The sequence below is a fragment of the Lontra canadensis genome, unplaced genomic scaffold, assembly GCF_010015895.1.
Source record: "Lontra canadensis isolate GAN:19392208 unplaced genomic scaffold, GSC_riverotter_1.0 scaffold27, whole genome shotgun sequence".
In the NCBI taxonomy this organism is placed as follows: Eukaryota; Metazoa; Chordata; class Mammalia; order Carnivora; family Mustelidae; genus Lontra; species Lontra canadensis.
The window spans coordinates 751,312-873,716 of record NW_022631021.1 but is presented as its reverse complement, the minus strand read 5'-3'; the positions used below and the strand labels follow the sequence as shown (position 1 = coordinate 873,716).

General features: G+C 49.6%; 3 protein-coding genes across 11 annotated transcripts; all 3 read right to left on the bottom strand.

Annotated features, from left to right (window-relative positions):
* Nucleotides 1–14,628: 14,628 nt before the first annotated feature.
* On the bottom strand, nucleotides 14,629–35,757 carry DEF6 (DEF6 guanine nucleotide exchange factor). 3 transcript variants are annotated; one of them, XM_032864300.1, is made up of 12 exons: nucleotides 35,563–35,634; nucleotides 34,711–34,805; nucleotides 24,996–25,136; nucleotides 24,181–24,366; nucleotides 22,111–22,347; nucleotides 21,863–22,009; nucleotides 18,855–18,963; nucleotides 18,358–18,656; nucleotides 17,148–17,314; nucleotides 16,832–17,030; nucleotides 15,418–15,508; nucleotides 14,629–15,219 (listed from the first exon to the last, which is right to left on the bottom strand). In XM_032864300.1, the coding sequence occupies exons 3-12, from the start codon at nucleotides 25,026–25,028 to the stop codon at nucleotides 14,996–14,998; spliced, it is 1,692 nt and encodes a 563-aa protein (XP_032720191.1). In that variant the 5' UTR covers nucleotides 25,029–25,136; nucleotides 34,711–34,805; nucleotides 35,563–35,634; the 3' UTR covers nucleotides 14,629–14,995. The 3 variants fall into 3 exon arrangements, with proteins under 3 accessions (XP_032720191.1, XP_032720190.1, XP_032720192.1); XM_032864299.1 differs by lacking the exon at nucleotides 34,711–34,805 and having other exon boundaries at nucleotides 35,563–35,755; XM_032864301.1 differs by lacking the exons at nucleotides 21,863–22,009; nucleotides 22,111–22,347; nucleotides 34,711–34,805 and having other exon boundaries at nucleotides 35,563–35,757.
* A 1,762-nt stretch (nucleotides 35,758–37,519) lies between these two features.
* Nucleotides 37,520–69,517, bottom strand: ZNF76 (zinc finger protein 76). 5 transcript variants are annotated; one of them, XM_032864296.1, is made up of 14 exons: nucleotides 69,206–69,313; nucleotides 50,970–51,138; nucleotides 46,806–46,886; nucleotides 46,616–46,693; nucleotides 45,279–45,478; nucleotides 42,766–42,882; nucleotides 42,368–42,443; nucleotides 41,699–41,824; nucleotides 41,417–41,596; nucleotides 40,444–40,677; nucleotides 40,186–40,349; nucleotides 39,341–39,475; nucleotides 38,689–38,802; nucleotides 37,520–38,277 (listed from the first exon to the last, which is right to left on the bottom strand). In XM_032864296.1, the coding sequence occupies exons 2-14, from the start codon at nucleotides 51,040–51,042 to the stop codon at nucleotides 38,173–38,175; spliced, it is 1,683 nt and encodes a 560-aa protein (XP_032720187.1). In that variant the 5' UTR covers nucleotides 51,043–51,138; nucleotides 69,206–69,313; the 3' UTR covers nucleotides 37,520–38,172. The 5 variants fall into 5 exon arrangements, with proteins under 5 accessions (XP_032720187.1, XP_032720188.1, XP_032720186.1 ...); XM_032864295.1 differs by lacking the exon at nucleotides 69,206–69,313 and adding an exon at nucleotides 69,320–69,517 and having other exon boundaries at nucleotides 37,521–38,277; nucleotides 39,311–39,475; XM_032864294.1 differs by having other exon boundaries at nucleotides 37,521–38,277; nucleotides 39,311–39,475.
* Nucleotides 69,518–77,576: 8,059 nt separating this feature from the next.
* SCUBE3 (signal peptide, CUB domain and EGF like domain containing 3) lies at nucleotides 77,577–110,580 on the bottom strand. Of its 3 annotated transcripts, XM_032864289.1 has the most exons (23): nucleotides 110,427–110,580; nucleotides 97,567–97,689; nucleotides 96,289–96,414; nucleotides 93,751–93,885; nucleotides 92,198–92,323; nucleotides 91,904–92,020; nucleotides 89,931–89,978; nucleotides 87,463–87,579; nucleotides 85,677–85,799; nucleotides 85,094–85,210; nucleotides 84,515–84,640; nucleotides 84,105–84,221; nucleotides 83,881–83,985; nucleotides 83,476–83,592; nucleotides 83,004–83,162; nucleotides 82,548–82,763; nucleotides 82,015–82,176; nucleotides 81,642–81,809; nucleotides 80,956–81,117; nucleotides 80,341–80,538; nucleotides 79,716–79,868; nucleotides 79,512–79,591; nucleotides 77,577–77,852 (listed from the first exon to the last, which is right to left on the bottom strand). In XM_032864289.1, exons 1-23 carry the CDS (start codon nucleotides 110,509–110,511, stop codon nucleotides 77,703–77,705), a joined length of 3,030 nt encoding a protein of 1,009 aa, XP_032720180.1. In that variant the 5' UTR covers nucleotides 110,512–110,580; the 3' UTR covers nucleotides 77,577–77,702. The 3 variants fall into 3 exon arrangements, with proteins under 3 accessions (XP_032720180.1, XP_032720182.1, XP_032720181.1); XM_032864291.1 differs by lacking the exon at nucleotides 82,015–82,176; XM_032864290.1 differs by lacking the exon at nucleotides 89,931–89,978.
* Nucleotides 110,581–122,405: the final 11,825 nt, after the last annotated feature.

Sequence of the window (122,405 nt, the reverse complement as noted above, 5' to 3'; positions counted from 1 at the left end):
TCTAATACAGCCTCCACGTCCTTCCAGTGAAGAAACAGTCCCAGTGAAGGTGAGTGACTTGCAGTGAGAAGCAACGCCGAGGTTAGAACCTGGATCTCCAGACCACGCAGAAGGAGTCAATGCTGCCTGTAATTTTAATGAAAGGGTTTTCAGGCTTCTGCAACTAGAAATTTATGTTTATGGAGTTTTTACCTATCTTCCTGAATATCCACCTAAACTGGGAGCATTCTCTTTACTGTTGTAACAAATTCTGCTCTTGCTTCCTAAACTAGTTTTTTGAGACCTGGAAGGGTCCTGTTATTCCAAACCTGTGCCTTCAGATAGACCATGAAAAGATACATAGCAGCTAGTAGGCAGTATGGGAGAAGTTGGGTTTGTCATCTAGTGACGAACAAAACTTGACTCATAGGTATACCAGCAATGTGTAACTCCCTTCTCAACACCACCCTTAAAGTTAAGGTTACCCCTTTCCTCTCAAATACATTCTTCAGGCCACACCCTCAGATGTCTGGATGTTAGAACCCTGGGTGATTTTTTTCCCTTACCTCTCTCTCTCTCTCTCTCTCTTTTATACTTTTTGAAATAAATGTGCATTACTTTGTAATGTGCATTCAGACGTCAACCTCCTTGCCCTTCGCGATTGAAGTAAGAGTGAATCGTGGAGGTCAAAGCCTTCCCTAGATTTCTGCCAGTTTCCGGGGATTTGTGCTCTTCTAAATCTCGATGCCTTCAGGCTCTTGTTTCTGCCAGGCTATTGTAGTGCCACGGTTCAAAAATGCAGAGATGAAGCTCAGCCCTTCCTGAGGACTGCCCACGTATCTTCCCACACAAAACATTCATGGGTAGAGAAGACATTCTGATGCTCTGAGCCCAGGAGCAGGGTCCCATGATGCATTGCAAACAGTTGAGGCTCACACACCAGACATTCTCTAGAGTCTTTTCTGAACAATGCTTTTGAGGTTTTCTAACTGGCCCTTCACTGCTTAGGGTCTTGCCTTCTCCCAGATCACTACCTCCCCTCCCTGCGGGACCATTCTCTCTATCCCACCGTCTCTGGAGAAAAACAAATTCTTCCTGATTTCCAGGCAGATAAAGACAACTTAACCCTATTCTTCATTGCTAGGGTTCCCGCTAACACTCGTGCTCTAAAGATCTTCCTTTGTACCACTAAGAGTCTTATTTCTCCTAATAAAAATAGCTCCCTTCCTAAGAGAAATTCTGGGAGTGTTCTCAAGATACTACATTTCCCACCTCATTTCATATTTATATTTAAAAGATATATATAGAGAGAATAATATATTTAATAAGTATGCATTTAATTTTGAAGCCACATAATTCCATTGCTCATTGCAATATTATTTAAAAAACAAAAACCTGGGGGCTAAGGTCATTGTCAACAACAGAGAAATGTTTAGTAAATAATGTTGTATGCTCCTGATGGAATAGTATGCTCTGCAAAGTTGGTTAAAAAAAAAATAAGGGTGGGGGGAAAGGAATGTTATCATATGATATTAGTGGGAAAAGGCAAAATCTGATGAGATATAAATAGCATGTATAGCTATGTATATTGTTTGGGAAACAAAAAAAGGATAGAAAAAAACTGAGAGGAGGGGCGCCTGTGTGGCTTAGTTGTTAAGCATCTGCCTTTGGCTGGGTTCATGATCCCAGGGGCCTGGGATCGAGCCCCACATTGGGCTCCCTGCTCAGCGGGGAGTCTGCTTCTCCCTCTCCCACTCCCCTTGCTTGTGTTCCCTCTCTCTGTGTCTCTTTCTGTCAAATAAATAATAAATAAAATCTTCAAAAAAAATTGAAAGGAAACAATATCTTGTCAGCAGTTGTCTTTGGGTTGTGTTTCTAGGAGTTACTATCTTTCCACTTTTTTATTCTGAGCATCTTTTTCATAATGCAAACATGGTTGGGTTTTTTTTTTTTATTGTTGTTGTTATTGTTAACATATAACGTATTACTTGCCCCAGGGGTACAGGTCTGTGAATCATCAAGTTTACACATTTCACAGCACTTACCATAGCACATACCCTCCCCAATGTCTATAACCCAGCCACCCTTTCCCTACCCACCCCCACCGACCAGAAGACCTCAGTTTGCTTCATGAGATTAAGAGTCTCTTATGGTTTGTCTCCCTCCCGATCCCATTTTTCATTTTTTCCTCCCCTACACCCCAAACCCCTCACTTTGCCTCTCAAATTCCTCATATCAGGGAGATCATATGATAATTGTCTTTCTCTGATTGACTTATTTTCACTCAGCGTAATACCTACTAGTTCCATCCACATCATTGCAAATGGCAAGATTTCATTTCTTTTGATGGCTGCATAGTATTCCGTTGTGTGTATATATACCACTTCTTCTTTATCCATTCATCAGTTCATGGTCATCTAGGTCATCTCGGTTCCACATAGTTTGGCTATTGTGGACATTGCTGCTATGAACATTCAGGTGCATATGCCCCTTCGGATCACTACATTTGTATCTTTAGGGTAAATACCCAGTAGTGTGATTGCTCGGTTGTAGGGTAGCTCTATTTTCAGCTTTTTGAGGAACCTCCATACTGTTTTTCAGAGTGGCTGCACCAGCTTGCATTCCCACCAACAGTGTAGGAGAGTTCCCCTTTCTCCACATCCTCACCAGCATCTGTCATTTCCTGACTTGTTAATTTTAGCCATTCTGACTGGCGTGAGGTGATATCTCATTGTGATTTTGATTTGTATTTCCCTGATGCCAAGTGATATGCCGCACTTTTTCATATGTCTGTTGGCCATCTGGATGTCTTCTTTGCAGAAATGTCTGTTCATGTCTTCTGCCCATTTCTTGATTGGATTATTTATTCTTTGGGTGTTGAATTTGATAAATTCTTTATAGATTTTGGATACTAGCCCTTTATCTGATATGTCATTTATGAATATCTTCTCCCATTCTGTCTGTTGTCTTTTGGTTTTGTTGACTGTTTCCTTTGCCGTGCAAAAAGCTTTTGATCTTGATGAAGTCCCACTAGTTCATTTTTGCCCTTGCTTCCCTTGCCCTTGGTGATGTTTCTAAGAAGAAGTTGCTGAGGCTGAGGTCAAAGAGGTTGCTGCCTGTGTTCTTCTCAAGGATTGCGATGGATTTTTGTCTCACATTGAGGTCCTTCATCCATTTTGAGTCTATTTTTGTATGTGGTGTAAGGAAATGGTCCAGTTTCATTCTTCTGCATGTGGCTGTCCAATTTTCTCAACACCACTTGTTGAAGAGACTGTCTTTTTTCCATTGGACATTCTTCCCTGCTGTGTTAATGACTAGTTGACCATAGAGTTGAGGGTCCATTTCTGGGCTCTCTATTCTATTCCATTGATCAATGTGTCTGTTTTTGTGCCAGTACCATACTGTCTTGATTATTACAGCTTTATAATAGAGCTTGAAGTCTGGAATTGTGATGCCACCTACTTTGGCTTTCTTTTTCAACTTTCCTCTGGCTACTTGGGTTCTTTTCTGGTTCTGTATAAATTTGAGGATTATTTGTTCCATTTCTTTGAAAAAAATAGATGGTATTTTGATAGGGATTGTGTTAAATGTGTAGATTGCTTAAGGTAGCATCAACATTTTCACAATATTTGTTCTTCCAATCCATGAGCATGGAACATTTCTCCATTTCTTTGATTCTTCTTCAATTTCTTTCATGAGTACTTTATAATTTTCTGAGTACAGAAATCTTTGCCTCTTTCATTAGGTTTATTACTAGGTATATTATGGTTTTGGGTACAATTGTAATGGGACCAACTCCTTAATTTCTCTCTTTGTCTTGCTGTTGGTGTATAGAAATGCAACTGATTTCTGTGCATTGATTTTATATCCTGACACTACTAAATTCCTATATAAGTTCTAGCAGCTTTGAAGTGGAGTCTTTTGGGTTTTCCACATAAAGTATCATAACATCTGCAAAGAGTGAGAGTTTGACTTCTTCTTTGCCAATTCGGATGCATTTTATTTCTTCTTGTGGTCTGACTGCTGAGGCTGGGAATTCTAGTACTATCCTGAATAACAGTGGTGAGAGTGGACAGCCCCGCCGTGTCCCTGACCTTAAGGGAAAAGCTCTCAGTTTTTCCCCATTGAGAATGATATTCGCTGTGGGTTTTTCACAGATGGCTTTGACAATATTGAGATATGTACCCTCTATCCCTACACTTTGAAGAGTTTTGACCAGGAAAGGATGCTGTACTTTGTCAAATGCTTTTTCAACATCTATTGAGAGTATCATATGGTTCTTGTTCTTTCTTTTATTAATGTATTTTATCACATTGATTGATTTGCAGATGTTGAACCAAACTTGCAGCCCAGGAATAAATCCCACTTGGTCATGGTGAATAATTCTTTTAATGTACTGTTGGATCCTATTGGCTAGTATTTTGGAAGAATTTTTGCATCTGTGTTCATCAAGGATATTGGTCTATAATTCTCCTTTTTGGTGGGGCCTTTGTCTGGTTTTGGGATCAGGGTAATGCTGGCCTCATAAAATGAGTTTAGAAGTTTTCCTTCCATTTCTATTTTTTGGAAAAGATATTAATTCTTCTTTAAATGTTTGGTAGAATTCCCCTGGGAAGCCATCTGGCCCTGGGCTCTTATTTGTTGGGAGATATTTGATGACTGCTTCAATCTCCTTACTGGTTATGGGTCTCTTCAGGTTTTCTCTTTCTTCCTGGTCCAGTTGTGGTAGTTTATATGTCTCTAGGAATGCATCTATTTCTTCCAGTTTGTCAAATTTGCTGGCATATAGTTGCTCATAATATGTTCTTATAATTGTTTGTATGTATTTTTTTAAGATTTTATTTATTTATTTGACAGAGAGAGATCACAAGTAGGGAGAGAGGCAGGCAGAGAGAGGAGGAGGTCAGCTTCCTGCTGACCAGAGAGCCCGATGTGGGGCTCGATCCCAGGATCCTGAGATCATGACCTGAGCCGAAGGCAGAGGCTCAACCCACTGAGCCACCCAGGCGCCCAATTGTTTGTATTTCTTTGGTGTTGGTTGTGATCTCTTCTCTTTGATTCATGATTTTATTTATTTGGATCCTTTCTCTTTTCTTTTTGATAAATCTGGCCAGGGGTTTATCAATCTTATTAATTCTTTCAAAGAACCAGCTCCAAGTTTCGTTGATCTGTTCTACTGTTCTCTTGGTTTCTATTTCATTGATTTCTGCTCTGATCTTTATTATTTCTCTTCTCCTGCTGGGTTTCGGCTTTCTATGCTGTTCTTCCTCCAGCTCCTTTAGATGCAGGGTTAGGTTGTATACTTGAGACCTTTCTTGTTTCTTGAGAAAGGCTTGTATTGCTATATACTTCCTCTCAGGACGGCCTTTGCTGTGTCCCAAGATTTTTAAAAATTGTGTTTTCATTTTCATTTGTTTCCATGAATTTTTTAAATTCTTTGATTTCCTGGTTGACCCATTCATTCTTTAGTAGGGTGCTCTTTAGCCTCCATGTATTTGACTTCTTTCCAACTTTCCTCTTGTGATTCAGTTTTAGCTTCAGAGCATTATAGTCTGAAAATATGCAGGGAGTGATCCCAATTTTTGGGGATCAGGTTGAGACCTGATTTGTGACCCAGGATGTGATCTATTCTGGAGAATGTTCCATGTGCAGTAGAGAAGAATGTGTATTCTCTTGTTTTGGGATGGAGTGTTCTGAATATATCTGTGATGTCCATCTGGTCATTTAAAGCCTTTATTTCCTTGTTAATCTTTTGCTTAGATGATCTATCCATTTCAGTGAGGTGGGTATTAAAGTTCCCTACTCTTATTGTATTATTGTCGATGTATTTCTTTGATTTTGTTATTAATTGGCTTATATAATTGGCTGCTCCCATATTAGGAGCATAGATATTTAAAATTGTTAGATCTTCTTCTTGGACAGACCCTTTAAGTATGATATAGTGTCCTTCCTTATGTCTTATTATAGTCTTTGGCTTAAAAATCTAATTTATCTGATATAATGATTGCCACCCCAGCTTTCTTTTGATGTCCATTAACATGGTAAATGGTTTTCCACCACCTCACTTTAAATCTGGAGGTGTCTTTGGGTCTAAAATGAGTTTCTTGTAGACAGCATATCAATGGGTCTTGTTTTTCTATCCATTCTGATACCCCGTGTCATTTGACTGGGGCATTTAGCCCATTTATACACAGGGTAACTATTAAAAGATATTAACTTAGTACTATTGTATTGCCCATAAGGTGACTGTTACTGTATATTGTCTCTGTTCCTTTCTGGTCTGTTACTTTTAGGCTCTCTCTTGGCTTAGAGGACCCCTTTCAATATTTCCCATATGGCTGATTTGGTGTTTGCAAATTCTTTTAACTTTTGTTTGTCCTGGAAGCTTTTTATCTTTCCTTCTATTTTCAATGACAGCCTAGCTGGATATAGTATTCTTGGCTGCATGTTTTTCTCGTTTAGTGTTCTGAATATATCATGCAGTCCTTTCTGGCCTGCCAGGTCTCTGTGGATAGGTCTGCTTCCAATCTAATATTTCTACCATTGTATTTTATAGACCTCTTGTCCCAAGCTGCTTTCAGGATTTTCTGTTTGTCACTAATATTTGTAAGTTTTACTATTAAATGACAGGGTGTGGACCTATTTTTATTGATTTTGGGGGGGTTCTCTGTACCTCCTGGATTTCGATGCTGTTCCCTTTGCCATATTAAGGAAATTCTCTACTATAATTTGCTCTAATATACCTTCTGCCCCTCTCTCTCTTTCTTCTTCTTCTTCTGGGATCCCAATTATTCTAATATTGTTTCATCTTATGATATCACTTATCTCTCGAATTCTCCCCTCATGGTCCAGTAGTTTGTTTGTCTCTTTTTTGCTCAGCTTCTTTATTCTCCATCATTTGGTCTTCTATATTACTCGTTTTCTCTTTCTGCCTCATTTATCCTAGCAGTAAGAACCTCCAGTAATAGCTTTTTTTATTTCAACTTGGTTAGATTTTAGTTCCTTTATCTCTCCAAAAAGGGATTTTATTTTTCCAGAAAGGGATTCTCTAATATCTTCCATGCTTTTTTCGAGCCCAGCTCGCACCCTGATAATCGTCATTCTGAACTCTAGTTCTGACATATTACTAATATCCATACTGATTAGGTCCCTACCTGTTGGTACTGCCTCTTGTTCTTTTTTTTGTGATGAGTTTTTCTGCCTTGTCGTTTTATCCAGATAAGAATAGATTAATGAGAGAACAAAATACTAAAAGGGTACCAAAGACCCCAGAAAAATATACACACCAAATCAGAAGAGACCTGAAAGTGGGGGGAGAAGAATGGAGGGAAAAACTTAAAAAGAAAAAAGAAAAAGAAAAAGTATATATATGTTAGATTGGTAAACAGAGTTGATTTGGGGTCTATTCTGGTCTCTTAGAAGAAACTACTTCCCAAAATTTTAAAGAAAGAAAAAAATATATATATATATGAAAATTAGGGTAAACACAATGAAGGGATGGAATATGACTGTAAAGGTGAAAATTTAGAAAGATTCTAAAAAAGGAATTGATAAAAAGTTGGTTGGAAAAAGAAGAAAGAAAAGAGGAGAGAATGTGATCAGGCTGGAGACTAGAACAAAGCCATTTGCTAGTTTTAGGGTATATTTTGATCTATTAGAAGAAATTGTATCCTAAAATTTTAAAGAAAAAAAATCCTATATGTATACCAAAAATAAGGTTAAATACAATGAGGGGATAAAATATGACTATAACAATGAAAATTTTAAAAGATTTTTCAAAAAGCTATTGATAAGATAAAATAGTTTAAAAATGTTAAAATAGGAAAGAGGAAAAGTTAAAGAAAATAGAATAAGAAAAAAAAGAAAAAAAATTTTTTTAAATTCACCTTTGAAAGATTGAAGGATCATGGGGAAAAAAACATGAATTCTGTGTTGCTTTTTTCTAGCTCTGGAGTTCCGCAGTTCTCATTGATTGCTGAACTTGGTCTTGGCTGGATGTTCTTGCTGATCTTCTGCGGGGGGGTTGGCTGTTGCAGTGATTCTCAAATGTCTTTGCCTGAGGTGGAATTGCACCGCCCTTGCCAGGTGCCAGGCTAAGTATTCTGCGCAGTTTTGGTCTCAGTAGTCTTTGTTCCTGAATGCTTTCTGTACCGCTTTGGAGGACAGGAATGAAGATGGCAGCCTCCCAATCTCCAGCCTTGAGGAGCCTAGAGCTCGGGGCCCTTCTCCTCAGGGCACCCTCAGAGAAAAGCCGTCAATCCCTCCTGTCTCCCTGGTCTGAGCTCACCCAGCCTGTGACCAAGCATTTCTGTCTCTGGCGCATGGCCCTGTTTGGAGTCTCCAAACCCAGCAGATTCCTGTCACACGCTCCCGTGCCACTCCTTCTGAAGGGGAAAAGAGGGGGTGTCTCCAGATCTGCTTGAAGAACAGTGGCCCAACTGTGCCTCAGATCACAGTTTAAGGTAACCCCGAGCTGAGAGCTTCTTCCTCAGCTTTGATACCTGGCACCTCTGCCACACTCAGACACGCCTGGTCTTTCTGTGACCCCGCGGGTCCTGAGACCACACTGTCCCCAGGAGGGCTCCACCCCCACTTAGCCTCTGGAGTGACGTCCCTCTGCGGAGCAGACTTCTAAAATTGCCAATTTTGTGCTCCACTGCTCTGCTGCTTGCCGGGAGCTGGGCCCTCCCCCTGTGGTCTATTTTCCCGTCAATTCTGATTCACTTCTCCACAAGTCCTGCCTTCCCGAAAGTGGTTGCTTTTCTGTTCTTAGAATTGCTGCTCTTTTTCTCTTCTCTCTCCTGTTGAGTTTGTAGGTGTTGAGAATGGTTTGATAAGTATCTAGCTGAATTCCTGGGGCCAGATGAAATTTAGGTCTCCTACTCCTCTGCCATCTTGCTTCCTCCCCATTTTGTGGGTTTTTTTTTTTTTTAAAGAACGAAAAGGAAACATCTTTCTTATATTGAGCAGAAATTTATATCCTCTAGTGTGCCTATCCAGTAGTGTCAGTCCTCTTCCTTGGAGGTAAACTAAGTCAGATTATTTTCCATAGACGAGACCTTCTGATGCTGGTCCCTGTATCCTTCCTTCTTCAAGCTACAACATATCTAGTACCTCATATAAAACGATGATGGCTCCCTTTGCCACAGGATAGTTAGCCTCAGAATGTGCCATTTTGTGTATATCCATCCTCTTCAAGGCTTCTTGGTTTTTCTGCCACCTCACTTCTGAATCACTTTCCTATATTTGGGGAATCTCCCACCGTAGACTCTTCCTCCACTGTGGAAGCTCCACAATGCCAGGCATTTACTTCTGGCCCCCTTTTCAGCTAGGGCATCGCCATACAAAAGGCTCCACCAGAAGCCGGGGAAAGGAAAACCTGGGAAGCACACAGAACCACTTGGGTAAGTGGCAGAGCTGCAGGTCCACCCAATCTCTAGCCGTAAGAAGCAGCAATTGTAAGTGTAGCATGATATCAGCCATGGAATCAGCGGCATCTGCACCCAGATGAAGCAGCTGGGGTGTCTTCATAAGGACTGTTGTGTGCTATCTTTTGAGGTATCCTTCCTGACCAGACAGCCTCTGAACTGTCTCTCGCTCATCCTCCCAATTACTTAAGGAACCCTTCTATATGCTATTAATAAAATCTTTTTTTTTTTAACTTAAACCAGTCAGTTTCTGTTTCTTAAATCTTCATTTTTTAAAGTTTTTTTTTTTTAATTTTGTTTTGTTTTGGTTTGTTTTATTTGAGAGAGAGTGAGAGTGAAAGAGATCACAGAGGGAGATGGAGAAGCAGATTCCCTGCTGAACAGGGAGCCTGATGCACACTGTCCTGGAGGAGGAAGCTTCTTATGGATCCTGGCCACAATCTGCAACGAGGCTATTGCCCTCCGACTAACTGCGCTACCTCCCCACTCTTCCTCACACAGAAGCCCTACAGGAATGACTTGGGCCCGCCGTGGCTGTGCTGTCTACGTGGTCTCCAGAGCTTATGAGGAAATCTGAGGGCATCCGAAATTGGTTACATTCTCCTTTGTCCAGGATGTTGGAAAGGGCCGAGGACTTACTTTCTAATCCTGGAATTAAAGACTGGAAAATAACTTCTCCTGCCCCGCCAACCAGTTCCATCCCTCACAATTGAGAGCCTTTTGTGCCAGTTCCAATGTGGATGGTATTCAGGCATCAGGCTGACCTGCTTTTCAGTATCTCATACCTCAACCACCAACACCTCCCTGTGGCCAGTCATAGAATATTCAAAAGTCTGGAATGGACCCATTGACCCTGAAGCTTAAGGGTTGGCTTGCCACTTCAAGTCTAAACTCTACCTAGTTTCCAAGAATGTCTATAACCAGGCCTCATTCTACCTTCCTAGTCCTTTCTACCTTCATGGAAGTAGTCTTCAAATTTTTTTTGCCTCTCTATTCCTCAAAGAATATATAACTATGAAGCTCCTTGCACATTTTTAAGGTGACATCTGATATTTTTCACCATTAGTTGGAAAACTTAAAACACAGAGAATGGATGTCATTTCTACTATTCTGTAAATATTGACATTTTCACATAAAACTGCATTCCTACCCTTTTAAATATATTGAATAAGACCCAAATCCCATAGAGATGTGATGCTTACCATCACCCATCTTAAAAATACATGAAGAAGCTCTTCTTTATCAATAGAAAATATTACATTGTCTCTTTCTCTCCTTCTTCGTGCATTTCCATTCCATTTTCCCCTCAAAAATCTGATCAATGTAACATATTTTTTTGCTTAAGTGTTTTATTGATTACCATATCATACATCTCTGCAACCAAAATATGTCTATACATTGAAATTTTTAAAAAATAGATTTTAAGGGTGCCTGGGTGGCTCAGTGGGTTATAGCCTCTGCCTTCAGCTCAGGTCATGATCTTAGGATCCTGGGATCGAGCCCCACGTCGGGCTCTCTGCTCAGCAGGGAGCCTGCTTCCTGCTCTCTCTCTGCCTGCCTCTCTGCCTACTTGTGATCTCTGTCTGCCAAATAAATAAATAAAATCTAAAAAAAAAAAGATTTTATTTATTGTAGAGAAAGAACATGAGTGGGAGGGCAGAGAGAGAGGGAGAAGCAGGCTCCCTACTAAGCAGGGAACCCAACCCTGGGGGCTCGTTCAGTAGGGGGGTCCCCCTCTATCCCTGGACCCTGATCATGATCTGAGCCTAAGGCAGACACTCAACAGACTGAGCTACCCAGGTGCCCCAAAATTTTAAAAATTTTTAAGTTTCATGTAACTATAAAACTTTTTTTTTAAAAGATTGTATTTGTTTATTTGACAGAGAGAGACAGTAAGAGAGGGAACACAGCAGGGGGAGTGGGAGAGGGAGGAGCAGGCTTCCCGCTGAGCAGAGAGCCTGATGTGGGATTCGATCCCAGGACCCGGAGATCATGACCTGAGCTGAAGGCAGATGCTTAACCGACTGAGCCACCCAGGGGCCCCAGTAACTATAAAACTCTAAATGAGAAATTTTTTTCTGGTTTGAGTGACCATTACAAAATTAGTAACATACAATTGATCAAAACAACATAAATGCTCTGATTTTTATAAATATTATGCATAAACACAAATGATACATTGGAAATGTATTTTTTAAGGATTTATTTATTTTGAGAGAGAGAGAGAGCATGAGCAGGGGGTCCAAGGGAGAGAGAATCCCAAGCAGACTCCACCAACTGTGCCACACAGGTGCCCCAGAAATGTATTCCTTTTCTTTTCTTTTTTTTTACATTAAAAAAAAATTTTTTTAAATTTTAATGTATTTTTTTCTTTTATTAACATATAATGTATTTGTTTATGGTATAGGTCTGTGAATCATCAGTCTTACACAATTAAGTCTTACACAATTTTATTTATTTATTTGATAGAGAGAGCATGAGAGCACAAGCGGCAGGAGCAGCAGAGGGAAGAGAAGCAGGCTCTCCACTGAGCAGGGAGCCCAGTATGGGGCTTCATCCCAGGACCCTGAGATCATGACTTGAGCCAAAGGCAGACACTTAACAGACTGAGCCACCCAGGCACCCTCAGAAATGTATTTCTTAATGAAAGGATGGGCTGCTTTTTTCCCCAGGTAGTTCCTATGTTCATAGTTGAATATAAGTTATTGCTGGAATAAGATGACATTCGGCATGAATTCCAGCCCCGTGTTTTCATTTATGCTTCATTTTCATTTCATATCAATAAGTAGATGGGAATTGAGAATTCTGATACAGCAGTGGCATCTAAATCCCAGTTGTTTACAAAAAAAAAAAAAAACAAACACCAAATCACAAAGATCTATTATGAAAAGATATTGTTAATGATTTTTCAGCTGACAGTGCAATTAAGTCCTTTTAGGTTTTGAAGCAAAGATTTAGAAACCTCCTGACTTGAAAACAAAAAGAATTTCTTGTCCAGCTTTTAAGCCATTCATTTTCTCAGCACCCACAGCCAGCACCAGCATTGCAAATTGCTGCTTTGTTTAGTGTTCCAGGGCATCCCCCCACCCCGCCACAGTCCACCATTGAAAGATAGTGGGTGAAGGAGTGGTGAACCTTGTTACAGAAAGTAGGGAAGGCGACAGTGTGAAAGAGGACAGCAGTTTTGGGTGCCTCAGTGATGCATTCACTTAAGCGTCCAACTCTTGGTTTCAGCTCAGGTCATGATCTCAGGATCATGGGATTGAGCCCGCCCCCCCCCATGTCGGGCACCTGGCTCAGTGCAGAGTCGGCTTGAGATTCTCTCTGTCGGTCTCTCTCTCAAATAAATAAAAAAAAAAAAAGACAGCAGTTTTGGTAAAGAGCACATTTGGAAGTTGAGGATCTACAAATTGATTTTCTGAAAACTCTTGGTACCCTAGAGATACCCCACTTCCAATTAGAGGACCACGACCTTCCCACCAGAGGAGGGATTCCCATCCAGAATCCACATTTCTTGTGCTCATAGATCTATTATGCTTCTTTCTACTTATTGTCGTTTCCATGTTCTCCAACCCTTCTTTCTTACAAAAATTTTAAGGGCCACTGTGAATCCCAGCTCCTACCAAATGCTTCCTTCCCTTTCTTCTGAATTCCTACCGCGCTTAGAGTTTGAACCTCACTTCCCATCCCACAATACGCACTGTGTTATCCTGGTAATTTTGTTTCATGACAGTTTAAATACATTGGAATGAAGTTCCTCGCAATAGATCTTGGTGTCCTTGCAAGAGAAATGAACTTCGGTTTTTGTTTTTGGGGTTTTTGGTTGTTGTTGTTTTTAAGATTTTACTTATTTATTTGAGAGAGAGAGAGAGCATGAATGAGAGAGAGAGAGAGCGTGAGAGGAGGAAGAGTCAGAGGGAGAAAGCAGATTCCCTGCTGAGCAGGGAGCCTGATGTGGGAATCAGTCCTGGCAATCCAGGATCATGACCTGAGCCAAAGGCAGTCACTCAACCAACTGAGACACCCAGGCACCACTGAGAAATGAACTTTGATATCAGCTACCACATAAGCTCCAGGAGGGCAAGGACTCCTTCTGTTTTGTTCTGTCCCATGTAGCCAGCACCCAGCCCAACACCTGGCATATAAGTGCTTAATAAATAATTCACTGAGTAAATGAACGGACTTGAGTTTGAATCTTAGCTCCTTCATCACTTTTAAGCTGCGTGACACCCACTCATTCTTTTTAGAATGGAATCATTCAACAAACACCTGTTGCATGCCTGCTAAGAGCCAAGTGTTGTGCTAGGCACTGGGGATGTAAGTTGGAACACATGTCCATGCCCTCAAGGAACTCATGTGTCTAGTTATGGAGGCTGTTACCTGAAGTAAGGTGGGAAGGACAGCCAGTGTTCCAGCCCAGAGGAAGGAGAAGGAGGGGAGCCATTAGCAAATCTATAAAGCAGAGGCATAGGAGGCTCTCCTGGGCTAGAGCATCACAAACCTCCTGTGCCACGTGTGGGAACGTGAACTTGACCTGACTGATTACATATGGGGCAAGATGGAGAAGGAATCGAAGGTGAGGATGCAGGAGGAGGCTATGAAGGCCTTAGCTGCAGCAGTGGCCATGGCCATGGCCATAGAGAGGGAGGGATAGCTATGAGAGAGTGAAGGAGGGTCTACCGGATTTCATGATGGGCTGTGTACCACAAGGGAGGGGTGGGGGGAAGGAGCACCCTACATTTCAGATCTCTGTCTTAGGTGACAAAGCCAGTGAGTCAAATAATATGGGAAAAGAAGCAAGTTTGGAAGGCTTTGGGCACGTTACCTCACCTCGCTGGGCCTCAGTTTCTCCACATGGAACATGAGAATGATAATACCTCTCAGGATTGCCAGGAGAATGAAATAGCCAGGGGAAGTGCAGGGCATATAGACCAGATGCTCAGTAACCACACCTAGGTGCTACTAATAATAGCGCTTGCTCGTGGGCCAAGCACTTAATCCGCACAACAACCCTATCAGGCAGGTACCGTTAGCATCCGTATTTTACCACCATGGGAACTGAAGCGCAATCAGGTGAGCAGACTTGACCAAAGTCACCCAGGTAGTAAGCGGCAGCATGTACTTGCCTCGCCCCACCCTCCACTTTATTCTCGGGGACCTACAACTAGACTTGAGGCTGAAAGAGCGGACATGGCGGGAGAGAGGGACGGCAGACCCGATCGAGGGTTCATTCCAAGAACAGTTTTTATTTGGAAATGCACCTCCACAACCTGGTGGCAGTCTGAGGGCACATGCCGTTGGCTTGCTGGTTTGCTCTCTTTTCCAGCCCAGGGCACGGGGTCCTTGGGGTTAAGGCACAAGGTCAAGTTCTCAAGGATCAACATCCCAGACAGCCTAAGCGGTCAGGGGCTTGGGGCTGGTGCCAAAAATGAACTAGGCTCCATTCTGGACTGTGTCATGGTTGGAGGGCCAGAGCTCCTGGCACCGGGACCTTAGCTCCCTCTTCTGCGGGGGCTAGCATCACCCACAGGCCAGCTGTGGCCAGGTTCTGGTGGGTATGAGTTTGGGGGAAGAGGGGATAGCAGAGGCTAATTTTCTAGTGCTGGGTCCATTTTATCTTCCTGAGGGGTGGAAGCTGAGACGGGCGCCTCGTCCCCACCGTTGAGGGACTTCTGCTGTTCACCACTGCTGGGCGAGGGGGTCCGGGTGCCCTGGGATCCCCAGCGGGTCAGGCGCTTTAGGGAGGAGTCACGGCGGGCAAGTAGATGTGGCTGGAAGCCTGTGAAGGAGCTACTGGTGGTGGGACGCTTATCTGGCAAAGAAAAGGCAACCGTGAGTAAGGAGAAAGGCAACCTAAAGAGAGAGGTTGAGAGGCCTTGTCTCAGCCCTTGGGGGAGAGGAGAACCTGAACTTCAATCCCATGCAGCCTCTCTAGATCTGGAGGTATCCCTTTCTCCCTCCCTTCCCCCGCTCCACTCCAGAGAAAGTTCCAGGCTTTCCTCCTTCTCACCTCCAGGCTCAATTGGATGCATGAGCCGGTTCATCTGAACATTCCAGTGTTTCACGTTGGTGCTGGCCTGCCGCAACTTCCGCTGGGCAGCCTGTGGGGTCAGGGCCAGCGGACAGCGTGTCAGAGACACCATCCTCCACGGGGTGTCTTGACCTTTTCAGGTCTGCAGGCCCCTTAGAATCTGATGAAGGCTATTGATCATCTCCCCAGAAAAACTCACATATTTCATAAAGAGTTATATAGATGAACTTCCAATTTCAGGGGTCTCATGGACTCCCGAAAGGGTCAAAAATGGTCATCATTATAGTTCCATTCATTAAGCAGCTAAGAGGTGCTAAGTATATTTATCATTTTAGTTTATCTCCAGAGCAGATGCTAACAACAAACCAGTGCAAAAGAAGTTAAATGATGGGGTGCCTGGGTGGCTCAGTCAGTTAGGCATCTGCCTTCGGCTTGGACCATGATCCCAGGGTCCTGGGATGGAGCCCCACATTGGGCTCTCTGCTCAGTGGGGAGTCTGCTTCTCCCTCTCCCTCTGCTCCTCCCCCTGCTTGTGCTCTCTCTCCCCCTCTCTCTCTGTTGAATGAATGAATGAGTAAATAACTAGAATTTTTTTTTTTTTAAAGAATTTAAGTGACTTGCCCGGTGACCCATGTTGAACTGTAAACCACCACACCACACCACCTCTCCAGGACCAAAAGTAAAACCTCTTCTCCACGGGTCCCCTAGCCCTTAGCAGTGGTTGTCAGGTGAGGGAATCACGGAGGAACTTCCCCTTTCTATGTTATGTGTTTCTGTGTCAGGATTTTTTACAATGACCAAGTCAAAATAAAATTATATTAATAGAACATAAAACATTAGGGGTGCCTGAGTGGCTCAGTTGGTTAAGCGCCTGCCTTCAGCACAGGTCATGATCCCAGGGTCCTGGATGGAGCCTGCATCCGGTTCCCTGGTCATGGGGATTATGTTTCATTCTCTCCCTCTACCCCTGCCCCCAGCTTGTACCCTCTTTCTCAAATAAATAAAATCTTTAAAAAATAAAGATAAAAAAATAATAAAAACAACAACAACCAAAGAACCCCTCTTCTGTGGAGATGAGAGCCAAAGTACAGGGATAGCAAGGTAGGAGCTTGGAAGAGGATGAGGAAATCTTGCCCAGATTGATAATAATGATAAAAATAGCAGCTAATGTTTCTTCCACACTTGCTGCATACTAAATATCACACCCACCAGCTCCTTTAGTCTTCAGGCCATGCTTATTACCGGCCAGATGAGGGACTCGAATCTCAGAGAGGTTAGGCAATCTGCCTGAGGTCACACAGTGGGGAGACGGTCGAGTCGGGGTTTGAGGGAAGGCTCCAGTTCCTCTGCGTGAGGGGCTCACCCCGTTGCCCACCCCCACCCCAGGCCTCACCTCCACGTCCTCGTCTGCCCTCTGCCGGTTCTGCCGCACCTCCTCCAGCTGCTGCTGGGCTTGCTGCAGGGAACGGCTCTGCAGCGCCATCTCCTGCTGCAGCTCTTGCTTCTCCTGCTGTGCCCGCTCGATGTAGCGCTCCTGCTCCTCCTTCAGCTGCAGCAGCTGCTTCAGTTTCTCCTCCTCCTCCTCTAGCAGTCTGCCAAGGGGGGTGCGCACTGGGTCGTCTCCAGAGCCAAGGCACCTCGCAGGTGCTCAGCAAGGAGGACGCCGGGGAAGCAGGGGAGGGGAACGAGAAGGGGCCCCTCAGTCCTACCTGGTCTGGGCGAGGCGCACGGCCTCCTCGTCCCGCCGAGCTTTCACCTCCAGGTGCAAGGCCTCCTCGAGCCTCTGCTGCATCTCCTCCAGCTCCTGGATCCGCTGCCGCTGCCGGGCAGCCTCCTCCTTCTTCAGTTCCATTTCAGCCTGCATGGAAGCCCGGGCCTGTGCCGGGGCGCGGAGCCACGTCACCGGGTGCACCGCGTGGGGTAGAGGAGCCTGCTGGTGCACTGCCCTTTCCCCAGGACTCCTCTAGGCTGGTCCACATAGCTCTCTGTCCCATTGAGGGTCTGGGGAGTTTCTTCATGTCGGGATTCCTTCCTGATCTGATCTCTTTCTGAGAGCCTTATGAGGTCAGATAATGGTCAGTGAACAGATGCTACGGGGGGGGGGGGGGGTAAAGTCACCCCCTGCCTAGCACCAGCCTTAATTATTATTATGTGTTATAATATTAGGTATTATGACTATAATTAGGGCTAGTGCCAGGCAGGGCGAGACTATAATTATAATAATTGTTGTAACAACTAAAGGTGTTTCCTAATTTGATCCTCATCATACCTCTAGGAGCATAGTTAGCATCAACAGGTCACTGATAAGTAATTGAGCCACAGAGAGGCTAAGTAACTTGCCTGAGATCACAAGGCTCCTAAGTAGGCAGAGTGGCGATCGGATGGATCCAGGTGTCTCTAACTCCAGCTCTAGATCTCTTAAATCCTATATCTGATTGCCTCTACATGTCTAGTCCGCCTCCACATTTGTCTCTCCTTCCTCCCATCCTGCATTCCCCAAACTGGTTTCACTGTACACTTAGATCAAGTCTAGTCCGATCTAGTCTAGCGTTGTTCCAAACTCATTCCAGACTATGGGGGTCTTTAGCAGCGTCTCTGTCCAAGCCCCGCCCCCAGCCCAGGTCTCCTCTACCACCTATAGCACTTAGCTTCGGCCCCGCCCCATCTTTCATCTCAAGCCATCCCACGGCCAGGTTCCTGTACCCCCATCCCCTCCTCACGCCGCCCCTGGCACAGGGCCCGTCCCAGATCCAGGCTTCAAGTGCCGGGCTCTGTCCCAAGTCCCTCATTCCAACCCGCCTCCATGCCACTCCTTACCAGGACCGCGGGCTCCGCCCCCGACCACGCCCCCAGCCCTCGGCTTTGGGCCGGGTCTCTCCCCATCCCCACCTCCCCGCCCCCGCCGGGAGCCGGCCCCACCTGCTCCGCCTCGCGCAGTTGGCCCTCCAGCGCCTGCTGCAGCTCCCGGTGCTGGCTGCGGCGTCGCTCCTCCTCCTCCTGCAGCAGGCGCTCCGCCTGCCTCTGCGCCTCCTGTAGCAGCTCCAGCTCCTGCAGCTTCCGCTCCTTCTCCTCCTGCAGCTGCTGCAGGCGCAGCAGCTCCTCCTCCTTGGCTGCTCGGCGTCGCTCCCGCTGCTCCCGCTGCTCGCGCCTCTTCTGCTTCAGGTCCTTGTGCAACGACGTCTTCCCCTCGGCCTGCAGCCGGATCGCGGTCTGGATGGCTGCGGAGGGACAGAGAGGGGGTCAGCAGGGCGCCAGCCGGGAGCAGCGGGGTCCTCGAGGTGGCCCACCTCCAGAAAGGGGCCTTCGAGGCGGCTCGAGGCAGTCTCCAGCCTCCCGCTGGGCAGTGTCATCACCCCCCTTTACACAGAGGAGGCGACTGAGTCCAGCCAGACCCAGGCCACCCAGCGAGCGCTCACCAGCTGTCCATTCCTGGCGCTGGCGCGTGTCTGAGGCGCTCATCTCGTACGTGCGGGTGGCTGTCTTCACACAGAACATGCAGCGCTTCCCCTCTCGGTCTGGCAGCACCTGGAAGAGGGCAGGTGGTCCGAGACAGGCTGGCTTCACTGGGGTCAGGGTGCCGCAGGGGTGCTCCAGCTCCATCCCCTACCCCTTCTTGCTGACCTCCTTCCCAGGGCACTGCTCCCAGTCTGCCGGGAGCCTGTTTGGCCTGGCAAAGAGGTTAGTTCTGGGTGCGCTCGTGTCCCCGCAAGTCTTGTAGCCTCTGCTCTTTGTAGGTAGGGTGGGGAAGTTTTTGTCTTGGTGTCTCTCCATGGGGCCTGGCACCTAGTCCATTACCGAGTGTGGGCACAGATCATTCTTGAACACCTTCCATGACAGGGTCCTCACTACCCAAATCATTCATTTTCACATAGCCCTGCCTGTTGGGTAAGTTCTCCATTCATTCATTCCACAGATATCTTGGAGTGTCTCCTGAGTGCGGCTCATTGTTCTAGGCAGTTAGGATACTGAGGTGGGACTAACAGACCAAATCCCCGCCTTCCCTAAGCTTATATTTTACTGGAAAATACAGCTACCACTTTTTGAGATTCTTCTCCTTCTTTTTTATTTTTTTAAGATTTTATTTTTAAGCAGTCTCTACACCCAACATGGGACTTGAAAACTCAGCCTCGAGATCAAGAGACACACTCCATTGACTAAGCCAGCTGGGTGTCCCACGTATTGAGCTTCTTGTGCTCTCGAGGCTGAACTAGTGTTTAGATGCATCATTTTATTCACAATGCCAAGACAACCTTGCCAAGCAGGCATTATTAGTTCCACTTTACAGAAAAAGAAACTGAGGCTTTACTAGGTCCAGGAACATGCCCAGTTCACACTGCCTGTTGGTGGTGGAGGTGGGCTTTCTGCCCAAGATCTATGCTCTGTCCTCAGTGACACCTGTTTCTTTATGTGGCAAAAATGGAGAGAACCTAGGATGGCTTCAATAATTTTTTTAAAGATTTTATTTATTTATTTGAGAGAGAGAGAGAGAGAACAAGTGGGGTGAGGGACAGAGGGAGAAGCAGACCGCCCCATGAGCAAGGAGCCTGACGCAGAACTCGATCCCAGGCCCCTGGGATCATGACCTAAGCCAAAGGTAGATGCTTCACTGACTGAGGCACCCAGGTGCCCTATAAGAATAATTTTTTTAAAATGTAAAATAACACATGTTGACAAGGATATGGACAAAGTGGAACTCTCATACACTGCTGGTGAAAATGTGAGATGGTACAGATGGTTTGGAAAACAATTTGGCTATTCCTTAAAAGTTAAACATAGCATTACCATATGATCTAGCAATTCTACTCAGTATATACCCAGAGACATGAAAACATATGCTTACCCAGAAACTTCTGTATGGATGGCCAAACCAGCATTATTCGCAATGGCCAAAGTCATTGTCCATCAGTCATTGTCCATCAGTCCATGAGTGGATAAACAAAATGTGGTCTATCTATGTGATGGGATATTATTCAGTCATAAAAAGGACTGAAGTCCTGACCTGTGCCACAACATGGATGGACTTTGGAACTTTACGCTGAAGAAAAGCCAGTCACAGAGGGACAAAATATTAGGTGATTCCATTCCATTCTAGGTACCCAAAATAGGCAAATTCGTGGAGACAGAAAGTAGAATAGAGGATACCAGGGACTGGGGAGAAAGAGAAAGAAGGGATGAGTTATTTCTTAATAGGTAGAGAATTTCTCTTTGTGATGATGAAAAAGTTTTAGAAATAGATAGTGGTGAGGGTTACACAACATTGTGAATGTACTTAATGCTAAGAATTGTACACTTAAAATGGTTAAAATGGCAAATTTCATGTTAGGGGTGTGTGTGTGTGTGTGTGTGTGTGTGTAGGTGTATATATACATTTTTTTAAAAACTACAATTTAAAATAATTGTTTTAGGTCTCCTAAAATAATAACAGACAGAGCCAAGGGGGGAAAAGGGAGGGGAAGCACTGGAGGAGAGGGCTGTGGAGAAAGACTAGGGATGAATAAAATTGCCAAAGTGAATGGAATTTGGGTGAAGGAGAAAAACTTTTTAAGGGGATTTTTGGAAAGTTTTGCTGTGGGGGTACCAAGTTGGCTCAGTCAGTTAAGTCTCCGACTCTTGATTTTGATTCAGGTCGTGATGTCAGAGTCACAAGATGAAGCCCTGCAGTGGGCTCCTTGCTGAGCCTGGAGGCTGCTTAAGATTCTCTTTCAGGGCACGTGGGTGGCTCAGGTCATGATCTCGGGGTCCTGGGATTCTCCTTCTCCCTCTGGCCCCCCCTACCCCATGCCCGCCCCTCTCTCTCTCAATAAGTAAATAAATCTTTTTTTTAAAAAAGGATTCTCTTGGTGCACCTGGGTGGCTCAGTGGGTTAAGCCTCTGCCTTAGGCTCAGGTCATGATCTCAGGATCCTGGGATCGAGCCCCGCATCGGGCTCTCTGCTCAGTGGGAAGTCGGTTTCCCCCTCTCTCTCTGCCTGCCTTTCTGCCTACTTGTGATCTCTCCTTCTATCAAATAGATAAATAACCTATTAAAAAAAAAAAAGGAGTCTCTCTCCCCCACCCTCTGCCCCTTCTCCACACCCCTCTGCCACCCACTCTCTTTCTCCCTAAAAAAAAAAAAAAAAAAAGTTTGCTCTGTAGCATGAGACATAAGCCATCTCCTCTAAAATCCTTAGCAAAATCCACATTACTCACCAGTGGCTTTAGTATTAGATTTGTTGCAGTTTGGGTTTTTTTTTTTTTTTTTTTTTTTAACGCGCTGGCATGCATGAGAATGGCCTTGTGGCACCCAGGTATATTTGGGTTACGGTCATCTAAGCAGACGTGGCTTATCTCCATCCACTCTCCTCCCGAGCCTCTTGCTTTTATACCACACTGGAGAGCCTCTGGGCCCTGAATTGCACTCCACCCCCTTCGCTGGTCCCCCTCACCTCCACGCAGCATTGTGCATCCAGTGGGATGGTACCCCTCTTCTCCTTGCACTCTTCACTCCCGAAATAGCAGAGGGAGCTGGGCTGCAGCTGGAACCAGCGTTCTGCCCAGTTCCTCCGCAGGTGCCCTCGCTTCCACAGGTAGCCCTGTCATAGCCAGAGCCAAGTCAGAGGCGTCACTGCGCACCCCCCACCATCCCCTCTTCACCCTGTCTTGGGTCCTCCCTGAGTTCCCAGCTTGGCCTGACCTGCTTCAGGACATCTTGGATGAGCTCCTGGTAGACTTCGTGGATGGCCATGCTGAGGGTGTCCCGCCCCACACCTCGAAGACAGCGCCCCGAGTTGAAGAGCTCTAGGAACTGCCAGACGCTGAGCCCTCCGGTGGTCTGGGCGGCCTGGGCTTCCTGGGCCAGCAGCTCCTCCAGCTCACCCAAGCCCACCTCCAAGCTCATGCTGCTGAGCACCTTCTTCAGCAAATATTCCACCTGGAGGAGGCGGGGAGCCTGGTGACTATAGCAGACAGTGTTGCCTATGACAATATCGGGATGGGGGGGCGCCCTCTCTGGCTCCCAGAGCCTGGGCAGAGGTGACCAGGGACAGGGGGTAGGGAAGCCAGATGACTAAATGTTGGTAGAAACCAGGGTGGAGTGGTGCTCAGGTGGCTCAGTCGTTAAGCATCCGCCTTCGGCTCAGGTCATGATCCCCGGGGTCCCAGGATTGAGCCCTGCATCAGGCTCCCTGCTCAGTGGAAATCCTGCTTCTCCCTCTCCCATTCCCCTGCTTATGTTCCCTCTCTCGCTGTCTCTCTGTCTGTCAAATAAATAAATGAAATCTTAAAAAAAAAAAAAAAGAAATTGGGGTAGATTGGAGGAGGAATCCTGGAGCCCCAACCCCAATTTGGGCATTCCCTTCCCCTCCCCAATTACCAGTCCCACGTCCCATTCCTTCATGCTTTAAATCAAGGGCAGGGTGAAGGCTGAGGGCTGGGGGCCAGGCAGAGGCAGCAAGTCATATAACACGTCAGAGGGGCACAAAGGCCCTCTCGTCCAATACCCTTACTTGGCCAACGACCAAACTGAGGCCCAGAGGGGGAAGTGACTCGTTCTAAATCATACAGCAAGTTGGTGGCAGCTAGAACTCGAGTTGTATCCCATCTGAGTCCTTATTCCAAACCCAAGCCCCAACCCCGAGGATCCTTCCCTTCTGGGAGGGCAAGGGGATTGGGGGTGGGTGTAAGCAGGGCAGGGACAGGAAACCTGCTACAGAGGAACAGGAAGTGGCGGTTGGGGTTCATCCTGCTGCAGTTTGTACATAGAATGTGTTGATCACAGCAGTGAGCAGCCTTCTGGCCTATGAGGGGCCCCCTTCCCCTGGTAGGCGGGGGTCTGACAAGGGTATCTAGCCGTGTGCCTGTGCAGATGGACACGTGTCCCCTACCTGCCCCAGCAGCTGCTTGGGACACTCTCTGTAGGACTTTCCCTCTGGAGGTTACTGGTCCAGCTGGGAGTGGGGTGGGTGTACCAGTTCAGTGATTAGACATCTCCCCTCGCCCTTCCAGGAGATAAGTCTGAGTGAGGTTAGATACGTTAGGACTTCTTGTGAACACAGAGGACCCCTCCCCACCATACCTAAGACCTAAATTCACCCTGGCATCTTCACAGCCACCAAAAGGGCAAAAATTTCAGGAGAAGGCTAAATGTGTGGGGTAGAGGTGAAGTGGGAAGGGGGGGGCATGTGCCCTGGCTTCGTCCATAAGCTGAGGAGGTAGGGGAACACAATCCAGGCCTTTACCCCCAGATGCCCTCTGGAGCCAGAGCTAGGTGTGCCCCGGCTCTCCTCTATATTACAGAAGACAGGGAGGGAAAAATCTAGAACTGGGGCCAGATTTGGTTGCCCATCCAGCCCTGGAGTAATGGGCCATACATCCCTGGAAATTCTCCCTTCCCCTCATCTAGTAACCTTCTCAGATTGCCACAGTGCCTGGAATCCTGCCATTCAATCTTAAATGTTTTCATTTTTAAATGCCCTGTAAGGTATCAGGCATTTACACTGTCATGTAAATAGAATCTGTGGTCATTTTCTTCCCTTGAGGGCTAAGAGAGCACTGAAGGAAGGGTAGTTTTGGTTTTCCTGGGCACAATGACTCTGATACAGACAATTCTAGGCATCTGGAGACAGCTGGGGGAAGAGAAGCACCAGCATGGAGAGACCAAGAAGAAAGGGGATGTGGGAAAGTTACAGAGGCGATTTGGCCTCCTTCAAGGTTTTGCTGGCCCCAGGGATTCAGTCCCTGGGACTGCCATTGCCATTGCCCTCACCTCATCAGGAACCATGATCAGAGGGTACTTGTCCTCGGACAGGAAGTTGAAGAGGCACCAGAGGCGGAAGGCATCATCATTGGAGAGCATGCTGTTCCCGTTGCTGTCCACCCGGTAGTTCTTCTTGGCCGTCAGGGTCCAGCAGAGCTCATCAAAGTGTTCCTTAACGAAAGCCCCCTCCTCCACCTGCCACCAGGCCAGCAAGTCAGCCAAAACGGCCAGCCCATCCCAGCTCTCCCACCAGACAAGTCTCTAGCTGCTTTTTCTAGACTTGCTTTCCAAGTCTCTTCCCTGCTCCCCACCCTGCCAAGCTGGGGCTCTCTAACTTGAGGAGTCCCTGAGCTGCTTATCAGGTAACTAGCTGATTCCCACCACTCACCCCCTCCACACACACTTGAGTCCCCTGCCGATAGAGAAACCTGTCCCTCAGCCCAGGGGAGAAAGGAGGGGAGGCCAAAGGTGGCGGGATGGACAACTAGGAAGAACCCAAGAAGAGAGGGACGGCTGGGAAGAGCAGGAGGCACAGCCCTGGGGGAAGCCGGAGAGACCTTTGTAAAGGTTATGGCTGGAGACAGCAGGTGAGCTGAGGAGGGGGTGGGGTGGAAGGGTGGAGGCTAGAATAGAGGTGAGGGAGATGGAGGAGGGAGTGAGTGGGGGAAGGGTGGGGGCGAGTGGCTGGAATCTGAAGGATGGAGATGGGAGGGCAGGGATGGACAGTGGGGAGTTTATAGGTGGGAGGAGTAGGGGTTGCAATGTATTGGGGCGCTGCACAGACTGGGAAATGGGGAGAGGCACCCCCTCAAGCGAGGCCCCACCTTGTCCAGGATGTACTTGTTGAGGTAAGGCATGTATCCCTGGCTGGACACGGGGCCGTCGTCATCATCCCGGAAGTGCTCCTCCAGAGCCACGGGGTCGTGGGGGATGTGAAGGACCGTGTACAGGTTGTGGGACAGCACCTGAGATAGAGTGGTGGTTTGCCTTCCTGTGTCCCAGCCGGAACCGGACTAGAGGGGTGCTGCCACCTCCAGGCTTGTCCCCATTCCCATCCCAGCTAAGTCCTCTGCACGCATTATTCAATTCAATCATAACTAAAACATAGGCATCTAAATACGGGGGAATATGATTCAGCCATACAAAAGAAAGACATCTTGCCATTTGTGACAACATGGGTGGAACTTGTGGGCATTACACTAAGTGAAACAAGTCAGAGAAAAATATATACCATATGATCTCACTTCTATGTGGAATCTAAAAAACAAATTAACCTCTCATCCCCCTACTGTAAGCTCAGAGACAGAAAACAGATTGGTGGTTGCCAGGGGTAGGGGATAGGGCAGTGGGTATACTGGGTGAAGGGGGTCAAAAGGTAGAACTTTCAGTTATAAAATAAGTCATGAGGAGGTATCCTACAACGTGGAGACTATAGTCTGGCCTATCTGAAAGTTGCTAAGACTAGATTTTTAAAAATTCTCATCCCAAGAAAAAAGTATTTTTTTTTTAAAGATTTAATTTATTTATTTGACAGAGACAGAGAGATCACAAGTAGGCAGAGCGGCAGGTAGAGAGAAAGGGGGAAGCAGGCTCCCCGCTGAGCAGAGAGCAGATGCAGGCCTCAATCCCAGGACCCCGAGATCATTACCTGAGCTGAAGGCGGAGGTTTTAACCCACTGAGCCATCCAGGTGCCCCCCAAGAGAAAAGTTTTGTAACTATGTATGGTGATAGATGTTAACTGGACATTGCGGTGATCGCTTCACAATATTAATAAATACCTTGTCATTAATTTGTACACCTGAAACTAATATAATGTTATATGACAATTATATCTCAATAAAAACAAAACAAAACAAAACAAAATCCTAAACAATACACACCTTACTATGCACCAAGCCCTGAGCTAAGCACGTTATAATTAATTCACTTAACCCCCAACACCACTGTTAATATCCCCGCTTTACACATGAGGTAAAAGAGCTGGGATTCAAACCCAAGCAGCCATGTTCTCAGCCACTTCATTGGGTAGGGATGTCGTCTTTCTGCAGACAAGGACACTGAGGGTCAAGAGATCCAGGGACTTGCCCAAGGATCCACAGTGAGCAAGAGTCTGGATTCAAACCCAGCTCCGCAGATCCCAAAACTCAGGGGCTTCCTAGGATGCTGGGCTGTCAACAGGGAGGTGGCTGTCGTCCCAGGGCAGGAGCACCGATTTCCTATCATTCCCATCAAAGACTTGGGATTCAGGCTGCAGCGTGTCTGCTCCAGTAAAGGCAAGTGCAGCTCTCCCAGTCACTGTCCTTCAAAGATGGAAGGGAGCTGGGGAGGGCTCAGAGAAGGCTTGTGCAAGATGGTGTGTGACATGTGGAGGAAAAGGCCTGGAAGGGATGGTGGGTGGGATGGCACGGAGGGAAACACGAGTTGGATAACAAACCACGAAAGAGATTGAAGTTTGAACAAGATCAGGAAAAAATAAAATTGCCTTGGGGGTAATTCTGTTGTAGTACGTATCACAGAGGAAATGGTTCAAGTACTCATTACTAGGTCACCTGGGTGGCTCAGTTGGTTGAGTGTCTGCCTCCTGATTTCTGCTCCGGTCCTGATCTTGGGGTCATGAGATCGAGCCCCACATTGGGCTCTGTACCGAGCCAGCAGTCTACTTGGGATTCTCTCTCTCCCTCTTCTTCTGCTCTCTGCCCCCACTTGCACACACACTCTCTCTAAAAAAATAATAAAATAATAAAGTTCAGAGTAAACAGCCGAGCTGAGCTTGAAAGCAGGTGTGCCTGGCTCTGAAGGCTGCCTCACTATTCCAGTGCTGACCCTCAGGCTCTTTCTGCAGGTAGATTGCGACTCTGGAGACAACCTCTCTGTTCCTATGTCCCACGGCCCCTGTGTTCTCTTCTGCACATGAAACACGAGTCAGTGAATGCTGTGCAGAAGGGCTGTTCCCACCAGCAGCAGTTAAGCTTAGAATCAGTTCCTGAGGCAGGAGCTGGTAACATCCCAGAGGTGGGGCTTCTTTATTCTCTGGTGAAAGGTGCGGGGGGCGGGGGGGGGGGATTGGACAGGACTAGACGACACAGGACAAAGAATTGAGAATTTTCCCCAGTATTCCACTGAGCCTCAGGCTCCACTGCAGCAAAGCTGGAAGTTGGAAGGCCCAGCCAGAGGGAGCTTCTCTTTTCCCCTCACTCCCCTCTGGGCAGCCATCCTTGACCCCCACCTCCATCCCTACCCTCGTCCCCACGCTCTTCAGATCATGTCCTGCGCCAGGTTTTTTGTTTGTTGTTATTTATTGGACAGATGGAGATCACAGGTAGGCAGAGAAGCACGCAGAGAGAGAGGAGGAAGCAGGCTCCCAGCTGAGCAGAGAGCCCGAAGCGGGGCTCGATCCCAGGACCCTGAGATCATGACCTGAGCTGAAAGCAGGGGCTTTAACTCACTGAGTCACCCAGGTGCCCCTCCTGCTCCAGGTTTGGTTCTACTTCTCTCATTCTAAATGATAGGCAGTTTCTTTCTGATGAACTCTACCCTTTCCACCCATAGTTGGTAATGGAGCCTTGCTTTTTTTTTGGAGAAGCACCCCTCCCCCATTCACTAATATCTGTGTTATGGACTCTGCACCCCTGGCCCACCGGGCTGTGGGGGTGGGCACATTGAGGTCATGGTGATGGGCTCAAGGAAGGACACATTACCAATCGTGGGCCAATAAGAATCAGCCCTACGACTTTTTTTTTTTTTTTTTTTTTTTTTTTTGCTTCCTCTAGTGGAAAGAGGTATACTCTTCCACAGAATTGTTAAACTGTTGGAAGGGAGATAAACACCTTCACCCTCCACGCCTTGGTTTCATTGTCAGCAAAACAGTGGGATAATACCTGTTCCGTGGACAGGCTGTGAGGATAGAGTGAGAGGACATATGGAGACAGCCAGAGTTAAATCTGCACGGAGCAAATGTTAGATCCCTTCCTGTATAGAAAGTGAGATTTTTTTTTTTAACCTAATGAATTGACATAGATCAGAAGACTGATAACATCAAGTACTGAAGAGGTTGTGGAGAAATAGGGCCATTCTCAAATATCCTACTGTTGAGGTGTGAATTGATAATCTTGCTGGAGGGCAAGAATGTATCAAACTTAAAATTGGGAATGACCCCAGCACTTTTTTTTTCTTTTTAAGATTGATTCATTTCAGAGAGAGAGAGGAGAGTGAGTGTGTGTGTGTAAGCTGGCAGAGGGGCAGAAGGAGAGGGGAAGCAGGCTCCTCGCTGATCTGATGGGGAGGGCTTGATCTCCCAACCCAGAGATCATGACCTGAGCCAAAACAAGAGTTGGTTGCCAAACCGACTGCAACTGCGCCACCCAGACGCCCTGCCCCTCACATTTCTAATCACCTAACCTGGAGATGCTCAAGAGAACAGAGCTACACATACAAGAATCTTCACAGAGGCATTGTTTATAAAACGAGCAATTGGAGACAGCTTGAGGCTCCTTCAGTAGGGACAGGCACATTGCGTCATGGACCTATGTGCGGTTGGAAAGATTTTCCATCTGCCACTTGCAAGCTTATGGGTAAGTGGTTCTCGAAGAACTTGTTGAGAAGATAGAAAGATAGAAAGTTGGCCTACTCCAAAGGGTTTTTTAGAATGAAGAGCTTAGCACAGCACCTGGTGCCTCGCTCATCGTTTAATGAAAGTTGTGTGTTATTTTTATTATGTTTTTTATGAACAGACACGGAAAGATAGGCATACTGTACTGGCTGGTGAAAAAAGCAGCTATAGAATGAAATGTTTGTAAAATAAATGTGTGCAAAGATTAGGTTGAACCATAGCAAATTTTAATAGCTGTTTTAATACGCTGAAACAATAAAATGTCAGCAATTTCATATGGTTCAACTAATCTTTGTACACATGTTTATGTGTATGTAGGAAAAATCTAGAGGATTCAGCAAACTGTTAACAACTCTCACCCCACCATCCTTCCCGAGGGAGGGGAGGAACTTTCATTATCTTTAACATTACATTTGTCTTTGAATTTTAACTACTACCATGTTTTACTTATAGACTAAATTTCATCTTCTTTAAAATTATATTCTTCTGCACTCTGATTTTTTTTTTCAAACAGGAGCACATATTGTTTTTATGACAAAACTTTAAAACTATAGAGATAGAAAGCAAAGAGTACCATTAACCACTGTTATTATTGTACCCTGTTATTAAGTTGCTCTATAATAACATTCCTCTGCTATGCCCTTTTGTGTGAGCATTTCTGGGTGCTCTACATTCCTTGAGGGCAGAAAGGACTCTAAGTTCAGCCTTGATTCCAGAGCTCAGTACCATGTCCCACATATGATAAATGTTTTGACTGACTCCTCAAGTCTAACTTAAATGGTCCAATGGTTTCCTGTTGTTCTCGGAGTAAAATTCCAAGTCCTTCCAGAGGCCTTGGACCCCCTAGAACCTGGCCCGCCACACCTTCTCTGGCTTCATCCCTTTTGCTCCCTTCTCTGCAGCTACTCTGGCCCTCTTGACATTCCTCAGATGGGCCAGCCACACACTTGCCTCAGGGCCTTTGCCCTTGCTATGCCTTCAGCCTGGAACATTCTTCTCCCAGGTCCAGGCATGGCACACACCCTCTTCTCCTTCCTGTCTTTACTTAGATGTCAACCTTCTTAAGGAGGACTTCTCCAGACCACCTTATTTAAATCTATAACCCCATCCCCTCTACCCCCCATCTCTATCCCCGTTTCCGCTTTATTTACTTCCATGTCATGTATCATTTGCAATCACATGATACATTCTTTTTTTTTTTAGATTTTACCCATTTCACAGACAGAAATCACAAGTAGGCAGAGAGGCAGGCATATAGAGAGAGAGAGAGGGAGAAGCAGGCTTCCCGCTGAGCAGAAAGCCCAATGCGGGGCTTGATCCCAGGACTCCGGGATCAGACCTGAGCCGAAGGCAGAGGCTTTAACCCACTGAGCCACCCAGGTGCCCCCACATGATACATTCTTACTTAGTTTGTTTTTCATCTGTATTCTCTGACTAGAATGCCAGCCCCTCAAGGGTGGGGATTTTTGTCCCTTTTATTCACCTCTGCATTCACGGTTATATCACGGGGTCTGGCATATAATGGACATGCAATGACTATCTGTTGAATGAACTGAAATGCATTACAGGAAGAAGTAGGAAAAATACTGGGGCGCCTGGGTGGCTCAGTGGGTTAAGGCCTCTGCCTTCAGTTCAGGTCATGATCCCAGGGTCCTAGGATGGAGCCCTGCATTGGGCTCTCTGCTCGGCAGGGAGCCTGCTTCTCCTCCTCCCCTCTCTCTGCGTGCCTCTCTGCCTACTTGTGATCTCTGTCTGTCGAATAAATAAATACAATCTTTAAAAAAAAAAAAAGTAGGAAAAACACAAAAGTCAGACGGACACAGACTGAATCTCTCTGCGCAAATGAACCTCACTGGGACTCGGTGTTCATAGGTCTAAAAACAGGGTTCAAAGAAATGACCTACAAAATCCCTGCCGCCCTAGGATAGAAGGGCCACACAACCGCAGTTATCTTAGCTGTTGCTTGCCTTGGTTCCCTCATCCACACTGTCCTCTAAGACCTGCCTTCCTCACCTGTACCTTTTGCCAGTGGCATCTGAGGGGTCCAGGACAGAGGCTCCAATCTCTGTGAGCCATCAGGTATCAGGACAAGAAGGAATAAAAGCACCAGACACCGGGGGCTCAGGGCCTCTCCCCAGAGAGCTCGGCAGACCTCAGACTGCCAGGCTTCCTGTGCCTGGGCGCTGGTTGAGTAGGGTTGGGGCTAGAGGTGGGGAGAGGGCGTGACCGGAGGAGGGTCACACTGGAAAGGAAATGGCAGAGGTAGAGGCCAGAATGTGCGGGAGTGCACTGGCTGATTTCAGTCAATCCTCAGCCCTGGAGGCAGGGCCTCTCATTATCCTCCCTTTACTGATCAAGGCACAGAGAGGTAAAGTGTCTTCCTGGATGTCTACCTCTTTAAAGGCCTGCTCTTGATCTCTCCGCCACTGTGAGCTCTGGCTGAGCCTTAAAATCACCTGGGGAGCTGCTGAAACCCACATGCGCTGGGGCCCCGCCCCTCCCAACTGACTCAGAGTTTCCAGGGGTGGGGTCCAGGTGTTTGTAGCTTTCACAAGCTGCCCTTCGGGGGCCCTCAGAGAGGACTCCCACAGTCTCACCACCCAGCCAGACAGCCCCTGACCTCGGAGTTGGCAGCCATTGACCTTTGAGAGGCTTCATTTATGCACTGTTTCCTCTGAAGGCATGTGGGGAAGTGGTTCTCCTGGAGGGGCTTGTGAGTTCCCTAAAAACTCGAGTGTGGGGATGGGGCAGGTGCCATGCCCATGGTCCTGCGGTTTTCCAGCCTTCATTGGCACACATAGGACGGGTTTGGGAACTCACGCACAGCATCGAGTAATGACTACGGAGAGAATGAATGATCTCTCCCTTGCCTAGATGGCCTATAGTTCTTTTTTTTTTTTTAATGCATCTAGGTACCACGTGATTCTTTTATACTATACAGACCCATTTAAGAGTTGCTGAATGTATTTTTCTCAGCCAGCGGGTACTAGAGCATAACTATTATCCCAAGGGAGGAACACCGGGAATTTTAAAAGGTGGGAATCTCTGGATGAGCTGTGTGCCTCCTGACAGCAAGAAAGGGCTAGATGGGGGGTGGGGGAGGGGGGATGCCTGGGTGGCTCAGTCTGTGAAGCATCTGCCTTTGACTCAGGTCATGATCTCTGGGTCCTGGGATCCACCCTGAGTCGGCTCCCTGCTGAGCAGGGAGTCTGCTTCTCTTTTTCTCTCTGTCCACCCCACCCACTGTTCATGTTCTCTTGCTCTCTCTCAAATAAATAAATAAATAAAATCTTTTAAAAAAGTAAAAGAAAAAGAAAGAGCTAGAAGGGGTTGAGGGTAAGTACCAAAGACAAGACAGGCTGGGAAAAGGGAAAGGAGAGGCCGCATCCAGGGTCGATTTAATCTACTTCATGTACTTTGTTAAAATTTCTTTTAGTAGGCTAACTGGTGATCCCCCGTTCAACCCTCTGCCTTTACAGGTGAGAAACTAGCGGTTCAGAGACAGTGCACACTTGCCCAAGGTCATCGAGCTGGGGAGCAGGCCTGTGTGGCTCTGAGTCATGTGCTCTGAACATCACTAAATCATCCCATCACTCCCTGCCATCCCAGCCCGAAACCAGCGGCAGGGAGGGGTCAGAAGAAAGCTGAGGACCTGGCGCCTGGGTGGCTCAGTCGGTTAAGCATCTGCTTTTGGCTCAGGTCATGATCCCAGGGTCCTGGGATCAAGCCCCGCATTAGGCTCCCTGCTCAGGGGGGAGTCTGCTTCTCTCTCTCCCATTCCTTGCCATTCTGCCTACTTGTGTGATCCCTCCCCATCTCTCTATCAAATAAATAAATAAAATCTTAAGAAAAAAATATAGTTAAAAAAATAAAATAAAATAAGTGGTTCAGTGAAGACAGTGTTTAAAAAAAAAAAAAAAAAAAAGGCTGAAGATCCCAGCCAGCAGATTCCTGGACTGGAATTGCCCTTAACTTTCTCGCCACCAAAGTGAGGGTTGTTGTCCCCCTCCAAACACAGAGCCTGAAACTCAGGAGCCTGGAAGACCTGAAAAAGCCAAGTCGGGAAGGCCCCAGTTTACCCTCCCTGACCACCCGGGCTCCTGCCAGTCAAGGGGAAGGGGCAGGCCTGCTTCCTCCTAAGATCTCACTAAGCCAGAGACATACTGCTCCATCCACATCCCTAATTCCAGGGCCCTCACCCCAATTCTCAGCTGATTCCCCTCTAGGCCTAGTACCAAGTCTGCTCCCCAGGGAAGAGAGGAAATCCATCATTGCCAAGGCTTTTCTCCTTGCAGCCATCAGGCAGGACTCTTACTCCCTCCAGAGTTCTTTAGATAAGGAGGTTCTGGGGACCCTGGGAAAACTCAGGCAGTCCTCAACTCCTGGGAAATTTGGTGCTCCACCTAAATCCTTCCTGTGAAGAAGTGTCATGCCTATTGGTCTAATTGTACTTTTCCCAACGCATTTGGACAAAGGCCATTGTATCCACTACAAGAATTCAAACAGAGGAAAACCCATCTGCTCTCTCCCTAAGATTTCCTTCTCCAGAGAGAACAATCCTGACTCCTTGGGCTACTTCTCAGAGGTCTGGCTGCTCTTCCTCCTCCCTCATCATGGCTTTGCCCACGACAGCCAGTGACAGCCCAACACATCAGGGAAGTGGTGACTGTCACAGAAAGACACTGCTTGCTGGGCTGGTGCAAGTCTCCCTGCCTGGTCCCAATCCAGGGCCCTAAGGCCAGGGACAGTGTTAGTGAGGACAGACTAACCCCAAGGTCTTTTTCCTTCTCCCCCAAGTCTTTTCAGGGGTGGGGTTGGTCCCCCCGGTATCTCTGTCATCTGCTTCCTCCTCTGACTTCTGACCACTTCTCTATTGCTCCTTTGTCTTTCCGGCATCCCTGCCCCCAACACTATCACTACTTCCTCCTGTTCCAGTATCTCCCACTATGGTCTCAGGGAAGAGCTGCCTTCCCTATTCTTCTCTTGCATGACATGGGCCCCACTGTGTCTGCCTGACCCACCACCTGGCCCGAGACTCCCACTGCTAGCAGCGATTCCCACTGCTAGCAGTGGACATGTTTTCTGTTGAGTGGGGGAGAAAACTTCCTTTGCTCTTCTGTGACCAAAGGCTGCTGGCGGAGGGCTCAGTGTGAGCAGTGATGTGGTGCAGATGGTGGCCAGTTCAAGTATGTGAGCTCCTAACAGAATCTTCCCTGCAGATACTCAATGTGTGGGGGTGAGGAGTGGGCATCAATCCAGGTGGAGGCCGAGAAAAGAGGGATAAGGCAGAAAGCCTTACTGGCTGAGGTCACGAGGAAAAGGGGTAGCCACTTTCTATGCGAGGGGTAGGTATAGAGAGCCTGGAGTGGATATAGGGGCTACAGGTAGTGGAGACAGAAGACAGTACCTTGGAGACAACAAACTATGGAGGTTGGGACTGTTCCTATCCTGAAGCCCCCACTAGATGACATGAAGTGCAATAAAAGGATTTAAGTAAAATGTAAGGAAGAGCCTGCCTATTGAGGAGTCCTCCTCAAGGATCAAAGGTAGTAGTGGCCTATCTTTCCTGGGGGAGTCAAGAATCGTTTTTTGAATGCTCATAATTCTAGCTAAGGGACAGATTATGGGACAGGACCAGTTTGGAACATCCAAGTTTATTGTGTCCTAGTTCAGCAAAAGAGGGGGTTGGTATGGGGGTGGGGCACAACGCCTACCCTGCCTTTTTCATCTCTCCCAGATTTGCAAGCACCTCCTATCTTGGTCATTAAAAATGGAGGCTTCCTTGAGGCTGCAGGCATCCTTGGGGGTGCTCAGAAGAGACACCAGAAATCTAGGGCCTAGCTTCACGCCAGGCACATAGTCACTTGGTCAACATGTGAACCAAATAAATGATCATCAGTAAGGCAGGTCACTGAGGGCTGAGGCTTACCCTGCTTCTGTCTCCCAGGGTCCCCAGGTTCCAGTGGCCTGGGGCCTTGTTTCTTCCCCACTGACCAGGGTGGAGAAGGCAGCACTAAGCCGGGACTGGAGAATGGAAGGAGAGAAACTTGCTGGTCTTCCAGGCATTGTCCAGGACCGAGCACTGAACTGTAGGGCAATCACCGATGGGGCTCTTCCTGGGCTCAGATTCAACCCCTTCCCTGCCTGAGGTCCCAAGGCCAAAGAGAACAGTTTCCCAACCTGAGAGGAGTGGGCAGCGGGCTGGGCAGCCGCAGAGCAGGGTCTCGGTCCTTGCCCCTTCCCAGCGCTGTTGCATCTGAGAGACACGGCTCAGAGGAGCTGTTCTCTGGCAAAGGCGACCCAGTCAGCCTGATTTGGAATTGGGAGAGGCTCTTTAAGCCTCTCACTCAGCTCCGGGAGGAAGTGACTGACAAGTACTAGCTAACTGTCTCTCTTCTAAGCCAGGAGGAAGCAGCAGGAGGGAGTAGGGTGCGTGCCCTGCTTCACTCTGGGGAGATGTGTGCTCATCACACGGAGTGTAGGATGTAGCCTGGCCCGTTGACCTTCACAACCTTATGATGTCACCTCCACCCTCCAGAGAGTTGGGGGTGGGCAGGTTTCGGGGCAAAGGCTACGCATGTTACCTCCCTGGGGCCCCAGAACGCAGGCAGCAGCATCCACCCGGTGGCGACGTCCCGCATACCCGGTCCCGGCTCCCCTCCCCAGGCCTGGGCCTCTGCATGGCTGAGTTCCATCCGCGCAGCGTCCCCGCCCAGCTCCGGGGCGCCAGGGGCCAAGGCGGCGCTCCCACCAGTCACCCCGGGCCCCGGAGGCTCCTTACCTTGAGCTGGGACTTGGAGACCTTGCCGCTCTTCTCCACGTCCAAAGCGGTGAAGGCGTACCAGATGGACTTGAGCAGCTCCTTGCGCAGGGCCATGGCTGAGGTGCCCGCCCGGCCCGGGGGCGGCTCTGACACCGAGATCCGGTTTCAGGAAATGCGAACGGCTGCGGAGACCGCAGAGGGGCCATGGCGCGGAGCAAGAGCTCCACCTGCCTGCTCGAGCGGGCTCCCCGGGCTGCTGGGGGCTGTCTCTCGCCGAGCTCCAGGCCCACTCTCTGCGCACCGCCTGGGAGCCCAGCCCCGGAAAGCCGGAGGCCTGCTGCTGTCCAGTGTGGCTCCTGGGGCGTGGGGCCCTTTACAAGTCTCCCCAGCCCCAAAAACTTCTGGGGCTTCCTGGGTTCCCAGAGGCAGCTTGCTGAGGGGATGAAGGAAAAACAAAACAAAAAACAAAACAACAAAAAACCACAAAGCCCCCCACCCCCGACTTTGGGAGGGTGGTGGTCGAGGGTGTCCTGCCTCGCTTGCACACTTCCCAGGCAGGAGGCCTTGCTCGAGCTACTAACCTCCTTGAGCAGTTCCCTCAGGGGAGAGCGGGAAGAATACCCACCTCTCCCAGTTGTAACGTCTGGGCATGGGTGTGAAGCAGAGCAGGGATGGGACAAAGCATGCCTTTTAGGGCCGTCTAACATCACTGTGGTGGCAGGGCTCCTCCCAAGCGGAAGAAAACAAAGGCGAGGACACATAGTTGGCAGAGGAACTGGGCCAGGGCACCTCTCCAGATCAGGCGGGCTTGGTCCGTGACTTGTTGCCTCCCCATCTAGAAGGCCTCAGCTCAGAGCACTGCCCACTCTGGGGCCCGTTGGCCCTGAGAATGGGAGCCTGTTTCTGAATCTCAGGGCCGTGGGGTCGGGGGGGGAGGGTGAACCTTGTGCAGGGGGTGGGGGCAGCTCCTGGTGTGCCAACAGGAGGCCTGGCACTCAGGGTCCTCCACGGCTGTGCTTCACTTTCTTCAGATCCACTGTCTGTGAGGGCCGGGATGTGCCTGCCCAGAACAGTGGTCATAGGTGTTGGAAGAAGCCTGCTTAGGTACCTGAGACACCCCTCTTCCTAGGGTCATGTCCCAGGCCTCTCTGCTTCCAAGGAGCTGCTGGCATGAGTAAATGGAAGACAGAGTACCTGGGCTGGGGGGAGGGTTCCATTCCCAGGTGGCAGGAAGGGACTGGGCACATCCATCACCTTGGAGACAGGAAAAGAGGCCCCTCCAGTCCCTGCAATGTCCCATGCCAGACGAGGCAAACCCAAAGAGTTTTTCTCATCATGTCCCCACCTCCCTTCCCACCAGGGCTGGTCAGCCCTCCCACACTTTCACTAAGGTCCAGTGGTGGCTTTGGGATTCCACAGCATGGTCCCAGTGGGCATCTCCAGAGCTGGGACTTCAGCACCAGAGCAGCACAGTCATCGGAGACCCTCGCTAACCTTGGCAAAGGCACCTCCTACCCCGACTCCACTCTGGGGCTTTGCCCACTTGGAGACACTGAGTGGGGGTTGGGCACGGAAGGGCTCGATATCACACAAGGTAAGGTAGGAAAAAAACACAGTTCCTCTGAGCCAACCATCCCGATGTCTGAGATCCAACCAGAGCCTGGAAACAGTGGTCACCCTGGAGCCCACCTGCTCGGGCACGGGCAGGAAGCCACCTTACACCCATGTCCCTGGTAGGCCAGTCCCACCAGTCTGGCACTGAGGTCCGGTGGGGTTGGTCCGGGGATACAGGGCTAGGAGCCTAATTCGACCAGCCCTGGTATCGGGGCCCAAAGTCGAAAGGAGGGAGGCAGGGGCCCAGGTGGAAACTTGGAACTTTTATTAAATACTCATTCACCCATCTGCCACCACCAACCAGAGCAGGAAAAAAATTATCAAAATGGAATTAAAAAAAAAAAAATAAAATAAATTCAACCCAACCCCCAGTATGTACAAGGCCACTCCCTACCTCTCTGGCGGAGAGGAGAGGGGCGGCTGGGGGTGGGTGGGGCTGGGCACCTTTTCTCCAACCACAGGCCCCTGAGCGGTTCTGTGGTGGCAGGAAACCCTGCTGCCAAGTGGCCAGGCACCTTGGCAGGCTTCCAGGGAGGTGGTTATTGCTGGGAGGAGCAGGGCTGGGCCTGGTCTGCTCCTGCTGGGCTGAGAGCTGGGCCAGGTGGCCCCTTCCCCTGGTGGGCGGTGACCAGTCAGAACACAGGACCAGTCCCCACAGCAGTCCCAGTCGCCATCTGAGAAGGGGAGTGGACTGAGAGGTTGATAGGGTATTCTCTGGAGGAAGGAGAGTGGGCACCCAGCTGATTCTGAGGAGGGGATGCCCCAGTGCAGCCTGGTGATCAGCTTGTCCTCTTTAGCTCCTGACACCCTCCTCTGATTCCAGCTGTGCAGCCCTCCCCTGGAGCAGGGCCCCCGGCGTCCCCTTCATTTAGGCTGTTTTCCTGCCGCCATCTCTCCCCGGAGACCTCTGTGGCCACCTTCCAAGTGTCGGCCACAGCCCGGGCCCTTGGAGCAGGGATGCCTGTGCGGCATGGGGCCTCCTCCAACTCGCTGTGGAATCCAGCCCCCTGGGACTCAGCAGCCATTCTCTGACTCTGTGGCCTCCAGGGTCACGGCCCCTTGCTGCATGGCAGCAGTGGCCACGCTGATGGCCTCTTCTAAGGTCTGCTGCTCCTCCAGCTGTGGAGAAGGGGGGAGAGAAGCAAGGAGAGAGTCAGCCACTCCCCACCAGACTCTAGTGCTAGTGAGTATGTGGCCTGCTTTGCTGAATCCCCTCCATCCACCCAGTGCCACATACTGAACACTCAGTGGGGCCCCCGTGAATGGCAAGTTCGCTGATAGAGTCCCAATGGTCCCGGGTCAGAGAGAGGGGCCTGTTCACAGAAGGGGATCACTGGTCAGAGGGGACCTCAGTAATCATCTACTTGAGCCCACTTATTTTCCTGATGAAGAAAGGAGGCACAAAGAGACAAAGGGTTTAGACCACCTGGCATTCTTTTTCGGGCCGAATGCCCTTCTCTTCAAGATCTCTGTCTCCTTCCTCTCCCCTCCTTATTCCCTCCTTTCTTAGGCTCTGGGACCTCAACCCACCTGCACAGCAATGTGCGTTCCGTTCGCTGTGGCCAACAGTGCCACCTGTTGGTGATGGAGGGATCCTACACTTGAGTCGTCGGCCACCACAGCCCCAGAGGTAATGATTGTAACCTGAAAATAAAAGAATGAGATTTTTCCAAGCCACCTATGTTATTCTCCCTCCCCCCAAGCCAAATAAAAATTCTTTCAAGCAAGGTGGCGGGGAACAAGCCAGAAGAGGCTGGATAAAACCATTTCAGGTCAGATTAATTAGCACGGGGCTCAGAGCTGAGTGAGGTGGCATTTTTTCTCTGACTGAATTTAGGGATTTGGATTCATAGAAGGTCAGAGCTGCAAAAGACCCAGTGGTAATTCAATCTCATTTGAAAATGGACTGAAGCCCGTGAAAAGTGACCTGCCTGTGGTGGCAAATTGAGTTAGAGGTAGATCAAGATTTAGACACTGTCTCTTGACCCCCAGTGAAACGCTTTTCCAGAGAACTGATGACGCAGAGGAGCCGTGGGGGGAAATCTTGGTCCCCATAAGAAGGCTAGACGAGGATGGCCGGCACGTTAATGCCCACCCCACAAAAAGGAAGGACAAGAGAACAAGAAACCCCAAGCAAACCGCCTGGTCATACGGGCTGCGTCTGCGTGCCATCAGCGCTGACCATGGTGACCGTATGTGTGCCAGCTGTGGCAAGGTCATCGTCCTCACTGGGTATGGTGAGGGTGGTGCTGCTGTGCTGGGTCACCATGCTGATAGCACTCCCCAGGGCCTGAAGGTCTTCCGGGGACAGGCTGACCTGGTGACAGGAAGGAAGATGAGCTGGGAGTGCAGTGGCGGGCTGTCTGAGAGCCCCTGGGTACGAGGACCTGCGCTCGTAGACAAGGTTAGCTTCTTGAGAAGCTGGAAGACTCGCTTCATGTCACAGAGGGGGAGGGGGACAGGGACAAGCAAGGAAAACAGGTCTTCATTTGCCTAAAGGAGATACTAGAAGAATTCTGTTGACCACTCCTATTTACCACCACTTTGCCTTGGAGCTCATTTCTATTCAGTCTGGGGTCTCCACCCCAAATTTCATCCTCATGTCAATTCCAAAAGACAGAGGTATGCTTGTCAGCAAGGGTGCTGACAAGGGTCTTATCATACCGCTCGCTAGAAACCCCCTGCCTCCAGACCCCACACCATGCTCTGGTCCCCACATCAACACGCCTCTCTTGAGAAATGTCTCAGTCAGACGATCAGGACCTGTTGGCCTCCACATAAACAGGGAAGCTACTAATTGCTCTCGAAGTTCTAGAGGCTGAGGTGGAAGCTTGAGGAGAAGGGGCTGGCTGACAAGACTTGGGTCCCTGAGCCTCAGCTCTCTGAGCTCCACGAGGCGATAAAGAGAACCTGGGCAGGGGTGGAGCTGTCAGTACTTCGGGAGTCCCCGGAGTGAGAAAGGGGACCAGCCACAGTGGCTCAACCTTCCCCTTCCCCTCCCCGCCCCCCACTCCCGGGGGCCTGTACCTGCTGGGCGCCATCCTGAGTGATCAGAGCCACCTGGGGGGCCCCGTCCTCCTCGGTCACCATGGCCACCTGGGCTGGCAGATCATCGCCCTCTTCCTTCACCTCCGAGAGGTAGGCAACTCGGGAGCGTTTGGGTGGCAGACTCTCCTCGGTGGCGCAGGCGGCTGCGAGAGGAGAGCCCGAGCTGACACCCGCCACCGGCGGGCCCCGGGGAGGCCTGGCCCGTCCCCGCTCTCACCTCCTGCCCGGAGCCCTCACCGTCGAGCTGCTGCTGCTCGTACAGGGCCTGCTCACTCTCTTCCGTGGCCTCGAGCTCGCCGTGGGCACTGCGCTTGTGCATGGCCAGCGTGGAGGTCTGTCGGTAGGTCTTGCCACACGCACTGCATGTGTACGGCTTGCAGTGCGTGTGTACCACGTGGTGCTTGTACAGGCTCGAGTACTCGGTGAAGCGCTTCCCGCAGCCTGGCACCGTGCACACGTATGGCTTCTCCCCTGGGGACACTGGGCTGTGAGGGGGCGGGAACTGGGGCTGGCAAGGGGAAAGCTAAGGGGCCAGGGCGGGGGCGGGCAGGGCAGGGGAGGACAGGGATTGAGACCAGGGACTCTCAACAGACATGGCTGGGGGTGACGGCCAGCAGAATGGAGGGGACAGGAGTGTGGGCCCGCTGAGCCCAGAGCAAAGGCCAGGGCTCGTGAAGGGACTGGTGGCGGGACGAGGTGGGGCTCGTGAAGGTGGAGGTTGTGAATAGGAGAGGCAAGAGATAGAAAGGGAGGACTGACATAGCAGGGGTGATGGGGGAGGGAGGGGACACGTATGCCAAGAGATGACACAGAAGGCTGGACAAGCAATGTGACCCTGGGGAGGGCGAGCATATGTAGGAGTCATATGGACAGTGGAGGAGGGGAGGAGCTAAGGGTGACATTTCAGTTTGCTTTTCCCCCATCACGGCTGACCCTGGCCTTTTCCTGGAAGCTCAGTCAGAAGGGGAGAGCTCAGGGTGGGTGCCGGGAGGTGGCAGGGAGCTGGAGAGGGCCAGTGGGACCTGTTGGACGGGACTGGACTGGAAAGGGAGGAACCCAGTGAGCCTCCTCTCCCCACCCACAGGCCAGCCTGCAGCGGCCAGCAGGAGGGCTTGGGGCTCAGAGTCGAGAACACGTCTCAGGCCAAAAGCCCAGAGGCGAGAGGGCCGGGGCCTCAGAAGGGTCACTTCTCGCATGCCGGCTGGCCCACCTGTGTGGATGCGCACGTGGTTCTTGTAGTTGGTGGCGCTGGTGAAGCCGCGGCCACAGTGCGGCTCGGGGCAGGTGTAGGGCCGCTCGCCTGTGTGGGTGCGCACGTGTACCTTGCGGATGTTCGATGTGGTGAAGGAGCGGCCGCAGCCCTCGAAGGGGCACCGGAATGGGCGTTCACCTGCGAACATGGGGTGCGTGGGGTGGGCTGGCTCAGGGAGGGGGATTGCGCCGGAGTCAGGAGCTCCAGGTCCTAGTGTGAACAAGGCAAGGCCCGGCCTACCAGTGTGGGTCCGGACATGCTTCTGCAGGTCTCCTGAGGTCTTGAAGGCCTTGCTGCACATCTCCTCTGGGCACTTATATGGCTTTTCACCAGTGTGGGTACGCACATGGCTCTTCAGCCCATATCCTGTCCGTGGGTGGGAGGGAGGGATGAGAAGAACGCTCCAGGGAGCCTTAGCCCCCACGGCCTCATTATCCTAACTCAGAGGCTCTCCATCTTTAGGTGGGCTCTGTGTGTCTCCATGGCTCCTCAAGCACAAGAAGCCTGTGTTGGCCTCTATCCCTACCCAACCCCGGGCAGATCAGAGGGGCTGGAAAAGCCCACGCTGCTCTCCTCTTCTCTTCCGTGCAGCCGGTGCCATTCTGGAATGTGCATCTGAGAGCCACAGCTAGAGGTTTCCAAAGGGAAATGAAGTCCAGAGAGACGCATGGCCCAAATACTCTACAGCCAATGGAGGAGGGGGGGGTCTCTCTATCAAGCCCCGCTGATCCCTTTGCCAGCCTGGATTATGTTGCCCCCAATAACAAGGTTTCTACCAGACGGGCCCTGCAAGTCAGAGCGCTTGGGCAGCAGTTGCTCCAGGAAGGCAGGAAATTCCCAAAGTGAATCTAGAACTTTCCACCCTCAGGTGGAAGCAGTCCACCTTTAGTCTTCTTCCAGGTAGGTTACCTGTGGCAAAGGCCTTTCCACAGCTGGGGAAATCACACCTGTACGGACGGTCACCCGTATGAGCTCTTTCGTGCACCTGTGAGGATAAGCAACCACGGGATCAGGGGGACTGGGGTATGCAGGGGCTCTTCAGTTGTCTTTAGGGCTCAGAGTATCAATAATGGCCACCTCCTTTATTCTAACTCTTTAGCTGAGAGGCCACCTCCTCCAGGGGACCCTCCCCAATTCTCTTCCTTCCTGAACTCTTCATGCCTGTCACCGGCCCCTGAGCTGACATTTCGGTACACTCATCTCTTCCTTTCAATAGGGCAGGGACCGGTTCTAGTCAAAGCAGGAAGGTATAATTACAGCCTGATGGGGAAAACAGTAAAGCTGAAAGGTGTGCATGACAGCCTTACCTTTAAGTGATGAGCAGTGGTGTAGAGACGCCCACAGCCTTTGTAGCCACAGCGGAATGCTCTGTCCCCAACCTGTTGTCCTTTGCCATTATGGGGAACCTGGCTGTCATGCAGGACCTGAGGAAGAAAAATCTTGAGGTTCCTATCTGCATCCTCCTCAATGATGAGAGAGAAGAGGTGAGATAGAGGCCCTAGCTGGCAGCTTATGACCCAACATGCGGGGCTAAGCCTGCCAGGGGAGAAGGGCAATGGGGGGAGACAGACCGAGACAGACAGGAAACAGGCACAGAAGCACTCTGCAGAGGAAACAGGGCTGACATGTGGAGTCCCCACCCACCTGTCAAGGATAGAAGGAGGACTCAATGTCACAGGGACTATGACAGCTATGGAAGACAGGCCACCTCCCAGACAGCTAGGTAAGGTGGCCATTCAGGCCACCCCCAAGCTAGGCTTTAAGAAAAAAATATTTTAAAAATATTTGTTTATTTATGAGGGGGGCGGGGCATGCAAGGAGCATGGCGGGGGAGGGGAGGGGGAAAGAGAATTTCAAGCAGACTCCATGCTGATCGGGAGCTGGACATGGGGCTCAATCTCAGGACACTGAGATCATGACCTGAGCTGAAACCAAGAGTTAGGCACTCAACCAACTGTGCCACCCAGGTATTCCTTAAGATTTTATTAAAAAAAAAAAAAAAGATTTTAGTTATTTATTCATGAGAGACACAAAGAGAAGGGCAGAGGGCGAAGCAGGCTCCCTAAGAAGCATGGAGCCTGATGTGGGACTCAATCCCAGGACCCCGGAATCATGACCTGAGCCGAAGGTAGATGCTTAGCCATTTGAGCCACCCAGGTGCCCCTTAAGATTTTATTTTTAAGTAATCTCTACACCCAGTATGAGACTTGAACCCACAACCCCGAGATCAGAAATCCCACACTCCACTGACTGAGCCAGCCAAGTGCCCCAGCAACCCCCACTCTTGACCACATGCACCTAGGAGGCTGCAGCTCCAGGCACCGTTATCCTCTGATGTGAGGAGACCCCTCCCTCCCTGTGGGAAGCCCGTGCTCAGCAGGGGCATCAACAAGGGGGCCTGCTGTGGGCATACGCTCACCTGGGTTCACCAGGGTGAGGTACAAGCAGCAAACTGCAGAAACACCTGGGACAGGGGCCTGTAGGTCCTCACCAGGAGTTTCAGCTCTAACCACAGCACCCAGCTGGCTGAATGGGAGCACCAAGGCCTCCCTTGTCATCTCTCTCGGGGACACTGCTGGAGCCACCCACTTCACACCTGCCCCGGGGCTTTAGGGAGCCTTTACTGCTCTTCCGCTTTCCTGAGCAGGGTCCTGTTGGGACTGTCCCTTAGTCTTCATTTCCAGGACACTTTGGCCTGCCCAGGAGCTCCTGACATGGAACTCTGGAAGGGATGGGAAGTAGGAGACGAATTGGTGAGGCCAAATTCACGGCAAGGTCTGTCAGCTCCAGGTCAGGGGGTCAAGTAGCTGACAAAATTTCACAGACACTTAAACAGCTGGGGAATTGGAGGGGGGCAGTGTCACAGGTGGCCAGGCCTGCTTGGCAGGCTAACCCACTCAGGTGTTCAGATTTCATTCCCATGCCTCACTGGTTCTCAGGGAATCAAGGAACTTCAGGGTTGGACGTGACCTCTGAGGTCATCTAGTCCTGTCTCATCCTCTCAGAGGCTCGAGCTAAGGCCTGGGAGCAGAATGACTCACTCAAGGTCAGACTAGATAGTAGCAGCTCTCAGGGCTTGTGATTCAAAGCCCAAAGCAGTCTTCTATCGAGTTTTGTGCTTCATGTTGGAAAGACACGAGAGTTTCCTCTTCTCCTCTGATACTGCGGCATAGTCTTATTATAAAAGCAATTGCCCCCCCCACCAAATCTTCGGGTATCATCTGTGGCCCGGGGAGCCCTGCCGTTTTCACCCCAGGGAGGGTGCCCCCGGTCTGGCATGCTCACAGATCTCATTGCCCCCATCCCCCGTGGGCAGGACCACCACCCCGGCAGAAACAGCGCTGATTGACCCCGGGAGAGCCCAGCTCTTCCTCCCTCACAGCTGAACTATGGTATGGGCCCCGTGGTCCAAGAATCCCAGCTGCTCTGCCACATCTACCCCCGCCACTGCCTACTGAGGTTACGTCCCCAAATGACTACATGGGTTGCCGAGAACAAATAAATCCGAGACCAGCTGACCTCGGTGGCCCAGAAAACTGATAAAAGTCGCTGGCTCTGAGTCGCCACCGTACAGCTGTCACGGTCCCTTGCAGCCACCTTCCCTTGGCAGAGATGGCATACATTAGAGGGAGCGTCAACAGCGGTCGGTGGTCCCAGTCATGCTGTCATGTGCGCTCTGGACGGTGATGTGAGAGACACGTCGGGGGAGCCGGTGTGAAGGGGCAAGAAGGGGAGTCATAGGAGAGCTCTTGTCCCCTACGGTGGTGGTGGTCAGGTGGCCAAGGGAGTGGACGGGCCACGTCAGGCTTGGCAAGCTCACCTTGCTGGCGTACTGCTCCAGGGCCACCACTGTGTCTGCAGTGAAGCCCTCGTCATCCTCCGTGGCCAGGTCCTCCAAGCCCACCTCCGTCTGCACGGCCAGGATGGCGCTGTCTGCTGGCACAGCCACGGGGTGGTGAATGTAGGCAGTGGAGCCGTCTTCCAGCTGGACAGCTTCCAGGGCGCTGGGGTCATAGCCCTCTGCAAGGAACATGCGGTTAGTCCTGAGGCCGCACAAGGGCAAGGCATATGGCGGGCACCCTGGCTTTAAGGTAACAAAAGGCACATATGCCAAGGAAGCCTTCAGCATCTCCTGGTCACCCCCTTGGTGAGTCACTCTGACTGACCCTTCTTCGGGGGCTGACTCTCCCAAGAAAAAGGTCTCCTTTGCAGCTCTGGGAACTCACAAGGTCCCTGAGGACCCGAGGGGACCATCATTATCTTCACATCTTGTGGTTCATGACCACAAGAACCTCCTAACTGGTGGCCCTCCAATTATCTCCAGGCCACACACCATCCAGAGAGATCTTTGCAGGACACAGAGGAGATCATGTTACCCGATGGTTCTACCACTTCCTACCAGTCTCAGGATAAAGACCAACAACCAAACCCTTATCTTGACATCCTGGGCCCTGCCTCTCTCGTCTTACCTACTTCACTCCCCCCGCTGCCCTGGCTCCTAGCATGGAATGAAACATGCCATTCTTCCTCCTCCCATCTCTGAGCCTCGCATGCTGTTCCTTCTCCTCCCTGCCATCCCTCTTCCTCCAGCTAAGTCTACCCTTCAGCTCTCAGCCTGAGTGTCACGTTCGCAGAGAAGCCCTCCCCGAGCTGATCTCTGCTTATGATGATCAGTTCTTCGGTGACCGTTCGTCTCACTTCTGTCTCCCCCACTAGCCTCTAGGAGAGCAGGGACAGTGCCTGCCTTTGTCCTCACCTGTACACACCACACCTAGAGCAAGGCCCGGCATGCAGTTGTTGCTCAAGAAACTACTAGCAGAAGGAATAATCATTATTCTTCAGTACTTAAGAGACTTCAGTCTTAAATGTTATTAAATCTTTACTGCTGGCCTTGGATGACATCCTTGGGTCCTGTTTAAAGCCCCGAGACTTTGCAGCTGTGTTAGAGACACAGCCACCATTGAGGCCCATGCTAGTGAGCCCAGAGGCTCAGTTTCCCGGAGGCGGAAATTGCCGCTCCAAGGGTGGGCACCAGGAAAGGTAGGTGAGCCTGCTAATCCCATGGAGCTTGGGCACTGCAGCTCCCACGGCCATGCCTCAACTTCAGCCAATTCTGCCTCCCTTCCATCCTAGCAGTCGTGATGACTGTGACCCCACCTTTGGGTGTGCGGTGTATGTAGGCCACGCTGCCATCTTCCAGCTGCACAGGCTGTCCATCCTCGAAGGAGAGAGCTTCTGTAAGGAGAGCAATCCTTGCTTTTCTCTGGAGCTTGATGCCATCCCCAGCCCTCCCTCGGTGGGCGCTGCCTGGCCTCCAGGAGGCTGGGGTGTCTTGGGGTGCCCTCACCTTTCTGCACCGTCACTTGGTGAATGTATGCGGTGGTCCCGTCCTCGAGCTGGATCACTTGCCCTTCCAGCAGCTTCTCTCCTGTGAAGGTGGAAACGTAGAGAAGCAGTTCAGGCCCTGAAGAGGGTCAAGGGACACCTGCCTGCTTCTCGAAGAGGTCTGTTTGAGGCACAGTTTGCATGTCTAAACATGGGTGACATGCCCTATGTCCCCTGCTCCTTGACTCCCTAGGCCTGGGCCTCAGATGTACCAGGGGTGAAGACATCCCACCATGAGGAACCCTAGAGCCCCCAACAGATTCCCTTCCTCTGCTCAAGGAGGAGCACCTTCATTTATTATTCCATCCATGCCCGGTGAAGTGGGGACTTCCAGCCTAACGGTGAGCTGCCGGGAATGATCTAAATAGAGAACAAAAAAGGCCCTGAAACGTGGAAAGACCTCAGTGGGTCGAAATTTGGCACTCTAACTGAACTAACAAGATGAAATACATTCCTTGTCTCCCACTGTGCAGTATGCCCGGAACTAGACTGTCTAATAAGGCAGTATAGCTTGTGGTTAAAAGCAAGTGGTTCTGGAACTGTCCAGGGGTCCTGGGTTTGAGTTTCAGCTCTGCCTCTGACTAGCTGTGTGTTCTACAACAGTTTATGTAACTTTTCTGTGCCTCAGTTTCCCCCCTCTTGAAAAGAGGATTAAAAACTGTGTTTCTGTCACTGGGTTGCTGTGAGGGTTAAATGGATTAAGGAATGTAAAACAATGCCAGGAACGTGGGTGGTCAGCCCTCAGTAAGCCTTTTTTTTTTATTTTAAAGAATTATTTATTTGATAGAGGGCGAGTGGCAGGGGAGGGGCAGAAAGAGGAGAGAGAGAACTTTAGCAGACTTCCATGCTGAGCGTGGAACCTATCGTGGGGCTCGATCCTGCAACCCTGAGATCACGACCTGAGCGGAAACCAAAAGTCGGATGCCCAACCGACTGCGCCCCCCAGGAGCCCCAAGCCTTAGCTTTTATAATCAGAAACCCGATATCCGTTTTAGAAGAAACAGAAAATAAAGCAACGGGGAGCTAATGTGGACGCAGCTGCCGTGCTATGGCTTGTTCTCTAGGCCTGTTCCACTGCCACCGTGGGGAACATCTCCTTTACTCATCTCTGACGTTTTCATTTCATTTTTCTAATTAAAAGATGACTCACCTAAGACAACAAGCAGTATAAAACATAACAAGACTCCAGAGTTCCTGAGATATTACTCTTCCTTTACCTCAGATCTTTACTGGGAAGCACTTTTTTTTTCTTTTTAAAAATTTCATTTATTTATTTTTAGAGAAAGTGGAGCGTTGAGGGGGAAGCTTACTGGGAAGCACTTACAAGAGCAACAGCCTCTTTGGTTTAGAATTAGGATTAGACAGGGACGCCTGGGTGGCTGAGTCAGTTAATTGTCTGCCTTCCACTCAGGTTATGATCCCAGGGTCCTGGGTTCGAGTCCCACATCGGGCTTCTTGTTCAGCAGGGAGCATGCTTCTCCCTTGGCCTGCTGTTCCCCTTGCTTGTGTGCACTCTCTCTCTGACAAATAATATAGGATTGGACAGGCCTCTCCTGATATCCAGTGAGTTTCCCAGGATGAGGAGGAAAGAAGCAAGAAAGGTAAGAAGGGAGAGGGAAGAGTTAGTAACAAGTGGTTTGCTTACTCCATTCTTCCCAAGTTTCAGGTTTAGCAATTTGAGCTCTGATGATGTGGGAAAAAGACCAGGCAGCTGCTTCTGGCCTAACTCTACTATCTCTCCCTCAGAAAAATCCCCAAACTTGCCTCCACGCCGTCTTCTCGGGTCAGTAACCCACAGTTTTACAACTTAGCTAAAGACCGGTGAGGCAGAGACAAAGGTAAGAAGGAGGAGAAAGGCAGTTAGCAGAGGGCGTAGGACCCCCTCACCTCCACCCATTAGCAAGCCATGGGCTTCCCTGCATTTGACGCCTTCTCTGTCACGGCCAGGGCACTGCACTCGGGGTTCTAAGAGCAGAACCAGAGTTTCTACTGGCACAGCCACTGCTGCTTCAAGGCACAAGACCAAAGGTTGAGAAGGGTTACTTGAGACAAGATTTCAACCTAGAATCCCCTCTCACAGCAGAGACGACAATGCGAAGGGCCAGGCGGGAAGGATGGCTGGCTGACACGGTCTTCATGTCCCTCGATGAAGAGGTGGCCATATGTTCCCGTTGGCCCCAGTGCATTTTGGTTCGCAGGACACTCTCCCACTCTCAAAAATGTTGGGCTTGAATAACACATTTTATGCTCACCCTGATGACCGACAAATCTGATAAACTTTTAGAGCTGCCTAAGCTGGCCCCAAAGAGAGAGGGCTGCTGACGAGGACAGTGCCCTGGTCACGAGCTTCAGAGGAGCTCACTACGGGGGAGAGATGCCATATAGGACAGTGTGGTCCTGGTTCCCGAAGGCCGACTCCCCCCTCAGGAGTGTGAAATCAATTGTGAGTCTGTGTGCACACACGCTGTGGCACCACGAAGCAGCCAGAGAACAGAGAGGAGAGAGAGAGAGACAGGGTGGGGGTGTGGGGATGCAGGGAGACCACACATGAAAGGGAAAGACCTAGGAAAACAGGGTGGCTTTCTCAGGCCAAGTGTGGCCACTCGACCATTCATTCACACACTGTCATTTCCATACTTCCATTCTTCTGTCTCATTCTGCTGCGCCTGCCGCAGAGGGGCAAGACCCGTGATAGGGAGTCTGCAAAGAGTTTCAAGCTTCCAAAGTATTCTAGAGAAGTGCTGCTCTCAAGCAGATGGACGAAGCCAACCAGACCCACATATCATGGACAGCTCTTGACAAAAAAACCTTTCCAGAAGGCAACCCTCCCCACCCCAACACTGTCTTAGGGAAAGAGCTTACTGATGAGATTAAGGGGCCTCTCCGACGTCATCAGGAAGCAGACAATTTAAAATATATATAAAATCAACAGACAATTTCTCTTGGGAACTGACATACACTTGCACAATGTGTTGAAACGTAGGCGGGCAATGTTGCAATGACAGCGCATTCGTGAGGACGGTGGTGCTCAGAGTCCGGAAGAGGCAAAATAAAGCGCAGGAGCAAGGCGATGTTGGCCCAGTGCTGTCCGAGGAGGACAGGCAGGCCATCTGGCATGCCTGAGAATGCTGGTGAGAAAGGAGGCTGTCAGAGCAGTGAGCGTCCCTGGCCCGAAGGCCCTGTCCTTCAGTGACACTCAGTTCTGACTTTACAACACACCTTGATTTTAAGTTGCTGAGAGAATGGAATTTCAGGTGATTCCAAATTTCAGATAAACAGCCAATTCTTTTTCAGTACTTAGTGTTATTGTTTTATTACGTTTGTTTTATTTTATTTTATTTTTTAAGATTTCATTTATTTATTTGAGAGAGAAAGAGAGAGAGCTCACAGCAGGGGCAGAGGGAAAGGGAGAAGCAAACTCCTCACTGAGCAGGAAGCCCAACATGGGGCTTGATCCCAGAAACCCTGGATCACAACCCAAGCCTAAGGCAGACACTTAACCAACTGAGTCACCCAGGTGCCCCATTATTTTAGTAGTTTTAGTGCTTAATCCCATGTTTATACATATCTATCCCATACAGTATTTGGGATATACTTGTACTATAAAATTATTCATTATCTGCAATTCAGTTTTTTTTTTTCCAATTCAAATTTAAGTGTATACCCTTGTATTTTTATTCTGAGAACCTTACTAGGACCTAAGGCATGAGATCTATGCTTGGGTGTCCCCCTCTGTACATGGCTTAACTTACTTGAAAGTTTCTACAGAGCACCCAGAAACTGGACAGGGTATTTATATGAAAAGCAGGAAGTCATATAACCAACACGGTGTTCATTCATTTCCAGAAATATTTATGAGCTACTTACCGCACATAAGAAATTCTGCCTTTCAAAGGTCTTGGTTCCTCCAGCTGGGCTAGTCAGATTTTCTAGGCTGGCCTGCCTCAATGGCATTTTCTTTTAAAAAGAGTTCCCTTTTTGTCAGTGACCTCATGAAATTCTCCTGCTGAGTAAGTTGTGGCATGAAAGCAGGAGGGCACAGTGGTGGTGAGACTCTGAGAATGGGACATTCCTCTCCAGAGGGTGGGCGACAGGATGAGATTCTGGGGTATCTGGAAATACTCACCTTTGACAGCTTGCTGGACATAGGCTGTCGTCCCATCACTGAGGGTCACCGTTTGCAGCCCCAAGCTCTCCATGGCAAACTGCTACTCGTACACTCAGACATGAAGTTGGCTTCTGGACAGCACCAAGAGCCACAGCTGAGGTCAGAGATTTCCTTCTGGGTCACAAGTCTGAGAAAATGGACAGTGTCACATTAGGAGCTGCACAGCTTCCTCCTGCTACAAGGATACATAAAGAAAGAGTGAATGAGGCCAGCTAAGAAGAAAGGAAAATGAATTCTTCAAAGTATAGAACTATGTTTGCTTTTGTGAAGAAGGTTCAAGATAGAAATATTAAAGAATTTCTAAAAGTTGAGCATACAACAGAAGCACGCCAGCCAAACTGGTTGTAAAGTAAGATTCATTGATCAAAACCCACTTTTAAACTCAGTCTCCTGGGGCACCTGGGTGGCTCAGTCCATTAAGCACCTGCCTTCAGCTCAGGTCATGATCTCAAGGTCTTGGGATCAAGCCCCACATCAGGCTCCTTGCTCAGTGGGGAGTCTGCTTCTCCCTCTCCCTCTGCCCCTCCCCCTGCTTCTGCTTGCTCTCTCTGTCTCTCTCAAATAAATAAGTAAAATCTTTAAACTAACTCTCCTTAGGAGCAAGCCCCATTAAAGGCAGGCTGCCAGTCCCAGTGCTTCTGGTTCTGGGGAGCACACATCACATCTCTACACATTCCAACAGCTCTCCTACGATCAGCTCAATCTAACCACTGGCCTTGTTGACCATCGTCAGTGAATATCCCACAGGTATCACAAACAGAACGAACCCCAACAGACTCACGACGTACTCCCTGGAACTGTTCCTCTTCCAGTATCCCTATCCCTGGGCTGGCATTCCCAGACACCCAGAATCGGTGGGGTTATCCTTGATTCCTCCTTTTCCCTCAAAAGTCTAGATACACCACTACCCGACACCATACACAAAAATTAACACAAAAGGGATTAAACATCTGAATGAAGAAACTATAGAACTTCTAGAAAAAAACATAGGTGGTAAGCTCCCTGACATGGTCTTGGCCATAATTTTCTGGATTTGACACCGAAAGCAAAGGAAACAAAAGCAAAAATAAACAAGTGGGACTACATCAAACTAAAAAAGTTCCTGTAGAGCGAAGGAAACCACCAACAAAATGAAAAGGCAACCTACAGAAAGGGAGAAAATCACATATCTGATAAGGGTTTAATATCCAGGAGATATGAACAGCTCATACAACTTAATAGCAAAAACCCCAAACAATTCAATTAAAAACCAGGCAGAGGATCTGAATTGACATTTTCCAAAGAAGACATCCAAATGGCCAACAGGTACATGAAAAGCTGCTCGACATCCCTAATTATGAGAGAAATGCAAATCAAAGCCACAATGAGATACCACCTGTTAGAATGCCTATTATCAAAAAGACACAAAATAGCAAGTGTTGGGGAGGATGTGGAGAAAAGGGAACCCTTGTGTACTGTTGGCGGGAACGGAAATTGGTGCAAATTGGAAAATGATATGGAGGTTCCTCAAAAACTTAAAAATAAAACTACCATTTGATCCAGCAGTTCCACTTCTGGGTATCTGTCCAAAGAAAATAAAAACACTGACTCGAAAAGACACACACATTCAGCATTATTTACAATAGCCAAGGCCTGGAAACAACTCCGTGTCCACGGATGGATGAATGGATAAAGAAACTGTAGTGCATATGTACAACAGGATACTATTTAGTCACCAAAAAAAGGGGAATCTTGCCATCTGTGACAACATGGATGGACCAAGATGGTATCATGCTAAGTGAAATAAGTCAAAGACAAATGCCATGTGATCTCACTCATGGCATATTAAAAAAAAAAAAAAAAACAAACACACCCAAACTCATAGGTACAGAGAACAGATTGGTGGTTGCCAGAGGCAGGGGTTAGGGATAGGCAAAATGGATCAAGAGAGTTAAAAGGTACAAACTTCCAGTTACAAAATAAGTAAGTCGTGGGGATGTAAGGTATAGCATGATAGCATGGGGACCATAGTTAATAATACGGAATTGCATATCTGACTTGTTGCTAGAATAAATCTTGAAAATTCCCAACTCAAGAAAACAATCTGTAATTACGTAGGGTGATGGATATTAACCAAACTAACTGTGGTGATCATTTCGGAATACACGCAAATATTAAGTCATTATGTTGCATATCTAAAACTTAAATATCATGTTGTACATCAATTATACCTCAATTAAAAACAATTTTAAAAAGCTTAAGAAGTCTATGTACTTACTTCGGATGAGTATCACCTCTCACATCTCAACTACTCTGAGAGCCTCCTAATGTATGTCCTCAAATAAACCCTTGCCTGTTTCCTAGGCATTTTGTAATATTGTGTCAGAGTGACTAAAAAAAAAAAAAAAAAAAAAAGCACAGGGGCACCTAAGTGGCTCAGTGAGTTAAGCATCTGCCTTCAGCTCAGGTTGTGATCTCGGGGTCCTGGGATTGAGCCCCATGTCAGGTTCCCTGGTCAGCAGCGAATCTGCTTCTCCCTCTCCCCGCCCCTCCCCCACTCATGCTCTAATAAATACAATCTTTGGGGAGAAAAAAAAGTACAAACCTAAATCCACCACTTCCATGATCAGAACTCCTCAGCGCTACCTCTTCCTAGCACTCACACTCCTACAGTCATCTCCTCCAGTACTCATCACTGTCCTTTTCACATCTGTTGCCCACACAGGACTTTGGGCTCCAGCCTGGTTTCTGGTTCACTGTGGGAGCTCTGCAAATCCTCATGCAGTGACTCACGGGGTCCTTGTGTGCAAGGAGGGGGCTGCTGGGCATCCTCCAGGCAGGACTTCCTTTGCCTTGGCATTCACCCTACTTGAGCCAGAGCCCACAGTTGTGAAGCTTTGTTCAAGGTTTAGCAGTTAAGATTCCCACTGCCGCCCAACCACAGAATTCCCCTGGACTTGGGATCTGGACTGCCTACTTGGTACTCAACTATCTGCAGACGGATCTTCTCAGTCAGTGCTGCCCAAACTGTTTTCATGTCAGGGCAGCCAGAGAGAAGGATGTTCGTATGTGGCAGATGCTGCTGCTTGAAGCCAGGAGCAACCAGCTGGGGCTCTGGCAGCCCCAAGGGCTGAGCTGGTCAGTATCTTTACATAACTATAGCCCACTTTTGACACGCTGGCTGGGATGTTCTACTTTAGACTTAGCATTCCCGCTAGAATTATTCATTCATTCTGCCCATAAATATTTACTGAATGCTACACTACTACGAGCAGTAATAGTGAACAGTGCTGTAAAGGAACAGTGTACTGGGTGTTTTATACATAGCAACTTATTTAATCCTCACAAAGATCCAGTAATTAAATACTGTGATTATCCTCATTTTATATTTGAGGGAATTGAAGCCCGAGACACTAAGTAACTTGGCTCAAGGTTGCACAGCTAGTTAAGTGCAAGAGGAGGATTTTGAATCCAGGCCGTCTGGCTCCAGAGTATGTTCTTAAATACTTATTATTATTATTATTATTGTGCGGCCTAGTACATTTTTAGCTAAAGCCACCTGAAAACACTATTTTGGTGTGCAAGCTTATGCATTTTTCTGACAAGAAGGGAGTTTAAAGATTGCATGAGCGTCTTACAGGGATTAAAGGTAAAGGACCACTGCTCTAGATGGGAATTCTGGCAACTGACCCATCTTATCCTGTCTACTAGGATCCTGGCAGCGACCCCAACCTTGCTGAGAGCCACAAATTCTGGTCCTGGTCTCTCTTGGTCTGCTCCATGACTCTCAACTTTCAGAGTCTTAAGCAGGGAGAGAAATTCTTTTGGTAACCTGTTTCTGTTAACAGCACTGTCATAGTAAGGACACACATGAGACCCAGGTCTGAAAACAAAGCCAATTATAGGTTGAAACGGGATTACAAAATGGCCTCAAATCTTTAGAGCTGACTCCTGTAGCAACGGTTGGTTTAATTGAGCACATCTGTACTCTACTGGGACTTTCTGAGGAAAATCTGTGGCACGCTTACCAACACGGGTTCTGGAGTCAGACAGCCTGGCTCTATCCCAGGCTCTACCTCTCTGAAGCTGTGTACCCTACGGCAAGTCACTGAACCTCTCTGAGCTTCAGATGCCACTTGTTAAAAAAAAAAAAAAATGGGGGCTACTAACAGCACCTTCTCCAAAGGTTGCTCTAAGGGTTAAATAACGTATGTCAGCATTTAGCAGTGCTGGCTCATAAGAAGTACCCTAGTAAAACTGGCCCTGAGGAGCAGGGATGCAAGAGGAACGGAAAGGGAAGTGCTTTCGAAGTGACGGGCATTTCTAAAAAGTAGCTAAAGAGTGGCAATGCCGTAGACTAGAAGTCTGCAGAAATGGCTTCTAATCTCAATTCTGTCTCCTGCGACCGCCTCCTGAGCCGAAAGGTGAAGTGCTGCCCTGGAAGTCCCTAAAACCCTTCCCACTGCTCATGCTAATTATATTTACCACACAGACAGCCCTGAAGAGTGCCAGCCACTGTTCAAAGTGCTTTACCTATATTAACTCTTTTAATCTTAAAAATAACCCTACAAAGAAATTAGATCATTATTCCCACTTTACGGATGAGGTGACTGAAGCTTAGAGGCAGAGTCATTTATTCCAAGGTCCCACAGCCAGGGAAGGGCGGAAGCCAGGATTCCAAGCCAGGCTGGCCTGCCCCGGCCCGTCCCTCTCAATACACAGTGCATTTCTTCCTTCTGCCAATCCAGGCTGACACAAAACACTTGACTACTGATTGTTTAACTTTGCTGTCATCCACCGTAACTGAAACCCAGTCCTCCTGGACCTGTCCACAATGGAAAGAGGGAAGAGCTGGAAGCCACATTTCCCAAAATAAGGTTTCTTACACTCAAAGAAAACAAATCTCCACTCCCTTTACATGTCCTCATGTCCAGGCTAAATGATCCATTTTCCTCCCTAAGCCCATAATATAAGCCTTTATAAGTGGTCCACTCTGGCTCTCCAGCCCTTCCTGATCTCTGGTGCTGCCTTCCACCAGAGACTGACCACAGGTTGGGAGAAGGCGATCCGTGGCTGCTAGGCATGTACGCGTGTCTGATGGCCATGTTTCTCCCTTTCCTTTGTGGAATGATGCTTTCCTCGCAATCCTTCTGTGCTGCTACTAAACTAGCAACAGAGATACTAGCAGAGCCAAAGAGAGGCCTGTCACTGCCTCAGGACAGCTGTGACTGTGCATTTCCTGCCCGCACTTGACATTTCAGATTCATAACTCTGGTGGCCTTCTGAGCAAGGATGGAGAGGGAGCAGAGGCAGCTGCTCTGTTTCTCCTTGTAGGGCAATAGATTTGTCAGCTCCCCAGTGACCTAAGCTGGGTGTAAGGGAGAGATAGACTGGGGATGGTGGGCGGGATGGGAGAGAAGAGCCATGACAATGGGTAGGGATGAATAGGGAGTACTCTGGACTCTTCCAGAACTTGCAGCCAGCTTCTCTGTTTGTTGCATTTTAAAATAAACTTAACCTGTTGTTGGCTCTGATGCAGGGAAGAGCCCTATGGCTTCATAATACATATATGTCTCCTAATGTAAAAATGTAAATTATCATTTATCGGGGAGAGAGAACATTTAGAAAAGTTTTTTGGATACTTTGGATCTTTAGGTCTTTCTATGAAACAAGATGTGCTTCAATTGTCTCCTCAAAGCAGAAAGACAGGGGCCACGAAAGACAGAAAATTAGATGGCAGCCATAAATTTGTGCTTCACTTTGGCATGGTTCAGATCTCATCTGACCCACACCAGAGCAGGGCTGCCTTGACTACAGGCACCTGTTCACTCTTCCATCATTTTCTGCTAGTCCGAACCCCTCAGACATTCGGAATAAGGCTTTCTGTGTCCTGCTTCAGCCAGCCTAGAGGATAATTGTATTTAGAAGCGAAAAGAAAAAAGAAAAGAAAGGGAGGGAGAGAGAAAGAAAGGAAGGAAGAAAGGAAGGAATAAAAAGAAAAATCAAAACATTTGCTTGGAAAGAGAAGAATGTTCAGCTTTGGTGGGGGGGAGGCAAGGAAGACTTAATTTTCACTCAGAAAACTTGTCATTTGGAAATAAACAAAACTGCTCAGAGAGGACAAAGTGACATTAGGTTGGGAGAGACAGAGGCTGAGCAAGTCAAGTGGCAAACAAATGAGAGCCAGATTTGGAAGAGCTGTAGTAAAATGATTCAGTATTTGTTATTATAGAAAAAGACCAATGCACACACAAAACCCCTACTGAAACAGGCTTGGTTCTGTGGGTTTCCAAACAGTAAAGAGAAAACAGGAAATTAGTAACAGAAACATGCATTAACACAAGGCACATTTAAAACATCAGCGAAACATCTCTTTGCAAAAAAAGCACGCTGATTTTAAAAGCCCAGATCACTTTTTAGCATGGTTCCTATTTGGCTACTACAATTTTTTAGATTTGAATTAGTCACAGAAAAGAGAGTAATTAGGCAAAGTGGATTATTTTTAGTTCCATAAGGGCAATGAAAATGTAGACCCTTTTACTGAAGAACAGAATTCATTTAAACTAAAATAGGTAACTTAAAAACCTAATTTTTAGTCCTAAGTCTAGGGTGAGTTTTAACACCTTAGTTTATAAACCACCAAACATAGAATCATGGCTGAGTTTCAAACCCACCTTCAGTCCACGGAAAGAAAAATCTAGAATAAAGTCTTTTTGGAAAGGTGAACCTAAGGGTATGCTCTACTGCAATACCCAAATTAATACAGAGATTATCAAGTTATATCTGACTTGTTTCTGGGGTCACTGCTGGCTTGGGAAGGGCTATTTTCTTTTTAAAGATATTATTATTTCTTTGACAGAGATAGGGAGAGTACATAAGCAGGCGGAGTGGCAGGCAGAGGGAGAGGGAGAATCAGGCTCCCCGCTGAGCAGAAATTCCCTGGACCCAAGACAGACACTTAACTGACTGAGCCGCCTAGGCACCCATGGAAGGGCTATTTGAAAATGAAACATGCCATCAGCCATCAGGAGGGACTCGATCATCATACTCATTTAAAAGCATCACATTACTTAAAAACATCACCTCGGGACTAAAAGGTTAAATCTATTCCATCAATTCATCAAAATGGAACAATATCCAAATCTCAGCTAGGAAGAAGAGATAGTTTTTGCTTTTGAAGCAAATGAAAATCAAGTCAAAAGAAGAGTTAGGTTTAAAAAAAATCAATATTAAGGGAAAATATTAAAGAAAATATAAGACATGATATTAAAAACACATGTAACTTAAACGTACACTTAAAAATGGTTAAGACGGTCAATTTTATGTTACGTACATTTTGCCACAATAAAAAAAATTGGGTGGAAAAAAACCCACACACACAGACACATACAAACTTCCAAGAACAGTATCAAATTCCCACTGGAATAAGATTAGAGTATGAAGGGCCGCCTGGGTGGCTCAGTGGGTTAAGCCACCGCCTTCGGCTCAGGGTCATGATCTCAGGGTCCTGGTATCGAGCCCCGCATCGGGCTCTCTGCTCAGCGGGAAGCCTGCCTCCCCCACTCTCTGCCTGCCTCTCTGTCTACTTGTGATCTCCCTCTCTGTCAAATAAATAAATAAAATTTAAAAAAAAGATTAGAGTATGAATTCATAGAGAGAAAAACACTAGTTTCTAATACAAAAAAGGTGCTCTCTCATTAATAATTAAAGTACAAGAAAGAATAATTATGGTGGTATTATACTTATCCCATTACCATAAATCAAAGGAGAAGTATTAACATCCAACAGACAATGAGATACCACCACACACCTATCATTATAGCCCAAATCCAAAACAGCGATAACATTAAATGCTGGCAAGGATGTGGAGGAACAGAAACTTTCATTCATTACTGGTGGGGATGCAAAATGGTACTGCAAGGCAGTTTGGCAGGTCCCTACAAAATCAAACAGTCTTACCAAACGATCCAGCGTTCCTACTTTTAAATGGGTTGAAAACTTACGCCCACAGAAAACCTGCACATGGATGTCTATAGCAGTTTATTCATCATTGCCAAAAGCTGGAAGCAACAGAGATGTCCTTGAATAAACAAACTGGGGTACACCCAGACAATGGAATATTTTCCGGTGATAAAAAAGAAATGAGCTATTAAGTCACGAAAAGACATAGAGGAAACTTACATGCATTTTAGTGGAAGAAGCCCATCTGAAAAGGCTACACACACTATGGTTCCAACTATATGACTTCGGGAAAAGGCAAAACTAGAGAGACACGAATTATATCAATGGTTGCCATGGGGTATGGGGAGTGGGAGAGGAGTTATGTGCAGATGGAGTGCAGGGCATTTTTAGGTCAGTGGAGCGGTTCTGTAACGGTGGACATATACCTGACATCATGTATTTGTCAAATCCCATAGAATAGACAGCACAAAGAGTGAACCATAATGTAAACTATGAACTTTGGTTACTAATAATGCATCAATATTAGTTCATAAATTGTAGCAAATATACCACACCAATGTAAGACGTTATTGATAGGGAAAACCGGGAACTGGGGCATAAAGAGGGGGTAAATAAGAACTCTCTGGATATTCTTTTCTTTTCTTTTTTAAAAAAATATTTTATTTATTTATTTATTTATCAGTCAGTCAGAGAGAGAAAGAAAGAGTGTACAGCAGGCAGAGGGAGAAGCAGGGTCTCCGCTGAGCAAGGAGCCTGATGCGGGACTTCATCCCAGGACCCTGGGATCATGACCTGAGCTGAAGGCAGATGCTTAACCGACTGAGCCACCCAGGCGCGCGCTCTCTCTCTCTCTCTCTTTTTTTTTTAAGATTTTACTTGAGAAAAAATGAGCCAGAGCACGAGCTGGGGGAGGGGCAGAGAGAGAGGAAGAGGGAGAAACAAACTGTCCACTGAGCAGGGAGCCCAAAGCAGTTTGATCCCAGGATCCCGGAATCATGACCAAATCATTTAACCTGACCCACCCAGGCGCCCCAGGAACTCTCTGCATTTTCTATTCAATTTTTCTATAAGCCTACAAATGCTCTAAGAAATAAAGTCTGTTAATTAAGAAAAAAAAAAAAAAATCCAACCATCAATGTTAGTGAAGCCAGGAGGCAGGCACAAATGGACATTGCAGATGGCACTAGAGACTGCTCCAGGCTCTCCAGAGGACAGACATGAATGCTTAACCCCACTGGGGAAGGCTCAGGATCTGAGATCTAAGAACCTTGTCTTCATAATTCATTCTACAAAAAGACTACACAGAAAACAGAGCTACTTGCACAGGGTGCTTGTTTAAGCCTTTCAGACAAGAACCATGAAGCCCATCTGGATGAATGGAGGAAAGTGAACAAACGAACATTAAATGAAACAAGACATAAGGTTCAACACTCATCCAGTTTCAACTTGCGGACACCTTAACTCCAAGTGAGGTTAAGAGTGAGAGAGTCCAAAAAGAGAAGAACAGGTGCGCTAAAAGGAAGAGGTGTAACCTTTAAAAAAGATAAGTCGCTGAAATGAAAAGAAACCTACATGGAGCAAAGAGGTACTTCTCCAGTGAACACTAAATGCATTTGCCTGGTTATCAGCTCCTCCCTCTCAGGGTCTCCCTTTATTCCCCCCCACCCCCCGCAGCCCTCCCACCACTAGCTGCATCTTGTCCCTGCCAAGTCCTACAGAAAAAGACATCTACTTCTCCTTTAATTCACGCTAGTCTAAGGACTGAGGTAGAGAACTCCTTCCTCTAGGATTTTCCTTTCTTCTAACCACCAGAGGTCTGGCGGTTATCTTTTCACACACGGTATTCTTCAAACTGGGCTGTGTTTGGCTTTACATATCTTGTGGAATAAAATGTCAAAGTGGAACACCATTCAGTATGCTATGCCGATCTGTAGGTGATCTGTATATATTTTTTAAGATTTTATTTATTTATTTGATATAGAAAGCGAGAGAGCACAAGCAGGAGAGCAGCAGAGGGAGAGGGAGAAAAAGAGGCAGGCTTCCCTCTGAGCAGGGAGCCCAATTCAGGGCTCGATCCCAGGACCCTGGGATCATGACCTGAGCCAAAGGCAGATGCTTAACTGACTGAGCCACCCAGGCACCCTGGTGATCTGTTTCTTTATAACTCAGAGCAATGTCTATGAGACTGTGGGGGAAATACAGAGTCTTCCATTGCTGGGGGAGTATAGAGTGGTATGAGCTCTAATGAGGGCAATTTAGCAGTATGGATCAAAAGCATAAATGTACCTACCATCTGATCTAGCAATTTCATGTCTAGTCTGCAGGAAGACATACATATGTGGAAAATGGCACGGGTCTAAGGTGAGTCATGGCACCCCTGTACGTAGTAATACAGCATAAGGGTCTATCGGTATGGAACTTCTATACAATGCAAACATAGGTAAATGAGGAAGGTCCTCACATATTGACATGCAAAGATCTCTAAAACATATTACAGAAAAAAATAGGAAGGTATAAAACAGTGCCTTCTGTAGGAAGTCTGTGGCAAGACGGTGGAGAAATGACTGTCTAGGGTTGCCCGCAGCAGGGTAACTGAGTGACGGGGGAATAGCAATGCAAGGCTGACTTTTCACTGAACTCGGGCCTCAGGAATGTAACATCTATGTTAAAGAAACAAATACAAATACATAAATAAAAGAGGAAAGTCTGACAGCATGCCTTGCACTCCTTTTGTTGGCTATAACAATATCCGATTCTCCATTCATGAGGCATGGCTAGTCCAATGCTGACAGCATGGATTTGAGATTATAGGTTTATAGCAAAACCACATCTGAAAACTGAGCTTGACAATTCGTGGACAATATGGAAAGGTGATCAAGCTGAGCAGGAGGCAAGAGCAAACCTGCTGGGACCTGAGAACTTGCTGGCTCTAGGTCACAAGGGTGGAGGGGGAGGTTCGGCTAAGTGATGGCCAAGCAGAGGCTGCCTTTCTCCCTCCCTGTTTCTGTGGCCTTGGACAGGACTTCCTAGGTTGAGAAGATGATATTCTCAGACAGAGAGAACTCTAATCTCAGGACACCCTCCACATCTAAGCCTCAGGTCAGTTCTACAATCTCACGGAGTCCCCATTTCCTTGGTTGTTATAGTAACTGCATGGGTGTCATGCTTCACCAACTATCCCACGGCAGTGGGGACATCAATAAATGCAGTGAGAAATGGTACAAAGCTAGCAAGTTGTATCTGGGCTTCTCAGAGATGAACCATTTATTGAGGGCAAGCTTGGGGTGACCAGAAGTGCTCAGACTTCCAGCTGGGGCCAGTCTACTGTGCTATGAGCTTTGAATATCACATCCAACAAACCAGATCTTTTTGATTCTGAGCTCTAAGTGAGGAGCCTCAAGAGGATGTGTGCTTCGTACCAGCAAAACAGGGGTAACTGCAAAGGATCCGTGAAACCCTCATGTCCACACCCATTTCTCGACCTTGACTGGGAGCTGCCAGGGCAAGAGGCAGCTGAGGTTTTGTCAGTAGCTTAAGGCCGCCGGTTAAAGACAACGGCTTTAGCTAAACTTGGATTTCACCTCAGTGGTTTTGTTTCACTCACCAGGACAAAATTTCCCCATTCCATTAAATGTAAGATGATGATTACATATCCACTTTAAACAAATTTTGTGGGTGACCTGTCAACAAAGATGGGCTGTATCCTATACTCTTGTTGAGATGGTCAGAGACCCTCCTTACAATACAAACACTGAGATCTAAATGACACAAGGATAAACACGGCATAGCGACTTTTCCAGATGCACTGAGGGAGTCACTCTGACACAGTATGTGACTTAAATACTGTATTTAATTATTAAGTATTAAGCATTAATACTTAAATGCAGTATTTAGTCTTAAGAGTCCTTAAATCGGATTCTGCTCGGTGGGGGGAGGGGTGTTAACACACTCCTACATTCTGTTAGACTGCTTACAACTTACATTGCGGGAGAGCATGCGTTTTGGTGTTATCAGCACCTAACAAAGAATGTGTCCCCAGACACTAAATGAATAATACCATTAGATCACATAGCTAACTGAGCTCTTTAGCTCAAATCTAAATCCTCAATCAGCTCTACTTAACTGTGATGAGCTCTAATGGCAACTCCTGAGGCCAGATTTGAAATGAGGAGCTCCTGAAGATCCTAGCAGAGGAGTAAATGCTGAGTGAAAGAACGAAGGAGGGAAGAAACGGAGTCCCACCACCCTGGCTCTTCCCCAGCCCCAGCTAGGAGGACCACGTTTCCTCACTTGGGATAGCATCTTGCCTCATCTCTGACATCCACATTCACTTTTCTCCCAGACCCAAGTCAAGCACAGGCTTTCCCTTGCCAATGTCACACCAGACCACCAGACTCTGGCCTGTTTCCTTAGCACTCAGCAGCAAAGCTGCACTGAGAAGCTAGCCTGTGGTGTTCCACGAGGGCTGGATGCATCTTCTCTGTCTGTACCCTCGGTGTCCAGCACTCACTGCGTGTTACTTCAGCGAAGGAAGGAATCTTAACACCAACACTGCTACCTGCTGTAGGGCTCAGCAGTTTTCAAAATGCTCTCAGATACACAGATACATTATCTTGTTGACTCTGAGCACTAATCCATTGCCTCTCACAATGGGTGTGGGCTGAGAAAAGGGCTGTTTCCAGTCCAACGCAGTCCTTTTGCAGATGAAGATCTGGAGGCCAGAGCTTGTGGGACGGAGTTCCAAAGGATCACCCAGCTGGCTGGCGGCACATCCAGGCCTCTCATCTGAACTGCCAGTGTTCTTCCACTGTACTGCCCTGTCTCTTGTGCAGGAATAGCGTTCTTTCAGCTCTCAGGTGAGCAGAAATTTACCCATGTCTCATAGACTTGTCTATCCCGCTGCTTATGCAACATCTGTGTCCCCAAACACCTGAAACTTGACACATTTGCAAGTGAACTCCTTATCCATCCCTTCTCACACCCTGCCCCTCCTCCAGGTCCCCCCTTTCAGTAAATGATAACTCCATCCTTCAGTCGCTCAGGCCAAAAATGAAGGAACCAGTCTCGACTTCTCTATTTTTCACATGCCATATCCAATCCATCAGCAGATCCTGCTGGCAACTCTTTCAAAATAGAACCAGAATCCAACCACTTGTCAGTCCTCCACTGCTTTAACTTTGGGTCCAAGCCATCAGCAACCCTTGCCTGGATTCTTACAATAGCCTCCTAAGCAGCTTCCCTCCTTCTACTCTTGCCTTCTACAGGTTATTCTCACCAAAGCAGCCAAAATGATCCTGAATGTCAGATCATGTCACTTACTTATTTAGAGCCCTCCAATTGCTCCTCTCATGCTGCACAATAAATTCCTGACATGACCTGCCACCAACCCATTCCCACCCCTGCATCTCTTGCTCTGTTTCCCCTGTCTTACTCTACTGCAGCCAGACTGGCTGGCATCTTCGTGTTCCTCAAATATAGAATATGAGAAGCAGACTCCTCCTGTGGGGCCTTTGCACTTGCTGTTCCCTCTAACTGGAATATATTTCCCCCAGATATATGCTTGACTTACCACTTAACTTCTTATAGGTTTTCTACTCCAATGTTACCTTTTCAATGAGAACTTCCTTAATCAGCCTATTTAAAATGTAACACCCTGACTCCTGGTACTCTCTCCCTTCTCTGCTTAATTTTCCCAACACAGATTTTACTTGTTTACTTGTTTAGTGTATGTCTCACCCCCATGGTGAGCTCCTTAAGTCCTGGAACTTTGTCTAATTCACTGCTCTATCTCCGGGTACTAGTAGATAGCCAACAAACATTTGTGGAAGGAAGGAATGAATGAGGGAATGAATGAACACTCACCACTTTAAGATCTCCCAGTAATCTGAAGGCCTTAGGCCAGAAGGGGTAGACCCTACCTGAGCTCTGGTGTCTCCTTCACCTCCCACCCTCCACATGGCCTTACCTTCTCAGGTTCTGGGCAATGGGTGCTTGCTGCCACCATGTTCTAATTTCTGGGTCACTGGAACAAAATTCTGCTGGGTGCTAATTTTTGTATTTAGCATCCTGCTATCTCACCAACACAAGAGGTCAGGGATAGGTTAGACTAAATATACTACTTAACCTAGATAATAGTACTGACTCAGTAACATTTGTGTTGAGGTGTTTTCCAAGGAACATTGCTAAGTTTGCACTTGTTCATCTACCTTTTTTTTTTAAACTTCTATTATGGATTTCAAACACATGCAAAACTAGAAAGAATAGTGTAATGCGTCCCATGAACCTATTACCCAACTTCGACAACTGCCAACATTTTGCCAATCTGATTTCCCCTAGTTCCTGCTCGTCTTTGCAACTCCCAGTAAATATCTCACCTGGCTATTTTCTTGAGAACTGGTCTGTATATAACAGACCCTGGCCTTGTTACCATTGTGTCCTAGCAACTAGGGCAACCAATCCCTCTAGTCTTACCAGACATACAGTGAAAACGAGCACTCACGCCCATTCCCCCAGCCGACCAATGACTGAAAAAGGAAGGTCTAAATTCCAGACTGTTTAAATCAAAGGACTTGCCCATTACTCGTCTGCAGCATTCCGGGGATAGGGGGTTGTTGTGGCTACAAAAAGAACACAGATGTGAACTGTTTTTGTTTGTACCTGATACAGAATTTGAGTGAGTTCATTCAACTCAGTATTTACGGTCTGCCTCATAATATAAGGGACCAGATTAAGATGCCAGAAGATAAAGAAACCCCAGCTTCTCTTCTCAAGGAGATTGCTGTGGGGCTGGAGAATGGGTGGGAAGTACACAAATAACTAAAATCCATGGCAGAATATGCTCTGTGCCCTAAGTCAGATTAAGCAAGCCCAAGGCAAAATCTTCTTTCAAAAATCAATTTGTAGGGACGCCTGGGTGGCTCAGTTGGTTAGGTGGCTGCCTTCAGCTCAGGTCATGATCCCAGTGTCCTGGGATCGGGTCCCGCATCGGACTCCTTGCTGGGCAGGGAGCCTGCTTCTCCCTCTGCCTGTCTGTCTGCCTGTGCTCGCTCGCTCTCTCTCCCTCTGTCCCTGACAAATAAATAAATAAAATCTTTAAAAAAAAATCAATTTGTAGCTACCAGGGCTTACCTCTTCCTTACTCTGAGGTCTGTCCTCTGCTATTATTTATTGCTATAGAGCCAACAAAAATATTACTGGACACCTGGGAATTTGGTGACCCACAGAATAGACTTTGGGATGCAGATCTTTAATCTCACATTTTGCTATTCACCACCCAGTGTTCCGGTGGGAGGGAATGGAAAGTCCTCCCAGAGTCTGGAAAACAATGGGGCTAATTCAATGCTGGCAAAAGCTAACACCCAAAGCATTCGACCTTGAGGGCATATACACCAAGCAGCTTCAGAAATGAAGAGGATCCTGGGTGTGTCAAGGAGACCAGGCTAGATCAATTCAGAAGGATTTCCAAGATCTCTCTCCTTGCTACCTAAAGGATGGTGATCTTGGTGATCTATGGTCAGAAGTTCCCAAAGAGTGTAGTTCCTTGGACAAACCATAGAGGCCAATGAGGTTTGGACCAACGGTGCTGTGTATAAAGGTAGGAGAACTGAGTGGCAGGGTCATTCATTGGAGCCTTGTACTTACGTGCACAGAAGAGTGGGAAAAAGGACAGAGTTGGGATGAGAGGGGCATTTATTTGCATCATAATCGATGTTACCAAAATTGGTGAGGTGAGGATGGCCAGGAGAAAAGTAAGAGGAAGGGCTGGAAAGGGCACTAAGAGAAGGGGCAGGGATGCAGGGAGAGGAAAAAGGTGGAAGATAATTCTGGTTTGAAAAGGTGCTCACTGATGACAAGGAGGAGGATGCCACAAGATCTGGGAATATGGGAGGCAGGATCCTTTAGGATACTGTGCAGAACATGAAGAGGAGGGATCTTAGAATGGGAGGGTGTACAGGTATGAAAGATGGGTTCACATTGGGATGGAAGGGGCTCATTTCATTGAAGCTGGGGGAAGGAAGTCACTAGATAAAGGGCTAATTAGATGAAGGTTCTAGGTAACAGAACTTGGATTAGAAGGGAGGCAGCTAGATCACTGAGAAGAGACTGAAAATAGGAAATCATATGAGGAAAGACTACTGGGCCAGAGGGTTTAGTGTATCTGAACTCCTGGCAGGGAAGGGACTTAGCAGGATAAGTGGGTTTGGGGTAAAGTGCCAGTGAGGTAGCAGCCCCCTTAGGGTAAGTGAGATCATAGAGTGAAGGCTGTGAGAGGATATGTGGACAAAAAATGAAGAGAGGTATTAAGGTGCGGGGGTCTCAGGGCACGTGGGGTGGAAAGTCATGAACATTGGGTTGAGGAATTCACTAAGCCATGGGGCAAAGGATAACAGAAACCCTGGGCATCATGGAATGAGCTGATGTTGTGCTTAGGAATCATTAGAAAATAAGGAACAAGGGGCTCAGGGTGACCTGGAAAACTCTGCAGGTTTAGGGCAAGAGGTAGTGGAGCAAGTGGGTTTTGAAGACTGTGGGCTCAAATACTCGCTCTGCTACGTATCTGTTTCAGGTTCTTTATTTATTTGAAGCCAAACCAAACCTACAGAAAGGCAAAATGGTGACAGATACAGTAATAACCATCTCCTGGAGTTGTTGAAAGGTAAATTTAATTTATACATATAAAGCGTGGCACACAGTAAGTGCTCAGCCAATTATAATTAAAGAGGGAGGAGATAAATCATCAGAGGAGGAGGCCGCAGCAAAGATAAGAGGATGGGTATTCCAAGAGCTCAGGGGTAGAAAAGCAATGTAATGCATGGGCCCTGTCTTGTCTGTGAATCCCTAGTACCCAGGACAGAGTAAGACCCATAGAAGTTCCTCAGTTTGTATTTAAGGGTTCCCATGGGCCAGGCATGGTGCCATGCCTCAGGCCAATCTCAGGCAAGATTATTACCCTCCCTTAGCAGAGGTGGAGGCTGAGGGTTCAGACAGGCCTAAATGGTATGCCTGCGGTGCCATAGCTGAAGAGCCAGAGTGAGACCAGAACCAGGTCTCTTATCACATCAATGCCCCTAGCTGAAGTGCTCTGCTATCCTGTTAACTGATAGGGCCTGGTCAAGGGAAAAAGGTACAGGCTATTAAGAGTGTAGGGGGTCATGGGAGTGAGGGAATATGGTTCATAAAGCAAGTGGACCCTGAGGTGAGGTGACTAGAGTAAACTTCTAGCGAGGGTATAAAAATGATTGTAAACAACAATTATCTTGACGGAGAACTGCAGAATTTCACAGTTGGAAGGAAACTCTGAGATCGCTTAACCCAGCCTTATCACACACAACACAGATGACAAGCTGAGGCCCAGTGAGGAAGTGACCTGTCCCAGGTTTCCAAAGCACCATGGTGGCAGAGCTGGGACTTGAGTCTGGAATCACACACTCAATCCAGAACTCTTTGATGCCTCCAACTACTGCTACTACTTCATATTCATCCTATATCTTCCTGGGCACCAGCGTGGTGCTAGGGGACTTCTAAGTCATGTGCTGATTGACACTGAGGAGCTGAGGGTGCGGAGAGGGATGTCGGTGAGGGTGATTTTAGGATGAAGGAGAGAGCATGAAATGAAGATCATGAGGTTACAGGGCAAAGAAGGGATTATTAGATATTGAGGGTTATGTAGATGACTGGGTGGTAAACTATTGGAGTAGGGCTTAAAGAGTTACCAGGAAAGGTGTGAAGGGAGTCGCCAAGTTTGTGGGCGAACACAGGATAGAACAGTGGGAGTTACCGGACCAATGGGGTCATTGAGAAGGTTGGGGGGGTCACCTAGGAGGAGAGCGGGCATCTTGGGTCTTGAGTCACTGGACTAGAGCTGAGGGAGTAACTGGGTAGGTGGGTCCCTGGGCAGAGCTGGGGAAATTCCTGGGTTGGCAGAGTCAATGAATAAGAATTGAGGATTACCTGTAGAGGTCTTAGGGTCAGTGGGTGGGGTGTAAGGTCACAGAGGTGGAGGCGGGCGTGGGGTTTGGGAGCCGGGGTGGGGTTTAGAAGTCATGGGGGAGGAGTCCCGGGGCGGAAAGAAGGGGCAGGGATGGGGCCGGGGCCCCGGGTGGGGGAGGGGTCAGGTCGCCGTCTAGCCGCCCGGACGCTGGGCTAGGGCCGGAGAAGGGTGGGCACGACGGGCTCGGGACCTTCCCGGGGCCCTGCGCCCGCCCGGCCTCCCACCTGGGCACGGTGGACCCACTCTTCCCGCAGCCACCAACCTGACAGCCCCCGAGGGCGACTCCGCCGACAGACCGCCATGCACCGGGCCCCGCCACCAGCGCCGGCCCCGCAACCCGCCTGCGCCATAGCCCGCCCGCCCGCGCGCAGCTTGCCTCGCGCGATATCCAGGTTCCAGGGCCGCCGCACTTTCCTCTCCTCGCGGCGCGCCTCTACCGGGCCCCGGAACCCGTATAGAAAATACAGGGCACGCTCCACCCCGCACCCCCCGTCGCCGCGGCAGCAGTCCTACTTATCCAGGTTCCCGGGCCCCTGGAGCCCTGGCGGCCCGGCCCTGAACCGAGCCCCTCGGAGCCCCGCCCCGCCCCCCCGGGCGGGTGACGTACGGCCCGCGAAGGCCGAGCGCCCAGGGAGGGCGTGATGACGTCACGACGCCCCGGTCAGGGGCCTGGGCGCGGTTGGCGAGAAGGGTCGTCGCTATGGCAATGGGGAGCTGCCACCTGTCCCTCCGAGGGATTCGGTCCACCTGAGGCCTGAGGCGGCGGCGGCCGGGAGGAGCCCGAGGCCCCGAGGGCTCCGCGCTGTCCTATCGGCTGCCTGCGGGCGAGAAAGGCGCTTCAGGAACCGGGAAGGACAGGAGAGTTAGGTTGTGAGGGAAGCCGTTCCCGCGGGTTCCACAGCCCGCACTGGGGCTGCGGACCTTCTCCTTGGGTTTCAGAGCCCGGGGCTTCCTCCTGCTCCTAACCGCCTGGGAGAGCTTTACTGTGCGCAGCCCCCTACACCCCCGGGACTGCCTAGATCTTCGAGCCATCCCTCTGAAGGAAGCAATTGCAGGTATTACTAGCTCCTTCTGGAAAAGGACGTCACTAAGGAGCCGTGAGGGACTTGCCTCTCTAGGGAGGGCGCCCTGACGGCCCTCGTGGGCTCTCACTCTCATTCCCCCGTCAGCCCCACCAGCAGCCTTGAAACCAGCTACTCCCCACTGTAGACTCGCCTAGGGTGAACAAGACCAAGCCCTTTTGCCTTTTCCCCCCTCCCAAGAGGGAGGGGCTACGATTGGGGAATTTGCAGAAATCCAAGGGAGTGAACTTTTGGTAAAACGTTAAAAATAACTGAGGAATTAGATAAAAAACTGGCGACGGTTGCTTCTTAGGAGAGGAATTGGGTGCCTGGAGGGATGAGGTGAGAAACTTTTCCCTCTCTGTCCTTTTCAACTTTTTTTTTTGTATCCTCCCTCCCCTCACCCCAAAAATTTTAATTAAAAAAAAAAAAAGAATTTTCAAAGGAAGTATTCTGATAAAATAGAAACATTTGCAAAGTACAAGGTTTGGGACCTATGGTAGCTAACAATGCCATTGAGGGCACTGACAGCCTCCTACCTCCCCGGTCAGGAGAGCTTAACCAGAAAGCTCGATTTTCAAGCTGAGGCATCCCCTCTTGCCTATCTTATTTGTTTTGACGCAACCTTTCCAGAGGTGCGACTGGGGTCAAGAGTTCTCTTCAGGTTCTCTGCTTCAGTGGTAGTGAGTGATAATTGATGGCCCATGCTTATGGTTAATAAGTGAGCCTTTCTGTACCTCCTGGTATAGAAATAAACAGCCTGGCCACTGTGGTGCCCCTTCTGTTCCTTTCTGGTGGAAGTCTGATGAGTTATTTCACATGCCTGTGGAGAGAATAAATAGCGTGTCCTGTAGCATAAACTCCTGGTTAGAAGTAGAGTATGGAATAGAACTCGAGTTGTCCTAATTTGTCTCCCCACCACCTTTTTCCATAATAAAAAATACATTTGTCCTTTCTCACATTTCGTGCAGATCCTAATCTGATTGGCTAATCACTTCTCCTATTACACAATGAACAAAAACTCTGGGAAATCAGTGTGTGACTTGGAAGTAATAAGATTTTGATGGTGTGTAATTTCAGGTACTCAGAACTGGTGAGGAGCATATTTTGGAGGACTGAAGGTCATTTCTAGCAGCTTGTGTTCTGCCTTTGAGCCCCACCTTGACAATATACCATCATATAGGCCAGTGGTCTTTTTTTTTGAAAAATTTATTTATTTATTTACTTTAGAGAGATAGAGCGCACAAGTGAAGGGAGGGGCAGAGGGAGGGGGACAAGCCAACTCCCCACTGAGCAGGGAGCTCAATGTGGGCCTCTATTCCAGGATCCTGGGATCATAATCTGATCTGAATGAAGGCAGACACTAAATCACTAGTTAATAAGTGAGAAGTAGGATAGAAGTCATGTTATCCCCTTGGCAGATATGGATATATGCTTGTGTTGAATTCTGATGTTTGGCTTTGGGGGACAATTAAAGAAGAATCAGAAAATGATTTAAAAATCATTTTAAAAGCATTTAAAAATCAGAAATGACTCCCAATTAATTTTTTTAGGTTTCATGACAAGCTTTTTCTTACATATTTAATAAGAAAGGAAAGTATAAGGGCGACTGAGTGGCTCAGCGGGTTAAGCCTCTGCCTTCAGCTCAGGTCATGACCTCAAGGTCCTGGGATCAAGTTCCGCATCGGGCTCTCTGCTCAGTGGGGAGCCTGCTTCCCCCCTCTCTCTCTGCCTGCCTCTCTGCCTCCTTGTGATTTCTTTCTCTGGGTGTGTCGAATAAATAAAATCTTAAAAAAGAAAAGTATACTTGCTAGGAAATAATGGATTGAGCCGCTAACAAGAAAATAGTAAACATTTTATAAGATGAAATAAGAGGACTGATTGTAATAGGAATAGTTTTGTATGAATGGAAAAAACAACCCCTACTTCCTACTCCCCAGGTTTTTATATCCTGGATCATGGATGAAGATTCAGTGTAGGGGAGGGATATAACTTTCTTTTGTAAATTAGGACAAGGTCTATTCTGAAAGGGGAGGTGGAATGGAGTGTGGGTAAGTATGGTGGCTAGTTCCCAAACAGATTCGTTTGGGGGAAGATTTCTAATAGAAGTTGAGGATCTGGAAACATATTTCCTTAAAATGCTCCTCAGATTGATTTCCTTGCCTACTACCTCTAGGAAGTTCTGCACATAACCTTGGAAAGAATTCCTTATAAAGTCTTCATGTGCCCTGTTTTAAAGACTGTTTGATATAAGCAGACTCAGCTGTACTGGCCCTGATTATACATTAATCAGGGACATCACCACAGATGTCCTAGGAAGAAGGTGGAAGACTTGGTGTTTTGGAATAAAAGAGGGTTAAGAGATAAGTCAGAGAGAATGGCCCCAAGCTGGTGTAGTCATTATAGACCTCTATCAGTCCTTCGCTCTGCAGTTCTAGAAATGTGATTTTGTTCATTCACAGAAGTATTCATGTTTTGTCACACTAAAGCAAACTTACAGGAAGTTAATATATAAAATGGAATGCCAGTGTGAATTTATACTCATAGTCACCAGGTAGACTGGATTTTCTCTCCTGTTGGCAAATGTATGTGGAATGATCAGTTGTTATCAGAATCTTACCCGAGGAGTATGGGTCTTGGGTATGGCTATTGTTATCAAGCTGTGATATAGCCCCATGCACGATGCAGGGCATATAACAGAAGCTCAGTAATTGAGAAATGAATGCACCTATCCTTTATAGATGCTAACAGGGAAGTTTAGGATTCTAGTAGGCCAACCCGACTTATTTTTTGATCAGGTAGATTTTGCCTTGTTTCTCTTAACTTGCTATATCATATGGATATTAAATCTGATAAAATTTCATGTCAGGGAATTACATAATTGAAACAAATTTTATCTGTCATCTCTGAGCCTAGGAATTGGGACTGTACATTTGTAACAGACTGGAGATTGCGTTCCTCTGCCCTGTGGTAGTAATGGTCGTAGTGGCTAAATGATGTTTCAGAATTCTTTTGGGTGGCTAAGAGTGTACTGCACAAAAAGAACAACCTTGGGTCACTCTCAGTGTTGGTATTTTCCTAGAGTGGGACATCTTAATTAGGGAGTCTGTGACCTGGCTAGATTTGGGAACTGTTCTCTAGTGAGGAAAAATGATACCCTAAACTCCGTTTACGCCCTAGATCCCCCTTAGGGGATAATTCTTGATACTGCCTTTAAAAATAGGGAGAGACAGGGACACCTGGGTGGCTCAGTCTGTTGAGCCACTGCCTTCTGCTCGGGTCATGATCCCAGAGTCCTGGGATCAAGTCCCGAATCGGGCTCCTTGCTCAGTGGGGAGCCTGCTTCTCTCTCTGCCTCTGCCTGCCACTCTGCCTGCTTGTGCGCTCACTCGCTCTCTCTCTCTCTGACAAATAAATAAATAAAATCTTAAAAATAGACAAGCCTTTTCAAATTCCAAAATCATTACAAATAAGATGGATAAATGAAAAAATTTTGTAAGTCCTATCTGGAAGCCAGAAGACACTTTGTTTCCTCAAAGTTTTTTCCAGCTCTAGAATAAACTATTGAGACAGAGGAATAGATGCCAGGCCAGGGAGTTTCATTTAGTATTTTAATAATAATAATAAAAAAAAGACAATACAAAATCCAAACATTTCTTTTTACAGGTTCAGATAGTTTTTTTTTTTCCCAAGTGCAAAATACTCTATGAACTGCATCATTACTGTTTATTGTTGATTGTGTAGGAGACACTATATTGGCAGCAGTGGAAGGCAGATATAAATACAACATTTTGAGATTCTTTTTCTGCATTAAAAAAAAGCCTCCCACATGGTAATGATTATTCTCTGAAACTTCAGTTAACTCACACAGAAGAATAGATTTTTCAGTTTATCCGAACTGCTACAATGTGTTGTCTAGATAAGCTGATAACAGAACTGGAGGTTCTATTCTCTCTAATCATATATTTTCTTAAAGGGTTCCTAGTCAAAATAATGGCCCAAGGACAGGGTGTGCTATCTTTGAGAGAGGTCCGATTTAAAGATAACCTTGTGTTGTTTGCTTCCACTTTTGTGCTTTAGAAAGAAGCCAAGCAGGTTAATATTATTTTCTGCTTATGGTCATTTATGTTTTGTCTCCCTCCCCCTAGTTTGAGCCTGTTACATTGAGATTAAGCAGCAAATAACAGAAGTTTGAATGCTCTATAATGTTTTCTGACATTTTGAGATATGACCTACCAATCCACTACAGAGTCCCCTCAAACATGCCTATGGAGAACACTTCTCAGATACAAAAAACTTCCTTAGGGCTGGAGACCAGAGCTGTATTCCTGACCTTGGAGCAACACATCTGAGCCTCCATTACCTCAAACTAACCCAGTCCTCAGGAAGTCAGAGCAGTCACAGCTCAGTGTCTGCCCTTGGGAATTTATAGACCTGGGGTAGGGCAGCTCAAGTCCAGGATCTGGTCAGTTCTCCTGACTGAGTGTTCACCTGAGGGAATGGACCTGGCCTAATAATACAGAAAGAGGGAGGCAGAGAAGTGAAAATGGATTGCCATGTTGCTGAGGGTTTAAGTGCCTTTCTGATGTGCATCACTTGGCGCTCACAGTCTTTACAGAAATGGCTTCCCATTCCCAGACTCAGATCAGGGCAGGTTTTGTACCAAGATAAATGAAGCCTCACAGTACTGTGGCCCTGTGAACACCCCCATCCTGCAGAGAGGCCTCGGGACTGGTTCATGAAGCATTTCCATTTACTCCGTCTACTTATTTCCTTACACTGGTAAAAACCTTTTTTTCTGTCTGGCCTGTAAAGGCCTAGAGAGTCCCTGAGTATTGACTCCTCATTCAGTCCACTTAACCCCTGGTTTGATGTCCCAGGACTGGCTTCCTCCATAGGTTCAGCAGTAGCTTTGTCTGGATTGTTAACCCCCAGCTTGGATGACCTAAACTAAACTTGGTGGACATTAGCAGTTCTTTACCTGCTCACCAAGATCTGTCTTGACATCAGTTAAGAAGCTTAGTGGTCTACACTTTCCATCCGTGGAAATCATTTGCAGTTTCCAGAAACCATGGAATAAGTTATTGGAGGAAATATGTTTATGGGGTGATGGGAAAGGAGAAGAGCAAGGAGAAGCCAGACCCTGAAGGCATAAATTGGGAAGTACTCTGCTTAGCTTTCTAAGAGAGGGAGAGAACCAGAAAGTTGGTGGAGAATTAGGATGATCAGAGTGAATTAAAGCAGTTTTCAGGCATTTTCTGGGAAGTGTGGCTACTTCTATTAAATTACCATTTTCTTGTATGGAAGCAGACATTTTGTATCTTTATAGCAGGGCCCTCTTTGACTCAGAGAGATGAAGCCAGATACTCCACTGCCAAGGGCTGGGGTGTTGGCTAAAGGCAGTGGGGGAGTTAGCTTTGACTTTGGCTGCCTACTGCCTAAGGCTATCTTTGGTGGGTGAATGCTAATGATTAGGGAGTGAGGAGATGGTGCAAGCTTCTTTATTTAGTGTCAGCTCTCCTGGGGAGTCAGCAGTAACCTGGGATAGTCACTTAGAAATGAAACCTAGAAGTTGATTGGTAGCCTTGGATTGAATAAAACTACAGCTTTGGGGGAAGTAAAAGGAGCAAATGGAAAATACATTTATAGGCAGTAGTGGAATGAGGGTAGAATGTGTGCAGGATGTGGTCTTGGGCATGGACTTGATTCTTCCTTTTGAAAAGCAGTAGTGGAGGAAGCTAAGCTTGAAGTCAACTCCCAGAGGGGATGGCAGACAGGTAAGGGAAGGCAGAGTGGCCAAGGTCAGGCAAACTTCATGCTTTGATAACTGTCTTATTCTTGGTTCCTTTAGCCTTGTTTGTGACCTCAGGCCCCTGAGTCAGCTCATTCCCAGGGGGTTTGTCCTGATCCTCTTCCATGTGTGCACCAGGGGAAAACAGGATGAAGGCAGGGAAAAGATGGAGGCTTTCCCTATTTGGGTGTGGAGAATCACTGACCAATTCCATCGGCCTCTACAATCGTGAGGTCCATGTTGAATCCATAGAGAGGCATAGGGATGGCAGGATTGGTTTAGCAAACGCAGGTCCCTCTCCTTCCTGCTCCATCAAGTCCCCAGAATTACTCTCCTACACATCAGGTGCCTCTGAACTAAGGTTTGGGTTCCCCCATCTGAAGGCTCCAGAAGTCTGGATGGCCACTGGTGGGGGAGCAGAGACAGATCAGATGCTCCAGCACTCAAGGTTCATGAGATCCAAAACCTTTTTCCTTCCACTTCAAACATACACTCTTTTCTCTTGGGCAGCTATAAATAGGTTTGTTCTAATAGAGGAAAAAAACAAAAACAAAAAAAAAAAAACAAAACCAGAAAACAAAACCCCTCCCTTTAGACAACATAGGAAGACTCAAAATGATTGCACTTATTAGATGTGGACAGGGTGGGCAGAAGGGTCGCCAAGTGTGCACACATTCCTCTTGCTGCCCACAGCCTGGGGCCAGAGGTAGGTGGCTCTGGGTTGGCAGCAGAGCAGGGTCCTCTTTGGTGGAGTCCACAAGCCATCTGGGGCTACAAGGGAGACAACTCGGGGACAAGGCCCAGGCTGGCTTCTGGTCAGCAGCCATGTTTCTTTAAGGACAACACTTAGCAAGGGGAGTAGGGCTCCCCCAGGGAGCGCTCAGGTAGGGGTGAGGAGATGGCTGGGCCAGGACGACAAGTAAGAAAAGGGATTGGTGTTTGAGGCTGGTTTCTAATTGTTCTGGAGTCTAGTCCTTTAGATGATAGGTTTTCTTTCTTTTTTCTTCCTTTTTTTTTTCTTTTTCTTTCTTTCTTTTTCTTTCTTTCTTTTTTTTTTTTTCCTTTTTTTTCTTTTTTCTTTCTTTTTTTTTTTTTTTTTTTGTGATGCTTTAAAACCTGGTTTCTGTCCTGCAGAGCTATAGTCTTTCTGTTGGGGAGTGACAGCAGCACTTTCAACATGGTAATGCCTGCTGCTTTTCCTCATTCAGCTGGTGTCCACTAACCCAGTGGTATGGGCCTTTTGTAAGCCCTCATGAATTGGACCCCAAGCAGACATGTGGGGGAAGAAGGAAAGAAGCTGTATTGACAAGAAAGCCAGCTGTGTGGACAGTCTAGGGCTCGAACCACGTACCCCAGAGGACCAGTGCTGGCATTAGGCCTATAAGTCAGAGACTTCTTTGGCAGATCCCTGGGTTGTTAAAATCACCCTGGGGGGCACAGCCAGGGGACATTTTGGCTCCTGTCTAGCAAGGCACAACCCTATAAGAAGGGCAGAAGCCCTTTTTCCCCCTGCCCCATTCCCCACTAGATCCACTTCCTTCATGGGCCTCTAGCACCCCTCCAGGCTGATGAGGCCATAGATGTGAGCTGGTGAAATGGTCAGTGTGGCTGGGAAGGGGAAGGGGACACTGTTCTTTCACCCCTCAGGGGCAATAGAGCCAGCACTTAATGGCTTTTCCAGGGAGCATGTAGGAAAAGGGACCACAGTAAAGAGAGGGAGAAAGAGGCAGAGAGAGACAGGAAAGGAAGCTGGAGAGACAGAAAGGAAGAGTGCTTGGTCTATAGTGATTTTTTTTTCCTCCAAAAAGAAAGAGAGGAGAGAGTTCCTCATCTGGGGGTGGGGGCTGCCGGCTCTGAGGGCTAAGGAGTCTGGGGGCTTTAAAACCTGGGTCTTGGGCTTAGGGGCACTATTTATAGGGCCTCAGGAAACTGGAAACTTTGGAGCGGAGTAGCTTGATGAAGGATTTTGGCAGCATCTCCTTGTGCTTCTCTGTGTACTTGAAGTAGTTCTGGGGGTGGGCCAGCACCTCAAAGAAGGCCTTGATGAGCTTCTTATCCTGCAGAGGATGGCAGGCGGCAATGTCAGCCTCAGCTTTGGGGGTGGGAAAGAGGGACACCAGCCTCAATTCAGAAGCAGCCCCTCTTGATGTTGAATAGGCATGCCCAGAGGTGAACTCTGGATTTCCATCCCCACCATCTGTTCTTCTTTTAGAATCCTACGACTCCGTCACTGGCAGCTCCATCCTTCCATTGCTCACACCCCAGTCCTTGGAGTCATCCTTGACTCCTCTCTCCCGCCCACAACCACAGCAAATCCTGTTGATTCTACCTTCGAAATATATCTGGGGTCTGACCATTTCCCACAGCCTCCACAGCTACCACCCTGTCCAAGCCACCACCATCTGTCACTTGGACAACTTGCAGTAGCCTCCTACCCTGCTTCCCTGCGTCTGTCTGTCCTCGTCCCTCTACAGACTTTTCTCCCCCACTTCAGCCAGAGTGACTTTTTCAGTTTTTAATTAGATCATGTCCTTTTTCTATTCAAAACACTTCTCTGGTTTCTTTTTTCACTCAGTAAAGCCCAGTCTCTTGCATGGCCCACAGGCTGAACATGATCTGTACCCTGTTCTCTGTCCTCCAGTCCCCCTTGACTTTCTTACTCTGCTGAGTTCCCCTGGCCATCTCGGGGTTCTCAAATATGCCACACCACCCCATGCTTCTTGGCTTGAAATGCTCCTTTCCTGATCTTCTAATGGGTAGCCCTTTACTTCACTCAGGTCTCTTCTCAGATGCCTTTCCTAACCATTCTGTCTTAAACAGCAACATGGTGTGTGGAGAGCCTACCAGGTGCCAGGCACTGTGCACAAAGACTCAGGTCTTCTGGCTTCTAGGCTAGTACGCATCCTATGGCATCAGCAGATTTTTAAAATAAGAGGCAGGGCCTCCAGCCCCTGATCCCCACTACTTTATGCATTGGAGTTCCACAGCACATCTGAAATAAGGGTTCGGATGTTTTAAAACATGTTCAGAAAGCACTGCTGAAATGATTTTCTTTGTAGTCTGCAAGTTCTAGATTTTTGTCATTGTGTCTCTTATTTTGACAATAATGCAAAAATGACTTTAGAATCATAAAGATAAAATTTGTCCTTGCATTGATAATTTATGAAGGATAATACTGTGTCTAGGATTGTAGCTTGCCAAGTAAGGCTTTCTCAAACTGGGATCCACAGACCCAGGGGAGTCTAGTTCATTCTTAAACGTAGGTAACATTTCTTTTCCTTTAAAACAGGTTTTAGCTGAATTAACTCTGAGGAACGCTGTGCTAGATCTGCTCCTTTTCTGTGGAAACTGAGGAGGGAGGCAGGGAAGGGAGGGACCTAATGCAGAAGCATCTTTTTATACCTCACTTCCTCCCTATTTTTTGGTACAAGCGGTCAGGGACATTTCATCTCCTCCTCTTCCCTACCTCTTGCCCCGCAGTATGAGGTACTGTGAGGGACCCTGCAGTCAGATGGGCTTGGACGCACTGGGCAAGCTCTGTAACCCTGTGCCTCAGTTTTCTTATGGGTAAAGTGGGAATGATGAAAGTACCTATTTCATAGAGCTCTTATGTATATCAAGTGAGAATACTCCTGTAAGCCCTCAGCCCACTGCCTGCACATTGCTACATGCTCATTAAAGCCTGGCTCTTCTTATTTCTGTGCACATTCACTTGCCTTTAAAATCTCCTGGTGGTTTTCAGATGCATAGAGCCGGCCGTCTCGAACAATGTCTTCTACTAGCTGCTCATAGTCCTCTGCAAAATCAACCACGGGGAATAGTTTACAGGTAGAAACTCTTCCTGCTCCCCCTGCTCCCTCCTAAGACTCATGAGCTTTGCCTTTCTCACCCACCTCCCTGGCATTCCTGCCCTTGCTCACCATCATAGGTAACATAGGGGATCTGGAAGCCACGAGCACTGTTGGCCTCGCTTGTCTTAAAGTTGATCCAGAGCTTCCTGGACCGGGCTGTGAAGGCAATGGGCCGCTCGTAGGTCTGGCAGGTCTCATAGGTGGTAATGGAGGATGGTGAGGCTGGGAAGGCAAGCAGCAGGTCAGGAGAATAGCAGGGCAGGTTACCCAAGCCCTCGTGCAGGAGGGTGGTGGGGGCAAGGAGTCATGCTGACAGAGGCTCTCCCCCGTGCATGCACCTTCCCCACCCCAACACACACAGATCCTCTCCCACTGCCCTCTGCTTGTTCCACAACTCCTCTTTGATGTCCAGGCACTCAGAGTGTAAAAAATTTGACATTTAAGTGAAGGGAACAGCAAAAATGCTAGAACAGGAAAGTGACACGCGTAACACTATTGGAGTTCTAATCCCAATGCTGGCTTTCTTACTTCTGCTCTCCCCCAAACATAGAGCTTTCAGTTGTTAGCCTCTCTCCTCCCAAGGCCTCCCTTCTCACTGCCCCAATTCTTCCTGTCCCCATCTTCTCTCTCTCTCTTTCTCCCTCCCAACCAAATTTGAACTGCCCTTCCCTGGCCCAGCTCTGCAGCTACCCACAGTTCTTTCTCATGACGAGGACGTCCCCACACTCATCCTCAGATGGCAGGAAGATCTCGGGTACTACGATAAGGATCTTGCGCTTGGGTGGGGGGTTGATGTTCCAGATGCATTCCACGCCAGCTGGGTAGTTGCCTGGGTAGTTGGGGGACTCGATATAGCCAGTGAACTCACCCAGCTCCCCACCACACTGGCGATCTGCATCCAAACCCGGGTGTAAGAAAGAGAAGGGAAGTCAGTGGAGAAATGGGTTAGGGATGTTGAAACGTTTTGAAGTGAAAATCAGACATGTGTAGGCAGTTGCCTTCCTGGTTCATAGTCTCTTCTCCAAGTTCTGGGTCCACTTTCCTTTCCCCGCTCTTAGAACTTTCTCATCTCACTTCACCTCTCTGTCTCCCCATTACCTGTGTCCAGGGAGAGGGTGCCACAGGGCCCAGCCCAGCAACTGGTATTGGGATGGAGTGGGTTGGGAGAGATGGAGCGTGGGACTTTCCTGCCCACCCACTCCCTAGCCTTTCTCCCTATGGGTTTATTTATCCCACTCCCAACCTCTTCCCATGGCCATCGTTCCCAGGCCTCTCTACCCCCTTTTCCATCATCTGGCCTGCCACGTACTCTTGCACTGGGCCACACTGGTGGAGCCGTCAAAGTCAGTGCTTGTGTTTCCTGGACAGCGGGTGCAGAAGTTCTGACGGAAGTCGGGCTGATAGGAGCCCATGGCACAGCGGATACAGCGATGGATGCTGGTGTTGTAGTAGTGCCCGGGGGAGCACTGGACTGCAGGCAAGGGGGAAGGAAAGATAGGAGTTAAGATGGCAGGCAAGTGGGAATTCAGGGACATGGGATGAGCAGGATGAGCATTCATTGTGGAGAAGCAGGAGACTGAAGACACCAAAGTCCCTTCCAGGGTCCCAGCCTTTTCTAGTCATGCCAGAATTTAAGCCTAGGGAAAAACAGACTTGACAGACTAGTCAGCTACTATGCCAGTCCTTTTCTTTCAGGCACTGAACATCGTGCCAAATGCACAGAAACTCATTTGTAGTATTGAGGGGAATGTGCTACCAGTTCTCCAAAGCAGAGGAATAAATGGGATTGTTTTTTATTCCCTAATTCCTAGACTTGGGACCAGTGAGGGTCAGGATGTGTCCTCTGAGCAGGATGGTATGGCTGATCGAGTAGCTGGGCCCTTCCCAGGCTGGGGAAGGAGGTGGGGCAACACACTTAGGTTGACTCTGAGGACTTGGGAGAGTTTTTTGGAAGCAGTTCAAGTTGGGGAGTGTCCAAGTGACTAGCCCATTCACCTTTGGTGTCACAGTCTTGGAAGGAGATGGCCCCCTCATGCTTGGTGGTGAGGCCCCCACCACATGGGAAGCACAAGGTCCGTCCTGCTTCAGGTTGGTAGGTGCCACGTGGACATGGCTGGCAGGGCTTGAACCCGTCTACGGAGTATTGGCCAGGCAAACACTGACCTGCAATGAATCAAGGGCCCAGCTCTGATGGGGATGGTTCTGGTCATCCCCATAGGATTACCCAGTCTCAGGGGACAGAGGCACACAAACAGGACGCTGACGAGGAGAGTGGTCTGGAGCCTGGGCCTGCCCTTAGGATATCCCATGCCCGTGGGCGTCCCAGTGCCCACCCTACCCCGCTCTGTATTGTTCGTTCCCCTGGCACCTGCACACGTGGTGGCGTTGGTGGCTCCGAGAGGCCCGTGGGCATCACTCCCAGGGCAAAGGTCGCAGGAGAGCTGCCCTTCTCTCTCCTGGAAGGTGCCCGCTGGGCATGGCACACACTGCTCCGTCTGGCCGTGGTAATACGTTCCCTGCGGGCAGCTGACTGAGGGAGAGTCGGCCGTGCTAGCCACCCACCCCCCCCATTTCCCACCACCCAGGCCTGGGATTCCCCCTTCTGCCCCCACCGCCCCCCCCCAATTCAAGGAGCTTGGCTCTTTGTCTGGGAAGAGACAGAATCCTGCTTGGGAAGATCAGGGGCCAAAGCCACATACAGGAGGGTTGGTGACCCCTCTAGACCTGATACCCCCTAGATTTCAGCCTGGGACCAGGGAGAGGAGGATGATAGGCGGGAGGGTTTTGGCTGCCTCACAATGTGAGGTACAACTGAGGTCTTAAAGTGTCTTGCTCTGAGGCAGGCCCAAGTTGGGCCTTCCCCACTCCCCTGCTTCCCTTTTCCCCAGCAAGCTCCCTTACCACACTTAGCCCCGGTGCGGTGCTGCCCAGGCCTACAGGCCTCCACCAGCTCTGCTCGCTCCCCAGTTCCTGGGCCTGGCTTGTGCGCCAGTTCGTAATCAAGGCCTGCCAGGCGCAGCAGGAAGCGGTCCTGGTTGATGGACTTCCTAAGCATCTTCAGGGACCCTTTCAGCCGCCGTTCCATTCGCTGTCGGAGGCAGGGGAGTCCACAGGCAGCTGGTGGTAGATGATGGTGTGGGTCAGGGAAGGCAGAGAAAATGGCTGTGAGCAGGAGCGCAGGGAGCAGAGCTAGGAGCTAGGAGGGGCATGGTAAGAAACTGGCTCCTGGGCTTGGTGTTAGGCAGGGTCTGCCCTTGGTATAGGCACTGTCCCTTCCTTTCGCTGCTGAGACCCATGGTTTCCCCACCTCTGACCTCTTTCCTTCCACCCTCCTCCCAGCAGTGCCCCCAGTCCCACCTGTGGTTTCTTCGGCTCTGACCTCTGCTTCCAGTTCCAGGGTGAGCCGAGTGACTTCCTTGCCTGGAGGGGTCCGGGCCCGCCGGCCCTTGCCCTTCCGAGAGGAGTCACACTTGAGGTGGATGAAGGTGACCTGGCAGTCAGAGCAGGGGGCACCACCTGGGGAAGAGGATTTGTCAACCCCAGGGGCAGAAAAAGTACTTGCTCCCAGCTCTCACTGTTCCACCCCAACCCAGACAGACCTCACCAGACCTCTGCAACTATTTCAGTTTGCTTTTAATGTAGGATACCAATTATTTGAATGGAGATATTCCAGGACTTCCTTGGGCCCTATGCCTACAAAGCCTCTTCCCCGGCTCTGTCCAGAGTTCAGGACACCAGTCGGTTTTTTATCTCGCTAAGCAGAGGAGCTGAGGGGTGGGAAGGATGTGGTGGCCAGACAACCCGTTGGGGTGGGAGCCCCAGTCCAGACCTTGCCCCAGGATCCTGCTGGCCTCCTCCATTTTGCCTTTGTTTCGCAGATGCAGACGGCACTTGGCGTCCTTGATCTTGAAGGAGGCCCGCTGTTTAACCGACAGCACTGCAGCCTCTAGAGGGATGGTAGAAGCTCAGCACAGCCTGGGGACCCCGTGGGGATGGGAACTGCTGTGGAGGGTATCGAGAGGCTGGGCAATAAGCCAGGGGCTTGGCTGGAGAAGGATTATGAAAGCTGGGGGAATCAGATGTTAGGGGCAGAGGGAGTGAGGCAGAAGGGCTGAAGAATGACAGAGCAAGGGAGGGGACCCAAGAAAAAGTAAGACCAGGAGGATTAATGAAGAGAAACGGGTTACTAAGTAAGAGAGTAAGGTGGGAACAAGGCCTCTGGGCTGGTGCTCACCATGGCAGTGGTTGGAGTTTGTGCTGTTCCCGGTGGGGCCAGCTCGGGCTGGAGTGGCCCTTGGGCTGGGGGTGCCACAGCTCACCGTGAAGCCATTCTCAGACTCTGAGAGAAGGGGGCTGTCACAGCTCTGACCTGCCCCCACCCCCAACACCTACTGGTTGGAGTAATGCAAGGGAAGCAGAAGAGCTCCCTGCACTTTCCTCCCTGCCAGCCTCATGTACCTGGCAAAAACCGGGCCCGGGAGGGGCAGGTCAGGGCACAGGTGTCCTTCTTGCCAGACCGGTTGCAGCTGAGCATGGCTTTCGAGGCACCAGGACTGCTTTGACATTTTACCGGCTCTAGGAAGGGGAGAGAGGCCTGAGGAGGAGAGGGCCTTCCTCTCCCACCCTCCTCCATGATTTGCTAATATTGGGAGGAAGAGAATTAGCTACCTGCAGAACTATGACTGTAAACAGAGACCGATGAGGGGATTCTTTACCAGAAACTTCATGTCTCTAACTCAAATGACTACATTCTCCTCCCCTACAGCCTCACAGCTTCTTCAGCGTGGAAGGACCCCACTTCCAAGACCCCAATTTCCAACCTCGCCAGAGTGCAGTGCCATCTCTGGCCAGCAGAGGGTGTTGCCCACCTGTGCAATCTTTGCCGTTCCAGTGCAGCCGGCCCTGGCCAGTGGGACAGGTACACTGGTAGCTGCCAGGAGTGTTGATGCAGCCGAAGCGGCAACCTCCACGGTTGACGCTGCACTCATCCACATCTGGGGGAAGGAGTAGGGAGACACCAACAATGGCAGGGCGGAGCAGGAGCCACAGAGCGGGCAGTGAGTGAGGACCTCTGCTTAGAGTTCCAGGCAGGACCTCGCTCCCTTATCTCTGCCCCCAAAGAACGACTGACTGGGAAGGGGCCCAGCTGACAAGCTTTTTAAAGCCTTCCACTCCTTCATACCACTGGAACTGGAATTTGGAAGTTGAGGATGGGAGTCAAGAAGCAGCGATGGGTAGGAGATAGACATTATGGAGGCAGAATGCTGTTCCTTGATCTTGTCTCCTAGTTGTGTCTTAATTTCTCCCAGGTCATACAATGGACACAGACATGGCACATGCCCCTGGGAACTTCCCAGAGCCACACACCAACTCAGGAACTTGTTTAGCAAAAGGGTATGGAGGTGAGAGGGGCCCTGGTGGTGGAGGGTCTGAATTTGCTGGCTTACCCCCACAGTGGGTGACTCCATATAGCAGGTAGCCATGATGGCAGAGGCACTGGAAACTTCCCGGTGTGTTGACGCATATGTGGTCACAGGTTCGATCAAAAGAACACTCGTCTATATCTGGAAGAACAGGGATGCAAGCCACTGAATCTGTCTTGGGGTACTTGACCTTGGGACCCTTTGGTCAGGTGGAGGACCCACTTGAGGGGCCTTGACCCTCCCTCATGGCCCAGCCCTAGGATCAGCGATTTAGCAGTGCCTACCCATCCCCTGTCCCCCCTCCACTCAGTCAGGAACTGTGAGATATGGTGCCCATGGATCAGGGCCGCCATATGTGGTTAGGCAGGTCAGATCCTGCCAAGGATTTGAATTAGGGAGAAATCCATTCCTCCTCCTTGCCAAGAGCAAGGCAGAGCTGGTCTGTCAAGAGGAAGGGGTACATTTGTTAATTTCAGCATGACACTGCTTATGCAAACTCTCCACTGTATCCACTGACTTTCTCAGACTCTGGCACTCTGGCCTCCTTGAAGCTCTCCTACCCGTAGAACCTCTCCCAAGGCTTTCCCCTTGGCCCATGTCTGCTCACCCTGGCAGTTCCTCTCATTGATGAGAAGCTTATAGCCCTTCTTGCAGCTGCATTCAAAGCTGCCCACTGTGTTGCGGCAAATGTGGTCACAGCCCCCATTGTTCAAGCGGCACTCGTCTATGTCTGGGGAAGCAGGACAAAGTAGATAGAACCAAAGGTGATACCAAAGCCTGGGGACAACAAATAAGGAGATGACCTCCCTCCCTCCCTCACAGAGACAGAGAAAATCAAGCAGAGCCCTGGGCCTGCCATTCTGACTCCCCTCTCACTCTCTAGTCTCTGTTTCTTCCCTGTTCATGGGATCTGTGGTCATTAGGAACACCTTTCCTGAGACTGAACCCTGTTAGAAGGGGGCAGATGGGAAGCAGAGTCAGGCCCACAGGGAATTGCCTGGAGTAGGAAGTAGGTAGGCATTTGAATCAGGGGGCTAGTTTCTGCCCTTCATTATGCGATGACGGCCCTTCGCCAAAAGGCTGGTGGATAAGGTTTATCCCTTGATGTCCCCTACCCCTCCTGACCTGAGAGCCCTAGGTAATGGTGTGGGGGCTGGCACAGAGAGGTGGAGATTCAAAGGGGCAGCCCCTCAGAGAGGAGGAGCTGGGAGAGAGTCAGGCACGGGACCTCCAGGAGAGCCAGTGAGGCTGGGTAGCTGCTGGGGGAGGGGTAGGGGCCAGCCCGGGGGCTGGATTGGGAGAGGTCTGGAGAGGCTCAGGCCTGAGGCGGCTTTCAGCACTAGGAAGGGAAGGGGGGCCCGTGAGCAGCTTCCTTCCTGAGGTCAAGTTCCCCAAGCTGGTGGCAGACAGGACCCAGGCTACTCACCCCTACTTGGGGGAGGGGGCAGAGAGAGCAGTCTTCCACTTTACTCTCAGCATACCTGTCAACAGTTCTTCCCAGCAGGAAACCTCTCAACTCTGGCTGTCTGACCTGCTGCCCCAGCCCTCCCTGTCTCCCCATCCTCTCTGCCAGCTGCTGGGCCAAAAGACACAAAGAAGGAGCCCAGTCCTCTTTCCAGTCCTCCTTGTGACCAGGGGACACAGACCTGATGAATCATTATTTTCAGTAGGGCTACCCTCCCTTTTTCCTCCCCCACTCCACCGTTCTCCCAGACCGGGCTTAATAAAAGGAAGGAGAACAGGATGGGCAATGTGGGAAATTATACCATAGTAATAGTTAACACAAGACACTTACCATTTGTCAGGTACTATTCTAAGTACTTTATATATAATTTATATTTAACTGATCTAATCCTTACGACAAGCACCATTATTGTAGTGGAACTGAGGCAAAGACACTAAGTAACTTGCCCAGGATTGCAGAGCTGGTGTCTGAACCCGGGTAGCCAGGCTCCAGCATCAGCACTCCCAACTGCCACCCTCTTCTCCCTCTGACCAGTGTAGCCTTTCCACTTGGAAAGGTCTGGGGAATGTGGGTTAAGAAGGTTATGGAACACATCTGTGACCTTGTACACACACAGTCAGGGTTCAAATATCCTTCTAGACCCAGGGACAAATGAGAATGGCATGTTCATTAAGCAAGAGGGTTAGGGACCCATGGGGGATAGGAATGAGAGTAAGGAAAACAATGTTGGGTTGGGGCAGGGAGCAGTGCTGGCAGACTTTTATGCCCCTTGAGCTGAGGTGGGAAAGGCGGACAAGAGACAAGCCTTAGCCATACCCTCAGTTCTTTATAATCAGACAGCCTTGAGGAGCTCCTGTAATAGGTACTGTATCTCTTGTCCCAAACTCAGCCCCTTGCTCCGATGCTCCTCTCCTCTGAGAGCCCTTACCTTTGCAGGTCTTCCTGTCCGGCTGCAGCATGAAGCCCACGGGGCAGCTGCAGTGGACGCCTGTGGCTGCATCGTGGCACTTACTGTCACAGCCCCCATTGTTGACAGCACAGGTCTCTGTTTAGGAGGGAGGTGGGGGGTGGTAACTGGGTTACTGGCTTGGAGGAGTCCCAAACTCGAGGGGAGTAGAGAGCACAGAGGCACGAGGGAAGGCTTCAGCTGCCTCCCTGTGCTTTCGAAGGAGCATTCAGTGGAGGCTCCCAGCCCCCTTCCTCCCACCGCTCCCAGCCCCCATCCCCTCACAAGTGCAGCCAAGCAGTCCGCTTCCCTGCCCCCTACTTGATTGAAACAAGGTGGACAGCAGTGAGGCAGGTACAAGCCAGAGCTGTCAGGCAGGAATGTGCTGAGGGGGTGGAGGAGGTGGAGCGGGGAGGGTGCAGGGAGCGATGGGAGCTAAGGAAGGGTGGTTCTCGGCTGCCAGGGAACAAGAAGGGACAGATAGGGGTTTCCTCCTTTTTTCCACCCACTATCTCTCTGGTGTCAGGGTGGGATAGTCTTGGGAAGAGTGAGCCTGAGGATCCCTAAGAGAGCCGAGGGATGGCCACCAATTCATCTTTCTCTTCCTCCTTGCTCAGCTGTCTTTAAAAAAGATCCCAGTTCCAGGCCTGACCGCTCATCCTCAGAGGAGAGGCACATACTTGGTCATTTCCCAGCCCCTTCCCAGCTACCTCCAACTCCTCCCAAGCCCTCCTTTTAGTTTCAGATGGAGATAACTGGCTGTTCCGTTTTTGTTTTCCTTTCTAATGAGGAGAGACTGCCTAGGTGAAAGAGGGGGACAAAAGGAGAAGAATCCAGAGGACAAGGCAGGGTATAAGAAGGTAGATGAGAGCCAGAGAACCTCAAAGCTAAGTCACTTCTATTGCCCCCTCTTGAATGGTAAGTTCTCTCTTTGCTGTGGGTGTCGTAATAGGGGGAGTATGGATGGGTCACTCTCCCTATTTCCTGAATTCAGAGCAGGACATAAACAAATTTAAACTGCAGCTCAGAAGAGTCAGGTAAACTCAGGGGAAAACCATCAGTTCAAATAGCACAAGGCCCCGACGCAGGGACTCTGGAGGAGGTGCGGGCCATCCTCTGAGGAGGCCCTAGATCTCCCCCTTTGGAGAGACAAAATCCCAAGCTCTCTCCTAGGGAAGAAAAGAGAGTGGTTCTTTGAATCAAGGGAACTGAATGAGAAAAGCAGCAGAGAATACTATCATCTTCTTAAATCTTTCAGTCCTAAAACCCAGGCCTTGTAACCAAGGAGACCACCAATGCAAGGGTTCTAGAAGAAGCCCAACTCTGCCTGTTGGTCCCCAGTCATGCCCCATTTGCTCAAATGCCCAGGTTGGGAGTAGCCACAGTGGGATCTCCTGTGTGCCACTGCCACCCTGGTCTCCTGTGGTTCCCCAAGACCATGGGAGGAACCTGGGAAGGAAACTTGAATTCAGTCTCCAAGCCTAGTCATTCCCCCAAGAGTGCTCTTAGCATAAGAAGAGGTCTCCCAAGCCCTAGAGCAGGGAGAGAGGAACAGAGATCCTGTGCCAAGACTGGGTGGGTTCGGAGGGACCCAGGGTTGGGAGCTGCGGAGCTGACACGATGTCCATCCAGGTCAGACCAGGGAGCCGGGCATAGCTGCCCTCCCTCACAGGGCGGTGTTCACCAGGCCAGGGTTGGGACAGCTCTTCATGTCGTGGTATTAAACCACAGTTTAATCTGTACTTGCTCTGTGCCAGGCACTTAGACGCTCTGCACACACGGTCTCAATTTTCTCAGCAACCCAAAGGGAGAATTCTTGTCTCCCTGTCTACAGAAGAGTTAACTGAGGATCAGAAAAGAAAGTAGCTTCCTGGAGGTTGTATAGTTAGAAAGTGGCAGGGGCAGGATTCGAACTCAGGTCAGTCTGAATTCAGATGTCATGCTGGTACCCATTATGGTGGGACAGAATGGTGAGTGGCACTGGGACTGTGAGCTGGTGTGGGTAAGAACCCAAGGACACGGCCCCAAGGAGGGCATGGCCTCGAACTCTATCCCACCCCTGTCTCAGCCACCTAATGGGCACAACGGGAGAGCTGGAGCTGCTGGGTCTTTGCTGTGTGGAAGGCAGAGAGAGGGAAGGGGCAGATGGTTGGAAAGGGGTGAGGTGTTAGAAGGTGGGAGAGGGAGAAGGTGGCAGGAGGAAGCAGGAGAGGAGAGGGACAGAAACAAAGAAAGACAAAAACAACATGAAGGCTCCTGGGCCAGCTCTTGGGGACTCAGGTGTCCTGTCACCCCATGGGCCCAGTACCCAGGCTGCAGGGGAGCCCTGCTGGTAGGCTGGAGTCCAGTCAGGCTGGGCCCAGTGGGCATGCAGTTAGTGGGAGCCCCAGCGGGTTAGCCCTTCCCCTAGCAAGCCAGTGAGAGCAAGCGGAGAGAGCAGACATATTTACCATTAGAAACGGCCTGAGGGGGGATGTGCTGCTCTAGCCGCCTTTCCCCTGTTTGACATTGTAAAAAAGCTGTTTAGATGCTGGGCAACAGCCACTGGGGCCCACTGGGCCCCTGCCCCCTCCCCACCCTCCTCCACCCCTGTAGCCCCAAACCACTAGCCCCCAGTGATGAGCCCGGGGGCTCCTACACTTAGCTCCCCAGCCTTGTCCTGCCCGGTATCCTCAAAGAAGCCAGGTTCCCACCAGGTGACTGAGGGAAAACAGAGTCCCAGAGAGGGGCCGTCTTGGGCCCGGTACCACACAGCACGCCAAAGGCAGAGCTGGGATGCAGTCTCACATCTTATAAACTGCCAAATCCCAAAGGGTGCCCACCCTTTTTGCTAAACTATACTGTCCTCTCCGTCTCCCCACTAAATGTGGACGTCCTGGCGGCCCCGAACAATGAAGTTTCCTCTACCAGGGCTGGGAAGAAAAATGAGATTAGGGCAAGGCAAACTAAGGGCTATTGGAGAGGAGGGAGAGGAACATGGGAAGAATAAAACCGTGAAGCCTAGAGCTGCCTCATTTGCTCTCTTCTGCCTCGCTTGGCCATGGTCCAGAAGGCAGGATGGGTCTTGCATTAGAGAAGAGCTCAAGCTTACTAGGGGTATTTTCAAAAGCAGCCATGCCCAGGACTATCTGAACAGAAGGCAACCAGAGAGGGACCTGGCCCCACATTCATGGGTCCAAGCTCTGTCCTGATACATGCAGCTTTTCTTTGGGGACCGCATGCAGTTTTTTGGGGGGGACTCTGGGGATGTGTGAGTGTGTCCAGGGGATGGTGGGAGGTTTAGGAAGCAGAAGAATTCAACCTAGGAGGAAAAAAAAAATGAAAGGAGCTGGAACAAACTAGCTAGGAGAAGGCGACATGAAGATTTTAAAATGTCCCAGGGTCTTTCAAGGGTTAGTTCAGAGGGAAACATGGAGTGGGAGAGAGTTTAATTAAAGACATTTAGAGCCCTTTGTGCGAGTCTGGGGCAGGTGCTCAGAGGACACCTTTAAGAGCATCGTTTGCTCCCCTGTTCTTGTGTCTGAGGATTAGGACAGTGCTGTCTGCAGAGACAGGTGGGGTCACTGGAGAGAGATGGGGAGAGTCTAGTTCTTAAGCTGAATGTCACATCTCTGACAAATGCACAGAGCGACTGTGTTCATGCTTCCTCGTCCTCCGCATGTTGTGGCCCTTGAGATGACCGGCGTCTGTAAATACCCGTGCCCACAGAACACGCTTGCTCCTGCCTGGCTCCAGACATAGCCCTTCCCCAGGCCCAAACCCTTCCCTTCCATTTCCCCCTTCTCCAGGGGGACGCCTTGTCCCATCGTCTTTCTCAGCAGTCTGTGAGCACATAGTAATTGGCCTTCACAAAAGTCCTAAAGACAGAAGGGGTGAGGAATTAAACTTTAGGGATCAAGGAATTAAACCCATCTATGATACCTGAACGTATGTGAGGTGAGGCCTAGGAATTCAGGAAAAGGGATCCAGGTCTTAAGAAGGCCCCAACAAAGGCTAGAGGGATGGAAGGCTGGAGCTGTTGGGGCAGTGGAGGGCTGCAGGCAGAGGTGGGGAGGAAACAGAAGGGAATGAGGGCTGGGGGGAGGGGAACGGGCAGGGGTACACAGGACAGAGAGGAAGAAGAAGCCTGGAGTCAGAAAACCCCATTTGTCAGATCAGGGCTGGTTGTTTTATTGCCACTTTGGCAACACTTTATCCTGGGTAAAGAAGATAGCCGGGGCCCCGGGGATGAGGCAGGAGAGCTTGCTGGCCGGGGAGGAGAAGAGGGTAAGCTCTCAGAGTTGTCCCTCCCTAGACCTGGCCTTGTTGTCTGGCTCTTCAGTCCACTCACAGTCATTCTGCGCCCAGCACCCAGGCCCCAGGTGCTCCCCCCTTCCGTGGTGCCCCCATCCCCGGTGAAGTCCCGTTCAGGGGCCTCACCCACCGATGCAAGTCTTCCCGTCCGTATGGAGAACAAACTTGACATGGCAGCCGCACCGGGGACCCTGCTCTGTGTCATCGCACGTGTGCTGGCAGCCACCATTGCCATAGTTGCATGTCACTGTGCAGAGAGGGCGGGAGGCCTGTCAGCTTGCTGCTCCTTGGGCAGCCCGGAGACTGGCCCTCTGCTCTAGTTGCCGCTCCCACATTCCATCTTCCTCCCACGTCTTGCTGCCCAGTCCCCATGCACTTCCTCTTTGTCGCTCCTTCTCCCCCACCGCCATCCCAGTTATCTCACGTTTACAGTCCCGTTGGTTCTTGGTGAGCTCGAAGCCAGGGCGGCATTCACAGGCAATACCCCCTTTGGGTGTCTCCCGGCAAATGTGAGCACAGCCGTGGTTCTTATTCATGCAATTCATTCCTTCTAAAAGGGAAGAGGAGGGAGGTGAGTGTTCTGCAACCCTGGATGCCTGGAGGAGGAGGAAGGAAGGGGACAGTGGAGCCTAGGAGAGTGAGGGAATCCACTGAAGCTGCAACAGAGGCAGGAGAGGGATTCCCCCTTGCCAGCCCCCACCTGCCCAGAGCTGGGTGCTAATGAGTGGGGCACAGAGCCATTCTGATGTATAGGTATTGATACCCAACCCCCCAAAACCCTGCACAAGCACCCTCTCCTTCAGACAACCAAAAAGCAGTGTCTTATAGTTACCCAGCACTGTGCTGGGTACTGGTGGATTTAGGAAGGACCCAGGTGCGCCTGGTTGGCTCAGTGGGTTAAGCCTCTGCCTTCGGCTCAGGTCATGATCTCAGGGTCCTGGGATCGAGCCCCGCATCAGGCTCTCTGCTCAGCAGGGAGCCTGCTTCCCCCTCTCTCCCTCTCCCTGCCTCTCTGCCTACTTGTGATCTCTGTCAAATCAATAAAATCTTAAAAGAAAAAAAAAAAAAAGGAAGGACCCAGAAAAAAAGCAAAACAAAACAATCCACATCTCTTAGGGCACCTGGCTGGCTCAGTTGGCGGAGCGTGCAACTCTTGATCTCGGGGCTGTAAGTCTGAGCCCCATGTCGGGTGTGGAGATTACTTAAAATCTTTAAAACAAACAAGATTTAAAACAAATCTTTCCTCGAAGAGTGTATAGTCAAACCAGGAAGAAGATAATAATGTGGGTGGGAAGTAATTGGTACTGATAATAACCATAAGATTTTTTTAAAGTAAACTCTGCACCCTCCATGGGGCTCCAGCTCACAACCCAAGACCAAGAGTCACATGTTCCACCAACTGAGCCAGCTGAGTGCCCCTCATTACTACAAGATTTTACTCAACAAATACGTATTAAGCTCCCCACTACATGCAGAGCAGTATATTAGGTTCTGGAGACCAAAAGACAAATTAGACATAGTCCCTGCCCTCAGGGATGTCACAGTCTTGGGGTGGGGTGGGAGGCAGAGTCACAGAAACAGACAGTACCCCCCTCTTCCTGCCTCACGCTCCCTATCCCATCAACGAATAAGGCATGGGTGAGACCCTCAGATAACAGCAGCTTAGAGCTCAGCCATCCACAATTAGGCAATGTCATGCCTAACTGACCCACTTTGAGTCAGGATACAGAGGACACCCCATAGTAACCTCAACCCCACACTGATCCCAACTCCAAACATATTCCCCCAGATTTTGCTCCAATCCGGTATCTGTCCATGGAGCCCTCAGGATGTGACTGGGTTGAGGGATGAGAGAGGAAGGAGCCAGTGGAGTTGAGAGCAGAGGGTGAGTCCTAGTGGGTATTGAGGGAAAACACCCCCACTGATGGAGAGAAGCCTGGGAGCATAGGGCTGGGCCCTCCTGGGTCATGGGCTGACCTTCTGGCCGCTGGATGCAGGTGTGCTGGTTGTCGCTGAGGAAGAAGCCCTCCCGGCAGTGGCACTCATAGCTGCCCATCATGTTGATGCAGCTCTGCTGACATCCACCATTGCCCTCGGCGCACTCGTCCACATCTGTGTAGGATGGGTGGTTGGTGAGGCCATGGGATGGAGGCCAGGCTCCAGAGTGTGCCTCGAGACTTCAGGAGACCCTCCCCACCCCAATGCAGCACCCAGCCGTAGGCCAGAAAGTTCTCACTCACTCATCAGCTAATGTTCCACTGCTCTTGAAGAGGCCGCCCTCTGAGGGCAGAGCTGGGGAGCTAAGCCAGTGGAGAGGGGAGAGTTGAACCTGTCTCTCCTGTGTGAGGATTTGCTCCCTTTCCCTCACTTGTTGGAATTGGGTGTGAGCACAGAGGAAATCAGGAAAGGAGCCAGGGCAAGAGGAACAGGGATGGCGGTAAGGATGGGGATTGGTCAGGGAGAGGAGCTGAGGCATGGCTGCAGCCAGGGAATGAGAGAACTTGGAACTGGCTCCAAGAGCAGGGAGAGCTGTGGCCATGGCGCTAGGTCTGGGGGCCAACATGGGTAGAGGCAGCAAGCCTCAACTCCTTGCAGGGCAGGGACCATTTCTGTGGACAGGCCACGGCCCCATCCTTCCTCCCCTCCCCCCAAGCCTGGGCTTGCTGCCATAGTCCCTAGCCTTTCTCCTATTTTGGTTTAACAAAACAGTCTGGTGGCTTGGCGGGGAGGGGTGGGAGGAGAGCTGCCAGGCCACACCCTAATTACCACCCCAAATCACCACCCCCAAGTCCCAGAGCCAAGCTCATTCTGGGGCTCCCACTTCAATGCCTTGACTCCATCTCTGTGCTACCTACTGCCCTCCCCAGTCCCTAGCCCTTCTTGGTTTTTCTTGGCCCAGCAGGCATCCGGGAGATTGGTCTCCAAACAGAGTAGCTGGAATTTGAGCTCCTGAGGCCCTATTCTGCCCCTCTCTTCCCATCCTCCCTGCTGAGCCCTGAAACCCTGTCCTTTCCCCCTTCTGGCCAAGGGCAGAAGGGTACAGATCCAGCAGGCTCCTGCTTGAGAGAGGGACCTGGTATAAAGTCAAGGAGGTATACTTTCCTTTGCCTTATTCCTGTCCCTTCCCCCTCTCTCACTATAGCCCTGACTTCTCCCCATTCTTGTCTTCCCACTGTCCCATCCTACAGTCCATCCTTCTGTTTGCTCCCTTCTATGCAACCTTGTGATTTTGCTGCTCTTTAGCCAAGTTCCTTCCTCTAATTCTCAGTGGAGAAACTGAGGCCCAGGGCATGGATGACTTAGGGTTCCCCTACAAGCCAGAGGTTGAGTTGAGACTTTGAACCCCAAGGGTAGGGTTAGGTAGAACTTTGTTCCCCCTTGCTCTTTCCATACCTACTCATTCTCTTAACTTCTGGTTAGTTCTCCCCAAAACACAGGGAAACAAGACTTGGTGAGAATCAGGGGCTTAGAAAGGTGAAAGGCAATCAAAGAACTTCTCGTCCGGTGGGAAACTCATCCCTTTTCTTTCCGAGGGAGTCCCTAAAGAGGCCCTCTTGGGTGACTGGGCAGAAAAGAAGTGAGATCCTTCCCTAGTAGAAGAGATGGCCAGGGCTGCGGGGATGGGCCCAGCAGGGCTCAGGCTATAGAGGCCCGGGTTGGGAATAGAAACCTAAAAGCCTGGCCCAAAAATGGGACATGACTGGGTCTAGAGGCAGCTCTGCAGGCTGTCCTAGACTAATGGAGCCTCAGATAATTCATCAGTTTGGTCAGGTGGGGAAGAAGCGTAGCCACTTTTCTGGGCATCATTCCTCCTCTCTTCCTTTCCTGGTCTTCTAGTCCTTTAGTCTCCTACTTTTGTTCTGACACCAGGAAGAATGTGGAAAAGGACCCCCGGCTTCACGTTTCAAATCCTTTTCTGCTATGGGCTTCAGTGTTGCTACTTGCGGAAGAATCTGACATGGTCCCAGTAATTTTCCAAACTGATAACAGACCAAAGTTGAGGGGAGTTCCTTAGAGATTCTCCTATCTCTGACCCAGCTCCTGGGTCAAGGATCAGGTCAGATGGAGGCCTAAGAAGTAAGGAGAGGAGGGCCTGGAGATTACAGGACGAGCTGGAAGAAAACCAGTCTTTAAGGGTCAGAGGCTCCTCAGGACCCATGGGGGGCATCATTGTCATCATCAAACATTCCTCCCATTTACTGAAGTGTGGAGCCAAATCACCTTCCCGCCATGCTCTGCTCCCTACATCTCCACCCACTATTGTCATCTTCTGGCCCTTGCCCTGGGAGCACTTTCTAGCAGCATCTCCTCTGATGTTTTTCATCCAGCCCCAGGATTATTTCATCCTCAGCACCCGGTCTCAAAGGGGAGGCTGACCTTGTTTTCTATTTTGCAAGAATGCAGCTTTTTGATCACCTTCATCTCCTTGCCTGGGCAGTGGGAAATGCCAGAAACGGCTCCTTCCCCACAAGACAGCCCCTCTGCCCACACTTCCTCTCCCTCCCCTTGGCTCACCCAGACAGTTGTGTCCGTCATGTGCCAGGTGGAATCCGTCATAGCAGGTGCATCGGTAATTGCCAGGGATGTTGACACAGTCGTGCACACAACCGGCATTGTCTTCTCGTTCACACTCATCCACATCTGTTGGGCAAAGAGGATCTGAGGCAGCTGGCCCACCAGCATGCCCCCCACTGTCCACCCCTGGGCTCAGCCCTGTGGTGGTTTGAATATATGTATGTGTGTATATATATCGTCTCTGTGTATGTGTGTTTTCATAGTTACTTTCATAGCCTACAAACCATTTTGCATTTTGCTGTTTTCATCTCACCTTAAGTCATAGGGGCACCTGGGTAGCTCAGCTGGTTAAATGTCATGATCTTGATTTGGCTCAGGTCATGATCTGAGGGTTGTGAGTTCGAGCCCTGCATCAGGCTCCACGCTGTGCATGCAGCCTGCTTAGGATTCTCTCTCCCCCCCATCCCTCTGCTCCTCCCCATCCCCTCTCTATCAATCAATCAATCAATCTAAATAAACTTAAGTCATAAACATTTTCAGATGTCTCCACCCAGTCTTTCTAATCACCATGGTACGTGGTTGCAGAACATTTCATTGTGTTGCTATATCATAATTTATTCATCCTTCTGCTATTGTCGGATTTCTTCCATTTATTTTACTATCATAAATAATGCAAAAAGAACATCTTCTCTAGTATTATTTTGTTTCTTTGAATTTCCCTTGAATAAGTCCCTGAGAATAAAATTTCTGGGTCAAAGGGTATAATTAACCTTTTAAGATTCCTGCTAGATAACAAAATCACTTTTCAATTTATAATATCACCAAGAATTAATGAGTGTACCCTGTCTGCTACACTCTTACCAGCACTGAAGGTCATACATTGAAAATAACATCTGAAGCGTGCTTTAATTTGCATGGCTTTAATTATGAGAGGGGAAGAATGTGCTTGTTTATGGTATGAATTCCCCCTGGGATAAACTGTCTGTTCTCATCCTATGTGGGAACAGTAGAAGGGTCTAGAGATGGAGGTTCCAATGTCAGGGTACCTCAGGCCTCAGTCCCATGATTCTGACTCCCCACCCAGCCAAGCTGGGAGGCTGTGAACTCTTCCCATCAGAGCCTTGGCTAGCCTCAATGGTGCCCTCTCTGGGGTAAGAACAGCCACCCCTCCCAACCCCCTTCCTGGAGCCCACAGGGACTGTAGGCCTTACTGTCATGCACAGTATGGCCAAGGGCAGTGGCACTGACCTCCCCTCCCGGGCACCCTCCCAGCCTCACCTTTGCAGTGTTTACCATCCCCTGTGTAGCCAGACTTGCAGATGCACTTGTACGACCGTGGGGTGTTCTGGCAGATGGCATCGATGTGGCAGTTGTCAGTCCCCTCCACGCATTCATCCACATCTGGCAGGGGCAGAGGGGACACGTGAGACCCTCTGTCAGTGCATCCCAAGGGCTGTCTTGAAGGTGGTTCCTCAAGGGCAAAAGCCCCTCTCCTCTAAAATATGGATCGTGACCCCTCCCCCTCCAAGAGCAGGCTTCACACTCTTCGGATTTCAGAGTGGGTCGACTCTGTAATTTCAGGAATTCAAAAAGCATCCCCACTCTCCTCAGAAATACTTAATCCATAATGACAGCTAAAATTCCATCATTTGAAATACTCCTCTTTGATTTAAAAACAAACAAAACCTCTTGGACTGGGTAGCACACTTACCTTGATTCAAAATATTCAACTTAGTGTGAATTAGTTTACCTCTCTTGGAAGCAGACTTGGGGGGCGGGGGAGAGGCATGGGGACAGTGGCCTCTGGGAAAGTGGCAGGGTCCCGCGGCCCTCGGTAATGGAAGAAAGGGAGAAGACAGGGCACCCAAGAAATCCTCTTCAGCCTCACAGTTCTGCTTGAGACCAGGCCTGCTCCCACTTGCCCACCACGGTGCCAAGAATCTTTAGAGGAAGAAGTTCCATCCTGAAGATTTCCCTCAGCCCTTGTGCTGTCAACAGCAGAGGACCAGGACTGGGCAGGGGCTGGTACCAGCAACCTGAAGCCTGATCAGTGGGGCTCTTGTGACTCTCTGGCTGACTCTGACTTGTCCAGCCCGCCACCCTGAACTCTCCCATCTAACCCAAGGTACTCCTCTCACTCCTGGCTCACTCGGACACGTGGTGCTCCTCACGGAGCTCTGCTGAAGGAAAAGGCCACCCAAGATCTAGCAAAAAGAGGATGGTTCTGAAAGGACAGAGCCAAAAAAAACCCATTTATCCTCTTTGGGCAAAAGAATTCAACTTTGGGGGCAATGTTACGGTGCAGATAAAGGAGAGCGAAAATATGGCAACAGGTTGCATTCAGTTGAAAACGTTTTACGGGGTGTGTTTGCAAAAGGTACTGTGCTGAAGACTGTTGACTTGGCCCAGCCAGGAGACAAGGAACATGAGGTAGGGTGTCGTTGAGTGCCACAGACACAGTAGACATAAGGTGAGGGGTTCCTCAACCCTGGCAACACGTCGTCAGAGTTAACTCCCCTAGGAGATGCCCAGCACCATCACCAGAGGTCCTGGTCAATGAGCCCACAGTATTTTTTGAATGCTCCCTGGGTGAGTCCAACAGGCAGCCAGGCTGGAGAATCTCTGTGAAAAGGAAGATGAGAGGAGGAAGGGACTACTTCTAACTGTGAACTGGGGAACCCAAGCATAGAGGTAACCACCTGCAAATAAAGAAATGGGATTTGCAGTAAAGACAGCAGACTGTAACCTTCCTGGCTTTTGTTAAAATGCCGATTCTCAGGCCGCAATCGCCAAACTATGGGATCCAAATCCTTAAGGTGCTTGATATATTTTAACAGAATGTGAATGAATGAGTGGACCAGTAATCCCTCCAATTTATAGATACCGGAGAGTCCTAGCTTGAAACAGTCAGTTGTCCTCTGATTTTAGGTTTCAAGGAATGCTTCAGGGGCAGGACTGAGGCTTCCTGGGGCAAAGAAGAGAACTGAAATTTGGAAAAGTGCCTCCAAATATCCTGCCTCCAGTCTTCTGAGCTTCCATTCAGCTCTGCACTCTGCTTTACAACTCTGACTCCTTTGCAGCCGTCTGCCACGGCCCGTGATTCCAAGTGCTGTAACTCACACTTACTCTCAGACTCCTTCAGGTTCTGCAGTCATGGTGTCTGCCTGCTGTGGCCCACTCTGAGAATTCATCCCCAGATGAAAGCACAGAGAAGAGGGGCATGAAGACTAGTTCGTAAGAGAGGGCAAGAAGGACAGTAGATAGCGAGAGGTGGTGTGGAGTATCAGTAGGTGCAACCGATGGAGAAAATACATGGGAAAAAGAAATGCACTCTCATAAAAAGATCCTAAGCTCTGAAACGAGTAAGTCCCAGATTCAAATCCAGCTCTATCTTTCTAGGGAGGCTTTTCTGATTCTCTTCTTTCTTCCTCTTTAAAATGGGGATAATACCTTCTCGTGAGAGTCTGTGAGCAGTTGATGAGATAATCTGTGTAACGTTTTATATATATATATATATATATACACACACACACACACACAGACACACACACACATATATGTATATATATATAAAATATTGTATAATAATATAACATATGTATATTATATGTATATATATATATATAAAATAAAAAATCTGGGAAATAGGTTCCTGATGTCCAGAAGCTGGTTCAGACAACAGATGCTCTAGGACTGTGCTGTCTATGGTGGTAGCCATGAAGCACCAATGGCTGTTTTAAATTTAAGTTAGTTTGAAATTCAGTTGCACTAGGCCAAGTGCTCAATGGCCATTTGTGGCTAATGGCCACCACCAATGGAGAGCACTTCCAACATCACAGGAAGTTCTACTGGAGTGCTGTTCTCGGAGCTAAGAAGAGATACTCCTAGGCTGGGGTGGACCAAAAAACCTCCTGAGCAGCAGGATTCAAGTTGGGTTTTGGAGACTAGATCGGCATTTGACCGTCAGGGGAGGAAAGAGGAAATTTCAAGTGTGGTTAAACACGTGAAGAAAGACAAGGTACCCAGAGACCCAAGTCCACATTCTCTGTCCCCACATTTAAACACGCTCTTGTGAGTCTTCCAGGTAGCCTGGGACATTGGACAATCCCAGTGACAAATGATCATTCCGTCCATCCTCTTTGAGCCTTCTTCTGTCTCTTACCATCCCTTCCCTAGCAGTCAGCAGGGCAATTTGGAAACCCGTCGGAAGCCCTTCCTCTAGGGACATCTCAGAAGGACATGCCAGTCTCTGAATCTTTGGATGCTTCTCTGGAATCTGCAGGAGGCTATCTGGGCTCTCCGTTCTTTGCTTTGCCTCCAGTTCTGTGCTTACTAGGACCAGAGTGCCCCTGAGGCTGGTGGCAGCAAACCCAGGCTTCCCAGCAGATCCTGTAGCCCCTTCCAGCAGCTGGGCTCTTCCCACCATCCTACCCACTCCCTCATCGCCCTGCTCCCACTGCTTATCCCTCTCCAGCCAAGAGTTTCTGCCCTGGAAGACTATCTCTTACCTCCTTCCTCTACAACGTCCAAGCATTCTCCCCCTGTCCAAGCATTCACATCTATCGCGCTCTTCACATTTGAAATGCAGTTATCTCATCTCTAGCCACACTATTCCTGGCTTCCCAAATCTGGCTCAAAATTGTTTACCCCAAAGCTCTTCCTGCTAAACCCCATTCCTAAAGAGTTCCTGATCCCAGGGGACTCCACCTGCCTCCGCTCACTTGCTGCCATTGCTGAGTGGCTCTGCTGATGCTGTCAAGCCCTCTTGTGTGGCATGTTCTGCTTCCCTCACTTGGCTGGTCACTCACTGAGGACGGGACCTTTCAACCATTCGAATGGAATCTTTTGAAGCAGTTGATGCCCATAGCAGAGCTCTGAGGGGCGCCTGGGTGGTTAAGTGGGTTGGGTGCCTGGCTCTTGGTTTCGGCTTGGGTCGTGATCTCAGGGTTGTGAGATCGAGCCCTGGGCCTGCTTGAATTCTCTCTCTCGCTCTTCCTCTGCATCCCCCGTCCCACCAAAACAAACAAACAAAGTGGAGCTCTGAAATAGGGGCCCCCATTATATCCAGTGTCTCCTCCTCCTGCCAGTTCATCCTTTCAGAGCTCTCTTCCGCCACATCTGCCCACCCAAGATTTATCTGTGCAGGGATCACTTCAATACCCATAGGCATGGTCTCTTCATAGCCCTCAGTAAGCAAGTATTTACTACTGGCCTGACAAACAAGTTGACGCTAGTTGGGCATGAATTGATCTAGACCCGTGGTTCTCAACCCTGGCTGCACACGGGGATTCCCTGGGAGCCTTTTTTTTTTTTTTTAAAGTGGCTGTCTAGGCAGTCTCCTACACCAGCTGCATCGGGATCTCCAGGGTGTGACAGGGCTGGATGGCTGGCTGCCTTCCTTGCCCCTCTCAGATAAAGCAAAGAGACCATTTGCAGGAGCCAGGAAGACACTGGAGACAGCAAGAGGACAAGAGTGTTTGAGGGGCGCCTGGGTGGCTCAGTGGGTTAAAGCCTCTGCCTTCAGCTCAGGTCATGATCCCAGGGTCCTGGGACTAAGTGCCACATGGAGCTCTCTGCTCGGCAGGGAGCCTGCTTTCTCCTTTCTCTCTGCTTGCTTATGATCTCTGTCTGTCAAATAAATAAATAAAATCTTAAAAAAAAAAAGTGTTTGAGAAAAGGGGTTCTGGAGTGCTACCATGCTAGTGTAAATATAATGGCACCTCCTCCCGGGGCTGCTGGGGCTGCCGTGCGCATCAGATGGGTTAATACTTGTCAAGTACTTAGCACAGCAGTGCAGGCATATAGTGAGTGCTCAGAAAGGTTGGCTATTTTTAGTCCTTCTCTCCCACTTTCTCCCCAGCATCGTTTCTGAACCCCTCTCTGCTCCTCCTCCCTCGTACCAGAGCGCCATCTTTGTGGGGACAGGCAGCAGCGGGACAACGTGTGATAGCACAGGAAGTGTTAGGGGGACATATCCCTGAAGGTACCTTCTCCAGTGCCTGTTCTACCCGTGCTGGGAACTGCCCAAAGAGGAGGGCAAAGTGGGTGAGGGGCCAGTTGGGAATCAAAAAGCCACCCTCCATGATCCCTTGGGAGGGCTCTCCTTTTGTGCCTTTGTGCCCACCTCAGGTATGGGGCTGGATCAGAAGCTGAAGTGGGGGAGAGTGGCGGCTGCAGAGATACCCCAGATGAGTCAAGAGCTCCCTGCCTCTCCTGGCATGAATGCCTGGGTCTGCAGCTGCAGCAGCTTTCCCAGCGCTAGCTGACATTTCGGCTGGATTTGCTTCCTTGCCTAGCCGAGCGCTCCATATGACCTGCTCAACGTAGGGAGGGAGCGTGGGATGTGGGGGTGGCATTGAGAGGGTGAGAGGGTAGACCCGACCCAAAAGGGTGGATTGTTTGACCAGGAGCAGTCCTAAGATTCCCTTCCGAGGACGGGGAAGTATACCCCAAAGGGAAGCAGGAGGACCCCAAAGGAAACACTTCCGTCTGCTTCAAAATTTTGCTAAGGTCCAGCTCAAGGAATAACAGCAAATGGAAAGGAACAGAAAGCAGGCTGCAGATAAGCAGACACCCCTAGGGAGAGTCCACACCCCCAGGGAGAGTCCACACCCCCCTCCACTTACATTACCACAGTAGTTCCCCCGACCACTCACAGCAGCAGATTTGAGGGACCTAGTGAGGAGGTCCAAAGCAGCCTGCCTCGTGTCCTAATGGGCCTGCACGACTGGGACATCCTTCCTGCCCCAGCCAGGTTAGCCCCGGGTGATTGGGCTAAGTGCAGGCTCTCTGATCGCCTGACCCATCATTGTCTCGTGATCTGTGTGCTGCCTGGTACCATGATTTAACTTCTGGTTCACGGGCAGTATCTCCCTCCAGAAACCTCCCTGAGGCCAAGGCTGCTGAATCTTTGGAATCTGCATGGCAGCTGGGAGCCGATCTGAGGCGCTCAGCCATTCAGCGGAGTTACAGAGCATCTGCAACATGCCAAACACTGTGCTAGGGGCTGGGCATCCAGCAGGGACCAAGACAGACCCATATCCTGAAGGCATTTAGTCAATACTTGTAAAACATTTACTCAGATGGGTGGATGGATGGATGGATAGATGGATGGGTTGGTGGGTTAGTAGATGAGGTCCACATTTATGTCATCTTCCCCGTTCTAGGTTACCGTAAGGAAAAAGCTTTTTATTTTCCTGTGATCCCGCAGCTGTTCTGGGTGGAGGGCAATCCTAGGAAATTTAGTCTTAAATTAAAGGCAGGGGGATAGGAAACTCAGGGAAAGTAAGAGACCCACTTAAGTGCATCTGTTTAGTGATGCAGAGGCCAGAAGAAACTGGGACCAGTGAATCCAGGGTAGGATTCGTAGGGAATCCTATAGGACCCACAGGATCTCAGTTTCTTCAGATATTATCTGGAGCTGCTCAGGCACCTCTATGGAGCATCCTGGTCCAACAGGTATTCCCAGACTCGGTGCTAAGTAGCACTTGACAGTGGGGCAGCAAGGGCTCACCTGCGACCAGCACACCATTGCTGCTCCTGGTCAGTTCTCTTATCCTTTCCTCTGCGTTGCCTCCCACATGTAATTAACACCCAAAATAGAACCAGCCGGGCTTCAGCCATGACACCCTGACCTGTATATGTGAATGTGTGCTCTCCTTCTAGATCAAAAGGGCAACTAGGGGAACTGGCGGGGGCCTGGCTTCAGAAGCCAGAAGCTCACGCTTCTCAGGCTATGTTCCTGACTTGGAACCGGGCTGAGACTCTGTGACCTCAGCTGGAGCCTGGGCCCGTCCTCAGCCTGGACAGAGGAGAGGCAGGGGTAAGGGAGGCCTGGAGTCTAGGAAACCACACAGACGACCTCAAGGAGAGGAGACAGAGCACCTTCTTCTTTTTGAAAATAGGACCCTTCTTATATAGCTGAGCCTGCTTGACAGAAGGGCCAGGAAAAGCAGTTGGTGCTCAGTGCCCGGTGGGGAACAGTGATGAACCTGAGAGCTTTGTCACCCAGCAAGAGGCCTTGATGAGTTTCTCTAAGTCCTATCACCTTAATCCTGAACCAGCTCCTTGCTCATCTGAAGGTACCCCAAATGGACAAGAATTTTCTCCTTTTCAATGTGGATGAAACCACCCTGAGTCAGGGACCTTTAGGGGATGAGTAGGTAGGGGATCCTTAGGTAAGACAGACAGAACAGAACACTGGAGAGAGAGGGGTAGGGAGGCAGGCAGTGGGCCAAGGCAGGTTCCAGCTTCATGATTATCTGTCTTATCTCTACACGGATGGAGAAAACGACAGCACAAACAGTGATGGTGTCAGATGGTGCATAATGACGTGTGTGGGGATTTCAGCCCGGCTATCTCACATGGGCCTTTCACTACCTAGATGGGGAACCAGCCCAGAGAGGGCAAGCACGAACAGCTTGTGCACAGCCAGACCCGGGTCTTCTGACTCCCAGTGCAGTGCTTGCTCTCCTTACACTAACGTCCGGAAACACCCAGGGGAGGAATCCATGCCTTGGTCATTGTTGTGTCTCCCCCCACCCCAACTCAGCATAGAGTTCGGGCACGAAGCAAGCATCTGATACATAATCATGGAATGGCCTGGAACTGACACTTGGCTGTCCCCGGTTGGAGAGCCCCAGCAGGCTCTGAGGCTTCGGGCATGGGGGTAGCTGGAAGGAGGGCAGGGCCAAGTGGCGGGCAGGGAAGAAGGCCAGTGCGCCATAGTGGGCGCAGACAGAGCTGCAGCAAGGACGGGGTGGGCAGGTGTCTCCAACTCGGATTCACTATGCTGGGCCAAGCAGCTGGTTAGAAACAAAAACAAACACCGGGATACAGGTTCCTGCTGTTAACAGCTTCAAACCGCCAGAGGAAAACTCCAAATAAATATAATTAGAAACTTGTAAAAACGTCCTCTCTGTAAACTTGCTCCCCAGGGTCTAGCCTTTAAGCTCCCCCTTTCTTCCAGCACCACCCCCCAGCCCAGTCCCTGCATACCCTGACTCTCCACCCTCACCCAGGGATTCCTTAGATCTCTTTCCTTATTCTGGATCTTCCCTCCAGCCCAGGCCTCTCCTCAGCTTGGTGCCATCAGGGACCAGATGTGGACAGCCTCTGGCCTGGAGCCCCGAAATCCAAACCCCATAGCTCTCTAGGGCCATGGGTACAGCCACAGGGAAACCATAGGTAAGAGTGAGGGCCACAGTGCTCTACTTAGGGGTCATCTCTTCACCCCAAGGCCAAACCCAATAGCAACTACAAAACAGTACCTCGGTCTGAAATGTTTCAGCTGGAGGAGAATACAGAGGGCTAGGCTTGGAGCTGAGAATACACCATACAGGACCAGGGACTGGGACCTCGGGTTCCTGAACAGATAGGATTCAGTTCCCAGAACACAACCATCGCAGCTCCCCTACCCAAAGCTGCTGGATGCACACACCTTCACACACACGTGCACACACAGAAACACATACTTGTTTTGTAGATGCTCTTTCCAGGGGGAAAGAGTCTACCTAAGGACACAGAACAATCACATACTTGGGGCCCCAGGAAACTGGGGTGGGGTAAACAAGGAGGAGTAGCCAAGTGACAGACTCGGGCAGGGAGCAGTAGTGGAGGGCCGAGGCAGAGAGGGCCTGAGCGTCAGGCAGGAAGGCCCCAGAAGCCTGGGGGCAGGACCAAGAATTGCTCAAGTGTTTTCTGCCTTCCAGCAGGAAGGATTTCAATGAGATGTGCAGAATCTCAGAGCTCAAGGAGACTCTCCTGATACTCTAGTCCATTTCACAAGTGAGGGAGGGCATTTCAATGATTTTTTCAAGGGCCCCAGTTCCCAGGCTCTGCGTCTACCAACCCACGGGCACAAAACACCCCACCACACGCCATTTGGAGCTGGCAGTACTCGGGCATGGGAGGGCAGGCTGGTGACAGAGGGGCCAGTGAGGGGAGGGGAGGGTCTGTGTCCCCTTCTAGCCCAGGTGCCTAGCTCCTCTACCCCTTGGGCATCCCTGAGTTAGCTGCTGTTATCACTTCCCCCCCCGCCAGGAGCAGCCGTCCCTCTGTTTCCAGACTGCTGTCTTCTAACTGAGCCTGAAGAACTTGTCCCCGGGTCTGGGCCTCTTGCGGGCACTGCCCGTCTCAGAAGCAGCCCTGCAGTTTCCAGCCCTGACAGGGACTCTTTCTTAGAAGTGGTCATGTGCTAGAGGTACGGGACGTCAAGGGAGGCCCACACCCTGACACGAGGGGTCCAGAGCCAGGGATAGGGCCGGGGGTAAGTTCAGGCAGCGAGCCCCTCTGCCTCCATCTCTGCAAGAGGGTCTGAAACCATCCGTTCCCTTCCCCCACCCTCAATCCACGGCACCGGACCAAGCCATTCCACTTCTTGACTTCTCCAACGAAAACAAAACGCACATTGCCCCGCTTCCTTTTTCCTCTCACCGGAGCACGGCGCACGCACACACACGGGTGGATACACACACACACACACACACACCCCGAATCATGCACACGCACGCTCACACACCCCAGTGAATGCACACCTCGCATTCCCAAACTCACACCCAGGGCCAGCTCCTTTTACAACAGGTCCCGGCTGCTCACATCTCAAACCGGTTCTCATGCTCTCAGATTCCTGGTTTCAGAAAACAATCTCATTTAGGGGTGGCTGATAACTTTCTTCTTTCTCTGCCTGCGGTAATTCTGGCCTCGGTGTCTTCTGCTCCCCTCTCTCTCCTTCCGCTCTGAGGAGGCTCAAGGAGACAAGGGGTAAGAAGTGGAAAAGTGCTCCCCTGGCCCCAGGCTTCCCCCACCTCCCCGGGGGGACATGTCACTGAGAGAAGAGAGGTCAAAGGGATTCCTGAGGAATTTCTAAGCAGTCCAACCCCCCCTTCTCCACCCTTCTGGAAAAATGGAGGTGAGGGAGACAGGCTTAGAAGCAACTGATTGAAGATCAGGCTCCAAGAGTGGGGACTCATCCTCTCTCTCTCTCTCTCTCTCTCTCCCCAGTGTGGCCTGGATGGGGCACAGGCAATAGCCGGCTGCCCACGGGGCCACCCTCACCCGCTGACACGGTTATGGTTTTCATTTCATATTTTGGAGGGAGGGGCTAGGAGGAACAGTCCCCTCACTGTAAGAGCTGGCCACAGGAGCCCAGGGAAGCGGGGAGGAGAGGAAATAGCCACATTAAAGAGGAAGAGAGGGGTGGGGGAAAGAGAGAGAGACACACACACATACACCCAGACAGAGACCCGGAGAGACGCGTGGAGACAAGAGAGACACTGTTTGCCACCAGATGAACGCTCTCAGTCCTGGGGATGGTGTTACTTGGAAACTCTAAATACATGACTTTATCAACATTTTATCCCTAATGAGAAGAAAAAACAACCAGGTAAACTAAACGGCCAGGCTGGCTCTCCCTGAGCCTGCCCTGGGGACAAGTTTCCCCTGGGGAGGCCAGGAGACCTTTTCATTCAGCTGTAACCTGAGCCCTAAGGAAGGATTAGATCTTTTTAACCACTGCTGCACCCCCCACCACCAAAAAAAAGCAAAGCAAATTAATGCTTTTAAGTTAACAATTATCTTGGTTATCCAGTCTGTCTACTTTAAAATACACAGACAGGCACTTGAAAAACACTCAAAACCATGTACCCTCATGCTCACTCACTCTTGGTCACACGAGCTTACCCACCCATTCATCCACACACGGTTCTCAAAGACATGAAAATGTTCGTATCCAGGCTTAACCACCAAGTCACGAGAGACAAAGGCACCCAGCTCTACCTCCTGTGGGTGATGGCAGTGAATTTCTCTCTCTCGCTCTCTCTCTCCATTTCTCACATACACACACACACACACACACACGCACACACACACACACTATCCAGAGATCTAATAATGGCACAAGACAGTTGCCTAGAGTCTTTGTAATTTAAAGAGACCCACTAGAGCTTCGACTAAAAGCACATGGCATTGAAAGCACACCTGCTGGCGTGATACCCAGGAGATCTGTCTGGGATCAAGGGATGTCCACAGCACTCCATCTAGGGGTAAGGCTGCCCTGCCCAGTCAGTATTTGTCTTTCCTGCAAGAGTGGCCTGCAGATTTGGGTCCAGAGACCCTCTACCCCAACGGACCTGTCGTTAGGCCACCTCTGGCAGACCGGGCTGACACAGTTCCTGAACAGCAGCGTCAGAGGTAGCTGAAATGACAGGCTTCTATTCTATGCCCGGCTAGACTTGGGGATCAGAAGGAAGATACACTGTTAACTGAAGCCTGAATATAAGCAGGAAACAAAACTAGGAGGATGTAAGTTCCTTGAGGGCAGGGGCCTCCACTCTGGCTGCATCCCCTGCCCCCAGCAGCACCCAGAGGGGTGTCTTGATGAAAAAGGGAAGCCCAGGGGTTTTGAGTCCTTCTATCCCCGAAGGATGAGCTGATCTCCCCTTGCACCTGTCCCTTCTAGAAGTCTCCATGAGCCCTGGGAACCCCCCTGAATATACTGTTTGCTCCCTCTTTTGCCCCCAGCCCCCCAGTCTCACTAGGCCACTACAGACACAGGCTCCAACTTGAAAGAGGCCTTATCTTGTCTCTAGATTACTGAATGAAATCTGTTCCTTCCTTCAGACTAAACTCCCTAGCTAATTCCATGTTATGAGTAAGTCAGCACACACTACAAAAGCCAGCTTTGTTTATGAAAACACAAGCAAATCCACAGTGGGAGAGGGGCTGCTCCCAGGCTGGGGGTGGGAGTGGGCTGTCTGGAACCAGAACTGGAGAGGAGGCAGTTTGGGGTTGGAAGGGGGTGAGGTCTGGTATGTGACAGCTGTGGATCTCTGGTCCTTGGGCTCTGTTAAAGGACAGGTTAGAAGAAGGAGGTAGTTGAAGAGGCAGCATTTGGGAGAAGGGACTGGCGTGGATAGGGCACCATCCTTTTATCAGAGTGGGAGCCCATGCAGTACAGAAGAGCACCTTAAGAGCCAAGGGCTTAGGCTCCAGGACATAGCGACCTGACTGCCAGAGACTCAGGCTTCCCCAACTCCCAAGTTCAACTTTCCCTTCTGGCTCAGCCACTTCCACACCCCATCTTGGCTTCAGGAGCCCCTGGGACAATAGGCAGAATCATATCCTCCTCCGCCAAGCCTTGCCAGGAGGAATTTTCTTTTTGTCCATATAAATCTCTTCCTGGGTGAGGATATGATGGGGGAAGGGTGCAGCAAGAGGTCAAGGGGGAGGGGAGGCTGTCCCCAAGAGAACTGTAGCCCACCAGCCTGGTTTCTGCCAGCAAAGCCTTGGGACTGGCCAGGCAATGAGCCTGGGGTCAGGGATGGGGGCTGGAGGGCCTCCCTGTCTCTCTCTCTCTTTAATTCCTAGAGGGATCTGTCAGAGCTCTCCGGCCTGGAATTTTACTTTGTTATTTTAATGCAATTCTGACCTGGATTTAAATGGAATTGGAAACCCGAGGCCTTAATAAATAAATATTATGATAAGAAATGAAAGCCATGCAAGACGAAAGAGATTTCCCCCCAAAGAGGCAGAAAGCGACATTCTTGCTGGGAACCAGTCAGAAATTTTCTTCTCTTCTTCAGCCCCCTACCATCCAGTGAGAGACGAGCTGGGCTTTCCAAAAAAGATCCTATTTTTCTTTAACATTTTTCTACTGATAAGACAACAACTGGGAAATTTTGTCTGACTTTGCATGAGGGTTGGGGGTGAGGGGAAGAAATACATGGCGTGGCTGAAAAGTTTCATTCTCTCCGTCTCTCCAGGCCACGGCTTAAGTTTCTGGCAGTGTCTGAGAGAAGGGAAGATTCTCTCTCGTACTTTTGGAGGACAAGAAATCTTTCGAAGATGCTGGGGCGGCAGTGAAGTCGGGCAGAATTCTGAGGTGCGTGGCGACTTCTGCACAGGGCCCCCCAAACTTCTCACTCCTCTGTGTCGCTGCCGGCCTGTCCAGCCTCTCGCCCGGGACGCAGCGCCCTGAGGTCAGCTCCTCGGCCAGAGTGCGGGTGCACGGTGCTGGGCTCTGACAGCGGCACGCTTTGCCCAGCACCTGCCCTGCCCCTCGGAAATCGCGCCCCCGCCCTCGGGCCCCGCAGCCCCCGTAGCTCCCGCAGTCCCGCCGCCGCGCGCCCCTCCTTCCTTACCTTGCGCGGCTTTGCTGTGCTGGGCGGCGCGGGCGTGGACCAGCAGGACGAGCAGGCAGAGCCCGGGCACGCGCCCCGAGCCCATGGCTGGAGCCACCCGCGGCCGGGCGGCCGGGGCAGGTCTGGCAGCCCCGGGAGGGCGGAAGCCGGCGGGGCCCCCGCGCGCCGGAGGGGGGAGGGGAGGGGGCGCCCCGCCGGGGCCGGGCCGGGGGCTGCGGGCGCAGGGCGCGGACCGCGGCGCCCTCGTCGGGAGGCTCCCGATGCTGCCGGCTTCTCCCGGCCCGACGCCGGGGAAAGCGAGGCGGAGAGCGCGACGAGGCTGGGGGCGCCCGGCGCCAATGACGGAGGGGACCCACCGCCCTCTCCGAGCTGGGCTCTGCTAGCGGCGGCGGCGGCGGCGGCGGGGCTGCTCCGTATAATCCCACCCAATTCCCAGCTTCGCCCGGGGAGAGCTGCCGCCGGAGAGCGCGCAGAGCCCGAGCGAGGGACCTGAGAAAGGGGAGGGGAAACGCAGCGCCAGAAACACGCCCTTTCTGCCTCTCTTTCTTCCTCTCTCGCTCCTTCTCCGTCTCTCGGGCTCCGTCTCTTTTTCTTCGCCTTTCTCCTCCTCCTCCTCTTTCTCCTCCTCTCCTCGCTCCTTTTCGTTTTCTTCCTCCTCCCCCTCCTCCTCCACCACCTCCTTTTTCGTGCCCTTTTTTCTTTCAAATGGGGCCTCGGCGCGGCGGCCGCTCCCCCTGCGCGCCCGGGCGCGGCGGCCCCCTCCCCAGGCTGCCGGGCCGCTGCCTGCAGGAATTTACAATCCGGCGCTGGGGGAGCGGGCCCGGTCTCCATGGAGACGGCTTCCCCGGGAGCAGGGAGGTCAGGCGCAGACCGCGCACAATCAATGGATCAATGCAAGCCCCGCTCGGCTCCAGACCAAACAGCACCGGGCTCCGGCTCGTTCTCTCTCCCTGCGGAAGGAATGGGGGAGCTAGGGTGCACCCCGGCGCTCGCACGAGATGAGGGCTGTGCGACGCAGGTTTGCACGCACACCTCCACAAGGAGACAAAGAGAGCTCCGGGTGTCGGGGAGGCTGGGGTGGACGGGATCGCACGGGCACTCCGGCACGCCCGCCCGACGCAGCCCGACACGCGGGACACAGCCACATGGGACCTCGAAAAACCAAGACGGGCTCCCACTTCGGGCCAAGGGCCACCCTGCCAAGTCTTACCTCCAGCGCACCCCTCACCCCGGACTCCTTCCTAGCTCTGAGTAAACTTTAATTGAGGACCAAAAAGAAAGTAGCCTTCCCCCAGCTCAAACTCCGGGCCCCAGGGCGACTCCTTTGCAGTTCTGGCCTTGGAGGTGGCCCACTGAGTTACCCTACTCATATAGAAGTGGGCTCACATATAAAACGCTCTCATGCCCTCAGCACAGGGGCAAGAGCTAACCCAGGAATGTGCCCATGCCTGTAAACAGAGACACAAACATCTGCACATAACGCTTCTCCAAACCTGTCCTCACAGCCTCAGGATGTGGTCCCAGCCAGTCCATTCTGACCTCTTCATATCTCCAACTGCTGGGCAGTGGAGGAAAGATAAATGATATCTGCAAAAAATAAGGGCAAAAGATAAAAAAGAGGCCATGGACACTGCCTTCTGGGTGAATTTACAGCTCAGCATCTTCTCTCCTTTTATCCTAGAGGAAAGAGCCCTTGAAAAGGTGGTGAGGGCTTTCTTGGAGTCTGGGGCTCAGTCAGTCAAGTTCCAGGCAGTTACTTAAGCTTCAGAGCCAATTTTTTTCAGGGAAGAAACAAGCAGGACCCAGACCAACCTCAGAAAGCCCTCAGTTTACCTGGGAGGAATGGAAATGACCAGAATCACCTTGAAAGTAACTCTGGTCTTAGACAACCTTGACACTGGCAGCCCACATCAGCTAGGTGACAGGTGTGACATGTCAGAGGTCTCCTCAGCCCCTAGGGAGAAGAATTGAGCCCTTCCTTCCCTGGGGATTGAGTAGAAGAGTAGGAGGATGGAAACAGTTTCAAGCATTTGGGGTTTTGTCCTGGTTTTGTCCTGGGACGAAGGTTGCCTTTGGGTAAGTCACATCTCAATGAGCCTCAGCGTTATCTAGAAAACAAGAGGCTGGATTAGCTCCTTGGTGGAAAGGAGACAAGAGACAGTGCCCTTAGGTTAGGAAGCCTTGGGGAGGAGGTCTTGAGAACCCTTGGTTGGCATGAGAGATGATGGTAGGGATAGAAGCACACAGATCACAGGAATGGTGTGGAGGCCACAAAAGGTTGGGTCAAGTGTTCTCCCAGGTCCCTTCCAGCTCTGTCACTCTAGGACTCCCTCCCTCCTTCATTCCATTGGCAAACCCCTCCCCTTAAAGCTGCTTTGCCTGCTGTCACCAATTATGTATAGGGCTGGGGGACAAGTACAAACTTGCCATCCTTTCTGTCCCAAACAAGAGAGTGGTTAGAAGAAGAAGAAGGAGAAGAAGAAGAAGAAAGTGGAGGAGAAGGAGAAGACGAAGAAGAAGGAGGAGGAGAAGAGGAGTTATTAGACGTTGTCAGATGGTGCCTGATCTACATGGGAACACAGGGAGAGAGCTGAAGACCCCCTACCCCGAAGGCAGGGAAAAGAGATTGCACAGTGCCTTGCTTTGTCTCTGCTTTGCTTTGGACACTCGTGTGAACTTCTCTGGGTCCCTAGAAAAGAGGGCTCCAGCTTACCCTCTAAACTGCAGGGTAGATGGGCATGAAGGATTCTGTAGGGACAGATTAATAGATCACCTCAAACCTTGTCTCTAGTTTAGTGTGATTTCCTGGTCCCCTGAGTGTGGCCATTGCCCTGCCTTAGCTGCCAAGTCTCTGGGAGACTTGGTGTCTTTTACTCTGGTTTCCTTTTTTTCCCCTCATTCTGCCAACTTTTTCTTCATCCCTCTAGGACCGGGGAAGCTTCCTCCATATCTGGGCAGAAGAGGCAGTTCCCCGCCCTTCTCCCCGCCATCCAATCTGGTCCCAGCCCACCCCCAGCCCTGCAGAGGATGATGTGGGAGCAGAAGCAAGGCTTCTATCTGGGCACTGTTAACTGGGGGACTGGTCCCACGACCCTCTGCCCTGTCCACTTCCGCAGGGGCTCATAACTGGGTAGTGACGTTGGAAAATGACAAGGAAGAAATCATGAGATGGCAGTTGCAGGTGGTATTACAAAAGAAGCAGCCTATGCTTGCCACAGCATAGCCGCACCGGCAGGAGCAAAGTATTCCTGGGTTCTCTGGGCCTCCCACACTATCTCGGGCCACGGTGTGCTTTCTGCCTTCACTTTCCTTTGCGGTTGCTTCCGACATTCATTTCCCTCTAATTTCCCCTGCAGAAGTCCAGGGAGAAAACTGGGCTGGGGACCCAGCCTGATGCTGCTTAGGGACACCTCTGCCAGGGCCTACCACACTCAGAGGCTTCCCCATCCCTGCCAAATCTCCTTCCATGAGACTTTGCTTTTTCTCGGCTCCTCAGCTTCCCCATCTATAAAATGGGTCCATCTGGGCTCCTGGGGGGGGTGCAGTCGGTTAAGCGGCTGACTTCAGCTCAGGTCATGATCCCAGGGTCCTAGAATTGAGCCCTGTATCGGGCTCCCTGCTCAGTGGACAGCCTGCTTCTCCCTCTCCCTCTGCCTGCCACTCTGCCTACTTGTGCTCTTTATCTCTCTGTCATATAAATAAATAAAATCTTTAAAAAAAATACTGATAAATAAAAAAAATTTAAGAAATTAAATTAGATTTAAAAGGCAAATCTCAGCTCTGTTAACTTTCTAGCTATGTGACTTCAGGTAAGTTATTCAATCTCAGTGAGCTTTGGTTGTCTCATCCCAAAAAGGGAATAAAAACATCCACCTTGAAATGTTATGGCATTAATTGAATGAAATGATTAATGGAAACCCCCCTGGCACATAGTAGGCATCCAGTAGGCAGTGGCTACTGCTGTTCTTCTGACTGCTTCTCGGAAGAAACAAAGGCCAGAGTGTTTGATAATAAAGGTATAGTAGTGCCTGGGAACAAGCAGTCTTGTCCTGGGCCAGACTTTGATGCTGCTGGGTGTAAGAACAACTAACTGGATTCAATTCTCACCACCTCCAATAGGTTCTGTCTGTCACATGATCTTTTTTTTTTTTTTTAAGATTTTATTTATTTATTTGAGAGAGAGAACACGAGTGGGGGGAGCGGTAGAGAAAAGGGCAAGGCAGACTCCTGGCTGAGCAGGGAGACCCACGTGGAGCTCGATCCCAGGACCCCAGGATCATGACCTGAGCCCAAGCCACTCAGGCACCCCTGTCACACGTTCTTACTGAGAAGTTTCCAGAAATGCCATGCATTGAACACACTGCACTCATCAACATCACTTTCAAGTTGGAGAGTAGAAAGGTAGGTAGGGTAGCGCCAGAATCCCTCCTTCCTTGCCACCTCACACCTACCAGCGTGAAGAAGACTCAGACATTCAGAGAGATTAGAGCGCATAGCTACCCTTCACTGAGCACTTTCTGTGTGGGCCAGGCACTGCAACAGACAATCCACGGGAAGCCTATCAAGCAAGAACTATTATGCCCATTTTGTTGATGGGAAAACTGAGGCTCTTAGTCAGCCAGATGACCGACTAAGAAGGGGCAAAGCCAGGACTTGGGCCCAGACTTGACTCTGAAGCTTGTGCACCTCCTCCATTCTGTATGCTGCCTCTTCCGAATCCACAGAGACGTAACACATTCTGGCCACTGTTACAGTTTAATCATTCAGGGCAGGCTGAGGGTCACAGACCAGCCCCATCACATATAAGAGGGAATAGGGCAGTCATCTTGCTCTGGAGGATCATGTAAGGGTACAACTTCAAAAGGCTTTAGCCTTTGGGGTTCCTGGGTGGTGTAGTCAGTTAAGCATCTGACTTTCGGTTTGATCGCAGGGTCATGAGATCAAGCCCCGCATCCCGCTCTTTGCTCAGTGCTGAGTCTGCTTAAGACTCTCTCTCCCTCTTGAGTAAATAAAGAAATCTTTTAAAAATTATTTTATTTTATTTTTTAAAAAGCTTTTATTTATTTAATTGACAGAGAGACAGCGAGAGAGGTAACACAAGCAGGGGGAGTGGGGGAAGGAGAAGCAGCCTTCCCACCAAGCAGGAGCCGGATGCGGAGCTCGATCCAGGGACCCTGGGATCGTGACCTGAGCCGAAGGCAGATGCTCAACAACAGTCACCCACGCGCCCCAAGAAATCTTTTTTATTTTTTTTTAAAGGTTTTATTTATTTATTTGACAGAGAGAGCTCACAAGTAGACGGAGAGGCAGGCAGAGAGAGAGAGAGGGAAGCAGGCTCCCTGCTGAGCAGAGAGCCCGATGCGGGACTTGATCCCAGGACCCTGAGATCATGACCTGAGCCGAAGGCAGCGGCTTAACCCACTGAGCCACCCATGTGCCGCAAGAAATCTTTTTTAAAAGTGGGGGCTTTAGGCATCATATTTGTCTGGTGAGAGGTCACATGACTTGCCCAAGGTCACACAAATTTAAGAGGCAAAGCTAGAAGCAGAATCCATGTCTCCCCTGACTTCTGACTGTTAGTCCTACCCTCTGTACCCTCTGAGCTGCCAGTCCTACCTCTTCCAGTTCTCGCTCTTCCTCTTCCTGATGACTTGATTATTCATGATACCTCCCATCAAGTGGAATAAGGTACTTATCACCTACCTTCTCCCCAGTACACGCTGTCCCAGGCCCTCTAGGACCTGCAGAAGAAATAGAAAATGTGATTCCTGACTCAAAGAGATATATCAGCATTAGTGTGTAGAGTTACAGACCCCTGGGCATCACCAGGAAAATCCCCCGAATGCTGGAATCTCACCAGGAAGGCAAGATCTGTATATGCAAAACATACTATGTATATGCAAATGCAACATCAAGCAATCTGCGGCAACAAACCATGGAAAGCCACCACACAGAAGTTGATCATCCAAGAATTCATGAATGAGGAGGGATTTGAGGTGAATCTTGATGACACTTAGAAAGAAATCGATGGACAAGATAGAAATAGAAACAAAAATCAGTGACTGACAGAGAAAAAAAAGAAAGCCCAGAACAACCACCAAAGAAATGGAAGAAGGGGGGCGGGAGCGGATCATACCAGGTCAGCAGACACATTGATCCTGGTCGGTCCTTGTGTCCCACCTGTCTGGGATGGCTCAGGAGCCATTTGGCCATATAGGCAGAGGATTGGAAGTAATGCTCTCCAAAGTCTTCCAGCCCTGGGATTCTAGGACTAACTTGCTCCAAGGCTTTTAGTCTTGCCTTTATAAGAGAGGTCTACCAGCAGCCCTGCCAAGACTCGGGTGAGGAGGGGGGACAGCCTGGTCCAAGCTGCCCACACCTATTCCAGTCTCCTCTGGCCACTTGGGTGGCCTCCTCGGCCCCTCATCCCAGTGTCCTCCCAGCCCTTCCTCCCTGCCCACCCCCACACCTGAGTCACTTTGCCACCTGCTTCCTTCCCACCTGTTCCCTAGCTGCTTCCATGGAGGAAACAAAAATACCCAGCCTGCCAACTGGCATCGACATCAATGTGTGGTTCCAGACTCCTCCACATCACAAGGCAAGTCTCCAAACTCCCCCAAGTCTGTGCTCTGTCCCTTTCTACACAGCTGCTCTTCCAAACTTTGGTTTCTCCTCTGCCATCTAGCCCCCTGACTTCTCCCAGCAGTACCCTTAACTCCTATTTCATGGAAAAGCCAGAAGCTATCTGGCATGAACATCCAATCCCCTCCCTCCACCCCCCGCCCCACTGCTGGGACAAGGGTCCCTCCTTTTGGCCAGGGCCAATCCTGCATACATGTGCTAGGATCCCATTTTGTCTTGGCCCTACAGGGAGCTGGAGCTGTCCATTATCCCCTCCCTCTCCTGAATCCCTCACCTCAGCTCCTTCTCCTACAAACACAGTACAACTTGCAGCATCCTACAAACTTCCCCAGATCCTGCTGCTTCTGTCCTTCTGGGCTCCTGGACATCTAGGAGGAGCATGCTGGTTCTCCATCTCCACTTTGCCACTTCCCGTAACCCCTCATCCTAGTGCAATCTGGCCTGGGGCCCCTCTGACACACATCTGCTGGGGCTCCAGTGACTTCCACATCTCCACATCTGGGGCTCCATGCCAGTCCTTATCTAGCCTGACCTCCCTGCATCATCAGAAGCCTTTGAACATTTTTCTTCCCCTTCTTGGAGCCCTTTCTTTTCCCAGATCCCCTGCTGGCTGTTCTCCCTCCACTGGCCTCTTAAGTGTTTCTAGCTTGGATTTTCTCAATTCTCACATTACATGGCCTCCCTAGGGACTCTCACCCAGGGACAGCAAGGGTGGTGAAAAGAGTGTTGGCTTTGTGGTCAGACGGTTCTAAGTTCAAAGCCCAGCCCATCAGTGGGTGAGTTTGACTAAGTTTCTTCACGTCTCTGAGCTTCAACTTCCTCACCCGGCCACCGAGAAGGACACAATTCTGACCTTGCAGCCTATTGAAGATTTACTGCTGATAAGTCTCATGAAAGTCCCAGCACAAGGTGGTGGGCAATTTGCTCCACACTGCAGGGCCCTATGGCTCCAGCTGCCCCCAATGTGCTGAGACTCCCAGATCTACATCCCTAACCCCCACTTTTCTTTTGGCTTTTATGCTATGTCTCCAGGGGCACCTGGGTGGCTCAGTCGTTAAATGTCTGCCTTCGGCTCAGGTCATGATCCCAGGTTCCCCAGATCAAGCCTGCTCTGCAGGATGCCTGCTTCTCCCTCTCCCACTCCCCCTGCTTATGTTCCCTTGCTTGCTGTCTCTCTCTGTCAAATAAATATGCCATGTATCCAATGTTTGGATCTCAATCTCTAGCTCCTTTCTCTCTTTTCTGTCTAGTTCTATATTTCTGCCTACTTATAGCTCATTCCAATGGCATTTTTCAAGACCTTAAGCTGAACTGACACCCCGTCAAACTCATAATTCCTCTCAAACTCTCCCCTGGACTGTCCTCTTCCTGTGATCTCCACCTTGGGGCTAATGGCCCCATAACCCACTCAGCAGCCCCAGCTGAATTTCTCCAGGACTGGAAGGCCTCTTTTTTTCTCCCCATCTAATAAACCACCATATCCTGTGAAACCTCCCTCAAATCCATCCCTCCTGTCAACCCCCATTGCCCCTGCCTTCATTCAGACACTCACTGTGTCTCCTGGGTACCATTGCCTAACAAGGGTAAGTTCCAGACTGCTAGTATGGCCTAAGGGGCCCTCTTTGCTAGTCCTGGACCCTTCTCTCCAATGACATCTTATGTTTGTCTACTGATCTCGCCATCACTGTACCCAGACCACACCATGCCTGGCATATGCTGTGTTCTTGTCAGTTGGAAAGCCATAGCTGCCCTTCAAGATCCAGCTTAAATGTGCCTTGTTGCAGGCCTGGAGCTCAGTGGTCCTTGAGATGGCCCTAGCCATGCTGACCTATAATGGCTGTGGTCTTCCAAACCTTCGAGACCCATATTGGTTATCACTATTTCCCCAGAGCTGAGCACATAGTGGTGCTCAGTCAATGTTTATTGAATGAACGAAAGAATGAGGGAATAGTGAGCTCATGAAATCCCTAGGAGATTCAAGGGGATCCCAAGGAACATCTCTTTACCTGTCTCTCTGCCTCTCACCAGCCTGAGAATGCTCCAGGTTCCTGAAAGGACTGGTGGCTCCAGAGGGTTAAATGGAGGGCCAGGGTAGAGACTTCAAACTAAAGAAAAGCCACAGAGATGCAGGGGGCCTAGGAGGTGACTCTGGCCAGAGACCCTCAGATTCTGGAAGAGAAAGCTGCAGAACCGGAACCTTGCAAGCTAGAGCTCAGGACCTCCCCAAAGGCCAGGGGCCAGGGTGGATGGGGCAAGGTCCACAGGCAGCTTCGTTTGCGGGGAAGGAGGCTCAGGAGGCAGAATCCCCATCCTCTTTCAACCACTCTATCAAGATCTTTCCCACCAATGGTTACAATCCCATCATAAGAGGATCATTCCTTTGAGCTCTACCTTGTGTTCCTTGGGTCCTAAATACAAATATCACTGCAAGACAGAGTAATGAGATTAAGCCTTTGCGGGTTAAGTCTTTAGTTACTGGTTGAAACCTTAACAAAGGTGTGGCAGAGGACAGGTTGTAGGGCTCCTACCGGAGCTCCCAACTTTGCTGATAGCCGGCTTAGCTTTGCTCCTCCTGACCTGTTTCCCCATGGCTCTCCTCCCTCAAATCCCCACTGGGTTCCCTCCCCAGAGGAAAAGTTGAAGAGACAGAGGGGGACCCCTACCCCTCCACCTAACAGTGTAATTCCTCTGGTACCTTGGATCAAAGAAAGGATGAGTTGGAGGTCCTGGGGCAAAGTTCAAGGTATTCATGAACCAATTCATAAAGTGAATGGCTATTTAAAAAACTCAGTTCTCCAATAGCTTCTACTGTATTTTTTGAGAAGGGCTCCCATAGGACTGAGAATCCTGTTAGCAGAAGCTGAAAACTTGCAAGGAAGGAGTCAGAATGTTTGCCTGCTGTGTGCTTACGCTGAGTGTCAATATCCGTACAGAAGTTTGCCTCCCTTGTCTGGCAAGAGGCTCTCCTTTCATGCCACCTCTCTTCGTCTGTCTTAGGTGGAGAGCTGGCCCAGGCATCACGCCAAGCTGAGTTGGACAAAGTGAAGGGGCTTCACCGCCGGGCTGTTATTCTTCGGTGTCTCACTCTGGTCCCGCAAAATTATCAGTCTGCAGGAGGCTGCAGGGCGTTGGTGGAGAGCAAGCCCTGGCCCAGACTCAGGAATGCTCCTCTCCTTGATCAGCCTAAAGCTCCCGAGGAGTGAGGAGCAAGAGGAACTCATTCTAGGCCTCCTCTGCCTCATCCGCCCCTCCACACCCTGGTCCAGTCCCATCAGGATTGATTGCAAAATTGGGTTGCTCCTCCGCAGCCGACCCACGATGTAATGCCACCCTTGGCCAGTAGGTGCCGCCATCTAACATACCATCCTCCAGCCCTCGGCAAACGCCTGAAATCTGACCCTGGAGAGCCTACTCAAGGAACCCAGTGCCTCAAACAAATTTGCAAAGGGTGAAGTCAAGATGTGGAATTAATTGTATGTGTGCTTCTTATAACCGTTGGTTCGATTTTTAATGAGTTTGACATTCTTTCTGCACTTACTAGGTGCCGGGAACTTAAAGGATATGGGAACTCAAAGATGACATAATTTCTGCTTTCAAGTTCATAATTAGGTAGGAGAGAGAAATTTGCATCTAAATAATTAGAATATAAGGCAGAACATGGTAAATGCCCAAACACAAAGGTGCCAACATGAAATTCTAATGAGGGCACAAAGAAGACAGATTAATTCCAGCTGGAAGCCTGGGGACACCCCAGAGGGGAGGGTTTAAAGACGACCTCAAAGAATACATAGAATTCCCATATGTGGAGTTGCATGAAGAGGGCAAGGACTTTCCAGGTGGTAGAAATGAGGTGAGCAAGGGCTTGGAGAGGGGGAAGGTCTCTAGGGAATTAATAATGCAGCTCAACTCAGAGACGAATATCAGAGGGGAAAAGTACTAAGATCTGAAAGTTGGGCCGGACGATGAAGAGCCGGTTTCCACGTGATGTTAAGGGGTCGTGCATGGGTCTGGAATCCCTGGTGGATGACTTTAAAGCAAGGCAGCAGTGTGGCTGGCTCACATCCTGAACCGGTTTTATATACTCTAGCCTTGATGTACTCTGCAGGATTTCTTCAATGTTTAGAGAGTTTATTTCATCATGGATGCAGAAAGAGAAGGGGGAGGCACACAAAAAAAGTAAGAGGGGGGAAAGAACGGGCAGAAGGAAAAGAAAGATGGAGAAAGAGAAGCAAACCATGGGAGGGAAGGCCACGCAGACCCTGCTGTGGGAGGAGGCTGTGGTCACGGAGCTGTTTGGGCTTTTCCAGGCCAGTGGCCTCTGGCTCCAGGCCCCGGCCGACCACAGAGGACAATGTGAGGCGGGTTTGTTTGGTGATGTGTTTTCTGCTGGCCCTGTTTGTTTGTTTTCCGTTTTTCTGGCAGTGTACACGTCTGGGATAGAGAAGAAGGAGGAGGTCGGGGACGTGGCCGTCATTGACAATGGCCCCGGGGCCAGGCTCTGGGCTGGCAGGATCCTGTCGTGGGGGCCAGACTTTTGCTGGCCCTGGGGAAGAGCCTCTTTCTGTGGGTGCCCAGAGCCAGGTGGCCTGCCCAGCTTGGAGATGGTTTGCCCCAAGCTCTTTGTCCCTGTCTTTTTCCACCCTGGCAGGAAAGAATGAGTCCTTGAGGCCTGGGCTTCTTGCCTGTGTAGCCAGGATGTCGTGCTGGGCTGGGGAGCCCGTGTGGGTAGCAAGAACAGCAGCTTCCAGCTCGGCGCTGGGTGCCTCAGGGGTGCCCATGAGAGCCAGTCCGCTCCCAAGTGCTGATGATGAATCTGGCTCTCTCTCGCCCATCCCACAACCCTTGGAAGACAACATAACGAGCACCATTAAAGTTAATGAAACTCAATGAGTCCTCCATTTGCTCAGTTACAGCTCTTAACAAGATTGCTCCCTCTTGCTGAGGAGACTGATTTGAGCTGCCAGGGCTCGGCCTTTGTCCCCCTAATTTTTATTGGCCCATTAACGAGATCAGATGCTCTGGGCTGACCAGCAGTATCTGGTACTGTGGCCCCAACAAGCCCCCCTTGGGTCAAGTCTCAGGTGGTCTTTTGATTCCAAATTAGCCTAGAAACAGCCCTTATTGCCTTTGCCCTCTCCTTTGCTTCCCCACCTCCAAACCCAGCTTTATATGTAGGTACAGCAGCGATATGGGGAGACTTGAGAAGGTAGGAGATGCTTTCCCTTCCCCTTTGGCTTGTGTCTCAGCCCACTGATGGAGACGAAGTCCAGTTCCTTTGGCTTAAGGGCTTTATTCCCCATTCAGATGGAAATACAGAACCTTGTTAGTCATTGACAT

Coding starts and splice junctions, on each gene's coding strand:
- DEF6 (XM_032864299.1), bottom strand. CDS start 35,658: ATGGCCCTGCGCAAGGAGCTGCTCAAGTCCATCTGGTACGCCTTCACC. Junction 24,367..24,995: donor ACAAGTACATCCTGGACAAG/GTGGGGCCTCGC, acceptor GCCTGGTGGCAG/GTGGAGGAGGGGGCTTTCGT. Junction 17,031..17,147: donor GTGCGCCTCGCCCAGACCAG/GTAGGACTGAGG, acceptor CCCCCTTGGCAG/ACTGCTAGAGGAGGAGGAGG.
- ZNF76 (XM_032864295.1), bottom strand. CDS start 51,042: ATGGAGAGCTTGGGGCTGCAAACGGTGACCCTCAGTGATGGGACGACA. Junction 42,883..45,278: donor TGGAGCAGTACGCCAGCAAG/GTGAGCTTGCCA, acceptor TTTCTTCCTCAG/GTCCTGCATGACAGCCAGGT. Junction 42,444..42,765: donor CCACTGCTCATCACTTAAAG/GTAAGGCTGTCA, acceptor TTATCCTCACAG/GTGCACGAAAGAGCTCATAC.
- SCUBE3 (XM_032864289.1), bottom strand. CDS start 110,511: ATGGGCTCGGGGCGCGTGCCCGGGCTCTGCCTGCTCGTCCTGCTGGTC. Junction 97,690..110,426: donor GCACAGCAAAGCCGCGCAAG/GTAAGGAAGGAG, acceptor TGCCCCTGCCAG/ATGTGGATGAATGCGTGGAG. Junction 84,641..85,093: donor TGGAGTCACCCACTGTGGGG/GTAAGCCAGCAA, acceptor TCCTTCCCCCAG/ATGTGGATGAGTGCAGCGTC.